Source organism: Pelobates fuscus, chromosome 13 (assembly GCF_036172605.1).
Source record: "Pelobates fuscus isolate aPelFus1 chromosome 13, aPelFus1.pri, whole genome shotgun sequence".
Lineage (NCBI taxonomy): Eukaryota > Metazoa > Chordata > Amphibia > Anura > Pelobatidae > Pelobates > Pelobates fuscus.
The window spans coordinates 36561029-36705079 of NC_086329.1; the positions used below are offsets into that span (position 1 = coordinate 36561029).

The following is a 144051-nucleotide window of genomic DNA, read 5'->3' on the forward strand; positions in this document are numbered from 1 at the left end:
GAGTAACCTATACCTCACGTACCTGTCCCTTGCTCTCTCCTAAAGTGCAGCACTCTATTTTCTCCTCCAGCTCTGCTTCACTCCACCTTGTTTGATTGCCACCTCCTGTCCTGTTGTGTTTTACTCCCCACCTCCCATAGACTGTAAGCTCGTTTGAGCACGGCCCTCTTCAACCTATCGTTCCTGTAAGTTTTTGTAATTGTCTCATTTATTGTTAAATCTCCCCCTCTGATAATATTGTAAAGCGCTACGGAATATGCTGGTGCTATGTAAATACCAGTAATAATAATAATAATTTTCCTCTCTACATTTCTCCTAGATGTTTTGTGAAATACATTTGACTGAGCAATCCTTAATCATCTGTATTACCATATAGTTAACCATGGTTTGTGGACTACATATCCCATGATACACAGCTTAAAATCAATTGGAGCATCAAAAGTAATGTTGCCCACATGCTGCATTGTGTGGTTAAAATTTCAAACATTAAAGGAAATGTGGTCATCAAGAATGATGATCGACCTAATAAATATTGTAAACGCGTCTGTTGTGATCTACCGCCAACCTTTAGCAGGAAACTAACAACTTCTAAATAAAATGGTAGGCATTAAAAGGGAGTGTAGACGCACGTACGACACCTAAATTAAAACAACCAACTGTTGCAATTTCCAGACCTACAAACACAATTCAATTTACCTTCCAGATTGTTGTTCTCTTATCTACAGGCAAAATCTATGCTGTCTGAAACATGCACAGACACTTTATTCAAACAGTTAACACAATTCAAGCAAGCCTGCCTATCCTCTCGCACACCTCGAATAATATTCTCAATGACCAACAACATACTGAACGACCTTTGGGGAGACACAGAAGACACACATGTTCAGGCATGGCAGACAGACTTAGGCCAAACATTTGACACAAACAAATAGAACTTATGCAGAAACTGCAATACCGCTGGTATATGGTGCCAGCCAGACTTGCACAAATGTATACGGGTGCCACCGACCACTGTTGGAGCTGCCTAACTGAAAGCGGGACCATGTACCACACATGGTTGACATGCGCTAAATTAGACCATATTGGGAGATGGTGGGTAGAGTGGCCTTGAGTGCACTGCATTAAAAAATCACCCTCACACTGAAACTATGCCTACTCTTCATGACGCTAAACAGGTACAACAAATCAGACTCCATAATACTCTTCGACATACTGATCACTGCCAATACACTCGTTGCAAGGGCATGGAAATCTACAGAAACACATCTACAACGCCTCTTGATACAGCAGGTATCTACAAACCTAGACTATGAGACAATGACTATGCACCAAACACAAGCGAGGCAACACTTCATAGACATTAGAACTCAATGGGACACACACATCTCTTCGCATAGCGGTGTAGAGGACCCTACATTACCAACTTGACTCCAGGAAGAGGAATGAGATAGGTGGAGGGTAAGGGGAGACAAGAAAGGGGAAAGGAAAAAGAGGGAGGGGTGGGTGAAATCAAGTACTTTTGACTCTTCTCCTGCATTCTCACTCTGATATATAAGCTACCATACCTGAAGCACCAAGCACTCGCACGCACAGGGATATCCCACAAAGTTACCCACAATGTACATAGTTTATATGATTTTTTTGTTTACTTACATTTCTTGAGCTACGCAAGTTCTGAGGAATATTGATATAACACAAGCTACGGACCATAGACTACACATGTACCATAGGCAAAGGCACCTGGAACGCAGGGTTAACAAACCTAAGTAGAACTGAGACCACAAATTAAACCACCAACCAGATCAGGGCTAACAGTGACAGCACTGACTATGGAACAAGCTAACAGTGTAGGTCAGCAGCAGTCATCAGACCACAGGTGGACACTGACTTATGGGATACCGCCATTCACGTCAGGATAGACTGCTCACACACTAGATAGGGGAGCAGCGAGGCAATCCCATCAAGGGTTATAAACTATACAATCAGACAAACCTTGGAAACCTTGTAGGTACCCAGGTAGCAGCAACCATAGCTATCATAATGGATTCTTGCCACATAAAGATTGGTACTACATCCCTTGGGATAACAACAATGTTACACTCAGAGGGGGCCACCCCATCATTACTGGTATGACATCACCACATGCACAGGGTGGACTAACTGTGAGCGAGTATTAATAGCCTATCGCAGTCGTTGATGATGCGACCAAGCCCCGAACTTCGCACTACTGGCCGTACATATAGAGCCCTAGATTAACCACGCAATGGGTCCCTGGCTGCTAGACTGTTGCTGTTACTGCAAATGTATTAACTGTGTGGTTGTTGCATGTCACTGTATTGAATGTGCCAATTGTACTACATGAACCTGTATGGCTGGTTGCGAACACAAACTGTACCATATACTACCTGTGTGAAATGTACGATATAAAGAAAATGTAAACTTGTTCTTAAAAACAATAAAAATTGTCGGTGGGAGCTCCGGACCGATAGCCCCGCTAAAAGCTGTAATCGGCCGTCAGACACACAACCGGTGCCCGGTGACAGGATTTACCTGCACCCCACACGATGGGGAAACGCTCCAAAAAACTGCGGGCAGATAGGAGCCCAGGAACCCGAGATATCGGCATATTACTGCAGCAGCCGACCAGGCCCGCACCAGCAAAGATGGTGCCGGCGGCGGCCTCCACCTCCGACTCATCTGATGCAGAGAGCTTACCGGAGGAACTATCCACCTTCCCAGAGGTACTTACCACCACCCACCAGCCCCCAAAAGAGGGAGATACTGCCCCCTTGACTAAAGCAGACATCAAGGCCCTTTTGCATGAGATAAGGGCCATCTTTCAAGCAGATGTGGCTGGGGTGAGGGAAGAGGTGGCCACCCTCACAGACAGGATTATAAGATTGGAGGATGACATGGACACGACGAAAGTGGCCCAAACAGCCACAGATGGTGCCCTAGGCTCACTGCGGAAGAGCAATGAGGACGTGCTTAACCGTCTGGCCAATATGGAGGACAGGATGAAAGCAAGAAACGTGAGAATCAGGGGAGTCCCTGAGACCATAACTACTGGTGAATTGCCACATTTCATCCGGAGACTCCTTGCTACACTGCTCCCCCCAAAGCATGCGAAACAAGTTGTTATGGATCACTGCTTCCGCCTTCCTGAGGCCCCCAGAGCCCCCCCGGAGTCATCACGAGATATCCTTGTAAAGCTGGTACGGGACTCAGAAACCTTAGAATCTTAGAAACCTAAGATACCCCCAGCACTACCTTTGAGGGGCACCAACTGTCTTTTTATAGGGACATATCCCGCCATACCATCACACGGCGAAGGTCACTACGTCAACTCACTCAGCACCTCCAGGAAAACAAAGTACCATACAAATGGGGAATACACAAGCTGACGGTAGAAAGAGGGGGCAAGACACACGCACTCACCTATCTGAATCTCACCGCTTCCTCCGAGACCTGGGACTGCCCGTGAGCACCTTTCCCTTACCGCAACAACCTTCCTGGTCAGTAGACCACATTACTCCATTTGTCCCAAGAGAAGCCGCAGGGGGAACCCGCGACCCGCCACCATGAAAAGGACTAACGCAAAAGCTCGTCCATCTCACCACACAAGCTCCTTGCGAGCTCACCTTCTCTCCAGGTGTTAGTGTGGTGGAATCTCGGTAAAAATAAATTTAGTAGGCCGAGATTACCACGTGGCATGTGTACGTGCATATGCTGACGTATCGATCAGTTGGTTGCACGAGGCAAGATACGATCAGTAGTGTACGGAGCATGTGCAAGAATACAGGATGTAGTATTCCCCCTCCTCCATTGTGCTGGACAAGCCATGCGGTCAAACAGGAAGTTAATTCTTATTTGTATTGATTGGTTAAGAGAATGTGCGGGTGGAGCTTAATATGGGAGGAGTTATGTGCCTATATAAGGAGCCTGCACTATTGTCCGGGGCTCAGAACTTGCTGTATTTTGGTGACGCTAGTCCCTCTGAGTCCCGATCGGTGATCCAATAAAGAATCTCTTCCTTCCTGAAGAAACCTGTGTCCATCTCTCTGTGCTTGGCTTCCGTCAGTTTCTCCGGTATCATTTGGTGCATTGGCCGGGAAGCTCATCGTTCAACGGTAGCTGAGAGGCAGAGGCGTGAGACGGTCTATCTTTGCCCACGTTCTCTACGGCTGCACCCCTGAACTTCTGCGTGGACCTCCCTTCGTCTCGGCGCCACTGGTCTGTTGTCCAGGAGATCATCGGCCTCTACGTGAGAAGTGCTGGGGTGTCCCCGTCGATGAGTGTGAACTCAGGTTCAGGAACGAGGAGGTAAGACAACTGCTGTTTTAGACGGCAGGACCCACTAGGGGTATACCGATTGTGCGGTAGGCCCAAAGGGGTTTGAATCTGTGTATCTGCCCCCTCTGTCGGAGGGAAGGAGCGAAGGCGCACCGCTCGATCGAACGCTCTTTAGTCAGACCGTTTGATTTTGTTAGTCAGGCGGGGCTCTGGTGTAAATAGCCCTAGCCGGACACCGGTGTCTTGTCTAGACTAGCGTTCTAGGGTGTATATTCTGTTCTCTAGGTCGGAGGGACCGGGAGACTAAGCGGCGTCTGTGTAAATTCGGTTCGCTAGCTCTCATCCTATCTGGGCTAAGTGGGAAGGCGTGTAAATTTGGAACCCACTAGACTTTTGATAGTGCGACTAAGAGGCGTCTGTGTAAATTCGGTCCTCTAGCTCGCTATATATGGTGATTGGGCAGTGTGGCTAACCAAAACGTATGTAGATTGTTTTTAGGTAGTCCATTCAAGGTACTGGCCAATAGTTTAGTTGGGAATTGTAAATGTGATAAAGATTGTTTAGTAAAGTGTATATCTTGTTAGATAGCGCGAGCTCAGCCGTCTAGCGAGAGTGTTAATAGTGTGTTGCTGTATCATAGTGCACGGTACCATAACCCTTATTATTTACTGACACTGTATATAAGTACTAATCATTGTCGTCCATTGCATGTTTAACACCATAACCACTAATAATTGTATTGTGACCTTAACTTGTGCTTTGACATATGCTAACCGTACTGTAACCGCTATTTGTAAAAGACGATGTTACTGGGGTGTGTTATAGACGGGTAATTCGTATATAGAGAATTATAGCGTGGGTGACTGTATAGTTCCGCCAAAGGGCATAATATTGATTATCTAGTGACTGGTGTAACAGCTGTGTGTGTACGGGAATTCCCTGAGTGTTTATTGTGTTATTGTGTACGTTTCACTTGGTAACCGTACCACGTGGTGCTGTTGCCAGAGGAAACGGGTGTGACTGTTGAATAGTACGCGTGTATAGTATTCGTTGTCGACGACGTTCCATTGTTAAGTATGGGTGCGTCGCAGTCAACGATTCCGGATCCTTTAGGTTGTATGGTGAAGAATTTTAAAAAGGGATTCAAGACATGTGATTTTGGGGTTAAAATGTCTCCTGTACGTTTGGTCACTTTGTGTACTAGGGAGTGGCCTACTTTGGTTGCGGCATGGCTGCCACGTGGCAGTTTGGATCCAACTCTGGTACAGCGCTTACACGTGGCTGTATCAGGTAGGCCTGAACTTTACGGCCAGTTTCCTTATATTGATTGTTGGAGACAGGCCGTAAATGACTCGCCAAAATGGCTCCAGACATGCCACGAGGAGCAGTGTCGCCTCATGGTAGCTAGGACTTGTTCGTCCACTAGGACTGGTGTTAGGCCCATTTTGGACACGCCCCCTGAGTCCGAGATCCCTTTGCCGCCCCCTTACTTTCCGTTAAGAGGAAGTGACGCAAATGCAGGAAGTCCTGCAACCCTCCCCTCATTACCCCCATCCACTTCCGCTTCCTCCTCCAGTACAGGATCCACCCCCCCCTCGTACTAAATCTCCCCTTCCGGAATCAGAACCAACCCCCATTAAAAACGAATATCCTGATTTGGCGCCACTTCAGACTTCCGGTCAAGCTTCATCTAGCTCGGCTCGAAGTGTTTTATTTACAACCTTTTCCCAAAACCAAGCTCCCACATCCCCATACCCTATTTCTCCCTGACTGGAACCTATGACTGACGCCCCTCCACGTAGCCCCATACAGACCCGACAGTTGACCGGTGCCCAACAATTAAAACACTATCAGATGCCTCTTCGTCTGAATCCTGGGTCAGCCTATATCGATGCCGCAGGCCAAATGGCACATGCTGACCCAGTCTTTGTATATGTCCCATTCACGACAACCGATCTCTTAAATTGGAAGACCCACAATTCCTCGTATACTGAGAAACCACAAGCTATGACTGATCTGTTCACCTCAATAGTACAGACACATAACCCGACATGGGCTGATTGCCAGCAGTTATTAATGACTTTATTCAACAATGAGGAAAGGACAAGAATTAATCAAGCGGCCATTAAAGCACTAGAGGATAAAGCCCGTACTTTAAACCAAGCCAATCCATCAGCATGGGCCGCAACACATTATCCCAACACCGATCCCGATTGGAATGTAAATGGTGCTGATATGGTTCAACTCAGAGCCTATAGAGACGCTATAATTGCTGGCATGAAAGCCGGAGGAAAAAAAGCCATTAACATGTCAAAGACAGTTGAGGTGATTCAGAAAAGCGATGAAGCGCCCAGTGTCTTTTATGACCGATTATTGGAGGCATACCGCTTGTATACCCCCTTTAATCCGGAAGACGCAGATAATTCCCGAATGGTGAACTCCGCCTTTGTCAGCCAAGCTTACGGAGATATTAAGCGCAAGCTACAAAAGTTAGAAGGGTTTGCAGGTATGTCAATCACCCAACTAATGGAGGTAGCGAATAAGGTTTATATGAATAGGGAAACAGAAAGTAAGAAAGAGGAAGAGCGCAAGATGCGTAGAAAGGCAGACATGCTAGCGGTAGCGATCGCAGGCGTAGATAGACGGGGCCCAGATAGAGGCGATAGTAGATGGAATGAGGAACCTCTAAGTAGAAATCAGTGCGCATACTGTAGGGAAGAAGGGCATTGGAGAAATGAGTGTCCTCGAAGAGAACAGTGTGAGAGAGACAGACCTAGGACAGGTTACGGAAACTTTAGAGGCAGAGCGAGAGGTAGAGGAGGCCCCGGAGGGAGTAATGGTAATAGAGGGAGTAATGGGAACAGAGGAAGTGTTAGGGAAGACAGGTATATTCCAGCAGCGCAAAGGTCCCGCGATAGAGAAGGTAGGGGCTTTGTAGGATTGGCTGACACGGTCATGGAGGACTATTGATACCGACCGGGCTCCATCCCCCTTGGTCGAGCGGAGCCTATGGTCGATGTATCAATAGGGGGAAAAAGGAGTGCGTTCATGATCGACACTGGTGCTGAACATTCAGTGGTGACTAATCTAGTTGCTCCTCCATCTGGAAGGACTATTACTGTGATAGGAGCAACTGGAAGAAGTGCTGAAAAACCGGTTCTTAAAAGTCGACTCTGTACATTGGGAGGCCACGTAGTAAGACATCAATTCCTTTATATGCCTGAATGTCCAGTCCAATTGCTGGGACGTGATATGCTATCAAAATTACAAGCGCAGATTACGTTCCTACCAAATGGAACAACATCCTTAAAGTTTAATGGACCTTCAGGTATCATGACATTATCCGTACCAAAGGAAGAAGAGTGGCGACTTTATACAGCGTTGACTAGCCAAAACCCTAGGAGTGATGAGACATTATTTAACATACCAGGAGTTTGGGCAGAGAACAACCCACCAGGACTGGCCCGCAATATTCCACCTATAAAAATTGAACTAAAACTTGGGGTTTATCCAGTGAGCCTAAGACAATACCACATCCCGCAGAAGGCTAAGAAGAACATCCAATCCTATCTGGATAAGTTCATACGGTATGGTATCCTAAAATTCTGTACTTCCCCCTGGAACACCCCATTGCTGCCTGTTCAAAAGCCCGGTACAGATGAGTATCGACCTGTGCAGGACTTGAGAGCAGTCAATGATGCGGTTGTTAGTATACATCCAGTTGTACCCAATCCATATAACCTGCTTGCTTTAATTCCGGGCGGGGCTACCTACTTTACAGTCTTAGACCTCAAAGATGCCTTCTTTTGCCTCCGAATTGCCGCAGAAAGTCAATGTATTTTCGCTTTCCAATGGGAGAACGCTGTAACGGGCTCAAAACGCCAAATGACTTGGACAAGACTGCCCCAAGGGTTTAAAAATTCACCTACCCTATTTGGTTCAGCCCTAAGTCAAGATCTACTGGATTTCGAGTCCATCCCAGGAGAGTGTGTATTGTTACAATATGTAGATGACTTGTTGATAGCAGCAGTTTCAAAAGAAATCTGTCAGCAAGCAACGCACGATCTACTACACATTCTATGGAAGGCAGGATACAAGGTGTCTAGAAAGAAGGCTCAGTTGTGTTTGCCAACTGTCAAATATCTGGGATTCCATATCTCTGAAGGTCAAAGAATTATGGGGCCAGAGAGAAAAGAAGCTGTCTGCCAAATACCAATACCCAAGAATAGAAGACAAGTGCGAGAATTCTTGGGGGCAGCAGGCTTCTGTAGGATATGGATTCCCAGCTACGCGATACTGGCAAAACCTCTGTACGCAGCTATCAAAGGTACAGAGCACGACTCCTTCTTATGGACCCAAGAACAGCAAACGGCATTTGAAGATGTGAAGAAGGCTTTGATGAGTGCCCCAGCATTAGGTCTACCTGATCACACACGACCATTCTACCTGTATGTACACGAGCAAAGAAGAATGGCTGTGGGAGTATTGACACAGTACTTGGGATCATGGCAAAGACCTGTTGCCTACATGTCTAAGCAATTGGATGCAGTGGCCAGCGGACTTCCACCTTGTCTAAGAGCCGTAGCTGCAGCCGCCCTGCTAGTAGCTGAAGCCGATAAACTCACTCTGGGTCAAGAACTTTATGTACGAGTCCCACATGCAGTACAGACGTTGTTGGATTACAAAGGAAATCATTGGTTTAGTAACAGCCGTATGACCAAGTATCAAGCGATGTTGTGTGAAAACCCAAGAGTGCATTTAGAGACTGTAAACACCTTAAATCCAGCTACCCTTTTGCCACAACCTACTGAAAGTCAACATGATTGTTTGGAAGTAATGGATGAAGTATTCTCAAGTAGACCAGATCTTCGTGATTTTCCCATCCAGAACCCCGATGTTCAATATTATACTGACGGCAGTAGTTATGTGAAAGAAGGGATCCGCTATGCAGGATATGCAGTCACAACAATAGACAAGGTGATAGAAGCTCGGCCACTGGCGAAAAGAACATCAGCACAAAAGGCAGAATTGATAGCACTGACACGAGCGTTACAATTGGCTGAAGGTTTAAGAGTAAACATCTACACGGACTCCAAACAGAGGCGGCTCTCTAATTAGGCGGTTTAGGCGGCCGCCTAAGGCCTCGCGCTGGCGGGGGCCTCGCGGCCGCCTAAACCGCCTGTTGGCAGAGTGTGTCAGGTCCTCGGTCAGTGACCGAGGACCTGACACCAGGAGGGGGCCCGGCGGCTTGCCCGGTATGCCGCCGGGTGCGAGGCCCCTCCTGGCTGCCCGGCCACCATCGCAGACACTGGTCTGCAGCTCCGCAGTGTGCAGAGCTGCAGACCATGTGACTCGCGAGAATTGGCCAATCAGAGCGTTGCCGCGGGTTACCACGGCAACGCTCTGAAATCTCGCGAGACTACTCGGTCTGCAGCTCTGCAGAGCTGCAGACCGAGAGCAGTGGCCACCGGACCACCAGGGAGCCCACTGGACCACCAGGGAAATCAAGGTAGGCTCTCCCTCCCCATCACCCCCCAACACACTCAGCCTCACCCCCCCCAGTCACCATCACCATACTCAGCCTTACCCCCAGCCTCATTATCCCCCCACCACCACCCTCAGCCTCACCACCATCACCCCCACCACCCTCAGCCTCACCACCCCTAGCCCCCACCACCCTCACCATCACCCACCACCCTCAGCATCACCCCCCTCAGCCTCACCCCCCACCACCCTCAGCCTCACCACCCCTAGCCCCCACCACCCTCACCATCACCCCCACCACCCCTAGCCCCCACCACCCTCACCACTACCCCCACCACCCTCAGCCTCACCCCCACCAGCCTCACCCCCCACCACCCTCAGCCTCACCACCCCCCACCACCCTCACCACCCCCCACCACCCTCAGCCTCACCACCCCCCACCACCCTCACCACCCCCCACCATCACCCCCCACCACCCTCACCATCACCCCCCACCACCCTCACCATCACCCCCCCACCACCCTCAGCATCACCCCCCCACCACCCTCAGCATCACCCCCCACCACCCTCAGCATCACCCCCACCACCCTCAGCATCACCCCCACCACCCTCACCATCACCCCCACCACCCTCACCATCACCCCCCACCACCCTCACCATCACCCCCCACCACCCTCACCATCACCCCCACCACCCTCACCATCACCCCCACCACCCTCAGCATCACCCCCCCCCACCCTCAGCATCACCCCCCACCACCCTCAGCATCACCCCCCCCCCACCCTCAGCATCACCCCCCCCCCACCCTCAGCATCACACCCCTCACCACCCTCAGCATCACACCCCTCACCACCCTCAGCCTCACCACCCACCACCCTCAGCCTCACCACCCTCAACATCACCCCCACCACCCTCAGCACCACACCCCTCACCTCCCTCAGCATCACACCCCTCACCACCCTCAGCCTCACCACCCCCACCACCCTCAGCCTCACCACCCCTAGCCCCCACCACCCTCACCCCCAGCCCCCCTCAGTCTCACCCTCAGCCCCCCTCAGCCTCGCCCCCCACCCACCCTCAGCATCATCCCCCTCAGCCTCACCCCCCTCACCCCTCACCATCACCCCACCACCCTCAGCATCACCCCTCACCACCCACCACCCTCAGCATCACCCCCCACCACCCTCAGCATCACCTCCCCCCACCAGCCTCACCCCCCACCACCCTCAGCCTCACCACCCCCCACCACCCTCACCACCCCCACCACCCTCAGCCTCACCACCCCCCACCACCCTCACCACCCCCCACCACCCTCACCACCCCCCACCACCCTCACCATCACCCCCCACCACCCTCACCATCACCCCCCACCACCCTCACCATCACCCCCCACCACCCTCACCATCACCCCCCACCACCCTCACCATCACCCCCCACCACCCTCAGCATCACCCCCCTCCACCCTCAGCATCACCCCCCACCACCCTCAGCATCACCCCCCACCACCCTCAGCATCACCCCCCACCACCCTCAGCATCACCCCCCACCACCCTCAGCATCCCCCCCACCACCCTCACCATCACCCCCACCACCCTCACCATCACCCCCACCACCCTCACCATCACCCCCACCATCACCCCCACCACCCTCACCATCACCCCCACCACCCTCAGCATCACCCCCCCACCCTCAGCATCACCCCCCCCCACCCTCAGCATCACCCCCCCCCACCCTCAGCATCACCCCCCCCCACCCTCAGCATCACACCCCTCACCACCCTCAGCCTCACCACCCTCAGCCTCACCACCCACCACCCTCAACATCACCCCCACCACCCTCAGCACCACACCCCTCACCACCCTCAGCATCACACCCCTCACCACCCTCAGCCTCACCACCCTCAGCCTCACCACCCCCACCACCCTCAGCCTCACCACCCCCACCACCCTCAGCATCACCACCCCACCACCCTCAGCATCACCACCCCACCACCCTCAGCATCACCACCCCACCACCCTCAGCATCACCACCCCACCACCCTCAGCATCACCCCCCACCACCACCCTCAGCATCACCCCCCACCACCACCCTCAGCATCACCCCCCACCACCACCCTCAGCATCACCCCCCACCACCACCCTCAGCATCACCCCCCTCTCACTCTCACATTATCCCCCCTCTCACTCTCACATTATCCCCCCTCTCACTCTCACATTATCCCCCCTCTCACTCTCACATTACCCCACTCTCACATTACCATTACCCTCCCTCCATACACCCCCCGCTCCCTCTCACCATCAACCCCCCACTCCCTCTCACCATCAACCCCCTCTCCCTCTCACCATCACCCCCCCTCTCCCTCTCACCATCACCCTCCCTCTCACCATCACCCCCCCTCTCCCTCTCACCATCACCCCCCTCTCCCTCTCACCATCACCCCCCTCTCCCTCTCACCATCACCCCCCTCTCCCTCTCACCATCACCCCCCTCTCCCTCTCACCATCACCCCCCCTCTCCCTCTCACCATCACCCCCCCTCTCCCTCTCACCATCACCCCCCCTCTCCCTCTCACCATCACCCCCCCTCTCCCTCTCATCACTCCCTCTCAACATCACCCCCCCCTCCCTCTCACCATCACCCCCCCTCTCCCTCTCACCATCACCCCCCCTCTCCCTCTCACCATCACCCCCCCTCTCCCTCTCACCATCACCCCCCCTCTCCCTCTCACCATCACTCCCTCTCGCCATCACCCCCCTTTCCCTCTCGCCATCACTCCCCTCTCCCTCTCGCCATCACCCCCCTCTCCCTCTCGCCATCACCCCCCTCTCCCTCTCGCCATCACCCCCCTCTCCCTCTCGCCATCACCCCCCTCTCCCTCTCGCCATCACCCCCCTCTCCCTCTCGCCATCACCCCCCTCTCCCTCTCGCCATCATCCCTCTCGCCATCACCCCCCCTCCCTCTCGCCATCATCCCTCTCGCCATCACCCCCCCTCTCCCTCTCGCCATCACCCCCCCTCACCATCACCCCCCCTCACCATCACCGCCCCTCCCTCTCACCATCACCCCCCCCCCTCCCTCTCACCATCACCCCCCCCTCCCTCTCACCATCAACCCCCCTCTCACCATCACCCCCACACCATCACCCGCCTCTCCCCCCGCCCCCATACACACAACACACTTCAAGCAGCTGCCCCATACACATAGGGTCTCAGACAAAAACGCAAACATGTTCAGAGACATACATTCACACACACACGGATACTCTTTGTCAGACACACTCTCAGGCACATACACAGGTAGACAGTGCATCAATGTGTATATGTGACACTTTTTTTTGTTAGTGGGGCCTCATGTTTGCGTTTCGCCTAAGGCCTCATAAAGTCTAGAGCCGCCTCTGACTCCAAATATGCGTTTTTAACCACTCATGCCCACGGAGCTTTGTATAAAGAAAGAGGACTACTGAATTCAGAAGGCAAAGAAATCAAATACGTAGCTGAAATCTTACAACTATTGGAAGCAGTGTGGGAACCGAAAGAAGTCGGTATCATACATTGTCGAGCGCATCTGAGAGGAGATGGTGATGTAACCAAGGGAAATCGGATGGCAGATAGTGCAGCCAAGCGTGCTGCTGAATCAGGAAGACAGGAGTATGTGGGGCATATAGCTGCTCTTATACCAACTCCACTGTCCCAATGGACTCCAGTTTATACAGCTCAAGAAGAGGAGTGGTTAAAGACTGAACCAGGAAAGTATTTGGAGAATGAGTGGTATCAGCTAGAAGATGGAAGAATAGTCATACCAGCATCACTATCGGTAGAAATTGTCCAAAATTATCATAACGGGACACATTCTGGGAGAGACAGTACTGAAGAATCTCTCAGAAAACATTTCTACATACCAAGATTGTCCAACTTGACTCAGGCCATTGTACGAAGATGTGTAACGTGTGCTAAAAATAATGCAAGACAAGGACCAGTAAAGCCACCAGGAGTCCAGTTTATGGGGGGACTCCCCATGTCCGATCTACAAATAGACTTTACAGTGATGCCTAAATCGGGTGGACATCGTTACCTGCTGGTAATTGTGTGCACCTATTCAGGCTGGGTAGAAGCATGTCCTACTCGTACAGAGAAAGCAGGAGAAGTTGTGAGATTCCTGCTACGAGAAATAATACCCCGATATGGACTACCCTGTTCTATAGGATCGGACAATGGTCCAGCTTTTGTTCATCAGTGCCTACAACAACTGACTCATATGCTTGGTATAAAGTGGAGGCTTCATACTGCATATAGACCCCAGAGTTCTGGTAAGGTAGAGAGAATGAATAGAACTATTAAGAACCAGTTGGCTAAAATGTGTCAGGAAACCCAACTTAAGTGGAACGTTCTCTTACCCATAGCTCTATTGCGAATCCGCAGTACCCCTACCAGAAGGATGGGCCTCTCTCCTTTTGAAATTATGTATGGGCGACCACCTCCCGTACTTGGTAACTTAAGGGGGGATTTGAGTCAGTTGGGAGAAGGAATTACCCGGCAGCAGGTTGTAGAGTTGGGTAAGACTATGGAGGAGGTACAGAAATGGGTACAAGATAGATTACCTGTGAATATTTATCCCCCTGTTCATAGTTATCATCCAGGAGATCAAGTGTGGATTAAAGAGTGGAATAATGTACCGTTAGGGCCCAAGTGGAGAGGTCCTTATGTTGTTCTTTTGTCTACCCCTACAGCGATAAAAGTAGCCGAAGTGACTCCGTGGATACATCACTCCAGGGTTAAACCAGCAGCAGTCGATTCTTGGCAAGTTACAGCAGATCCAGAGAATCCCTGCAAGATCCGGTTAAAACGCACTACTCAGTCGGAGTAACGAGGAACTATTGTGGATTACAAATTTTATTATTTTTGGGATTTGGTGCGTGAGTGAGAAGGCCATAATAAAGCCTGTCCGCCCACCGACGTATAGTTTATAAGCCAGGGAAAGTCTCGAAGGGACTCCTGTGAAGACGAGCAGAACTCCATTCCCTGCAGCCCTTACATCCTGGAAGCTGAGGTGCCTTCGCACGGACGAAGACTGAGGATGACGGCGAAAGATGTGTTTTTGATAGTGTTTATTTATGTGTGTTTTTATATTCAGGAAGGTAGAGGTACCGACACTCCTAGCTGTGAGGTATGCATTAAGACTACGAGAACAGGTAACCATATTTCCCAAACCCTAATTTGGCATTCACAATACGAGTGTAAAGGAGATGTATCGAGATGTAGATACCTAAATATAGACTATAGTGTGTGCCATTTAGGAGTAGGAGAACCTAAGTGCTTCAGTCCGGAGTATCAACCTCGTACAATTTGGTTGACTCTCAGGAATGGAGATCCTCAGGGGACCCTAATTAATAAGACGGTGTTAGAATCCGTACATTCTTCGGGTGTTCTGCTATTTGATGCGTGTAAAGCGATATCGAGTGGTAGAAAGCCGTGGAATGTATGTGGGGATCTTAGATGGGAGAGGACGTATGGGTCTAATGATAAATATATTTGTCCCAGTAGTAAAAATAAATATGTGAGTCCTAGATGCCCAAATAAAGACTATAACTTTTGCCCATATTGGTCTTGTGTGGGGTGGGCGACTTGGGGACAGACAGTAGACAAAGACATGATAGTGACTAAGTTGCCGACTAGCCCATATTGTAAGTCTATGGAATGTAATCCCATCCATATACTTATAAATAACCCCGATAAGTTCTTAGACAAATATGGCAATTTATTTGGGTTTCAAATATACGGGACGGGTTTAGATCCTGGGACAGTATTGTTTATAGGGATAGAGACTGATACGGTATCCTCCCAAACTCATCAAGTATACCATTCCTTTTATGAAGAGATGAGTATAGATAATAAGATCCCCCATAATGCTAAAAACCTGTTCATTGACTTAGCTGAAAGTATTGCCGGTAGTCTTAATGTTACCAACTGCTATGTGTGTGGAGGTACTAACATGGGAGACCAATGGCCTTGGGAAGCAAAGGAGGTAATGTCCGGTTCTGAGGCAGTTGACCAACTAATATCTACACAAGCCGATTATCATATGAGTGTTAGAGGTAAATCTGAGTGGAGATTAAAGACCTCCATCATAGGTTATGTTTGCATAGCAAGGAAAGGAATAATGTATAACACTTCTGTAGGAGAATTAACTTGTCTAGGGCAAAAAGCTTATGATGATGATACAAAGAATACAACTTGGTGGTCGGCTTCAAATGTCTCAGAACCATCTAACCCGTTTGCTAGATACGCCAATTTAAAGGATGTGTGGTTTGATTTATCCATCACATCTACCTGGAGAGCCCCAGCAAATTTGTACTGGATCTGTGGTAAGAAAGCCTATTCGGAGTTGCCACAGGACTGGGAAGGGGCATGTGTGTTGGGTATGCTCAAACCATCCTTCTTCTTGTTACCGATTGAAACAGGTGAGACTTTAGGTGTTAAAGTGTATGATGTGAATCATAGGAAGAAAAGGGGACCCATAGAGATAGGCACCTGGGAAGATAATGAATGGCCTCCCCAGCGTATCATAGATTATTATGGGCCAGCCACGTGGGCTGAGGATGGTACCTTTGGTTACAGAACCCCTATTTATATGCTCAACCGAATTATAAGATTACAGGCGGTGGTTGAGATTATTACTAACGAGACATCACAAGCGCTCAATCTTCTAGCGAAGCATAACACCAGGATGAGGACAGCAGTCTACCAAAATAGATTAGCCTTGGATTACCTTTTGGCAGTAGAGGGAGGTGTATGTGGGAAGTTTAACCTGAGCAATTGCTGTCTTCAAATAGATGACGAAGGGCAAGCAATAGCTGAGCTTACTAGCCATATGGTTAAACTAGCGCATGTGCCTACTCAGGTATGGAAAGGGTATAATCCAAGTAGTTGGTTTGGTAGCTGGTATGAGTGGTTTGGAGGGCTTAAGGCAGTGGTAGGTGGAGTCCTACTGATTTTAATGTTGTGTCTACTCCTGCCGTGTCTTATACCCTTAGTAGTTAGGTCTGTGCAAAGCCTGATAGAAAATATAGCAGAGAGGAAGGCTGCTGCACAGATAATGGCGATTTATAAGTATAAGGCTCTAGATCAGGGAGAACCAATGCAGGAAGATGAGTGTTAAAAGGTTCACATCATAAGATAAGTCTGGTCTGGTTCAAGGTAACTTGCGGTGTATGCAAACCAAGGTTAAGTGATGCCTCAAGTAATTGTGAAATATCAAGAGGCATCAAAGGGGGGAATGTGGTGGAATCTCGGTAAAAATAAATTTAGTAGGCCGAGATTACCACGTGGCATGTGTACGTGCATATGCTGACGTATCGATCAGTTGGTTGCACGAGGCAAGATACGATCAGTAGTGTACGGAGCATGTGCAAGAATACAGGATGTAGTATTCCCCCTCCTCCATTGTGCTGGACAAGCCATGCGGTCAAACAGGAAGTTAATTCTTATTTGTATTGATTGGTTAAGAGAATGTGCGGGTGGAGCTTAATATGGGAGGAGTTATGTGCCTATATAAGGAGCCTGCACTATTGTCCGGGGCTCAGAACTTGCTGTATTTTGGTGACGCTAGTCCCTCTGAGTCCCGATCGGTGATCCAATAAAGAATCTCTTCCTTCCTGAAGAAACCTGTGTCCATCTCTCTGTGCTTGGCTTCCGTCAGTTTCTCCGGTATCATTAGCATGGACACTGAATATTGTTTTTTGGTTTTATGGTTTTATAGTTGTTACATTTTTTATTGTTTATCTATGCTTTTAAGATCTTAATCTAAATTGGCTCCATCAGTAGTAGCTACACGAATACTGCAGAGTTGTATACCCCCCCACTAGCCTATCCACCATGCCTAATACGACCAGCAGCTCCCACCAACAGGCCGACGCTGCGTGACACAGGCCGACAGCAACCACTTTTTACATTAGATCTGATCGTGATTTTAAAATTAGTACAATTCATTACCAAGGCCGGCAGACTGAGGACGAGAATACAGTTGTGACCACGGCAGTATGCCATAGGCACCCCAAGCAATCCCCCTCCCCTATTAACCCAGAAGTCTGTAGGTTCTAACACCCTTTGAAGAAGGCCGACTACCCTTTCTGTACTGTACAAGTGAGATTATCATAACACATTATAAAACGTGCTGTATAACTGATATGTTCTGTTACAATGCAAAGACCAAGGTTACACTGTTGATGACATGTCTTATGGCAAGTTGTGCACCTTACAAAGCACAACAAAAATAAAGAATTAAAAAAAAAATTGTCAAATTTAAAAATAATAATAATAAAAATGGAGTGTAGAAACCAGTGGGGAGGGGGATAGTTTTGCTGTGGCTTTTCACTGAACCTTTGGCTCAATGAAAACTAGTTTGTCAAACCCCATTGCGAACTCTCAGGATGTAGCATATAAACCTCAAAAAAAGCAACAGTTTTATTTTTAAACTTATGAAAATCCAGTGATATATATTAGTGAGATCACACTATTACTGGTATGGAATCAGCAAGATCTTAAATTGGTTCTGGGACCATTAATTGCAGTCACGTGTGTTGCATGTTAATATCTGGCCGCAGGAAAACTACTGTTGCTGCCTGTGTTTTATCAGGAAATATTGCATGGTCACTGAACGAGAGAGCATGAAAGAGTTAATCCAATTATAACGTGCACAATATTATATTTGGACAAAGCAATTATTTATTGGTTATAATGACATAGTTCCTTTTGTGATGTTTAATCTTAAAATATTCTTGTATTTCTGAATGTCTGTCACCAGGACTGGTGTTATCTGGGCTGCAGCTAGAGGGCGCTAATACTACACCCAAGTTAGACATATGTCCTATCGAGAAAAGTAAATTTTCAGATAATGTATGTGAAAGCAATACGATAGTTGGGAAAGCATATTGAAGGTCTAGAAATGACTGATTTCATGTTCAATTAGAATGTTGTGAATATTCTGTTCCTTAAAGGGAAACGGTCACTTGTCGAGAATTTTTAATATTCTGTTTTCTTTATTCCTTGTATTTAACAAATATGTATTTTGTGAGATCTAAAAAATAAAATTAAGGGTAGGAATTTGACATTGCTGTATTTCCTATGACCTTGAACTGGGCTCCTCCATCTTGGCTCCCTGCCGTTCATTCTGATAAATGTTGCTCTTTTTTGACATTGAACACTGTGAAAGATGAGAAACCAAAACAACATTTCTGTTCTCCTCTCATTTGCCATATGTGCCCTGCTTATGCCTGGCCTGATCTGGATTGTGATGTCATCTGCAAAATATTTAAAGGGACTCTCCACTGCCAGGAAAACAATCTGTTTTCCTGACACTGCAGGTCCCCTCTCCCTCCCACCTCCCAATCCTCGGTTGCTGAAGGGGTGAAAACCACTTCAGTCACTTACCTGAGACCCCCGCAGATATCCCTCGGTGGTGGTTTTGGGTCGCTGCCGCTCCTCCTCTTCGTTACGTCGGCCGGTGGGCGAGACTGATCCCGCCCGCCGCCCGCGGAGACCTAATGTGTGCATGCGCATTAGAGCTCTCCATAGAAAAGCATTGAAAATGCTTTTCCATGCTTTCCTATGGGGAATTGAATGACGCTGGAGGTCCTCACACAGTGTGAGGACGTCCAGCGACGCTCTAGCACAGGTTTTCTGAGCTGTGGACCATGAAGTTCCCTCTATTGGCTGTCTTGTAGACAGCCACTAAAGGTGGAGTTAACCCTGCAAGGAAATTATTGCAGTTTATACAAAAACTGCAATAATTACACTTGCCCTGTTAAGGGTAGTGGGTGTTGGCACCCAGACCACTCCAATGGGCAGAAGTGGTCTGGGTGCCTGGAGTGTCCCTTTGATTTATTTTTAAGAACACGGGGCATCAATTGAAAAAAGGTTTAGCTATGTTATAGGTTGACTCGTTCAGTTTTTTGTTTGTTTTTCTCCATTGGTGTAATTTACTAAGAAGTGACAGTTCTGCTCTGTTCGGACAGAAAGACGGTTGAGAGAGTAGAAAGTAGGTATAGAGACAATAAGATTGCTTGGAGCGACTGGACTATGTGATGGCCTAAGGTTAAGAAAAGGTGACTATTTCAAGGTCAGGGTAGGATAGAGGCTAAAAAGTCTGGGAAGGGAAAAAACTTGGTTGAGAAACAGCAGTATTAAAGCTGGCTAAGGAAGTAATGAAACTGCAAATAGGGAATAGTAAGAATTGGAGATCAGTTCTGGCTGAAGAGATAAGAAGGTTTGGACCTAGAAAAAGAGAAGGATTAAGATCTCAAAAACACTAGGCATGTTAACAGTTTGGGACCTACTCTTCATACTTCACATGGGGTTAGTTAATGGGGCCAAACAAATTCATGGATCCAGGAATCCCTGACTAATGTTATGGCTAATCTTTATCTACCTAGAATGTGGGACCCATGTGTCTCAATGCTGGGATGATACGTTTTGATGGAAGTGGCACAGAATAAAAGGCGCAAGAATGTATTTTGCCATACACGGTGACTGGAGCATCACTCAGTTGGGCTACAGCGACACGACATACCACATTTTACTGGGGAGACATGCAGATATTTTTATTCCTTTCTTATTAAAAGCACTGGTCGAAGGGAGGACTAGGATAGTGTAACACCCACACTGGCGAATTAAAAAGGAAGAACTCTATGAGAGGAAGCGTTTTTCTTTCCAATTAAATAGAAGAGGAACTTAAAGGATATGTTCTCATTCTTTCAATTACCAATATTTATTTTTTTACCTTTCCCCTCATTGGGGAGGAAATAGTTTTTATTTTGTTTGTTTGTTTGAACCCCTTGTTTTGAAAGCAGCAGCACCCATTAGGTTTTCTGAACAGTGCTAAACGAATTCCTCCCTTGGGACCTAGTTACAAGTTTCTCCGTAAAGAGGTAGAACTACTCAAATCATTCGCTTTTCATTAGAGTTTAGTCTGTTTGTTCCTATGTTTCTTTGCTCATCTAGAGAGAGAAACTCTTGCAACCGTTCTGGGAGAAAAACTAATAGGATACTCTACGTACCATGACCATTATGACACTCTCTATAGTGCCAGGAGTACGCAGTCAACCCCCTATTGTAAGTAGTCTGCCAGACATGCGCTCCCCGTCTCCTCTCTGCTGCAAGGAGAGCCACAAGGTTCTGCTTAGGAGCTTATGTTGGCTCTCCTGAGCTGAGCTAGCTCATTGGCTGAGAGTGTCAGCTGAGCTCTCTGAAGGCTGCAGTGGCAGGCCCCAGGTAAGAATTCAGACTGTTAGCACATGTATCATTACTTACACTGGAGGAGCACCAGGGAACTCCTGGCACCATAACCACTGCAATGCACTGTAATCAGTGGCGTACATACCACGGTCGCAGGGGTCGCAGCTGCGACTGAGCCCAGCCGCCCTGCAGACCCCAGCGACCGGGTGCCCGCTGCCATGTGTTGCGGCCCTGGCCCGGCTGCACATTCAAGGGCCCCACCAGGTGGCCCAATGCTGTGGGAACTCTGACTCCCACCAGCCTGAGCCACCACTGGACCTCAGGGAAAGTCATCCTCCTGCACCTAAAAGGTAGGAAACAGGAGGGTGACTTAAACATTTTGTATATGTGTGTTTATGTTTGTATGTATGTGTCTGTGTATGTGTGTCTCTGTATGTATGTGAAACATAGAAACATAGAAACATAGAATGTGACGGCAGATAAGAACCAATCGGCCCATCTAGTCTGCCCAGTTTTCTAAATACTTTCATTAGTCCCTGGCCTTATCTTATAGTTAGGATAGCCTTATGCCTATCCCACGCATGCTTAAACTCCTTTACTGTGTTAACATCTACCACTTCAGCTGGAAGGCTATTCCATGCATCCACTACCCTCTCAGTAAAGTAATACTTCCTGATATTATTTTTAAACCTTTGTCCCTCTAATTTAAGACTATGCCCTCTTGTTGTGGTAGTTTTTCTTCTTTTAAATATAGTCTCCTCCTTTACTGTGTTGATTCCCTTTATGTATTTGAATGTTTCTATCATATCCCCCCTGTCTCGTCTTTCCTCCATGCTATACATGTTAAGATCCTTTAACCTTTCCTGGTAAGTTTTATCCTGCAATCCATGAACCAGTTTAGTAGCCCTTCTTTGAACTCTCTCTAAGGTATCAATATCCTTCTGAAGATAGGGTCTCCAGTACTGTGTACAGTACTCCAAGTGAGGTCTCACCAGTGTTCTGTACAATGGCATGAGCACTTCCCTCTTTCTACTGCTAATACCTCTCCCTATACAACCAAGCATTCTGCTAGCATTTCCTGCTGCTCTATTACATTGTCTGCCTACCTTTAAGTCATCAGAAATAATCACCCCTAAATCCCTTTCCTCAGATGTTGAGGTTAGGACTCTATCAAATATTCTGTACTCTGCCCTTGGGTTTTTACGTCCAAGATGCATTATCTTGCACTTATCCACATTAAATGTCAGTTGCCACAACTCTGACCATTTTTCTAGTCTACCTAAATCATTTTCCATTTGGCTTATCCCTCCTGGAACATCAACCCTGTTACATATCTTAGTATCATCCGCAAAAAGACACACCTTACCATCAAGACCTTCTGCAATATCACTAATAAAAATATTAAAGAGAATGGGTCCAAGTACAGATCCCTGAGGTACCCCACTGGTGACAAGCCCAAGCTTCGAATATACTCCATTGACTACAACCCTCTGTTGCCTGTCACTCAGCCACTGCCTTACCCATTCAACAATATTGGAATCCAAACTCAAAGATTGTAGTTTGTTGATAAGCCTTCTATGTGCAACAGTGTCAAAAGCCTTACTGAAATCGAGGTAAGCAATGTCTACTGCACCACCCTGATCTATAATTTTAGTTACCCAATCAAAAAAATCAATAAGATTAGTTTGGCATGATCTCCCTGAAGTAAACCCATGTTGTCTCTGATCTTGAAATCCATGTGTTTTTAGATGTTCAACAATCCTATCCTTTAACATGGTTTCCATCACTTTCCCCACTACTGAAGTTAGGCTTACTGGCCTATAGTTGCCCGACTCCTCCCTATTACCTTTCTTGTGAATGGGCACAACATTCGCTAACTTCCAATCTTCTGGGACTACTCCTGTTATCAATGATTGGTTAAATAAATCTGTTAATGGTTTTGCTAGTACACCACTAAGCTCTTTTAATAGCTTTGGGTGTATTCCATCAGGTCCCATTGACTTATTTGTCTTTACTTTTGACAGTTGAAATAGAACCTCTTCCTCTGTAAACTCACGTGTAATAAATGACTCATTTATCCTTTTTCTTAACTGAGGTCCCTTTCCTTCATTTTCATCTGTAAATACCGAACAAAAATATTCATTGAGGCAGTCAGCTAGACCTTTATCCTCATCTACATACCTTCCTTCTTTTGTTTTTAATCTAACTAATCCTTGTTTTACTTTTCTTTTCTCATTTATGTATCTAAAAAAGGTTTTGTCCCCCTTTTTTACTGACTGTGCTATTTTCTCTTCTGTGTGTGATTTGGAAGCTCTTATAACTTGCTTAGCCTCTTTCTGCCTAATCTTATAGGTCATTCTGTCTTCCTCACTCTGGGTTTTTTTATAATTACTAAATGCTAACTTTTTGTTTTTTACTATTTTGGCTACATCTGTGGAGTACCACAGTGGTTTCTTGAATTTTTTGCTTTTACTGACAAGCCTAATGCAATTTTCTGTTGCCTTCAGTAGTGCAACTTTTAAATAATCCCATTTCTTTTGGACTCCATTTAAATTGCTCCAGTCTGATAATGACTCCTTTACACATATTCTAATTTTGGAAAAGTCTGTTTTTCTAAAGTCTAAAACTTTTGTTTTTGTGTGGTGTGACTCAGTCACTGTTCTTATATTAAACCACACTGACTGATGATCACTGGATCCTAAACTTTCACCTACAGTAATATCTGATACCAAATCTCCATTTGTTAACACTAAATCTAGTATGGCCTCTTTACGAGTTGGCTCCTCAACGACTTGTTTTAGAGACAATCCCAGTAGGGAGTTTAGAATATGTGTGCTCCTGGCACATGTAGCTATTTTTGTTTTCCAATTTATATCAGGAAGATTAAAGTCACCCATGATGATAACTTCCCCCTTCATTGTCATTTTAGCTATTTCTTCAACTAGTAGATTATCTAACTCTTCAATTTGTCCTGGGGGCCTATAAATCACACCTACACGAGTTACTGTGTGATTACCAAATTCTAACGTAACCCAAACTGACTCTATGTTCGCCTCACTAACCTTTATTAGGCTAGATTTTATGCTATTCTTTACATACAGGGCCACCCCTCCCCCTTTCTTGCCTTCCCTGTCTTTTCTATATAAAGAGTACCCTGGTATTGCTATGTCCCAGTCATTTTTCTCATTATACCATGTCTCAGTAACAGCGACTAAATCTACACTATCAGTTGCCATTATTGCCACAAGTTCATGGATCTTATTCCCTAAACTGCGAGCATTTGTAGACATGACTCTAAGCTTATCATTTTTTAACACACTTGCTACAGGCACCTTCTGTCCTTGTTTTGGGGGACAATTGGATTGATGTTTTATCACCCTTTTGCCCCCCCCTCCTAGTTTAAATACATCCTAGCAAAACCTCTGAACTGCTCACTGAGAACATTTGTTCCCTTTTGAGAAAGATGCAAACCATCTTTTTTGTACAGTTTATTTCCATTCCAAACAGAGCTACCATGAGCAATAAAGCCAAATCCTTGCTCCCGACACCATTCACCAAGCCACAAGTTAAAGTCCCTAATACGCATCCGCCTGTCATTCTGAGTGTTATGCACAGGCAGAACTTCAGAGAATGACAATGTGGAAGCAACCTGCCGTATATCATTGGCAAAAACACTAAAAACTTCCTTAACCTCTGAAACCTCATTGCAAGCCAAGTCATTTGTCCCTAAATGGACAAGTACATCCAATTCCCCTTCCTGCTTTGCTTGCTTAACAATATTACCGATACGTCTCCTGTCTCTGTGAGCAGTAGCTCCGGGAAGACACCTCACAAGACCACCATTGTCCATCTCCACACCTCTTGTGATGGAATCCCCCACCAACAACTGCTTTCTATTAGGCCTCACCAAGCCTCTCTGCACAACACCACTAGCCTCAGTGCCTCTCTGCACAACACCACTAGCCTCAGTGCCTCTCTTCACAACACCACTAGCCTCAGTGCCTCTCTGCACAACACCACTAGCCTCAGTGCCTCTCTGCACAACACCACTAGCCTCAGTGCCTCTCTGCACAACACCACTAGCCTCAGTGCCTCTCTGCACAACACCACTAGCCTCAGTGCCTCTCTGCACAACACCACTAGCCTCAGTGCCTCTCTGCACAACACCACTAGCCTCAGTGCCTCTCTGCACAACACCACTAGCCTCAGTGCCTCTCTGCACAACACCACTAGCCTCAGTGCCTCTCTGCACAACACCACTAGCCTCAGTGCCTCTCTGCACAACACCACTAGCCTCAGTGCCTCTCTGCACAACACCACTAGCCTCAGTGCCTCTCTGCACAACACCACTAGCCTCAGTGCCTCTCTGCACAACACCACTAGCCTCAGTGCCTCTCTGCACAACACCACTAGCCTCAGTGCCTCTCTGCACAACACCACTAGCCTCAGTGCCTCTCTCCACGACACCAATACACTCTGAAAGTGCAGAAAATGAATTATGTAGAGCAACAGACTGTGCAATATGCCTTTTATCCACAACTCCAAGTCTACCAGATCCTACAGTAATCCATCTGCCATTCCTAGTATGTCTCTGCGGCAGTGGCTTTGCAGCAGTTCCAGCCTGAGTTTGTTTACCAGATAATTTACAAATCTCAGACTTCAAAAATACAATCTCCTGCCGCAAAATAGAGAACTGTCTACAGATTAGACAACAACCAAACCTCCAAAAAGTGGAACGTGAAACAAATGCAAAGCAACTATTACACTGAACTAAGTCTGCCATTCCAATGAGGTGAATAATTTAAATCAAACAAACCTTAACTTTTTATTTATCCTCCTGGATACCTCAGATTACCTCCAGCTTATCTCCAGAATATCTCCAACCACACACACACTTAGAAGCAACACTTAGATGAAGCAACCAAGCTCTATTAGTGTCTGTGTGTCTGTGTGTGTGTCTGTCGGGGGGAGGGCCCATGGATCATTTTAGCACCGGAGCCCCATGGATTGTGTGTACGCCACTGACTGTAATGGTTGTGATGCTTGGAGTTTATTCCTGATTGAGCAGCTATAAGTCGCAATGACAAAGTTAGCAAACACGTTTAACTTCTTCATCTTGTCTGTAAATAACTGAAGTAAGCCATCGCTATTAACTGCAACACTTAGTAATGGCTACTAGTTACCAAATGGCTTCCAACCTTGACACGATTATCGGCTGGCCTTTCTCTCCCCATGCAACCATTAACCCAGTGTCTTTCCTTATTTCCTCCAATGTGCCGAGATTTAACGTGAAATTGTGGTTTTACTTCTGCAGATTCTGTGTCTGAGGCTATTCCGGTGATATTCTGGTCGGGTATTCTTTGTGATTGAGCAGCCTCACTGACACTTAAAGCAAAGCACTGGGGTAGCACAGCAAAAAAGCCTGGCTAGTAACTCCGACACCTGGATTTAGTATTTATGCAAAAACACAAAGGTCACTTCTCTATTAAAGTTTGGATTTATTAGCAGTGATAACCATATATCAAATTAATTATGATTTTCTTATCACCATCTGTGAGATCATTGCTCTTCAATTATGACAGATAATCTTATCTTTCAGTGGCCAAACTCCTCATTTCTGCAAACCCTTACCAAACATTAGTAAAATAAGAGGGTTATGTCATTGATTTGATTTGGGTGTCTATTTCACTTTAGCAATTGGTATTATTTACTCAGTCTTGTAATTTGAGTAACAAACTGTTTAAACCGCCACCGGTTTTTAAAGCAGACCTGTCACTTTAAAATATTTAAACTATACATTCTCTATTAGACAATACTTGTTATTTCTGATGGGTGTAGTATTCTTTACCAGTCTCAGTGTTTGGGTGCAGTATGTGTTACCTGTCTCAGTGTTGGGGTGCAGTATGTGTTCCTGTCTCAGTGCTGGGGTGCAGTATGTGTTACCTGTCTCAGTGTTGGGGTGCAGTATGTGTTACCTGTCTCAGTGTTGGGGTGCTGTATGTGTTACCTGTCTCAGTGTTGGGGTGCAGTATGTGTTACCTGTCTCATAGCTGGGTGCAGTATGTGTTACCTGTCTCAGTGTTGGGGGTGCAGTATGTGTTGCCTGTCTCAGTGCTGGGGTGCAGTATGTGTTACCTGTCTCAGTGTTGGGGTGCAGTATGTGTTACCTGTCTCAGTGTTTGGGTGCAGTATGTGTTACCTGTCTCAGTGTTTGGGTGCAGTATGTGTTACCTGTCTCATAGCTGGGTGCAGTATGTGTTACCTGTCTCAGTGTTGGGGGTGCAGTATGTGTTGCCTGTCTCAGTGCTGGGGTGCAGTATGTGTTACCTGTCTCAGTGTTGGGGTGCAGTATGTGTTACCTGTCTCAGTGTTTGGGTGCAGTATGTGTTACCTGTCTCAGTGTTTGGGTGCAGTATGTGTTACCTGTCTCAGTGTTGGGGTGCAGTATGTGTTACCTGTCTCAGTGTTGGGGTGCAGTATGTGTTACCTGTCTCAGTGCTGGGGTGCAGTATGTGTTACCTGTCTCAGTGTTGGGGTGCAATATGTGTTACCTGTCTCAGTGCTGGGGTGCAGTATGTGTTACCTGTCTCAGTGCTGGGGTGCAGTATGTGTTACCTGTCTCAGTGCTGGGGTGCAGTATGTGTTACCTGTCTCAGTGTTGGGGTGCAGTATGTGTTACCTGTCTCAGTGCTGGGGTGCAGTATGTTTTACCTGTCTCTGTGTTGGGGTGCAGTATGTGTTACCTGTCTCAGTGCTGGGGTGCAGTATGGTTACCTGTCTCATAGCTGGGGTGCAGTATGTGTTACCTGTCTCAGTGCTGGGGTGCAGTATGTGTTACCTGTCTCAGTGCTGGGGTGCAGTATATGTTGCCTGTCTCAGTGCTGGGGTGCAGTATGTGTTACCTGTCTCAGTGCTGGGGTGCAGTATGTGTTACCTGTCTCAGTGTTGGGGTGCAGTATGTGTTGCCTGTCTCAGTGCTGGGGTGCAGTATGTGTTGCCTGTCTCAGTGTTGGGGTGCAGTATGTGTTACCTGTCTCAGTGCTGGGGTGCAGTATGTGTTACCTGTCTCAGTGCTGGGGTGCAGTATGTGTTACCTGTCTCAGTGCTGGGGTGCAGTATGTGTTACATGTCTCAGTGTTGGGGTGCAGTATGTGTTACCTGTCTCAGTGCTGGGGTGCAGTATGTGTTACCTGTCTCATAGCTGGGGTGCAGTATGTGTTACCTGTCTCAGTGTTGGGGTGCAGTATGTGTTACCTGTCTCAGTGTTGGGGTGCAGTATGTGTTACCTGTCTCAGTGCTGGGGTGCAGTATGTGTTACCTGTCTCAGTGCTGGGGTGCAGTATGTGTTACCTGTCTCAGTGCAGTATGTGTTACATGTCTCAGTGTTGGGGTGCAGTATGTGTTACCTGTCTCAGTGCTGGGGTGCAGTATGTGTTACCTGTCTCAGTGCTGGGGTGCAGTATGTGTTACCTGTCTCATAGCTGGGGTGCAGTATGTGTTACCTGTCTCAGTGTTGGGGTGCAGTATGTGTTACCTGTCTCATAGCTGGGTGCAGTATGTGTTACCTGTCTCAGTGTTTGGGTGCAGTATGCGTTGCCTGTCTCAGTGCTGGGGTGCAGTATGTGTTACCTGTCTTAGTGTTGGGGTGCAGTATGTGTTACCTGTCTCAGTGTTGGGGTGCAGTATGTGTTACCTGTCTCAGTGTTTGGGTGCAGTATGTGTTACCTGTCTCAGTGTTGGGGTGCAGTATGTGTTACCTGTCTCAGTGTTGGGGTGCAGTATGTGTTACCTGTCTCAGTGCTGGGGTGCAGTATGTGTTACCTGTCTCAGTGCTGGGGTGCAGTATGTGTTACCTGTCTCAGTGCTGGGGTGCAGTATATGTTGCCTGTCTCAGTGCTGGGGTGCAGTATGTGTTACCTGTCTCAGTGCTGGGGTGCAGTATGTGTTACCTGTCTCAGTGCTGGGGTGCAGTATATGTTGCCTGTCTCAGTGCTGGGGTGCAGTATGTGTTACCTGTCTCAGTGCTGGGGTGCAGTATGTGTTACCTGTCTCAGTGTTGGGGTGCAGTATGTGTTGCCTGTCTCAGTGCTGGGGTGCAGTATGTGTTACCTGTCTCAGTGCTGGGGTGCAGTATGTGTTACCTGTCTCATAGCTGGGGTGCAGTATGTGTTACCTGTCTCAGTGTTGGGGTGCAGTATGTGTTACCTGTCTCAGTGTTGGGGTGCAGTATGTGTTACCTGTCTCAGTGTTGGGGTGCAGTATGTGTTACCTGTCTCAGTGTTGGGGTGCAGTATGTGTTGCCTGTCTCAGTGCTGGGGTGCAGTATGTGTTACCTGTCTCATAGCTGGGGTGCAGTATGTGTTACCTGTCTCAGTGCTGGGGTGCAGTATGTGTTACCTGTCTCAGTGCTGGGGTGCAGTATGTGTTACCTGTCTCATAGCTGGGGCGCAGTATGTGTTACCTGTCTCAGTGCTGGGGTGTAGTATGTGTTACCTGTCTCAGTGCTGGGGTGTAGTATCTGTTACCTGTCTCAGTGTTGGGGTGCAGTATGTGTTACCTGTCTCTGTGCTGGGGTGCAGTATGTGTTACCTGTCTCAGTGTTTGGGTGCAGTATGTGTTACCTGTCTCAGTGTTGGGGTGCAGTATGTGTTACCTGTCTCAGTGCTGGGGTGCAGTATGTGTTACCTGTCTCATAGCTGGGGTGCAGTATGTGTTACCTGTCTCAGTGTTGGGGTGCAGTATGTGTTACCTGTCTCAGTGTTGGGGTGCAGTATGTGTTACCTGTCTCAGTGTTGGGGTGCAGTATGTGTTGCCTGTCTCAGTGCTGGGGTGCAGTATGTGTTGCCTGTCTCAGTGATGGGGTGCAGTATGTGTTACCTGTCTCAGTGATCGGGTGCAGTATGTGTTACCTGTCTCAGTGCTGGGGTGCAGTATGTGTTACCTGTCTCAGTGCTGGGGTGCAGTATGTGTTACCTGTCTCAGTGATGGGGTGCAGTATGTGTTACCTGTCTCAGTGCTGGGGTGCAGTACGTGTTACCTGTCTCAGTGTTGGGGTGCAGTATGTGTTACCTGTCTCAGTGATGGGGTGCAGTATGTGTTACCTGTCTCAGTGCTGGGGTGCAGTACGTGTTACCTGTCTCAGTGTTGGGGTGCAGTATGTGTTACCTGTCTCAGTGCTGGGGTGCAGTATGTGTTACCTGTCTCAGTGCTGGGGTGCAGTATGTGTTACCTGTCTCAGTGCTGGGGTGCAGTATGTGTTGCCTGTCTCAGTGCTGGGGTGCAGTATGTGTTGCCTGTCTCAGTGATGGGGTGCAGTATGTGTTACCTGTCTCAGTGATCGGGTGCAGTATGTGTTACCTGTCTCAGTGCTGGGGTGCAGTATGTGTTACCTGTCTCAGTGCTGGGGTGCAGTATGTGTTACCTGTCTCAGTGCTGGGGTGCAGTATGTGTTACCTGTCTCAGTGATGGGGTGCAGTATGTGTTACCTGTCTCAGTGCTGGGGTGCAGTACGTGTTACCTGTCTCAGTGTTGGGGTGCAGTATGTGTTACCTGTCTCAGTGCTGGTGTGCAGTATGTGTTACCTGTCTCAGTGCTGGGGTGCAGTATGTGTTACCTGTCTCAGTGCTGGGGTGCAGTATGTGTTACCTGTCTCATAGCTGGGGTGCAGTATGTGTTACCTGTCTCATAGCTGGGGTGCAGTATGTGTTACCTGTCTCAGTGCTGGGGTGCAGTATGTGTTACCTCCCCTGTAAAATGTATATATTATTTCTAAAGAAAGACATCTCTGAAACCGGTAACCTAGGCAGGCACATTACATAAAGTAGTAGTCCTGTATCTTTTCTTCCATCCAGGCCACATGGTATCTGCTATGTTTGCTGTCCACATTTCCACATCAATTGTTTGCAATTTCTCAATAGGTATCAGCAATGTGGTGAAACCTTGATAAGATTAAGTAGATGGACTTCTCCGGAAGCATTAACGTTGAGAAAAAGGAAGTTCCCAGCTAGAGTTTGCTGTAAAGTTTTGTGACAATACACAACCTGCATAACACATAAACTGCGTGTCCCGATAGACGTCTCTCTTTCCCTCTCGCTGCTGACAGCTTATTTGCAATGCAGATTGGGTCCTAGGTTATTTGTTTGAAGCGTCGCTTGGTTATAAAATAGGATCACTTGGAGGTATGTCTGGAAATCAACGTATTGTTGGGCAAATGATGTGACAAGGCACAGACTACAAAGAGGGTAAGCGGATCCATGAGAAGAGACAATGTCCATGCTAACTCCTATTCTCAGTCCAGTGGTGGTGAAGGCATACCTATCCAAAGGAGAACGCTTTATCAAATGGGACGATGTGAGTATACTGATTTCTGTTTTTGCTTTGCAACTTACTGTATTACCAATCATTTCCAGTGTTCTTACTTGCAGCTTTCCACTTTATATTTTGCAAGTGAATAAACATTTGCCCAGGAGCAATGCTTGATGTTATAGATGCTGGACCCAAGGGATCAGAAGCACAATTATCTGCTAAATGATACTGTACACACACACCATTCACCTGCTTCTGAAATGGAAAAAAAATATACTGATTATCCTAGTGTGTTTTCGCCCATCGACATGGCGTGCACAAGCCTTTAGCAGTCAGTCTCTGGGAAAATTGGCAGATCTTCAGTGTCACACAGTGTATGCATAGGTTACGTAATCAGCCTTACAGTTTTGGATTTTATAACAGGGTGTTGTACTTGGGAGCAAAAAAAAAACAATCCGTTAATGTTCATTTATCCTTTTGAGAACGTACACTTAGTTCAAGGAAGTGTTTTAGAAGCAGTGCTTTACAATAATCTATAACAGCATAATAAAGGTCTATTAAGGGTTGAAATTGTATATATATTTTTTAAAGGTTTGCCTAACTTGGGTATTCATATATTTATTTAATATTCATAAAGTCATTCTGGTAAGACTGATTTGTACATGTTTACCAATTTCGTTACACAGCCTTCACAATACTGTGTGAGATGTTACGTTGTATAATGGCATTGATTGTAGTGTTCCCAGTTTGAGACGTCAGTGCTAGAATACTAGTAATAATATAATTAATTATGTTGTGTTTTAATCTAAGAAAGTTGTTATTTTCTATTTAAGATCTTACAAGACACACTTCCTTTTTTTTCTAAAACTGAAAATGTCTTGAAAAATACTTAAAGGTACACTGTAGTCACCAGTTTCTTACAGCTTATTGTGGTTGTTCTGGTGACTATAGTCAGTCCCTGTCGGCTTTTTAATGTAAATTCTGCCTTTTTAGGGAAAAGGCAGTGTTTACATTAAAGCCTAGAAACACCTCTAGTAGCCACTCCACAGACGGCCACTAGAGGTGCTTCCTGGGGCGCTCTGCATGTAGACGCCTTACTTCCCATAGAGATGCATTGATTCAGTGGCAGGGTGGCGTTTGGCAGTGATTGTCGTGTTTGATGTAGAACAGGTGGATTTTATTGGGGGTTTAATAGAGGAATGGTGGATTCTATATATTTTCTTTTTACTAATTAGCTTACATTATTTTGAATGTAATTCAACATTTATCATTTTCATTTAAGAAGCATTTCAGAAGTGGTCTGGAAAAGGAATGGTTATTAAAAGGAAATCTTTATTTCCCTGGAAATTACACCATCGAATAAAACATTAAATTATATTCATTTAACTTGTGGGAACCTGTTTTTATCTGCAGCTTCATTTTCTTGTAAATGTATGTTAAAGATCATACAATACATAACAATCCAGTTCAGCCCTGGCACAACCAAGGCACACATTGTATGAAAGTAGAAGTATAATATTATTAAGCATTGTCTACTTTATTTCTCTTCTCTGTATGATTTCTCTATGCTGACTGCCAGGTGCAAACTACAGAGCTAATCACAATGATTGAAAGGGAGACAAAATGGAGCTGCCAAGTCGCAGGCTCATGAGATGTGTATCTCTACATTTCATTTTGGTTTTCACATTTTAAAAACATGTTTATTAAATATAAGGGATAAGTAAACAGAATTAGGGATCGACCGATTATTGGTCTGGCCGATATTATCGGACAATATTCTGTTATCTCAGCAATATCGGTATCGGCCAATAAAGATACCGATATTGCCAATAATGCAGACCAGGGCCGCCATCAGGTTCCTGGGGGATGGGGGGGGGGGGGGGGGTGGAGGGAGCAGCAACACTCTTACTTACCTTCCCTTCAGCTCCCCTGTCTAACTCTCGCAGGCCGCGAGAATTAGACTGGGGTGCTGCTGGGAAGGTAAGTAAGAGTGTTGCTGGGCCCTCCTGGGAATACTATATCCCCCCTCCCTGGCCAGGTAAGAAGCAGGAAGGGGTGACAAACAAAATGTAAAAAAAAAAAATAATATTTAAGAAAATAAAAGTAAAAAAAAGAAAATCCCCTCTCTCCCCCCCCCCCCCCATTTTACACACATTACATACCTACACAAACACTCACTGCACAAACACACACACTCTACATCAGGGATTGGCAAATTTGTTGTATAATTTGAATATAGTAGCTAGCTAAAGTTAGGAGCCAGTAATTTTCAACGAGAAAGTGCAATTCTTAAAGGGACATTATAGTCACCAGAACCACTACAGCTTGATGTAGTTGTTCTGGTGTCTATAGCCTGTCTCTGCAGGTGTTTCAGTGTAAACACTGCCTTTTCTGCGAAAAGGCAGTTTACATTGCTGATTAGTAACACCTCTAATGACAGTCACTCAGATGGCCACTAGAGAGTCCTGGGTCACTGCTGCACCATGTGCAGCAGCCAGGTTCAGTGTCTCCAGGCTCTGCATGGAGGCACTGAATGTTCCTCATAGAGATTGATTAATGTAATGCATCTCTATGAGGAGATGCGGATTGGTACATTTGCTGCGCATGCACAAAATCCTCCCAATGTTTTCCTAAGGGAAAGCATTGCCTTAGCTGAGATCATCAAGATTGATCATTTCAGCCATGGCGAAACTGGCACGGTGTGGGAAAATAGGAAGAAAGGTGAATAAAAACACCTTCCTCGTGCGATCGGAGGGGGCAGGTACCTAAACGCGCACACACTGACAGGCTCTCACACACACACACAAACTCTTGACAGGCTCTCACACACTCTTACGCTGACAACAGGCTTGCACGCACACACTGACAGACTCGCACACACACACTACACAAACACACTGCATTCACTATACACACACTACACAAACACACACTCTGCATTCATTATATACACACTACACAAACACACACTGCATCCACTATACACACACTACACATACACACACACTCTGCATTCATTATATACACACTACACATACACACTGCATTCACTATACACACACACTACACATACTCACACTCTGCATTCATTATATACACACTACACAAACACACACTGCATTCACTATACAGACACTACACAAACACACACACCGCATCCACTACACAAACACACACACACACACTGCATTCACTAATCCAATTCTCTCACTGTATCCACTGATCAAATACTCTCACTGTATCCACTAATCAAATACTCTCACTGTATCCACTACACACACATATGTTCTTGAAAACATAAAGAATTCTGACTGGCATGTATATTTTGTGCATTTACCTTAAAAAAAAAAAAGATTTGCAAAAAAATAAATAAATTATAAACATGTTCAGTTAACAATAGATTTGTGTAAAAAAAGTGTATTTTTTTTCAAAATGGTAAATGTACAGAATATTGGTATCGGTAAGTTATCGGCTATCGGCCTGAAACTTCACAAATTATCAGTATCTGCTCTAAAAATCAATATCGGTCGATCCCTAAACGGAGTATTACAAATCATTGGAAATTACAGTTAGCCTTTAATAGGATTGACAAAACTGTAAATATACGTGATAGTAGAATGCATAATGAATGCACTGTAATACACTTTGAACACAAACATAGATCAAAGTGGAACTGTTGCCTGTGTTGTCATAGAGCAGGGGTTCCCAACCAAGTCCTCAAGTACCCCCTACCAGTCCAGGATTTAGGGATTACCCAGTTGTGTCTAAGGTGTTTTTAGAAGAAAAAAAGAACAACACTTTAATCACAACAGGGTAATCCCAAAATCCTGGACTGGTAGGGGGTACTTTAGAACTCGGTTGGGGACCTCTGTGACATAGAGGATGCCACAGTCCCTCGTGAAATCCCATGAAAACCCTAGGATCAGCTTGGCGTGAGGTCTACTTGACCTGTATCTGACTTTACAAAAACAAGTAGCTTAAGCCTTTTGGAGGTAGTTCCTCTTTGACTATTTTGGGCTAAAATTTGCAATTCCTTTCTCAATTACCCATAATTCGTGGTTTGGTGAGTAAATCAATTCAGTGAATAATATGGATACATTAATAGTTTTTTATATATACATTATTACACATTTTTATTTCAACTAGATATTCACCTTTTCTACTGCCTTAGTACAAGGATTCTTGGACTGTTTTTCCCAGGGACCCAAATTATGTCCGGGCCAATAACTTGGTGACCAGCTCATCAATTGTAAAATTAGTTAAAGGAACACTATAGTCACCTAAATTACTTTAGCTAAATAAAGCAGTTTTAGTGTATAGATCATTCCCCTGCAATTTCACTGCTCAATTCACTGTCATTTAGGAGTTAAATCACTTTGTTTCTGTTTATGCAGCCCTAGCCATACCTCCCCTGGCTATGATTGACAGAGCCTGCATGGAAAAAAAAAACTGGTTTCACTTTCAAACAGATGTAATTTACCTTAAATAATTGTATCTCAATCTCTAAATTGAACTTTATTCACATACAGGAGGCTCTTGCAGCGTCTAGCAAGCTATTAACATAGCAGGGGATAAGAAAATCTTAATTAAACAGAACTTGCAATAAAGAGAGCCTAAATAGGGCTCTCTTTACAGGAAGTGTTTATGGAAGGCTGTGCAAGTCACATGCAGGGAGGTGTGACTAGGGTTCATAAACAAAGGGATTTAACTCCTAAATGGCAGAGGATTGAGCAGTGAGGCTGCAGGGGCATGTTCTATACACCAAAACTGCTTCATTAAGCTAAAGTTGTTCAGGTGACTATAGTGTCCCTTTAAGTTATTGTGTCTTAGTTTAACATACAGTACACACCAATGTAAATTCTGGAAATCAGTCTGTGTTAGATTCTTCTCCATGTTGCTATGGAAGGCAGTGCCAAAACGACAATCAATTTGGAAATTATGTGGAACCCGTGTGTTCCAACCACTGGGAACCCATTGAAATAGCATGATGCCACACTTTTAGACATCATCCCAGAGATGTAAGGGACACTATAGTCACCAGAACAACTACAGTTTAATGTAGTTGTTCTGGTGTAGTCAGTCCCTGCAGGCTTTTAATGTAAACACTGCCTTTTCAGAAAAAAAAAAAACGTGTTTACATTACTTCATAGTAAGACCTCCAGTGGCAATCAGTTGGACAGCCACTGGAGGAGCTTCCTGGGTCACTGCTGCACCATGTGCAGCACTGACATTCAGCGTCTCCACTCTCGTGATAGTCGCTAAACGCTTCTCATAGAGTTGCATTGATTTAATGCATCTCTATGAGGAGATGTTGATGTCCTTTAAGAATTGCTATCTACCGTCCTGGAGGGCTAGGCTATTCATTGAGCACTTTTCTTCCTGGCTTCTCCACTTCCTCTCATCTAGCACTCCTTCCCTTATACTTTGGGATTTCAATATCCCAATCAACAACCCCAAATGCACTGATGCCTCTTGTCTGCTCTCTGTAACCTCCTCCTTGGCCTTACGCAATGGTCCAATTTAGTAACCAGGAAAGCGGGATACACTCTTGATCTCACCTTCACCAATCTCTGTACTGCCTCTAATCTCTCCAATATTCCTTTTCCTCTATCTGACCACCATCTGCTGACTTTTGACATCGGCACACCCAAGACCCAATTGACACCACCGTCTGAACATCAGTCTCACAGAAACCTCCAATGTCTTGACCTAGAGTATTTCTCCACTAATCTCCAAACTCTCCTTTTACCTATCTCAAACCTAACCTGTCCTAGTTCTGCAACCTCCTTCTACAATTCCACCCTCTCCTCTCAACTAGACATCATGGCACCTCCTACATTTAAACGCAGCAAGCGCCCCCAACAACAACCTTGGAACACCAAGCTGACTTGATACCTTGAAAAATGCTCCAGAACTGCTGAACGCTGTTGGATAAAGTCTCACTGTGTGTCTGACTTTCTCATCTATAAATTTATGCTGAGCTCATACAGCTTGGCTCTTTCTTCTGCAAAAGTGAATTACTTCAATACCCTCATAACCACACTCTCCCGCGAACCCAAACGACTATTTCACACATTTAACTCTCTTTTTCCCCCCAATTGTTCCTCCTCCACCTACTAACTTGACCGCCTCAGACTTTGCAACTCATTTCACTGACGAGATCTCTACAATCAGGGAAGAGAACTCTCCTCTTTCTTCTTCCTCTTACAATACTTCCCCTAACCTCACTCCCTCTGCTGTTCTATGTTCATTCGCACCCGCTACAGTCGAAGAGGTTTCTTCTCTGCTACACCTCACCAACGAGGTCCAAAGGAGGCCGAAACAATCATCAGGTTTTGCTGTATCTCTCGTGCATAGAGAACTTACCAGCATTTCGGCTCTAGATTGCCCTAACTGGTGGAATCAGTCTGATATACTTCACAGTATGTTCTCTCTGTAATGGCACTAGTGAGCAACAACTATTTTGAGACCTGAGCGGGGATTTACCAAAGGGCAAGCTACTGAGTTTCTCAAAGCTTTTGTCCGTACTCGGAGTTCTTATATTGTTTCTTTTTGTTAGGATGTACTGAATTGTATTATCAGACATATAGTGGCAAGATATGATGAAGTTAATGCAGGGCTTGACAAATTTGCTTGGAATCTAGGAGATGGCTAAAAAGGTTAGGAGCCAGGTGTTTTTAAACTAACAAAGCTTTTTTTTTTTTTTTCCAACAACAAAGATACAATTCTTAAATAGACACTATAGTCACCAGACCCACTACAGCTGTCTATAGCCTGTTCTTGCAGGCTTTTCAATGTAAATCCTGCCTTTTTAGAGAAAATACAGTGTTTACATTGCTGTCTAGTGACAGTCACTCAGACTAGAGATGCTTCCTAGTCCAGCGTCTCTACGCTCTGCATGACTATGCATGAATTTTCCCCATAGAGATGCATTAATTCGAAAGGTAAAGCATTGGATTGGCTGAGATCATCGAGGATATCGTGGTGACTTGCAAGCCATGTATTTTAATTTTGCCTAAAAAGTTGGAGTAGACCCCAACTGTGGGTGCATGACATCAGGACCTCTGCCCAAGTTGCTTTAGTGATGATGTGCAGTGATTTTATCACACCTGCACAAACTGCTAGGGCTATCTAATATCTTAATATTGCTGTTTATTAATTGTTATAAAATCACTGAGTATTACTGGTTTGGAGCATGGATGTTGGCATACTAGCAGCGTTTCTTGGAGTGCTTTGCTGACTGATCTACAATGTACTGTAGGATATATGATCAACATTCCATTGAAAATAATATTAAGATATAAAATAATATAAGATTTGCTGAAAGATGCCAAATACTCATTGGAAACGCTAGTAGCATGGAACTGCACATGTAAGCATTTACAACAAGCATTAGAACTTCAAAAGTGATTTTTATTTTATTTAAAAAAAATAAAATAAAAAATATATATATATATATATATTTTTTTTTTAGGTTTTTGTGTGTTTAATATATTACCTATATAATGCATTGCAATGCTGATCAATGACTGCCTGGAGTGTCCCTTTAAACATTTTGTATTCACAAGGGAAGATCTATAAGCATAGGATTTTGGGCAGCTAAGAGGCATGTTGTTTGCTGAAGAGGTCTGCGCATGACACAGGACACACAGGGTTACCTTTAAAGCCTTCAGTATGATTAAATAAATAGACAAAGCATCACAAATCTTTGCAGATGTAGTAGATTTCAACAAAGATCAAACTAGGGAATATTGTATTGCTTCTTGACCCACCAAATTCTAAAATGTAAGCTATAATCGAACAGAAATTTGCCTATGGATTTGCATTGATTTTCATGGCAAATTGCACTCAAATAGTGCCACAACTGCTAAACAAACTGCGGTTAGTACAGGGAGATCATAATCCCTCTATACGAAAACATATAATGCCAAAGATCAACCCATGCAAAACAAATACCGGTAGTGTGTCTGCATTTGTGACATTTATACTTTAAAATGTGTCTTACTATTATTTGACAATGATGTGCAGTGTATTGAAATTAGTGTCTAGCTCGTATATGTTTCTGATGCAAATTATGCATCAGTCATTAAACCACTTTCACACTTTTTCAAAAACTAAGCTGTAATCTGTAACCTGTATGGCATAGCTTCACACCTAACCGTTTGTTGCAGCCGGTTGCTTTATTGCATTGTTGGTGTCTGCAATTAATATTATAACAAAGTTTGCTAGGGGCAGGGTTAACAGAATTTGTTTCTGAACATAGCGCCTACTTTGAAACAGAATTCTAAGATACCATTCCTTGATATGAACTGTTCATTTAACCCTCTTTGTACTGAGGCTATTTTACATCTCTCGTCAGAGAAAGTCTTGCATTTTAATTGTGATTGTTTAATTGTTTTTGTTTTTCTGTTTCCTTTTTTTTAATTTTTTTTTAGAGTTTTATTGGTCATCCAAGACGTTGCACAATAATATGAAAACATCCATTGGGTGCATTTGTCAGATCATTTTCTTAGAGGTTGCAATAGGTGTCTACATACATTAGTATACAGATACATAATGGCTCTGCTAGTATTACAGAATAAAACAGTGAGTTACATAGCATATCTCCGCATATATGTAGGAGTGCGTCTGTAGAGATTTACTAAATCGAAGTGAGGGTTTGTCTATGTCTCTAACCCATATCCCCTAGAATTGTAGTAGCTCATCAGATAGGGAGGCTCTGTGTGATAGGTCCGGCATGGAGAAAGTAGGGATCATGGAGCACTCCCTAGGACTAGTAATAGTAGTATATGTTAAGAGTATTGTTGCTCCATCATAGTGATACATGCAATTTAAGGATCATATGACCAACCCTCATCGAAACTGTACAATTGTAATGTAGGATGGTTCCTTTGAGCCGTAATTATGTGAACTCAGTGGATGGCATAACAAAAGTTTGGGATTATAGACATTTCGAACATATTACACTCCGAAACGGGCCCAAAAAGTGCCCGGTGCTGCCTGGGGGCTGGGGGGAGTGAGGGTTCGTCAAGAATATAGCTTACAAATAAGCTTACAGATGCATTGGGATGGACATAAGAGGGATACCTCTTGGGGCCATGACTTCTCCAACCGTTAGGATTGAGAGAGTAGTTCCGTCTATAGCAGTTTGTCAGTAAGTATGTATATCTCCCGGGTTGCTTCTCCGCGGCCCATGCCACTTCCCATCAGTGAGACTGGAGGTCTGCGTGTAGTCGTGGAAAGGAAATTACGTGTGATCTAGAACTCTCATATAAGTGCCAAATTAATTTTAACCATGGTATCCATATTTTATTATATAGGTAAATGAATAGTGAAGCTCCTCCATCACCCTCACTGTCTCTGTTTTCTGAATCCATTCTCTTATCGTTGGGGCTGTGGTTTGTTTTCACTTTATTGGAATCAGTAGATTAGCTGCTGTAAGCAAGTGATTTATGAGAATGCGTTCTGTCTTGGGAAGCGGGGTTGGGTGTAAGAGGAACATCATCGTCGTAGCTGTGTTGTCTACATGTATGTCTGTAATACTGTGTATCAGGATGGATAATCGTTCAGTTTGCTTTGTTTTTGTGTCTCTGGTTTTCTAGTGTTAGGCACCTGTAGAGCTTGCTGTTTTTTTCTGTCTGTGTCGCATCCCCACTAAATCGCACACTGTGACCTGTGGACTTATTGGCTATTTTTAGTTTATTTTGGTGTCCCTGTTCATGTGGTAGTGTTTAATATAGGAGATTTGTTTTGAATAATTTTCACTATTTTATTGGCAACCAGTATGGGGTAGGTGTTATGTGGCATTCTTTTGGGGCTTGCCAGTTGGCCTGGCCGCAGCATTTAGTTCAGGATTATCATAAATTGTATTGTAGTACTATAGACAGATTGTCACCACTACATACATACAATATTAAGCCCTGCACTCAACCTGCCACTACTCCTGAGTGACAGCTATGACTATAGTACACATCAGCCCCAATATAAGTATTTTTGGGGGGGGGGAAGGGTAGGAACATGAAGGTCTTAGATTCTAAGGCAATAGAAAGGGGTTAACCCTGTATAGAGATTTTCAATATCTTAATAAGTATGCTATTCCATCAATATACCAATCAATTATTAAGTGATCTTAAGGTTGCTAGTGACATAGTTTTTCCTAGCCTCCCATACATATATTTTCTTTTTATGATATTAACACCTATCATTTCATATTTCTTTTGATAATCCGGTATAGTTTTTTCTTTATTTTATATTGATTATTCTTATTATCAGTTTTCCTTTCGGTTTACCTTTTAATGCACTAATAGCAATATTTTTAATTAATATATTAAACGTTAAGTTTTAGCCAAATTGATACTATTACGCAATTACTTCTCTGTTTATCAGCCCCAATATATACAATAAAAACCAAGGAGAAAGGCTTCTTGCTCAGTATACCAAATCCCTATGCACATTTAAATAACTGGATATTTTTAGTATCGGTCCAATGGCCATTAACCCCTTAAGGACACATGACATGTGTCACATGTCATGATTCCCTTTTATTCCAGAAGTTTGGTCCTTAAGGGGTTAAAGTGTAAGTTCACCTGCCACGTCAAGGCAAAACCTCCTAGGTGAGTCATACACTAACAGTTCAGCTTGCTGTCTTCAGCTCTAGGTAAAACGTCTCTGAGACAGAGAGGGCTATTTTTCTAAAACCCTACATACTTATTAACCCTTAATAAGGAACACATGGGGTGGGGGCGGCAGCATTGTAACATGGCTGTGTAATACAAAAGCAAATACAAACATATTTTGGGTTATAAATGGGTTAGGACCAGCCAAGCACCGTCCCTGCTCAGTATGGATCCATGGCAGAGCCCGCATCAACACTAGCTGCGTCCATAACTGCTAAAGTATTATGGTTATCTTCCGCCGTCCAACACGAGATTCGAGTGAAATGTGCACTTGTGATCACTCTGCCCCTATACTTCCGCTCAATGTCCGAGGCTGTGAAACGGAAACCTCGAGCTTTTGATAGGCTGAGAGTGGCTCCCCGTTGAGAAAAGTGAAAAAAGATACAAACTTTTTAAACTCTTTTCTCATTGAGGAATACTGAAAGGCTGAGATTTCAGATGTGATAAGAAATACCATAAGCATGATGAAGTCTTCGATAGTGACATAAGGATTGCCAGATGACGACATGTTGGAACGCAGGGTGAAAAACAATTGAGGGAAAAGGAGCATATTCTGGGCAGCAGATCAGATGATAATTGCTACCACTTTCTCATTTGGGTTCTATGCTGCAGGCTGTAAATATTGTTAGGGCTGCGTGGCACGTCACTATTCTGTGAGTATATGTTCTGCTCATGTTCGTCAAAGTTGGTTCTGGGTTTTCAGTTATGTGTCACTCCATGTGCCAGTCAAACAGATGCACACATTGATCCCACATGTTGTACTGAAATGACTATGCAACAACACAATAAAGTACTGGTAGCTCGAGCTGCTTTACCTAGGCAATGAACTACTCCTGTGCCTTGGCCCAGATCTGTAAAATAAATAAAACCAATCCCATTGCTATTGTCGTGCTAAATGTCTGTAGACCAGCATTATTGAAGTTTTCTGATTGATACTTACTGTATTCCACTATTGTCCATTCCTGAAACTGTAACTGTATACCAGCTGTTCCTGTTTAGACTATGTATCTTCATCACCTTCACTGACCTAGAGGAACGCACTGGACCTCTTACTGCACCCATCACCTCTAATAACTTCTACTTCACTGATTCCTGCTGCTCGTCTCTTTATGTTTAATTTTTACTTTCTGGTGATATGTTTGTCACCAGTTAGATTTAATCTGTCTCCTTTGAGACCACAATATATGTCCCAAACTGACGCAGAGGAGAAAAATGAATTGGTTTACTGATATGCTGGATCGCATCCCTGTCTAAAGGGGGGAAATTGCTTAATTAAACAGTTTTAATATGATGTTAAAGCCCTGAAAATAATCGGAACATTTAAAGGACCACTATAGTGCCACGAAAACATACTCGCCCCCACCCTCAGGGACCCCCTCCCGCCGGGCTCTGGGGAGAGGAAAGGGGTTAAAACTTACCTTTCTCCAGTGCTGGGCGGAGAGCTCTCCTCCTCTCCTCCCATGCGGCTGAATGCGCACGCGCGGCAAGAGCTTCGCGCGCATTCAGCTGGTCTCATAGGAAAGCATTATCAATGCTTTCCTATGGACGCTTGCGTGCTCTCACGGTGATTTTCACAGTGAGAATCACGCAAGCGCCTCTAGCGGCTGTCAGTGAGACAGACACTAGAGGATTTGAGGGCTGGATTAACCCATTTATAAACATAGCAGTTTCTCTGAAACTGCTATGTTTATAAAAAAATGGGTTAACCCTAGCTGGACCTGGCACCCAGACCACTTCATTAAGCTGAAGTGGTCTGGGTGCCTATAGTGGTCCTTTAACATTGGCCTGATATTATTGGCTTTTTTAAATGATTTAATATTATTGGATAAACCTTTTCAAATGATTTATTAGTGAAAATTCCCATAATCATTAAAAGAACACTATAGCGTTAGAAATACAAACCTGTATTCCGCTGCATTTAGATTCAGCTGCCCCCAATCGAAAAAATGTTTTGGGGAAAAGTGGGTTTTACACACCTGTTTTTACCAGCATCGAGATCCAGTACAATTTGTAAATGCTCACGTAACACCCTCAGCCAATCACTGCCCTCCTTTGGTGGCCAGGGTTCTAATTATTTGTTAAACTGTAAGAAAATACAGATTAAAGACCCAGGAAAAAAACTAACCTCTAAAGGACCAATGACATGCAAGGAAAGACATGTATAAGTAGATTTGCCTAAACCTTATGGATCCTCTGGGATAAACAAAGATAGATCCATAAGTACATCTCCAATTATGCCTTTCCAACCTTAATGATGGAGCCTTAAATGTGTACTTCCACACAAAGCTGGAGACCTACCTTTAGCTGGACCTGCCTTAGCAGGGTAACTTTTTTTTTTGTATTTAATTTTGCCATCATAAGATATTCATAGGAGAGACCTACTGGCACCTCATCTTATCCCTTCTTTCCTTGCAGATTCAGAGACACAGCGTACATTAAAAGATAGAACAAAAGTCAAAAAAGTGAAAAGGGAGAAGGAAGCAGATCTGTGGCTTCAGCAGGAAATGAAGTCCGTGTTTAGAAGAAACGAGACATGTTTTAAGCATGTGAATAGAATATGTTGTTTTATGACATGAAAAAGAGGTCTACGTTGACCCTTGCCCCAAAAAGAAACCTCCTACGTGAATGAAAGGAGTATCTGCCCACCATAAGTGTTTTACTGTAGCAACGTGCAATTCTCAATTATAATGGAAAACCATTTGAAACTGGGAAGAACCTCATTAAGGAAATCTATATCTTCTGCCCCAGAGTCCTGTCTGAAGGTTCCTGGATGCTGATTTATTCCCAGTACATCATTAGACACCTTTTACATAAAAACTTATGGAATCTGTCTGGTTGTAAAGATGGATTTTTATATATTTAACATGTTTTGTTTGTAAATGCATGTGGGGATAGTTTCATGGCTGCAAAGTCTATGTTGACTATATCATACAAGGCTCCTCCTAAAAATGGTGTACTCTTAAAACATCTGTAAGCAAAAAATTAACAAAAACAGTGGAAATGAAACCAAGCTGCAGAAGCTTTGAAATAAGGTCCTCAAACGGACTTTTATAAGTTTATGTTGCAAGTCGCTCATGATGGCTGTCTCTACACGTGTGTTGCATACCAAGTGGCCCTGTATAAGCGGTTCCGTTCCGATTCTGGACTGAAAACAGGCTGTTTTTGTTTAACATTATGGCATCCCTCTCTTCTAGGAACTCCATGTTTTTTAATGTGTTTTGAAACTATAACAGAGCTTTATAGCAATAAATCTCTTAATTAGTCTTTTAAACTCCTATACGTGTGTTTAGAAATTAGTTACAGCCTTGTTTTAAATGACACTTTCCTGAAATATCCCAGAATTGCTCTGTTCATAAAATAACTGTCCCACTTTGGCCATTTGAAATGTGGAGCAGTATTGTCCTAAAACCTAATGCATTCATGTTGACGGTGATTATATTTACATTAATTAATCTATCAACTGAATTTGTAATGTAATAAACAACTGTCTAGCTTACATGTGTATTAGACCAGTGCTCTCGCTTGTGGTCTCCTAATGAGGCACACTGTTTGGAGAAGGGTACACTACACTGAGCTCTCCCCAGCACTTATGTCGGTCTTTGTAGCCAGCTCACATGGGGGGTTATTTATAAAATGTCTTAAAACAAGTTTGAAAATGATCATTTTTAGCACTATCCAGTTGCTGAAAACCGTTTACAAAAGATATAAATTGTTTTCCTAATGTTAAGATTTCATAATTTTATGCTGAGATTTCTCAGCTGTGCACAATTTAGGCTATGTACTATAGCGGCTATCTTTATTGTAGTTCTAAAACCTATGTATTAGACTCATGTCATTGTCAACAGCAATATCTATTACAGATTTTGTTTGGTCAATCTCTCTTTTATTCAGTGGTTAATGCAAATTACAGACAAGAACCGAGTGTAAAATGATATCTGACCACGAGCTCAATAGGTAAAATAAACAACAGAACAGCAACAAAAACAACATTCCACTGTGTTCTATTTGTGTGTGTGTGTGTCTGTGTAAAATAAAGAAGTGATACTCCTTGTAATTCGTGTTGATCTGAGTTCATGTTTTGCAGTAAATAGATCTACAAAAAAGTGCTGAGTAGGATGGTAGACAGACAATTTAAACTTATATATGTTAGATTGCAAGCTTATTTTGTCAGGGTCCTCTTCACCTTCTCCTCCAGTATGTCAATCATGTTTTGATTGGTGTTTCTAAGAGTTTCTTGTTGTTCAATAAACAAAATGATGAATTTTTAACATTTTCAACTGGCATGGGTTCAACTCTTGGTTTTGTACTTAGTCTAAGTAACCACATTAGATTGATAATTCCTTGGTGAAAGTATATGAATAACATTATATTTCGGATTGAATTATTTATTTTAGTTGCCTAGATAATATTGGCTTCCGTATGTTCATATCAGAGAAGCTACCATTGTTTTTACAAGAAGTATGGATATTGGCTTAAATATGTACTAACATTTTTATTTTCTATTCAGGATACATCTCTGGCCTCTCCTGTAATCCTACGAGTGGATCCTAAAGGTTATTATATGTACTGGACATTTCAGAGCAAGGTAAATAAATTAATCAATCAGTCTCGGATTATAAGAGTCTATCACCTGCTTACTCATCGTTCACTATTAGACTTAGAAACTTTCCTCGACAAGGCCTTAGCGACGGTGGTACCATTATCTCAAGTATTTAATTGCCACAACCACATTTTTAATAGCGGTCTATTTTGTGACATTATGTACTGCTTAGAAAGACCTTTACACCGAATTTCAACTTTTTATTTTATCTATTTACAAGAAAATGGAAAACAGGTTGTGGTGTCATACGACTGGTCGTTGTGTCATATTTGATTCATAAATATTCTCTCTCTTCTAGATACCAAGAAATTGCAATTACAATATTGACTAGATGGTATAACACTCCTGTTGTGATTTTTGTTGAGTTTTCTAGCAATTGTTGGAAATGTGGAAGTGCACTCGGAACTTACACTCATGTGTGTTGGGATTGTCCTCATATTATTGGGTAGCGTAAATCTGCTCTATGTAAATGATCCTTCAGTCCAGGTCAAGGTAGACAAAATAGCTTCTTGATCCAAGGAGATATCTGACTGCCATGTTGGGGTCAAGAAGGAATTTTTTCCTAGTTTGTTGTAAATTGGAAGCGCTTCAGACTGGGGTTTTTGCCTTTTTTTGGATCAGCAGCAAAAATATATGTAAGAAAGGCTGAACTTGATGGGCACAAGTCTCTTTTCAGCTATGTAACTATGTAGCTAGTACATGGTACACCTGAGTCAGCTTTATTTATTCAAATACTTTTAGATGTTTTGATCTAGCAAAACCTAAGAAGACAACCTGAGTGGTTCATATAGTAGCTATTTCGGTATGATACCTATCAATATCTAGGGCTGGTTAGATTTTTATGAAATGTAGTGGCATCTTTTATTTACATGTAGTTTGTGATTTTACATGAAACATGTTAGACTATGTATGTTTATAGTTATGATTGCTGGGATCCCCATTTTACCCCTCTTTCTCCTGCCTCCCACTTACCCATTTTTTTTTTTTTTTAAATTACATTTTTATGTTACCCCTTCTTCTGGATACTCTAAATTAATGATATAGTAGGCCATTTCAAAGTAAACTGTATAAAACTGTTTGTCATAGACTGTACCTTTGACTTGTGCCTAATTATATTACAGTTGGCATTAAATGATATCGATATAAACTAGTACAAAACAAGTCAGATTGACAAAAAAAAACATGTCACTTGATCATGGTCAATGGAAAATTAAAGAAAGACTTGCCTACCGCCATTTTCAAGCTAACCATTTTTGCCAAATATTTTTTGCAAAAGCAAGATTCTGCAAGAAATGACCAAATTCAGTCTTTCCATCTTTCCTACACCCATCCTGAAACTTGGTTTTCTTTACCCTAACTGAAGAAATCATATTGAAGTATTTAAGCAGGAAAAGCATTCTTGAATGTCTTAGGGCCTAGTGCATCATGGGTTCTAGATGTTATTACCTGACTTAATTGCCATCATTTCATTGGCCTTGAAATAAAGGTTGGTTCAGTCTTGCTGGGACTCTGTCTTGTGATTGTGCAGTTGAGGTTCTACCCTCCGAGCTTTCTAACCCTTTTGGTTAATGTAGTTTAATAATTTCCATTTGAAGTTATACATTCTGTATTCCTAATCTCCTCTACTCTATTCCTGCAAGAAGGGAGGGGCTGGTCTTAATTTTCCATCTGGAGGTAATTCTCTCAACACCAGTAGGGCCATTCCCAGTCCAAATCAAGCTGTCACAAATACCAGAGCTTTTTTCCAAATCACTCAGTAAAATCTTAGTTAATCACATAACTTCAGCTCACTCTGTAGATTCTGGAATAAACTCTGTGTTGGTATCAAGGTTCCTTTATTTTGCATGCTGCCATTGTTCATGTTGGGTAATGTATTCCACAATCATTCAGTCAATGTTTTTGGTGTTGGATTATCATGTCTGCCACGTTTTATCCAGCTCGTATTATTTTCACTAGACCAGGGTTGGCCAAAAGGTAGATCCCCAGGTGTTTTCAAACTACAGCTTCCATTAAGCTTTGTCATTCTAAAAGCATGCAAAGCATCAAGGGAGTTGTAGTTCTACAACGTCTGGGTATCTACCGTTTGGGCAGCCTTGCAATACACAATTGGGTAAAACACAGAAAGTGCTGAGTGCATCCCCTCCCACCCTCTCATCCCCCAAATCTACTGGAATCGTAATGGCAATATTTAGGCGAAAATAGCTGATCTGTAAATATTCTCTAACTTTGCCAAAGTGATAGCCTGGCTTCTTTTGGTAACATTTTGCCAGTCAGATTTCAGTTCGCTACACTGTGCAGATTAGTAAAATGAAACCCTCCTGTGTTTATTTACACACGGTAGGACAGCAAGGTGAATGCATGGAAAATAATAATTTTCTAATAAATCACAGGTCGTCTTGCTTCTTTCAAATCATTTATTTATCAAACTAATAATGAGTCATTTAGCAACTGATCATAAGACCTCAGACAGCTCTCTCAAAACAGCAACACATTTAAAAATATATAAAAACATTATTGGTCCCTTTTCCTACCCTTCTCTCAAACATTGGGCTGTCGGCCTCACATAACCTTCACAGAAATATACTCCCTCTTAATTCTCTACTGTCCCTCTCTGCCATGCTGTTAAGGCCTTAGTTATACGGTAATTAAGTTCTTCTTAAACCAAGTGACTCCAGGCTATAGCTGAATCACAACTAATGTGACTGAATATGATTACTTCCAGTATTGCTCCATACACCAGCCTTCCATTCATAACTCAGACTACATCAAGCATGTCAAACTCAAAGTCTAGCATGGGCCACATAAACTAGGTTTAAGTTTATGTGGGCCGCAAAAAAAACCCCAAGAAACATATGTTTATTTTGAAAAGTACAGTATAAAAAAAACAGCACCCCCCTCTACTAAACACTAACTGACAGACACACACAAAGAAACAGACACACAGACAGACACACACACACACTCATTCACTGACAGACTCACACACTCACTCACTGACAGATACACACAGACCTGCACACACAGGCACACACACACACACACTGACACATTCATGCACACACATTTTCTTTATTGCTCCCTACCTTTTGGAGCTGATGTGGGGCCTCTCCCTGGGGTCCAGTGGGGATCTTCTGTCGGCTCCCTTGCACGGTTTAGTGATGCCGGGGCACGCGAGGGAGCAGGAACACTCGCAGGCCCTCCTCCCCGGCCAGGTAAGTTTTAGCAGAGTAGGCATCTGCAATGTGGGGAAAGCAGGTGCCTACTCTGCTTTAACACCAAGCATGTACTCACAGCTTGCCGGGCTGCAAAGATGTCCATTGTGGGCCGCGAGTTTGACATGCTTGGACTACATGAATGGTGTGTGCCATGTAGTAATTTTTTTCATTTTCTTATTGAAGTGTTATTTGGCCCAAAGAAAAACAAAACACCTTCACGTTCAGGCAGTGAAGCCTTCCTAAAAAGAATAGATATTTAAATTTTAAATAAAACATATTTACATGTGTAGATTTGGAAGCCACTGACTACGAAGTTTATTTCGCACAGCGGAGATCTGATACATTTAGTATATATGATAATATTCCTTCTTTATTAAAGACTTTTCCTTACACATGGTGAATAAACAATACACAAAAGGGAAGAGACTCTAAACCACAGTTTCCCTCGTCGCTTCCTGGCTATGTGACTCCGCTAGTAGATTTTATAGACCACAATTCTTCCATAGTTCTACAGAAAATTACTATTTTGGTCCAGAGATTTGAATGCCATCGTTGCATTCGTATAAATTGTTTAATGCCGGGAAATCTAGAACGCATTGAAATTCCTCCATCCATTTCAAATCTTGAGTGCTTTTATTTGAAAGCTCTTTAGCACTAGCGGGGACAAAATCTTCCATCTTAACGTGTCCCCAGATAATACTGTGTTTCTGCAACAATGTTTCTCAAACCAGTCGTTGGGCTTAATTTAATTTGTATTGAGTTAGGATACTGGTTAAAGTTGGACTACTGGTGGCCTTTCTGAATGGGCTTGAGAGCCATTGTTCTGCATTAATTCAGGAGAACATGTACTCAGAGTGTAGCTTGTATTGATATTTAATGTATATGTATAATACCATCCAGTGCTCACACTCATGTCTAGTGGAAATTGATTTTCGTCATAATTATACTTTTTTGGTTATTTCTTTAGAAATACATTTTTCTCACATCATCGTAAACGTGACTTCTAGCAGAAATAGCAAAAAAATTTAAAGAAAACAATCTACGTGAAAAAAACCATATCCATCCAGTTCCTGAAGTTCTGAAAGTGCCTTATGCTGATAATCCAACTAATATTGTATCTTATCCTCACACCCGTCCCTCAGGTACTAATCTCTGTTCAGTAGAAATCCTCCTAATTAGTTAGGATTCAAATTTTTCAGCCACACTCATACACATAGTGATATAAGAGCAAAACACAAAGTACCTTGGAGTCTACAGCTCACAACCAACCTAACCTAAGTTCATACCCTCCCCAAAGGCTGTATAAATATGGATCGATAATACAGAAGTGAATGACACACAAAAAAATAATGTAAACATTTCAGTTATATTTATTGACTTTTAATGTTCCTTGAGCGTCTTTTAATTCAGAGGCAAGAAGGAATTTAAACCCACCCACGCTACACCGGTACCAGGAAGTGTCTCCTCCTATCAGGAGCCACGACTTCTGTTCTATGGGGACTGATTTTTATCTCATAAACCTGTCTACAGCAGCAATTGCATTCAATGGAACTGCTAAATAAACTGACACCGTAACTTCAGCAAGTTTTAGGGAATGGGGCTGCATGCAGTGTTAATTGCAGACTGAAAATTCGTCCTATGATGTCACGGCCTATATATACCTTCCAAAAGGAAGATATGAACCCAGGGCATGGTGGGATTTACATTAAAAGAAAGGGGGTAAGCCTGGTATGCATGCATGCTATGTTGACAGATTGCTGTTCTGGCCAGCCTCAATCGACTAAATGGCACGAGAGAACCCTACACAGGACTTGCTCAATTAGAAATGTTTGGAGATATGACCAGGCTACTCCTGACAACATAACCACTACAACACGCTACATTTATTTATTTTTTCATTGTCTTCAAATGTTCTTCTCTGTCAACCACTTGATCTGGGAACAATGACAACTATTTCAGGCCAGAATTGGGCAATGATCTGGACAAAAAAAGCAGCAGTGAAAGGGTTGGGCAATGCTGCGGATCCTCGACATGTGTAAAGGGCATGCTACTAATCCGTGTCTGCTTTGTTAACTGTATATGCTGATTATACAGTCTAAGCAGAACAATATACCCACATGGAGCTCTGACAGGATTGATCTTTTGTGCCTGCTATTTAGCCATTTTAAATAAAAACTTTGGATACAAAGAAGCATAGTTCTAATATTAGACCTATAATTTTCCAGAGGAGATGGATATCATGTGCATTACAGGAAAAACATTTTTTTAAAAAGGGGGTAATTTTTTTTTTTTATTAAATAGAAGTTTTTTTTTTAATTTTGACTTTTATTTTTACCTCTACAGGAAATTGAGTTTGTGGAGTTAACGAGTATTCGAGATACACGATATGGAAAATATGCTAAAATACCAAAGGTAAGGTAAACGATTTTAAGGGCAACCCCGTAAAGGTAAACACAATGACACTACAAATGAATAGTAGATATTTTGTATTTTTTTATTTTGCTTATTATTAATTGAAATATGCTGGAAAAAAGTGCATTTAATAACAATAATGGCATGCATCTCATTTATAGAAAATCTGAATATTAGGCATATATTTCTAACCAATTAATTAATTCCAGATATCTGTGCGAGGATTCTAAATAAGTTTTTTTTGTTGTGTGGTAAATAATTATCTGTTTTCCTGGCACTGCAGGACCCTGCAGTGCCCCTCTCCCTCCCACCCCCCATCCCATGTTGCTGAAGAGGTTAAAACCCCTTCAGTAACTTGCCTGAATCCAGCTCCGCCCACGCTTCAGGCCGCGTGCGCATTATACCTCCCCATAGGAAAGCATTATTCTGTAGTTTTTTTTTTAATCTTTTTTATTCTTTATTTTTGCTGTGCAAAGAATAACAAATTAGCGTACAATGCCACAACAACATCGAAAAACTCAGCAATAACAAACGGTGTAACAATTCAATGTGGCATGCAGATTGACAGCACAATTTTATGAATAAAAGATATGTAGCAAAGTTGAAGCTAAGTAACTACGTCTGTCTCATTAAATTACTTTGTCGATTAATAACAGTGGCTTAAGGTTAATATTTACGTAGAGTGTCATCGCTTAATTATCTAGACATTGACCTGGTTAGGCTTGACTATGCATAAGTGAGAGGCATACATTTTATACATTAACTGCTAGTCTAAGTGGTCAAGACATGCAGTAGATAAGACAGTAGGTGCCACCAGGCAGAGCATCTTACATTCCGTTATTTCCTCAATACATATAAAGCTTAACCAAAAATGAACTACCGTATATACTCGAGTATAAGCCGACCCGCATATAAGCCGAGGCCCCTAATTTTACCCCAAAAAACTGAGAAAACTTATTGACTCGAGTATAAGACTAGGGTGGGAAATGTAGCAGCTGCTGGTAAATTTCTAAATAAAATTAGATCCTAAAAAAATTATATTAATTGAATATTTATTTACAGTGTGTGTATATAATGAATGCAGTGAGTATGAGAATGCAGTGTGTATGAGAATGCAGTGTGTATGAGAATACAGTGTGTGTATGAGTGCAGTGTGTGTGTATGAATGCTGTGTGTATGAGTGCAGTGTGTGTGTGTATGAATGCAGTGTGTGTGTATGAATGCAGTGTGTGTGTATGAATGCAGTGTGTGTATGTGTGTGTGTGTGTAATGCAGAGTGTGATGCAGAGCCTTGGTGGGGGGTGGGCATTTTTATTTTTTAATTATTATTTTAATATTTTTTTTGTTTCATTACATTTGTTTTATTATTATTATTTTTTATTTTATTATTATTTTTTATTTTATTATTTTTATTTTATTTTTTTTTTATTTTTATTTTTTTATTATTATTAATATATATACATTTTTTTGTCCCCCCTCCCTGCTTGCTAGCTGGCCAGGGAGGGGGGCTCTCCTTCCCTGGTGGTCCAGTGGATGGGCACTGTGTAGGAGGGGGCTGTGGGGGCTGCAGAGTGATGTTACTTACCTTTCCTGCAGCTCCTGTCAGCTCTCTCCTCCTCCGCCGGTCCGTTCAGCACCTCGGTCAGCTCCCAGTGTAAATCTCGCGAGAGCCACGGCTCTCACGAGATTTACACTGTGAGCTGACAGAAGAGCTGAACGGACCGGCGGAGGAGGAGAGAGCTGACAGGAGCTGCAGGAAAGGTAAGTAACATCACTCTGCAGCCCCCACAGCCCCCATTGTCTGTATTATGGCAATGCAAATTGCCATAATACAGACTCTGACTCGAGTATAAGCCGAGTTGGGGTTTTTCAGCACAAAAAATGTGCTGAAAAACTCGGCTTATACTCGAGTATATACGGTATATACAGAGGATGTGCAGGTTATTCAGTGACTGCAATTACAATGCCATCTGATGTGGTTAGTCGTGTCATACTATACTTCATGCTTCTTATTATGAATGGCTGGGGTCACCGCCAGCTCCATCTCGGCGCAAAGCATGAGATAGTTGGGTCATGGTCCGTGCCTAAGTGTGGGGAGAGTCCCTGGAGGCTACTGCACGAGATCTGCTGGGTCCCAGAGTACCACCATAGCTTCCCGGTTGCCGGGTAAGTTTGAGTGCTGTAGTACCATGCGGTCAGTGGATGTTGTGGGTTTTCCCGTTTGCCCTCCCAGCATTTCTCGTTGATGAAGCTTGCTCGGCCAGAGTGCGCCTCAGGGGTTGCCGCTTTGCTGTGTGTATATGAGGGAAGTGCTGTCTTTGATGGTTCTCGCCTGTCAGTATGCGTGTTCCAGGGTCATTGCATGGGGACTCAAGAGCCCTCTGGGACCTCATCAGCGTGTCTTAGTGGGAACGCCGTCTCCGTCAGTGCTGTTGCTGTGCAGCCGTCGGCAATTTTGATGAGACCGCGTGGGGGCCTCACTCCTCCGGCTTCGGGCCGCCCAGGTAAATTGCTTAAATGGGCCCACAGGGGGGGAAACGGAACTCGGAAGGCGCCAGGTAGGTGGTAGTTCATTGTAGGCAGGGCGGAGAGTGAGGGAGCGGCCGTCCGCCCCACTCCCCTCCCGGGTAGGCCTCAATATCCAAGCCCCGGAGTCTCTAACCAGGACCTAGAGCCACCCTGCAGTGGATGCCCCAGCTACACCGGGACACTCCAGTGTCTCGTGCCATGGACCCCCGGGTCAGTGTAAGCCAAGTAAGATGGGTATACAGCCTATTTTCTGTCAATTACTCGGGAGCCCTTGTGATATGCAGCCTGCTGGCATGGCCGCCCGGCCGAGCCCCCCAGGAAAGCATTATTCAATGCTTTCCAATGGGGATTCCGGCGACGCTGGAGGTCCTCATGCATAGCCTGAGGACGTCCAGCGTCGTTTAAAACACTTTTCGTGTTCTAAGAACACGGAAGTCCCACTAGTGACTGTCTGATAGACTGCCACTAGAGGAGGACTTAACCCTGCAAGGTAATTATTGCAGTTTATAAAACCTGCAATAATTACACTTGCAGGGCTAAGGGTGGTGGGAGTTGGCACCCAGACCACTCAAATGGGGAGAAGAGGTCGCAGTGCCTGGATTGTCCCTTTAATGCTCAGCCGCTTTACAGAGAGGATAAAAAAGGTACTTATGTGAAACTTTTAGCCACCAGTTTTGTGTTCCAGGAACATGCTCAAAAACATGACTAGTACTGATGTAAGAAGGAAGACGATTAAGATCTTAGGTCAAAGGGTCGAGGTAAACAGTGGTTCATCAACCGATGATCTGCGACAGGATATTACATTACTTATGGATATGCAAATATGATTTAAAATGTATTTTTTCTAAAGCATCCAGAGCTTTTAAATGAAAGCGCAGAATTCTAAATCTCTTTTTAAAGGAGATAAATTAGTGTCTGAATTCAAATATAGAATTCACAAAAAAGATTAAGGCAAATACAGTTGAGTATTGTATCAATAGCAACCACAGCATTTTCTAAGGTGACAGTGGTGTGTTTATCCTTTGATATCTCACAAAATCCTTGTCATAGTCCGCTTGCACCCTCTTGCCCTGTGAATTTGTGTGAAGTATTTGCCCGTATTTGCATAGTAGGATGTGATTACATCACTGATTTGCACAAGGAAAGCTACTAGGGAAATTCAGAACACAGCTGCATTTCACTTGGCCATGTGATCTAAGAATAGGTTTGTGGTCGTTTTGCACATAGAGCATAGGCTTGTGAAAGTATTGGAATTAGTGTAACCATTTACAGGACAGAGATTTTCACAATATGATCTACATTGTGCTTACTGATTTGTCGGATTTAAAAAAAACTTCTCTTGACTTCTTGGGTTACTCCAAAAAAACATTAAATGCAAAGCTATTCATTTACACACTAATCTAAATAGCAGCTGGAATCATTAGCCAGCCTGGAACTAGAGTTCTGAGTGGCTATTGTTAATTCTGTGCAAAATTGGAGTCTGACGCTAACATGCACAGCATGCTGGCACCAGGCAACCAGTGGTGGCAAGGCCACCCTCCCTTTGTCACATCCCTGTCTTCCACTCAGCCCGTCCAACCTCCCGCCCCGGCACAGGGGAGTCATGTCAGCGGGGAGAGGTAGTGCTATGGGAGTAAGCTGTTTGTTTTTACATTTAATGTGTGAGGAGACCAGTAGCGAACTACAGCATTTTATTTAAAAAATAAAAAAATGTTTTGGTAATCGTAACCATACAAGTGTACGCAGGCATCCAAAACTTATTGCTTTCTTATTGCATTTTCTCACTTTGTCTGCCAGCACTGTATTTGCAACTTGATATTTTGCTGCAATACATTTCTTACATTTGCTGCATTCTGAACGGAATTCCATCTGTCCCTGGTTTAGAACACTTAATTTTGTAGTATTTTCCCTTACATAGTGTGTTACTGTTTCTCCAGTCCCCTAATTAGTATTTCTTGGTTCTTCTGTTGACTTCAGTCTGAGGGTCGACCTTGCCTTACACAGTTAATGTAAATCCATTGGCATGTTTCTGTTTACATTTAAAGTTTTTTTATCAAGGTCTTTGTCCTTTTTCATGTAAAATGTTGATACTTTTCTTTAAAGGAACACCACAGGATCAGTAATACAAACATGTAATCTTACTTTTATTTTAGTCTGCTGCTGCTGGCTCTGCTCCTGATCTGCCTGCTTGGCTGACATCATCAGAAGTTATGTTCTGAGACAATCACAATGCTTTCCCATAGGAAAGCATTGGATTGGCTGAGACTGTCAAGGAGGCAGATCAAGGGCACAGCCAGCACAAGCCAAACACAGCCCTGGCCAGTCAGCATCTCCTCATAGAGATGCATTTAATCAATGCATCTCTATGATGAAAGTTCAGTGTCTCCATGCAGAGGGTGGAGACACTGAATGTCAGTGCCGTACCTCTAGCAGCCATCTGAGGAGTGGCCAGTGGAAGTATCCCTAGGCTGTAATGTAAACACTTCATTTTCTGTGAAAAGACAGTGTTAACAGCAAAAAGCCTGAAGGTAATGATTCTACTCACCAGAACAAATTCAATAAGCCGTAGTTGTTCTGGTGACTGTAGTGTCCATTTAATCTTCTACCAACAGAGAGACAAGTCTCTTTTCACACCTAGATTTCTCTAAATAAGCATTCATTCTTGTATTCGAGCTTTTCTGTGCATAGTTACTGTATCGTCATATTATTGTCTCGTGTGTTTTCTTAATTCTATCTTCTTCCTTCCCATTTTTTATCTTGTGCCTATTATTTATACACACCCCTTCTTACTCCATCCACCTCCTCCTCTCTCTCTATTTCCCTTTTCTATTGACTTTAAAACTTGTGCTTCACTTCAGCTTACACTTTGTCTTTGCTTGTACCTGTATCTTGCATTGACTGCCAATAAAACTGTTATTTAAACTATCCCAAAGCAAGTAGACTTATTCTTGTTTTGTGTATCCGTCTCATAGAGGTGGTAGGTCATAAGGAATTAAAGAAAGAGTTTAGAAACTGTGATAGAACAGCTCAAGAGAAGGAGCCAACCCTCCTCTTCAGCCAAAGGCTCTACACGAGTGCTAAACCTGGCAGTGCCGAGGCACGCTCATTGGCTGAGTGAACACTCTGGTGACGCTCTCAGCCAATGGGACAGACTTGCACGGCAGTGTTTAACTCTCTAAATAGAGTATGTGACAGGTGCCAGGTAGACTCCATGTAAGTTGGCAAATGGTCCTTAAATGATTTGAGAACTTACGCTATGATGATGACAGGGCACTCCTGGCACCATAACCACTACATAGGGCTTTAGTGCTTATTATGTCTGAAGTGTTGCATCAAACAATCTACCAGTGTCCTTCCCTAGATAAGGCTCTGGATCCTCCCAGTGGTTCCCAACTTCCCATGCAATATTTTCGATTTAAAACAAATCTGTTCTGGTTTTTGTCCTCGACCCTTCCTAATTGCAGAAGTTAGAGGGGAAAAAAATGACAAGCCACTTCATTGGGAATTTATGTCCCATCAAACTGTGGCTCTTATGTGGCTCAGTGAGATCCTGGCTGTGGCTAGCTTTAAATATACATCCAATGTAATTGGATAGTTGGGCAACTACGGTACTTACTGAACAGCTTATGTGGACTATAACTCCAATCAATCTCATCCAGTGCAACACTTAATTATATTCATTGCAAGTACATGGTGGACAGAGAGTACTTTTAATGAAATGGTTACAGGGAGGCGATATACTGATCCGATCAACTTTGTACAAAATTCTTCAGGAAAAGGACAAAGTATTAGGACAAAAAGTAGTAGGACAAAAGGACAAAGTTTTTTCCAAATTTGTTTTTGTTTTATTTTCTTCCACAAGTTAGTTGCGCAATGCATTTTTCTGTGTGAATCCTACTTCTCTGTATTTGACATGCAAATTATATTCCTATTACTGAAAATACCAGAATTATGGTTTTTTTTTTAGTAATTTGCAAAATATATCGTTCCCACAACAAACACAGATGTTTCTAATTCCCACTAATTTAATGCTTGTTTATTCATCTTGTTTGTTCTTTTATTAGCCATTCACAGCGCTTTAAATGCAGACTGCGTTATTGACCGTTTTTCCCCTAACAGAATCTCCCTGTTTATTTTCTAATTTACGTCACTGAACGTGCCATCTTTTCGGCTGCCATCTCTACTTAAAGGGACTATCGGCACCCAAACCACTTCATCTCAATGAAGTGGTCTTTGTACCAACTGCCCCCACCCCTCGTTTTTATTCTGCAAATGAAAACATTGCTGTTCTGCATTACGACAATGTTTTTAATTGCATGGTTTAAATGGACACTATAGGCACACAGACCAATTTATCTTATTAAAGTGATATAGGTGCAATGTCCCTCTCATTTTAGCCCTGCAGCTGCAAACATTGGACGTCCAGCGTCTTCTAAATTCTCATCGGAAAGAATTGATTCAATACTTTCATATGGGGAAGGTCCAATGCGGCGCAACCCAACCCAGCGCCAAGAGACCCCATTGCGGGAATCGGGTAAATGGAAAAAGGGTTTTAACCCTTTATTTGCCTATGAGTGGGGTGGGGGATAATTGGATTGACTGAGATGATCGATCCAATTGATCTCAGCCAACGAGGTAAGACGGCAGCAGTGAGACCAGCGCTGCAAGGGAGTGTAAGTAAACTAAATATTTTGCTCTCTACAGGTGGTGGTCGGGGACTTAAACAGCCACCAGGGCACTGTGACATTAGCAATACACATTTGTATTGCCAATAATATAGTGTTCCTTTAAAGGGACATGGCAGGCAATATAGTTTTTGACATGTCAATTTCTATTGGATGTTTTTTCACTTAAGCATGATTCATCACAGCTGTAGTGTGCACTGATTGAGTGCAATGGGAGTTGTAGTACCTTATAGGTAAATAACAGGTCACATTCTGTATATGTCAAAAGTAATAAAAGTTGCCCTGCGGTTTCGTGGCTCAAATCACTGCCATTTAGGAGTTAAGTCACTTTTGTTTTTGTTTATTCAGCCCTAGCCACACCTCCCAAGGATGTGACTGACACGGCTTGCATGAAAAAAATGATTTCACTTTCAATCAGATGTTAACATGCTTTATAGGTTTTTATCCCCTGCTCTGTAAATTTAACTTTAATCACACACAGGAAGCTCCTACAGCTCATGAGATAAGATACATTCTAACTTAAACATAATGTTCACTAAAGGAAGTTTAAACATGATATATTTCCTTTACAGGAAGTGTTTAGGAAGGCTGTACAAGTCACATGCAGGGAGGTGTTACTAAGGCTGCATAAACAAAGTGATTTTATCTTAAATAGCAGAGGATTGAGCAGTGAGGCTGCAGGGGCATTATCTATACACCAAAACTGCTTCATTAAGCTAAAGTTGTTTTGGTGACTATAGTGTTCCTTTATATATAGGTCTTATCACCTAAACAATGCTTTCGTGTAATTGTGGTATATTCTATTTTTAGATCAAAAGATTAAAATGTTTAAAAATGTGCAACATGAGCCATAGGGAACTGCCCCTTCCCAGAGGCCACACTTGATTAATGTTTTTGAATGTAATTCCTTTTGCAATTATATGTAAATAGAAGTAAGAAAGAAGTACGAAGTATGTATTTCGACACCAAAACCACTTCATTAAGCTAAAGTTGTTTTGGTGCTAATAGTGTCCCTGCTGGAAATATTGGAAACTGAGCATAGGTTAGTACAATAATTATAAGTTACAGTGAGTTAGGCCCCCGACTGGGTACAAAGGAAGAAATGGTAAACAGAGGAATCCAGAGGATTCAGAGTTAGTAGGGACATCCATAAGAATGCTGAAATCATCAAGGGGGAATTAAGGAATTGCAGAAAAAGGGAAAAAAGGAAGCCAAGCTGAAAAGTGTTCCAGGAAGAGATGAGGATTACCAAGGGGACAGTATTTAAAGGGTGTATATTATTGAATTGGTGAACACATAATATTTACTTTAAATATGTATAAAGAGAGGGAATGATTGATGGTAATAGGCTGAAAATGATATACTCTGGTAATGAAGCACTATGCAATAATTGATAATCCCATAATGCCACCTGCTGGTACAATTGGGAATTTTTATCTCAATTCCTTGTAAAACGGCTTTGCAGCACTTCCTGAGTTGTGTTTCAAAGCCGCTTTAAACAGGAAACACAAACTCTATGTAATCAATATTCAAAATGGAATAATGAGGCAAAAGTGGGATTCTTTGTGAACTCATTTGCATATGCTCACCCAGAGTCTTGTGGCTTGACTGGGGTGCAGATCTGTGTCTAACATTGTATTGACTATCCACTGACTTCAGGTGGAAGTGGTTTTCAATCACAATATTCACCACCATAACTTTATTGGTTTGTGCTTCCCAAAATTTAGAAAAATATGTATACTCCAAACACACTATGCTATGTGTTCTTTAAAGGGGGAGGGTTGACTGCATCAAAACCAAAATTGTGTGATATTGAATCACTGTATTCCAAGCACATGTATGTTTAGTGTACGTAACATAGTCTTCAGAGTGGTATATTTGGTTTTGGTCAGAATTATGTAAAAGCATAGATTGTGAGAAAGATTGGTTTTAAATGTTAAACTCATTGGCAAAGCACCAAGCTACTTTAGTGCTTATCAGCTATATGGTGCAGGAAGATTTGTGTATACCAGTGATGGCTAACCTTGACACCATCAATCGTTTCTGGACTACATTTCCCATGATGCTCAGCTAGCTTTAAGACTTAGGGTAGCCATTACTGGTGTACACTTATATCAGATGGAAAATAAATAATGATTCCTATTCTCAATAGTGGTAAAGGAGTTTCCTACCCTATCCCCAGGCAAGGTGCTGCTCAATAAATTATGATATACTAACTTTTTATATTTTAATTGAATAAAATTTAAGTTTTCTGTATGTGATAAAGAAAATAAATATGGCTTCCAATCATTTCGTCGCGTTCCCTGATATCCTGATAAGCTGTGGGATGCTGTATGTGTCACGTGGAACACCCACACCCATCCTGTAAAGTTAGGGTTGACATCTTGGAGGAGGAAATGTTTTTCAGTTATCTTTTACTCTATATGTTTCCTGGTGGATTTATAATCACAATGTCGTGATATAATGTATAAACAAACACAATCTTGTCACCTACCTCTAAGCCACATGTTTTGCTGATGGCCTCTGTCCTAGCCCTAAAAGGACACTCCAAGCACCATGACCCCTTTAATTTGAAGTGGCCGTGGTGCCTGGGGTCTGTATGCACAGTGTTTCACTTTTAAATGCTGCGTATGCAGAGATTAACCCTTTAGCTGACGGAGATGTGTCTCCACTTATAGTAGCATCAAAGTTCCAGCAGGCTAATGTCAATTCTAAACAAAACTGGCGTCTGGCACCAGCACGCATGTGGATGCCAAATAGTTAATGGCGGCAGCCCCCTCCGTGCCGCCCCTGTCCTCCCCTGGCTGTGCGGGATAGCTATGTTATCTCCTTTCTGTGCCCAGCTCTGTGTTATTCCTCTGTATTTTACGCAGTTCTACCTATAGTATGGGTATCTCTGTAGTCTACCCAGCTCTGTGTATTGTATAGGTATATTTGTATTGTTCCCAGCTCTGTATTATATATATATTTTTTCAGCTCTGCTTGTGAGTCTGGTGCCCCAGCATAAAAAAGCTTCACCAGCTGCTACTCCATGACACCTTAAACTCCTAATCCGTTCTTTAATTCTGTTGTCTTCTGCTATATATTATTTCTATTTTCATACAAACACCAGAATGTCTCCCTTCTAACTCACCCCCTCTCTCTCTCTTCACATGCATTTAGAGCCAGAAGCTTCGAGAAGTTTTTAATCTGGACTTTCCAGAAAACAACTTTTTGGCAAAGACACTGACCGTTGTGACCGGTACAGATATGGTCGACCTTACCTTTCATAACTTTGTATCCTACAGGGAAAACGTGAGCAAGGTATGTAAGTGGATATAGGTTTTGTATTAAACCTCAGATTACAAGAGCAACATGGACTCAAATTTAAAGAAACAACTCGAAGCAGCATAACCTCTACAACCTGCTGCTGTGTTGTCAAGAGTTTCCTAACATTGTCCCCCAGTTTAATATGAAATGAATTAGGGAAGGCTTGATATAAACCTGGGCTCTTCCCTGTGTTTAGACACAGACCTACTCCTTGGCCATGAGTTGCAGTAGTTATGATGCCCCGAGTGCCGCTTTAAATAATTTAAATCGGCAATGAGAACACTAAATATACTGTAATGATTATATGGATTTAATTCTTTGAAATGTGTCACCTGTCTGTTTCATTGCAGTTGTGTATGCACCATTATCTACACAATATCATTATAAGGAATCAGATCAGTTGGACCAAGAGATTAACAAATACCAACATGTATGCTAATAGAAACACAGCTACAGTAATTCGGGTGCAAAGTGCTGCATTTTAGGCAATCAGAACATACATTACACTGGTGATGCCTTCAAAACTAGTGTTTGGCTCCATAACTGTTCTACTGCTACTTTGCACAAAATTACTCGTTCAGCTCAATGAAGCCAGGTCCATCTAGGGTTAACCCTGCAGCTGTTCAGAGAAACTGCTATGTTTACATTAGGGTTAATCCAGTCTCTAGTGGCTGTCTCATTGACAGCCGCTAGAGGCGCTTCCGCGCTTCTCACTGTGAAAATCACAGTGGGAAGACGCTGCCGTTGAGCATGGACTGATTGCGCGCGCGGCTCTTGCTGCGTATGCGCATTCAGCGCTGACGTCGGAAGAGGCAGGAGATTTCCCCAGCGCCGAGGGAGCCCGGCGCTGGAGAAAGGAAAGTGATTAACCCCTTCCTCCCCCTTCAGCGTGGCAGGAGTGGGACCCTGAGGGGGGGGGGGGGGGGGGGGGGGGGACGACGACCTAAAGACCCTATAGTGCCAGGAAAACGAGTTTGTTTTCTTGCCACTATAGTGGTCCTTTAAATTGACGTGGTAGAGATACAAGTCTGATTCATTTCCAGAATGGAGGAGTTTTTTTTAACTTTTTCAGCCAACTAGTGAATTCATCCCATATTGTATGATGTAGATGTGCAACAGTTTAGTTACTGCTTGCTTTCCACGAGTATTGTAATCTATAATAATATGGATTCAAATAACAGATCGTGAAGTAAGGCATTGTGTCCTTGCGTAGTAGAATGAGCTATTGGAGCAGATGAGTCATAAAATATTGTAAGAAATGATCAGATATCTTATATATGAGATTGATAACAAGTCGATGACAGACGAGATAATAACGGAGATTGACTCGGTGTAGCTTATCTCAGACGGGTCTTCAAACAACAAGATAAACAGATAAACCCATAGAGTTACCTTAAGAGCTTTTTTCGGTTTGTTTCCACATTTTTAATGCATTTTCTTCTTACAGGATTGGGCTTCGGACATTCTGACATTGGTTACGTACCCACTACTCACCAATGCGTCCCGTTACACTTTCTTTGAGAAAATGTAAGTGTTTTGTTTCTATTGAAAAATGCAGCCTCATATTTAGCCTGCTGCTCTAAGCAGCTGCCTTTTACCTTTAGGCAAGCGATGTATCTTACCTATAGGTGAGATTATTGGTCTAGACTTGCAGGCTTCCCCAAACTCCGGCCCTCCAGATGTTGCTGAACTACAACTCCCATGATTCTCAGCCTATCTATTTCATTAATAGAATCATGGGAGTTGTAGTTAAGCAACATTTGGAGGGCCGGAGTCTGGGGAAGCCTGGTCTAGAGGAAACCTACAAAATGAGCAGCATCAGTGAAAGTGTGAGGTGGAAATGCTGTTAGTGTGTGATTTAAAAATAAAATGAAACGTATTAACTCATTCCCAACAAGCCTATGTATATATTGGGGTGATTTTTTTTTTTTTTTTTTGCAATGAATTGTAATGCAAACCTTGTATTGGTCCAATTAGCCCCTCTGTTTTTTTTAATATTTTTTAAATATATTTTTACAATATGTTGGCTTTTTGGGAAGCTACAATCCCCAAGGTATCAGACGATTGCTTAAAACAACCACTGAGAGGGGGCGGGGCCGGACCGCCGAGCTGGACGGTCACGAAACTGAACAGCTCCTGCAACATTTCACGTTATAAGCTTCTAAAACTACTAATTTCAACTTAAAAGCTGACCGACAGCAAGATCACCGGCCCAAAGGAGGCACTGGATCCAGGGAGAGGCTGGCTCCCCGAGCTACAGTCCCCTGGAGGAGGAATCTTTGAAGCCCCAGATGGAGCCTACTCCGGCGGTGAGCAGGACAGACGTCCGCTGCCCCACTATCCCGCCTAACGATGCCTAACCTGAAGGCCCAGTGCAGAGTGGAACTGGCTCTGTTCCCCCCCCCTCTGGACCGGGGGGGTGATCCCGGTCCTTGCCCTGGGACACCGACCGCTGCGGCACAAGCAAGGCGCCTCATCCAAAATGGCGGACGCCATGTGCGCTGACGGCGGAGGAAAGGAACACTCTTCCCCCACATTTAAGCCCGACAGCATAGATCTAAGTGCTGACCAGGAACCAACTACAGCTAACCATCTGCAAGCATGGCAGCACCTCAGCAGGCCAGAAGCCGGCGAAGCCAAGGGGACACAACGAGCCAGCATTCATCCCGCAGAAAAGACAAGCAACGCTCCGCGGATAAAACCCTACCTTTCCGCCAAGACGGGGTACTGGTCTCCGACATACAGAGCCGCGTATCCCTGCCGCAATGCCAGCCTATCGTCCCCAACCTGCCATAAAGGAGCCGTGAAGCTCATCTGACTGCCACATCTGACAGCCGGCATGCAGCAACAGCTTGAGAGGCACACGGGGAACACTGGTGGAGTGGAGACTCACGCGGACGTTAAGACTGGTACAGATGTACAACGTTAGACTCCCACAAAATGTCGTGCCCTCAGTTCACCACAGCGTTTTAAATTGTTATACCTTATTTTACTGTGTGAAAGTGCCCTAACCACTAGTGCGGCGGGGCCTGGTCTCCCAGCGGTAATAACAGTAGCCTGTACTTAACTAAGTTCTCTATAGCCTATTATTGTTGCCAGTAATAATGTAGGTCCTTGGCAAGCCATGTCTCAGATCTTAATACTGCGATGTAACACACTAGGCCATCTCGACTAGACATGTATGCATACGCTGACGTAGCAACTAGTTCTTGCTTTACATTCTCAATTAAAATGTGTAAAAGTTCCTCTTGACACAATATGTATACACTTAAAGCTTGTAATCATTTATAATGCAACTTAACTATGTCACTGTCGCAATAATTGTCTCCGATGTAGGGCCACTAAGCGACACCTATCAGTTTGCCATCTTTACGTGATATGTATAAAAAAAAAAGTGCATTGTCTATCTACCCCCCACTGTAACCAATGTCTTGAAACCTGCATGTGGAATGCCGTTGGGGTACCATATGTATGCCTGTAACTCATATACGCACTGCAAAAATAAAGAATTAAAAAAAAAAAAAACACTGAGCTGGGTATTTATACAGTTTTATTTATGTAACAGTGTAGCAACTACAATGTGTTACAAAATTGCTGCATACACGTCTACTTTTATTCTCTGAACCTGATTGCAAGACGATGTACTACATATAATCGCTTATACTTTAACCTCAAACTTACAAACCACTAACATTTCCTGCAATATAAAGTCATCAATATTAGGTGTATGATCTAAACACCAACCTTATTTAAAAAAAAAAAAAAAAAAAACATGCAAAGTACCTTGAACTCAGAGCACCATTACCTGTACAATGAGTTACAGTGGTTATGGTGCTTGGCACCCCTTTAAGATAATTTTTATACCTACAGAACTCATTAACATTCTCTCTTACCGGCTAAATCATATAAATATGATCTGACCTTATTATAAACTGTTTTATGACCATCCTTTAGCTTCATGCACAGTAATGTATTGGAAATTATTAGATTAAAATGTGATTTACAAAGCTGGCTTTTAGAAAGGAAGTAAAAAGAATATTTTTTAACGTGTGCATTGTCATACTACACAAAGAAGCCATCATTTCTGTCCTGTGTGCTTGTGGTTTACACTTTGTTTCTTTGATTTATTTTATGTAGACACGTAAAGCTGAAACTTCAGCTGAATGCAGAGGGAAAGATTCCTGTGCGCAAGTAAGTAACGATATCTTAAAGCCAGTGTTCTGACATGTAATTATGTGACAAACTAATGTATTAATGGGTGATCCAGTTTGCTATGTTACTAATGGTTAGAAAGAGACACAGAGTTTGAGGAATACTGACAATTATGTTCATCATCTTTATGGATCTTAAAACAAAAGACGGAAGCCAAAAATCGTTAAACAGGGTTTATAATAAAGTGAAATAAAATATTTATCTGCATTGGATTGAATACAGTCCTATTTAGTGGTTTGTTCAATCCTGGCATTTAAACTGTTATTATGTCTCAGATTCTTGTTTTTAAATGAAAACAATGAGGTAAACGGTCTACCAATTTGTAATGCTTTATATAGATATCGAATTAAAGAAACAGTCCGAGCACCATAACCACTACAGCTCTCTGTAGTGTTTATGGTGCCAGGAGTGCACTGGTGTACTGCACGGCTTGTCTGATGAGAGCTAATGGACGCTCCTTAGGAGCCTATAGCTCTCATCATTAGTGGTGGATGCAGGAAGCAGCTGAGCAGACCCCAGGTAAGTAGTCAAACAGTTCATAAATGGTTTGACTACTTACAGTGAGGGCAGTTGCCATGGCACTGATTGACAGCTCTGGGGAGCACCTCCTGCAGTAGCGTTTTTCTACAAATTATCAGAGCCGAGTTTGGGTGCAGGGTACTCTCTGCAGTATAAACTCTACAAACTTCTTATAACGCTTAGATCAGGGGTTCCCAATAGGTAGATCCCCAGATGTTGTAGAACTACAACTCCCTTGATGCTTTTCGTGTCTTTAGAATCACATAGCATCATGGACGTTTTCAAACATCTGGAGATCATCCTTTTGGGCACCCCTGGCTTAGAGTAACTCTTAGTTTGTTCAAAAACACTTCCATTATTATTTAGAATCCAATAGTTTCCTTGGATAAAGTTTTTCACTTTATTAATTCTGGATTAGTCCTCCATACCAGCTGCTTCCACGCAGCTTAACGTGATTAAATTAAAGTGATTCACATGCTCAATAAGTGTGTCTATTCTGCTCTGTATTACATTAGGAGAATAGCATCCCTTTTATTGTTGTCCCAGTAAATAGGAAGGTGAAAATTAATAGGAGGATTCAAAATCCTGACTTATACATTTTTACTTTTTATTTTTAGAATTATCATAAGGATTAGCAAAAACCTTACAGAAAATAAACTTGGGCAGATTTAAGCGTTTATTAGACCATAACATAGCCAGGCCACATAAAGAATATACTTGGGCCCAGCTGCAAATGCGGTCTAATTGACCATGTATTAGAATGTCAATAGGATACGCAAATTTCCATATAAACAGCCACAATCAAATGGGCAGCGAGTGTTTTTGATAACATTGTATGTGTATCCAGAACTTCTAAAGTGGGAGACCACATAATTAGTGTACGTCCACAAAGCTGTGATAGATTCTATGCAAATGCTGTACAACCATAACTTTTCTAGTACACAATGTTACAAAGTATCTCTTAACGCTGCTAAAAATTCAATGCTGGTGCTGATAAGAACATTATCACCGCCGCAGCTACATGGCCTATTCATTTCATTACCAGCATCTGACAATTCTTTGTACTTTTTACACCCCCTTAGAATGCAAGGAAATTCCGTTTTTTTTCTTTTTTACATATTCTAGTGGTTTTGAGGTTTAGAGAGACATTAACCCATTTGTACAAGATGTTCTCTAATCCAAAGTACAAAACAACAGAAAGCCAAATGAAAGAATATTTTTCAAAATTAGTGTTTGGAGTGGTGGGTTTTATGAGTGTCAGGCTGCACACTTCTTTTGTAACTAATGTTTATTCTTCGAAACAGTAAATTCTCATTGGTAAGAAATCACTCAGCAATTTTTTAAGGTTCTATTGCATCGCTGATTTTTTTGGGCTGTGGATCCCATGGCTTAAATGCTCTTACTGATAAACTGTTTCTGCAGCAGAGTGTGATATTTCCTTTCTATGGATGGCCTAGCTGATGTACCACTTCTCATTAATATGTTTTTTATTACGATGTAACATACCCCTCTGAATCAATTCTTTTCTGTTGAATAGTATTTTCCAGATTTTTCCCGCAGACAAAAAGAGAGTAGAGCAAGCACTGACGTCTTGTCACCTAGCAAAAGGAAAAGTAAGTCTCATTTCTTTACGATCAGTCAGTTCATGTATGATCAATATAGATATAGGAGGAATTGTGAGACTGAAGTATATATCTGAGTCATTTCAATGACTGTATTTATTGCAGATCGACTTTTGTCACAGCATCATGCCCAAGGTTATTGAATAATAAAAATGCACACTACTCAATAGCGTTAATAAAAAATAAAAATGATTTGTAGTTACACAAAGCCATATATTAATATTTATAACTTGTGTATCTGATGGGAATCTACCATATACTGAGAGTATTTGAATTGCTTAGTATTCTGTTTTCCATTTCCAAATAAAAATCTACCTTTTGTTTGCTTATATCTGCGCAATATTAATGTTGAAATCGACAAATTTAACCAAGTGTTCCGGGTTTGGAACAGTGCTTCATGCTCTCTAATTGGTTTTCAGAATGATTCAATTAACCCTGAGGATTTTCCAGAATCTGTCTTCAGAACCTTCCTCATGAACCTGTGCCCACGGCCAGAGATTGACGAAATCTTCACATCTTAGTGAGTCACTAAATCAAATGCACTCCTGAACCTAAAAAAGGGAAAGAAAAAATTTTATTTTTATAGAGTATATCATCTGGTAAATAGATCCACAATATAAACTGTTTAAAACTTGAGTCGTAGGTCAGAATCAGCCTTTCATTCTTCTTTGATCAATATAATTAGTACTCGAGTTGGGTAACGGCAACATTCAAAGCCTAGGGCAAGGATAGACAACCTTCAGACTGTCGTGGACTACATCTCCCACAAGAGTACCGAAGGTTGCCTATCTCTGGCTTAAGGTATACAAAAAAAAGTGCTTTAATGTATCATTCAAAGTTTGACACTTTTTACTGTAAAATTGGAAAAAATAGTTTGGAAATGGGTAAAACAATCAGGTAGGCATCTTTGTGACCACCTTATTAGCATGTGTGGGATAGGCATAAGGCTTTCCTAGACTTAAGATAAGGCCAGGGACTAATGAAAGTATTTAGAAGATTGGGCAGACTAGATGGGCCGAATGGTTCTTATCTGCCGTCACATTCTATGTTTCTTATGCTTTTATTTTGTAAACTATTCATCTTCTGTTGTGTTCTTAGCCACTCGAAGGCCAAGCCCTACATGACGAAGGACCATCTCACCAAGTTCATCAACCAGAAGCAGAGAGACTCCCGACTAAATGAGTTGCTTTTCCCACCTGCCAAACATGAACAGGTGAAACTTCTTATCGAAAAATATGAGCCAAGCGTGATCAATGTACAGAGAGGTGAGACCCATATTTTAAACAAAAAAACTTTATAGTGAAGGAGTGTGCTACGGTGGACTCACGATATTCTGATTTTCTTTGTGTCCATGGTGGTTATTTGACTTTGTTGTCCTTGTTCGTTGTTTTGTTTTTTTTCATAGATTTTTCTCTCTCTTCTAGGGCAGCTGTCTCCGGAAGGAATGGTCTGGTTCCTTTGTGGATCAGAGAACAGCATTGTAGCAGTAGAGAAATTACCAGTGAATCAGGACATGACCCAGCCACTGTCCCACTACTTTATCAATTCCTCTCACAATACCTACCTCACAGGTACTGCTCTCATAAAATAATACACAGGTACTGCTCTCATAGATCAATATAATACAGTAACCCGCCATTATACCAACCTCACATACTGCTCTCATAGATCAATATAATACAGTAACCCGCCATTATACCTACCTCACAGGTACTGCTCTCATAGATCAATATTATACAGTAACCCATCCATAATACCTACCTCACAGGTACTGCTCTCATAGATCAATATAATACAGTAACCCATCCATAATACCTACCTCACAGGTACTGCTCTCATAGATCAATATAATACAGTAACCCGCCATTATACCTACCTCACAGGTACTGCTCTCATAGATCAATATAATACAGTAACCCATCCACAATACCTACCTCACAGGTACTGCTCTCATAGATCAATATAATACAGTAACCCGCCATTATACCTACCTCACAGGTACTGCTCTCATAGATCAATATAATACAGTAACCCATCCATAATACCTACCTCACAGGTACTGCTCTCATAGATCAATATAATACAGTAACCCATCCACAATACCTACCTCACATACTGCTCTCATAAAACAATATAATACAGAGTCTCATTCATAATACCTACTTGAAAGATACTGCACTCATAAAACAATATATCCATAATCCCTCACAGGTATTGTTTCCAAAGCACAATATAACACAGTGACCTATTAAAAAGACTTACCTCACAGGCTCACAGGTACTGCTCTGTCATAAAATGTGTTACCCGGACTCCATCTATAATACAGACAAAGTTACTTTCCCCGTCAAGTAAAGGAGAAAATATAAATGTTCTATTGTAAAGAAACTAAAACAACCACTTTATTTTATTTATTCTCAGCTGGTCAATTTTCTGGAGTCTCCTCCCCTGAAATGTACAGACAGACCTTACTCTCGGGCTGCCGCTGCGTAGAACTGGATTGCTGGAAAGGCAAACCACCGGATGAAGAGCCGATTATCACACATGGCTTCACCATGACGACTGAGATTCTCTTTAAGGTGAGAGGTGACCTCACATTACTCTCAGACAGATACATTAAACATGTTAGGGGGCACTATTCTGATCATCTCCACAACAGATGCACATATATCAAACAGGGTTATTCACTAAAACAGTGCTGGATTAAGAGTATATTGATAGGTTACTGACAATCATGATAGGCCTAATCAGAGAGTCTTAAACACAGAAAGCACTACAAAAGCCACACCTCCCCTGTGTCTTGGTTCTGATGGAGCTAGTGCTGGAGGGACTGTTGCAAGATGCATTTTAGAGGAACACTCCGATGGGATGAATGGATTTTATTTTTTGTTACATCTTAGTAGATATACCCCACATAAAGAACATGCAAGAATTTCATTATGTGTTTCTTCATTGTGGATACATCTAAAAACAGCTTGCAAAAGTTCCAGTTCTCTTGTCTTCAAGCCCACCTTTTCTAATCCAGCCCAAACGGTCTATGACTGACCAATCACAGACTCAATGAGACTTCTTTGCAAGGCAGGTGTTCTGGACATTTTTTGCCTTTTGAGTTTGAATTATCCAAACCAGGAAGTAACAGAAGTGGTTGTATAATTGACAGCCAAATGGCGTGTAACAAGATTATTTATAAAAGTGCCAATTTCTATTGAAATCCACACTTTTTGCAAAATGGAGGGGGAAAAGAGAAGACACTCTTCATACATAAAGCACATCAGCAAGCTAAGGTGCTTTAGGTGTTTGGAGTGTTCCTTTAAGCCTATACATACGCTGTATCAAACTTTCTATTCTGTCTCTCAAACCAGTCTATCCCCACAGATCTCTACTCCAGTCTCTCACTAATCACAAACTCTAAATCCTCTCTCTTCAGGACCCAATTGTTCACCACTCTCTTTCCCTTCTAACCATTAGTAAGTTTGTTAATTATTTTATAGCCAGTCAGCCCACTACAGTTATTATTTAATTTTTTATTCTTGCATCCCTCATATGTTCCAATTCTTCCTGCACTTAATTTAAGAGCAGGTACATATGAAGAGTATAAGGCTAATTTAGGCCTATTTCAAGGACTGCAGTCCCATTGGCTCCTATATTAATCCAGTCCTGCACTAAAATGTAAATGGTCAGGGTGCTAAGTGATTGCCGAATAACTGTGAAATATTTGTGGCCACAATAGCCGGGCTGAACAGCTATATTTTCACATTGGCTTTACATTTTGAAATTCACTTTTAAATCACTTATATTCCACCACACCATGGTAAATAGCCCTGTCAATATGACGACCAGAGACGAGATCCATTCCCTCCACCCTTCCACGCTCCAACAGTTAGTAGCCAGAAGGCAATCGAAAACATGTTATAATTTTTCAAAAGAGGGGAAAAAGGGTAAAAGGCAGCCCCCAGGCAGGAATTGTGAGAACAAAAAAGGCACCTGTTGTGTTGACTATATACAATAATACCAATTATTTTCCGTATAATGAACATAAATTAAACCATGTATTTACTCAAGAGCTAGACCAACTACATAACCTTTGGGGATGACCATAACAGAATATTATATAAATACAATCCTTGGTATCATTCTTTTTTTTTTTTTTTTTAACCTTTTCAATAAATCTTGGTTGGTTTGTTATTTTGTGAATCTGCTGAAAACACTCCCAGCTTTTGAGGCAGCCAGGGTTATTAAGAAAAAACACAAATTGCTCGGAATTCACCCGAATTCACCGGGATAACTGCAAAATTAAGGCCAAATAACCAAACTGAAACATATCTGTTGGTGTAAAATTAGCAATTCCTTGTTCAATTCACAAAAAGTCTAGTTTTAATTATTATTTTGTGATCAACAAGATTACCTGCTCACTAGAGAATGTACAAGACAGATCAGGAGCAATTACTTCCTGGAATAGGAGTGTGGCACAAGGAAATAATGTCTTCTTATTGGCTTATACCACATGCACATGAGAAATGCGTCATCCAATCACATTGTTTCCTTTTTACTGTAAGAACAATCAGGATGTGGAATTCTCTGCCTGAAGAGGTGGTTTTATCAGAGTCCATACAGATGTTTAAACAGCAATTGGATAAAATACTTGCAAAAACATAAGATATAGAGATATAATTTTTAATTAGTGAGTTAATAGCTTCTTGATCCAAGGAGATATCCGACTGCTATTCTGGGATCAAGAAGGAATTTCTTCCTAGTCAGTTGCAAAATTGGAAGCACTTTTAGACTTTTTTTTTTTTTTGCCTTCTTGTAGATCAACAGCAAAAATAAATGTGAGAAAGGCTGAGCTTGATGGGTGCATGTGTCTTTTCGGCTGTGTAACTATGTAATTAATGTTGGGGTTCTTGAGCTTTGGTCAAGCTGGTTTGTCTTTACTGTAATATAACGGATATTCATGGCACTGAATGTCATGCTTTTCCCGTTAGGATGTGATTGAAGCCATCGCCGAATCTGCTTTCAAAACATCTCCTTATCCAGTGATTCTCTCCTTTGAGAACCATGTTGACTCGTGAGTACTATTTACTATTTACAGGACGTAAAGTGTATTCATGACATGGAGGCAAGTATTAATACTTCCAAATATTTTCTTTGCTGCTGAAGGAATTAAAGACAGAGTGCAGCATTAATACGAGCCTCCGTTTTCAATAACATATTTAATGACGTTAAACCTGTCATAGTTGTGACGGTAAGGTTTTTTTTTTTTGTTGTTTTTTTGTTTTCCCTTCTCTCGCCCACTAATTAATTTTTCATCTGATATTTGAAAGGGATCTTAACCAGCACTGCTCAGAGTAGTGATTGTGTGGCCAAGATTCACTGGGTGATGTTCCCCCTTTTTATATGAAACTGTTTTGGAAATGTTTGACCAAAGCAACAGGAATCTCTGTGGTATAAGGAGACTGCTCCCTCTTTAGGCACACTGATAATACAGTACTTACACATCTGCTTTCAGTGTCAGTTGTGTCAAATCTGGATGGTAGATATAGACTGGAAGCATAGGGGCAGGTTGTAGTTGTTATATTGTTTAGAGTGTCCCTTTAAATGAACACTCCAACCACTTCTCCCACTTCTCGCTTGTGGTTCGCCACGTATCGCTTCTTGCCTCCACTATAGCGCAGTGAAAGCTAGAAATGTCTCTCTCTGAGGTAAGCGTGGCTTACCTCACTGGCTGAGAGCGATCATCTGATGCGGCTAGCCAATTAACTAGCCTTGCACTGCACAGTTTAGCTCAGGAGTGCTCACAGGAGTTTCTCCATTTCAGCCTCAGGGAGGTGGGGAGGGTGCCCCATGGACCCCAGGTAAGAAGTTTAACCGCTCTGAAACAGACTACAGTGCTCCGTAGTGGTTATGGTGCCTGGAGTGTTCCTTTAATTGATGTACTACAAACAAGGTCTTGCAATGATTATGGTTTTATGGCACAGGTAACTTCAAAGGAAAAAAAACAATTGATGCAATAATTGCCAGATCAATTGTTGTTTAGCCCTTTTCTTCATTTTCACCCAAATGTATGCTTGAATACCTCCTAAATGATGATCTTGATGTATCCATCTATTGTTAGTGCTGACGATGCCCTTGTTTGGTTTAGATTATAAAAGCCCTTTAATTGTAATATGGATATTAATATTGCTTGTACAGTATAGTCTAATTGATGCAACAAACAAATCTGTGTTGTAAAGGGAATATTGTGTTGATGGATATTAGAATACATATTTATTTATCCACCCCTCTAGGGCTAAGCAGCAGGCGAAGATGGCAGATTACTGTAGATCCATTTTTGGAGATATGTTGCTGACCGACATACTGGAAAAATATCCGGTGAGTGAATCAAAAAAACGTCACAATTTATGTGCCACATTTTTTTTTTTATAGAATGCTTTTATACCCTACAAATTTGTAACTATTTATTTTATTTTAAATGTATACTCAAAATATACTATGTGTTTTGCAGCAATAAGTAACAGCTTCTAATTTCAGGCTTAATTTCTTTTAAACCGTGTCTGAGGTATCCTAAACCTTACGAGTTTTGTGTTAATAGATGAGGAGCCATTTTGTTTTAAGAAAGCCTACACTGAGGCATCCCAAAAATGACCTGACACCATATGAAGAAAAGTGCACACTTTATTATGATTCAAAACTTTTAGTAGAGTGTTAGAAATGGCAAATACATCCATTCTTCCTGATTAAAACACTTTCCAAGCTGCATGAAATCAGGACAGGTCCTGTAAAAGTTCTGCAAGGGCTTACCATACAATCAAGGTTTAAGATAAAATATTACATTTCACAGCTCTTAAGCTTTAGCTGTCCGCACCAGGGTGTGAGAAACTTTAGGGCTTCCGAAAGCACTGGGCAAATGGCTAATAAGAATTCTGCCACTATGTGCGGTAGCCGGTATTTCAGGGGTTGTCAGTGGTGACAAGTGTGGGAATTGAGTTTACAAATTATTTCCATGGTGGGTTATAGGAGTTGGGAGACTGAAGACGGCTGAATAAATGATGTGTTCAAAGTTTGAGAGTAATAAAAGAAACAACTAACTTAAAGTATGTACAGGGCTTGGCTGGTGGTGTTTCGGTACCTTTTCAGGGTTGCTGGGCTGAACGTGGTTGTAGGCACCATCAGTGTATTCCAATTTGGTGGCAGCGGCGAACGCCTGATGGATCGGGAACAGCTCGCTTAGTGGCGGCATGACTTGCAGGCCTGAATTTCGCATTCGGTGCCCGAGGATCGCTAGACATGTTTCACAGAATGCCTCCAAAATGGCATGAGCGAAAAGTGGTGCCATAAGACTTCTCACCGAGATGCTTTTGGGTGTAGTGGTTCCAGTGTGAGGACTGGATGGCTATGGAAGAGTATTTTGTCTCTTTCGAAGTTTGTCCAGTTCAGGAAGTCTTTGAACTTGCAAGTACTTTATTTATGTGGTTATCTTGATAAAAAAGACAACATAAAAGATGGATCATGTTGACATTTTTCATATAAAATATAGACTATGGGGTTTTCTTTATCAGATGGAAATGTTTGAAAGCTGTGTCTTAATCATTTTTCAGCTGAAACCTGGATCCCCATTGCCTAGCCCTCAGGAATTATTTGGAAAAATCCTAATTAAAAACAAAAAGAATCAGTCTTTCATAAGTCCTGAGAAAAAAGCTCAAACTAGCGATGCAACTTCTGCAGATCCAACGAATTTAAGTGAAAAACCAGGTACAAAAATGTAAAACAAATCATTCTTGCTAATTTATTTTCAGTGTGTATATATGTGTGAGTCTGTCTTGTTTTAAGTGCATTTGCCAAGATCTCTCTGTGAGTTTCTATATTTCTCAAAGCCCTATAATGAGACAAATTTGATGTTTGTATGTAGATGAAGGGACGGAAGAGGATGCAGTGAAGGAGACAGAAAATGAAGAGACGGCAGAAAACTTAGAAGAAGAGATGAAGCAGATGCAATCGGATGAGGTGTTTTGTCTTGTTTTGTTTTTTTCCTCAGTTTTGAAGGCTAGACCTTAAAGGGACACTATAGGCACCAAGACAACTTTAGCTTAATGGTGTATAGTTTATGCCTCTAAAGTTTCACTGCTCAATTCACTGCAATTTAGGAGTAAAATCACATTTGTATCTGTTTATGCAGCCTTAGCCACACCTTCCCTGGCTGTGACTGACTGCATAACAAAACGGTTTAATTTTCAATCAGATGTAACTATGAAAATTTTTATCTCCTGCTCTATAAATTGAACTTTAATAGCACACAGTATGCTATTGCACACAGGCAATCTATTAACAGTATTAACAGAGCAGGAGATAAGAAAATCTAAATTAAACAGAATTTGCAATAAAGGAAGTGTAAACATTAGATTAATTTTTACAGGAAGTGTTTAGAAAGGCTGTGTACGTCACATGCAGGGAGGTGGGGCTAGGGCTGCATAAAAAAAGTGATTTAACTTCTAAATGGCAGAGAATTGACCAGTGAGACAGCAGGGGCATGATCTATACATCAAAACTACATCATTAAGCTAAATATGTTTTGGTGACCATAGTGTCCCTTTATCTTGGTGTCTTATCACCAAAATAATGCTTTAGTGTAATTGTGGCATATAAATGGGCTGCACAACATGTTAGTAGATTCTATTTCTGGATCAAAAGATACAAATGTTTTAAAAATGTGCAACATGAGCCATAGGGGAACTGCTACTTCACAGAGGCAACACTTGATTAATGCTTTGGATTATTTTTAAATATAGTTCCTTTTGCAATTACAAGTAAATAGAAGTAAGACAGATGTACAGAAAGTATTAACGTGACAGTCTAGGTATGTATATTCACTCTGTTTTCTTAACGAAGATACTGACCGGCTGAGAGCATCAGCTGACGCTTTCTGCCCATCAGGGGTGTCAGGTCCAATGCTTCTTGATTCAAGCCTTGGACAGTCAGCAGAAGTACATAGGCAGAACGAATGGGTCAGTTTGATACCTGAAGGGGTTTAACCCCAAAGTTAAGTGTGGACCTCCTCCCACCATAACAACTTAATTGTGATTAAGCGGCTATGGTGCTCAGAGTGTTCCTTCAAACAAATTCAGAGGTCATAATCAATGCATAAGAAAAAAACACAGAGAAAACTGTTAAATGGATCATAAAACTACAAAATATAATCATATTATAAAATTCCGAAAATCAAAAAAGATCGTTTGGGAGGGGTGATAATGGGAAAAACCATGCTACATCTAAAGGAGAGGGTGAAATGTGACATGGCTTGTATGCAACCAAGGTGTTAAAATAGTGACTGATTGTTAAACATAGGTACAGACCTCATTTAAAAAAAATACAAACCTAAAATACAGAGAAAATTACGTTATCCTTCCTGGAATTTTGCCATCTATAAACATCTTTAAACGGACAAGAGCAATTTTAATTTTACCTAATGTAGTTTCACCACAGTAACACAATATGCACAGTATTCAACCATAACCTCCCAGCCTCGAAACGTAGTCCAAACAACAGCTAGAGAGCAGATTATTAATCCTGAACCCACCTATGATTGTGTTTTCTAAATCCATTTTGTATACAATATAAAGTTGTTTAACGAGAAAATTTCATTCAGCTTGTGCTTGTACCTCCTGGGTATTGCTGCGATTACTCTAGTGCCGGGGTAGGCAACCTTCGGCACTCCAGATGGTGTGGACTACATCTCCCAGAATGCTCTCACAGCTATAATGCTGGCAAAGCATTAGGGGAGATATAGTCCACAACATCTAAAGTGCTGAGGGTTGCCTATCCCTGCACTACTGAATGATTATCATTAAATTGACCTCGGGAGGATGAAGCGCCGTGTCTGGAATCAAACTTGAAGTTTAAACAGTTACTAATGAACAATCTTTTAAATTTACATAATGGTGTGGAAAGTTTCCCTTGCACGAAGGATGGCCGAAAAAAGATCTCCTGCTGCTAGAACTACACCTTCCATGAAGCCTTTTTCTGCCATGGGTCTACATTTTGGCCACCCTGCCTTCGAAAGTTAAACATTAATCATTTACAGACAATCAATTGTTGACTTGCAACCTTGTATTGTTACTCACCCTCTTCTTTCCTCTCTCAGGGTACAGCTGGTTTGGAAGCCACTGCCTACGAGGAGATGTCGAGTTTGGTCAACTACATTCAACCAATCAAATTCGACTCATTTGAAGTCTCAACACGTAAGAGAGTTCTGTAACATAAGTTGGTTACTCTAGCTTTAAGTTTGCTATTTTAAAGGCTTATAGACATTATGCTTGTTTTGTGGATGGAAGTCCAGGATTCTGTTGTGACATGGAGTACTGGGCATGTAGTTATTTGTAGTATATTAGGTGAAACATGTTACTACTCTCGGAGTGCTTTTGACCGTTACCTTTTCTTTATTGGTTTGTGCTGCAGACCTGTTTCTTTGGTCCTACTCTCCAACATCTCACTGGACTTCTTCTTGCAGCATTTGAAATCCTCCCATTCTTTCCCTCTAACACAGACTTTCAGACTTTTCCTATTGAGAAGCCATGTGCATGGGGTAGCAGTGGAGGATGCAGGAGCCAAGGAGGAAGAAGGCTCCAGGGACAGGAGCAATGAGTTCTGTGTACGCACGCTCTCACAGGCTCACTATGATTTGGGGGGCATTGGTAGGAGAGCTCTAGCAGAGCGTGCCTACCCCTTCCATCCATTAGGTGGTGCTCCATTCGTGGAGCTATCGGAAGGCGGAAAAGAACCTCCCTGGTTGTTTGTCAGCTAGGAAGGGGGATGAAGTGCTTTATATCTGTGGAGTGGTCCTTAAAAGTTAGGTCCTTAGAGCAGTGATCGGTCACACTATAGATTACAGCAGTGAGAACTATTTGAGGCCATTGATAAAGTATTTTTTGCTCACATGTGCTACAGATCTTAACCCTTGTTTATTATTATACCTGGAACTGTATGGATATAACAGTCAGCTATATATCAATGGGTTTAAAGTAGGTAATCTGTTTTGACTTACATATTATTTTGTTTTCAAATGCTTGAATAGATCTCTGATTATTTTTTTTCTTCTTTTCCAGAAAAGAACCAAAGTTATGTTATCTCTTCATTTGTCGAAACCAAAGCTTATGACCTACTGACAAAGTTTCCTGTGCAATTTGTAGAGTATCCTTTCTGTGGAATGGATATAGAGATGAATAGCTCTGTCAACAAGCAATCACACATACATACAATATCTACTTAGCTACAATGTTATATCTGATATAGATACATATATTTATCAAATAAACCACTACAGTGGTTAGTATCTTTATTTTTAGTTTTTTTGTAATTTTATATTATATCCCTAATCTAACAAGAGCCCCATGTTGGCGTAAGCACGATAACCATAATGTTTGGACTTCCTATTGAGTTTATATAGATATAACAAGAGACAGATGAGTCGTATCTATCCAAAAGGCACAAGGATGGACTCCTCCAACTACATGCCTCAGATGTTCTGGAACGCAGGTTGTCAGATGGTGGCATTGAACTTCCAAACTATGGGTAAGTAGACATTAACACATTAACGTGCTCTCTGCCAGAACAGTTTGCCACCATTGTCCTTTGTCTGTTACCTTACCTATTTGAGAAACAATACATTGCACATTTGTGGGTATTCCACTTCATGGACACTTTAACATTCCTGAAGGCTTTTTCACCCAAGTCTGGATGTTTTGCCTTTGTTATTTTAATTTATTTAAAACTGGTCCAATGTTGATCCTAGCATGGTTTATAATGATCTCCCTGTACGATCTTCTACCATTCATTTAATCGACACATGTAAAATACACGTGAGTTGCACCTTTTTTACATTTCCTTGTTGTCAGATGTGGCCATGCAGCACAACATGGCGATCTTCGAGTTCAACGGCAGCAGTGGGTACATTTTAAAACATGAATTCATGCGACGGGCAGACAAACAGTTTGATCCATTTACAGTTGACCGGATTGATGTGGTTGTAGCCAACACCCTTTCTATAACTGTAAGTATGAGGACAGGAGATTCTATCTATTGTTTTCTGAAACAAACCCCCGATATAGAAATAATTGTTCTGTTTTGAGTTTCAGATTCTACGACCTCTATGTGTGTTAAAACAATAGAAGCTAGAGACCGCAAAGTAATTACACTTCCACTTTAAAAAAAAATGTGGTCTGTCTCATAATCTCCAATTTTTTCTGATTGCACCAGTGAAATCAACCTGCATATAGTATTCTTTTGTACTTGTGTATACTAGAAAAATGCAGTTGTGGTATTCTCTGTTCCCTGAGGCATTGTTTGTGTTGTCATGTATAGAATATACTGTAATCTGAATGCACATTTACCTAGGTACCTGGTTCAAGAATGTACAATCACATGAATTGCAAGCCTATTATTAGATTGTCACTTGACGCGAGGTGCAACAAAACAGTCAGGGGGGACTGCGTAGGATGAAAGTGTCAGGTGCCTTAAGTTTTATCCCAGCTGCTGATATATGCAGAAAGTGTCGAAAAACACATTGACTGATTAAACCTCTTCCTGTTCATTCCCCTAAATAATCCCTAACACGTAATAGAAATCACATTCCTCTCACCCATTTGGCCTTCTTGGGGAGTTTTCCCAAAGCAGGATGCTGGATCCTTGGAGGTGTATTCGAATCAAAATGAAGAGAAAATGTGTCACTCCATTCTTGCACTCCTCTAGCAAATGCAAGACTCGCTCACTAGAGAAATATGTTAGCAGAACAGAGAGCAGGAGAACCTTCTGCAGAGATATACAGGGACATCACAAATCCTCTCAATACTCTGATATAAAGGCAGGAGAGCTAGCCTTGTTTGAATAAAGATTCTGATGCTTTATTCGCACAGTCAATGGGATACAACATTTCAGTCTAATAGACCATATGGATAAGCAAACAGAACCCACCAATACAGAATATCACGTGTGTAGGATTGGACCACAATGACACTAAAGTGATGAAGTACATTCCTTAAATATAGAGGTCACCTTTATAGATCAAATACACCATATATGCAGTGGGAGGAGGGGAAAAAAAAGGTTTAGACAAATATAATCCATGTGATCAACCGAAACAGGTAGAGGATAGAGGTCATGCAGTCATTAGGAGATCCTGTTAATGATAATATGGGGACTCTCTGCTAATATGGTCTCCTAGAGGAGAATGTTAGTTTTATTTTGTTCACATTTAATCTCAGGGAAGGACATGGTGTTGAAAGGTAAGCATTTATGGTCCAATAGCAGGTTAAAGGTTCACAACGTTCATTGGAAGGTTGTGAACATATGCACAAAAAAGAATGGTGCTTGGAAAATCTCCATGTTTATTTTCAGAATTATCCTGATGTGTTATAGTTCTAAAGCATACAACAACTCTGAAAGAAATTGATTAAAAAGCGGAAATTAGATGTTCATCACACAGAGGGAAGTTCCAGCTCTTGAAACCATTTGTGTAAATTACATTTCAGATTGCATGTTACTATATGTTTGCTAACCGATTTGCCATTTACTATCTTTATCAATAGGTATTATCAGGGCAATTCCTATCGGATAAAACTGTAAAAACATACGTAGAGGTGGAATTGTTTGGGCTACCGGGAGATCCAAAGCGTAAATACAAAACAAAACTAACGCCAACAGCAAACTCCATCAATCCAGTGTTCAAAGAAGAACCATTTGTGTTTGAAAAGGTATAGCTGTACTGCATGGTCTGCCTTGCATACTTTTGCTCATTTAAGAAAAAAATATCTTTTAAATAATGCTTTAGAATGAGGTGTCTGCCCACCCCCAACCAAAATTACATAAAGACCCCAGTAAAACCCTGAGCCAATCATTTGTGGGGTATCGTGAACTAATTTCGAATACTCAGCACTAATTATCACTATATACAACATATTCTTTCTCTTTTACATCAATATATAGGTCATTGACAGTATATACATTTGGTATTTCTTTATTATTTTCTTTGTTTTTGTATGGTTTATTATTTTTAAAATACATCAGTAAAGGTTGTTTTTGTAAATTAGCTTTTAAGGAAAAATATGTGTTTCCTTTTGTGACAAACTGTTGCGGTCACCGGCCCGCCGAGCCTCACGGCTGTGCCCGACCGGCACGACCGCGCCGACAACACGAGCTTACCTGCTCGTCGGCGAGCCGGGAACCGCTCACTCAGTTCTTCCGGGCATCACGCCCAAATCCAACATGGCGCCGACCGCGTGGTCGCGTCTATGGATAGCCCCGCCCCCGAGAGTTATACCAACGTGTGCGTGACGTCACAACGTCAACGCACACGCACGTTTTGGGGTCAGAGGTCGCCCTCTGACCAATCACAGCATAGAGAGGGGTATTTAAACCCCTAATTCACCCCAGTACTTTGCTCTGTCGTGGTTTCCGTTTCCTGGTTTCCTGAGAGTGCTATTTTCGTGTTTCTGATTTCCTGGTATCCTGATCTTGGCTTTTCCCTGGTTATTCTGATTTTCTGGTTTCCCTGACTTGGCTTGTTTAAACGGTATTGAGTATTTCCTGGCTTCCTTGACCTCGGCTTTCCCTTTGACCATTCTCTGTCTCTAGCGTATTAGTCCGGCCATTCTAAGGTCCGGTTTACGCTCTGTCCTTTCATTTTCCCTTTCCTTTTTTATGTATATGGTTACATAGTTTCTGCGTGCTGGACCACACTAGTAGTCGTGACACAAACACCCTGTGGTCTGGTCATTTGCCACAAGCTCCTGGAGGAGCCTGCTAGTCAGCCTCCTGCCTCAGGATTATGGGCCATACAAAATGCCCTGCAAACTACTCTGTTCGTGTGATTTGGGATTATGTTGTTCAGGAACCGAACAACCACACACGAACCAGAGACCACCCGGGAGCTTGTTAAGCTCAACTGATACCTTGTTACTAGTTCCACCACAGTGTTCTAATTGTTCGTCAGGGTGGCCGCATTTCGCATGAACGATGACGAGGTGGCGGGCATCTTGTTCCCGCGAACGCAGGCAGCTGTGTTTAGGCATCAATCTCCTGGAACTAAAATCCACACGGAAACTCCCAAACACTGCTGGACTAACATCATGTCCTGCGTTTGGTTCTATACAACTTAGAAGGGCTCTGTTCGGTGGAAACTTTCCCAGGAACAAGGTGAACAAGCTCCAGGGTAGAACTATGGATTCTGTTAGGTAGTTATTTTACTTTTAAACTACCGAACTTGACCGACCAGTCGGTCAACATTATGACTCCCATGGAAATCCCGAACCTGTGAACCGATCTGGGTGATTTTTGTATATATTGGTCACCTAGATCTGGGCTATCAGGGGATGTGACTGCTGTGGGGTTTTTAATGTGTTTTGGGGGTATTTCTGGGGTTTTGTTATATTGCCTGTTTCTGTGCTGAGAGATAATTCAATTATATATGTGTGTGCTCGGGTAATTATTGTTGCTTGTAACTAGTCTCCTCTCAGGTCCACAGAAAGGGATTATCCTGTTTTGTGTGGGAGTGTTATGGGTTTGTTTACTGTGTCCCTGTATGGTATAAAAGCAGGCCATTGAGCCTGGATTAAAACACATTCGTTTTCCCCTTCATCAAGTCTAGGCTAATGTTTGGGGACTTGGGAGCTATAATCACTACATCACTTACAGCGGATATACTCAGCCGGAGTATAGGGGATCCATAACACCTTTCTCTGGATCTCTTTATGATTAATTAGGCGGTTATTCTATTCTGTAATTCACCAAAGTGTGACTTGTCAGTAATTAAAGGTAAATTCAAAGTAAATTTAGAATTGTTGTTACAATAGTCAGAGTAGAAACGTAGCTAACTTGGAGAATTTATTTCCCATATTTCTACTAATCTTTAACTAAATGTTGGTTAAATAAGTAGCATTTAAGGATTACTCCAAGCATCAAACCCAGTAGAACCTGCTGTAGTAGCTGTGCTATTCCCTGCTAAGGGGGCAACTGTAATAATAACAAAGTGTTTAACCAGGAAAGGCACTTTCAGATATTCCCTGGTTTCCAAATACATCCTGGGGTAAATCATATAGCAGTGGTTTGCCACTGAGGTGGAGCTAGATGCTAATCCTGACATTCATTCATTGTCAGAGTGTCGGCTCCGGCCAACAAAGGAATGTCTGTGCACAGAATTGACATTAGCCAACTCAGAACTCTCATTCCAGGCTCCAGGTGGAGTTAAAAAATATTTCAGTATGTAGCTGTTCATATTATAACACTGCTTATACAGAGCTTGCACCATCACCACTTCCAAATACTAGTGTCCATGGTGCTTGAAGTAACCCTTTAAGTAAATGGCTATGGATTCATAGAGCAATGGCATTAAGTTAGTTTTCCTTAACCCCTTAAGGACACATGACATGTCTGACACGTCATTATTCCCTTTTATTCCAGAAGTTTGGTCCTTAAGGGGTTAAACTGTCAAGTTCTTTGTATTGTTAATGTTGGGGAATTTAATGTAAGGTTATTGATACTATTGTTTTCTTTTTTTTATAGATTCTAATGCCAGAGATTGCTTCTCTGCGAATTGTGGCATATGAAGAAGGAGGGAAGTTTATTGGCCACCGGATTATTCCTATTGATGTAATTCGATCAGGTAAAGCTGCGCCTTTTAGACTATTCTCTGGGATTTCTCTGTTCTTCTACATGATATGCGTGATCAGAAATATATCCCACAGATAACAAAAACCTCACATCTTTAGTGGCCAGTGGCTCACAGCCGCTCACTTATTGTGGAGATACCAAATACATCCCTCTAAAAAACATCTCATGGTACTGTTCATCTAGTCCTACAAATGTCATTCACATATCGTTATAATATTTAGAAAGAGTAATCACTGAGCAGACAGATAGTATATAGATCAACACTCACGTATTACACAGCAGGGTAACATTATCCTCACAATGTATTGGAGCAACACCTCAACTCTTGATTGAGAGAAATGTTGTTGGAAATGAGTTCCATTTGCATTTTACTTTAGTTTCATGCTCAGGATACGGACTCTGGTTAATAGGGTTTGTGTTAAAATTATTCCGTGCAAGGAATACATTTGAGAATGGAGAATCTCCATGTGACTTGTTAACCAGCACCAACATATCTAAGGTGGGGAAAAAAAACTCAAATTTAATGAAGTCCAATGTCAAGTTGCCATAACTCACTGCTTAATGAAAAGCCCAGTAATTGTGCCTCACACAGGGTATATTTAATTATAAGTATGCTCGTTTTCAAGTTAACCGTCTACAGTGCTATTTTGTCTTTTATATTAAAATACAGCCTTTTTTTCTCACTTATTTCTAGGTTTTCATCATATTTGCCTTCGTAGTGAGAGTAATATGGCGCTCACAATGCCCTCTCTTTTTGTGTATGTTGAGGTCAAAGACTATGTACCGGATACGTGGGCAGGTATTATCAACATTAAAATGTATATTGTATAGGGGACAACTCAATAGGAATTGGGTATACTTCCCTAAAGAGTGGAGGGAGTAAAGGAATAATAAAAACGATATAGTGCTACTGGATCAGGATTCACCAGTCCTGGGTAAAAGGGTAAATATAAAAACTACTAGAAATAGGGCTGCCCAATCGGTAGATCCCCACATGTTGCAGAACTACCATGATGCTTTGCACACCTTTAGAATGACAAAGCATTGAGGGAGTTGAAGTTCTACAACAGCTGGAGATCAATTGCAAAAAACTTCATTAAAAGTCGAAAATACAGCAAATCAAGTCTGAGTGTTGCTGTGGAACCACAGCAGCATAGCAACCAAAAGGAAAGTGGTTACTGGGACTTAACCTTAATGTTCGCGAAATCACTTTCTAAACGTGTCAAAACCCATATATCAATATCGAGGATATTTCTACACAATTTGAAATTTCTTGATGTCATTTGTTACATTTCTTGTAAATGTATAGATATAAACGTAATATTTTACTGCATGGGGTTTGACCTTTCTGGGTTACATCTAGGAATCTGGGCCTGGTTTACATTACCTGGGGTCCGGGTGGCTGCATGCTTAGCCCCTCTATCCAGTTCATGTTGCCATGATATATGCAGGAGGACGATAATAACCAGCAAATGTATAGCTTAAACGATGTACAGGATTATTCACTAAAGTGAGAATTGTTGGGAATTCAAAATTAATTTCAAATTGAAGGCTAGACTGAGAACAAAATCAGCTTTTATTTTGGCCTTAAATTTGGAATTCACTTTATTTTCCCAAAAATTCTCACCTTCATTAATAGCCCTGATAATGTATAGATTACAGATATACCTACCTAAATGTGAACCTGTCATCCACAAGATTTGAGGAAGACAGGTTCATTGTACGGCCATTCTTTTTTTCTTTACGGTAATCCTTCCTCAGATTAACCTCTTTCACACTGCGAAGCTGAATGACATCTTTTAATATGACAACTAGTTCAGAGGAATATTAAAGGATCACTATAGGCACCCAGACCACTTCAGCTCAATGAAGTGGTCTGGGTGCCAGGTACCTCTAGGGTTAACCCTGCAGCTGTAAACAAAGCAGTTTCATAGAAACTGCTATGTTTACACTGAGGGTTAATCCAGCCTCTAGTGGCTGTCTCATTGACAGCCGCTAGAGGCACTTCCCCATTCTCACAGTGAAACTCACAGTGAGAAGACGCTGACGTCCATAGGAAAGCACTGAGTAATGCTTTTATATGCGCTATTTGAATGTGCGCGCAGCTCTTGCCGCACATGCGCATTCAGCGCTGACGTCAGCAGGAGAAGGAGAGTTCCCCAGCGCTGAGGGAGCCCGGCGCTGGAGAAAAGTAAGTGGCTGAAGGGGTTTTAACCCCTTCAACCCAGCGGGTGGAGGGGGACCTAATGCTGCCAGAAAAACAAGTTTGTTTTTCTGGCACTATAGTGGTCCTTTAACTTACCATTTTTTGGTAAAAGAGATATGTAGAACTGATATTACATGGTGCAGTTACTGATTGATGGATGGTGGCTTCCTGTTTGACCTAATTATTGATGCAAGCACAAATGTATGAAAAATATGCAAAATATCCTGGCCGTTTGATATTCTAAATGCAAAATGTATGGATCTGCCGAGTTTCACGTTCCGTTTCTCCCTGGGTTTACTAGGTGAACTATTGCTTTTGGAAGGAACTAGTACTAACTAACTATACTTATATATATATTTGTTTTTTTAGAACTTACTCATGCCCTCTCAAATCCCACCAAATTCTTCAACCCCAATGAAAAGAAGTCAATAAAACTGAAAGACGGGGCATCCTTATCTGAAGAGGTTAGTAAATGGTAGAAACTAATGGTAGTACTTAAAGGGACACTATAGTCACCTGAACAACTTTAGCTTAATGAAGCAGTTTTGGTGTATAGAACATGCCCCTGCAGCCTCACTGCTCAATCCTCTGCCATTTAGGAGTTAAATCCCTTTGTTTATGAACCCTAGTCACACCTCCCTGCATGTAACTTGCACAGCCTTCCATAAACACTTCCTGTAAAGAGAGCCCTATTTAGGCTTTCTTTATTGCAAGTTCTGTTTAATTGGGATTTTCTTATCCCCTGTTATGTTAATAGCTTGCTAGACCCTGCAAGAGACTCCTATATGTGATTAAAGTTCAATTTAGAGATTTAGATACAATTATTTAAGGTAAATTACATCTGTTTGATAGTGAAACCAGTTCTTTTTTTCATGCAGGCTCTGTCAATCATAGCCAGGGGAGGTGTGTCTAGGGCTGCATAAACAGAAACAAAGTGATTTAACTCCTAAATGACCGTGAATTGAGCAGTGAAATTGCAGGGGAATGATCTATACACTAAAACTGCTTTATTTAGCTAAAGTAATTTAGGTGACTATAGTGTTCCTTTAAAGTGTTCTGGCCCAATGGTTAGGAGCAAAATCACCTAAAAGAACTAACTGTATTTCCTAATTCAATGACAATTTCTGTGAGTAGAAAATTGGCTTCATTGTAAATCCTATGTCTAAAGATACCAAACAGAAGTTCCTACTAGCTGTCCAAGGCCACCTGCCATGAAGTGAGGATTTTAACCCCTTAAGGACCAAACTTCTGGAATAAAAGGGAATCATGACATGTCACACGTCATGTGTCCTTAAGGGGTTAAAGAGGGGAAAAAAGTGAGCATTGGGGTAGAAGGAATCAAATACCAGACAGACAGCAAAAGGGCCCTTTACTCCTTCCCTCCACCTCCTGGAAGTAATAAAATGGGGCTAAAACCAGCTTTAAAAAAAATCAAAGCATTGTGGGAGTAGTTGTTCCAATGGATCTACATTTTCATACCTCTGCAACTGGTTATACTGAGCCCAATTGACAAAGTCTGGGCTGGGGAAGAATGGGATAGCTTGCAGTAGCTGTACATATAAGCCAAGATTTCATATACCCCAAATAAAAAAAGCTAAATTAATTACTTGCATATTTTTGGGGGGGTTGCATCTACTAAACAGTTTTTTTATGGATTGTTCCTTTAAACAGATGAAAATAATTTATTTTAGATACTCTGGAATGTTTAGAAATGTAGATTTAACAACGCATTTCTTTATCCCTATTAGAAGTCCATCTCAAACCAAGCAAATGGCAACACTGGCTCTAACAAAGGATCAAACAAATTGGTGCAGAATGGACCTTCAGGTAATGTACTGGTATCAAGTTATTAGCTGATTAACATTGTAATTTATATTGTATAAAGACAAGAGGCCAGTAGAGAAGTCCTACGAACACCACAACAAATTAATCTCAATGAAGTCGTGATGGTGCCTGGAGATCCCCAGGTGCAGTGGTACATTTAAATGTTGAACCTCTCCCTCTCTTCCAGACGAAAAAGGAAGCATTAGTGTGAGCATTAAGGAGGCAGCAGTGATTAACGCTATCAGCCTATCACTGGACCGCCATAGAGAGTATGAGAAAGGTTTAAACTTCTAACAGACAGGGATTCCGTGCACCATAACAACTTAATTACGGTAAAGTTATTATGGTGTCCAGCAGGCCCGGACTAGCCATCGGGCAAATGCCCGGTGAGCCAAGGGCCAAGGCCTGCAGGGGAGGTTACAGGACCTCCCTGGCTGGTCCATGCAGGGCCGGCACTATCCGGGCGCCGGCCCAACTGTATTCCATGATGGACTGGTGGGGAGATCAAAGATCTCCCTCACTGGCCCACATGCACTACATTGTGGCCGCCGGCATGGGAGGGAGACAGGAGAGGACCAGGAGGAGCTCTATCTTGCAGCTCCACCGGTTTCCTCTCACGAGATCTGGAGCATTGCCATGGCAACGCTCCAGGTCTTGCACGCGTGAACTCTAGCCACCAGCAGGGATGGCAACAGGGTCCCCCCTCCCAGGCATAAGGCAAGAAAGGAGGGGGGATATAATGCTTGTTGGCATGAACCTTCCTCCACACTGCACACCATACACACACACACAGCAGCCCACAAACACACACACAATACTTCCAAACATATATGTGTATATATATATATATATATATATATATATATTGTAGCAAAGAACAGCCGCTCACCGGTCTTGTAAAAGTCCAAAATGTATTTAAATAAAGTTAAAAGAGAGACCAACGTTTCAGTCCCAGCTCGGGACTTTCCTCAGGGTAACAAATCAATAGTAAATGCAAACGCGAAATACTGACAATATATAGGTAGAATGTAATTAGCAAAACTCACCCAGGTGCAGTAGATGTGTATCAGCCGTGTACCGGAGAGCATACCCGGAAGTACTCCGGTACACGGCTGATACACATCTTCTGCACCTGGGTGAGTTTTGCTAATTACATTCTACCTATATATTGTCAGTATTTTGCGTTTGCATTTACTATTGGTTTGTTACCCTGAGGAAAGTCCCGAGCTGGGACTGAAACGTTGGTCTCTCTTTTAACTTTATTTAAATACATTTTGGACTTTTACAAGACCGGTGAGCGGCTGTTCTTTGCTACAATATTTGATTGGAGTTCATGTCATGGCACCCGGCGAAGTGGATATCTACTAAAGCGTGAGTGCGGGGGATTTTCAAGTATATTATATATATATATATATATATATATATATACCGTATATACATTTTTTGTGCTAAAAAACCCCAACTCGGCTTATACTCGAGTCAGAGTCTGTATTATGGCAATTTGCATTGCCATAATACAGACCGGGGGAGAGGGGGCTGCAGAGAGCGTTACTTACCTGTCCTGCAGCTCCTGTCAGCTCTCTCCTCCTCCGCGCCGTCAGTTCAGCACCTCGGTCAGCTCCCAGTGTAAATCTCGCGAGAGCCGCGGCTCTCGCGAGACTTACACTGGGAGCTGACAGAGGGAGCTGCACGGACGGCGCGGAGGAGGAGAGAGCTGACAGGAGCTGCAGGACAGGTAAGTAACGCTCTCTGCAGCCCCCTCTCCCCCCCCCCCACTGAACTGCCAATGCTGGACCACCAGGGAAGGAGCCCCCCTCCCTGCCATGTATCAAGCAGGGAGGGGGACGAAAAAAAAATAATTAGGGATAATAAAAAAATTATAATAATTAAATAATAAATAATACAATAATAATAATTAAATTAAATAAATAAAAAATTGCCCACCCCCCACCAAGGCTCTGCAACACACACACACACACACACACAAACACACTGCATTCATACACACACACACACTGCACTCATACACACACACACAGCACTCATACACACACACTGCACTCATACACACGCTGCACTCATACACACACGCTGCACTCATACACACACGCTGCACTCATACACACACGCTGCACTCATACACTCACGCTGCACTCATACACTCACGCTGCACTCATACACTCACGCTGCACTCATACACTCACGCTGCACTCATACACTCACGCTGCACTCATACACTCACGCTGCACTCATACACTCACGCTGCACTCATACACACACGCTGCACCCATACACACGCTGCACCCATACACACGCTGCACCCATACACACGCTGCACCCATACACACGCTGCACTCATACACACGCTGCACTCATACACACGCTGCACTCATACACTCACGCTGCACTCATACACTCACGCTGCACTCATACACTCACGCTGCACTCATACACTCACGCTGCATTCATACACTCACGTTGCATTCATACACTCACGCTGCATTCATACACTCACGCTGCATTCATACACTCACGCTGCATTCATACACTCACACTGCATTCATACACACACACTGCATTCATTATACACACACTGTAAATAAATATTCAATTAATATATTTTTTTTAGGATCTAATTTTATTTAGAAATTTACCAGTAGCTGCTGCATTTCTCACCCTAGTCTTATACTCGAGTCAATAAGTTTTCCCAGTTTTTTGGGGTAAAATTAGGGGCCTCGGCTTATATTCGGGTCGGCTTATACTCGAGTATATACGGTATATATATATATATATATATATTACAGAACACCTAGCACTTTTTCAGTGGGCAGCTGTGATTAAAAAAATGCTTGGGGTGAATTTTTTTCCCAGTCCGGCCCTGGTGTCCAGAGTGGTTCTTTATGTGTTTTTGGTGCTATAGATAAGATTCATACAAACCCCACGAAACCTAATTTAAACTAATTTCTAAATTTGCTCCAGAAATGCTCGCTGGAATCTGGCTAGTGTTCAATATGTTTCTTTAGCAGCTGCTGAATACTCTCTAGGACTGTTCTGTGACTCTAGTTTGATGTCACTGAGTACAATGCACTATACAAGCTCTACACCTAGCTGTGGTTAGTACAATTTCTAAACTGACTAGTAAACAAAGTGCAAGGGGCAGACATCTCAACGCTCATTTTTCCAACGTATATTTTAGGCTCTGTCAGAAAAGGGACACAGGAGCCTGCACGAGAAGCTGAAGGTAACATTTTTCTATTTTTAGATATTTAAATATTTATTTATTTTTAAATTTTGTTATGGAGACTAATCGCTTTAGCTATAATTGTATATGAGGGCATGGATTATAAGCAAAGAGCCATTGTAACAGGTTTATATTATATGATGTCCCATTTTTGTTTTGTTTGCTTCCCTGGCTGTAGCAGTGTTTTATTTATTTACTGTAACCGACTATAGTGAATACCCTGTGAAACAGTATGTACAGGATTACATTATGGCTGATTTATGATTAAGCAGTATGTCCATTTTCTGGGGACATAACATGAAATGGAGGAAGAGGTCCAGTCTGAGAATGTTTACATAGATGGCCGAGAATAAGAACACACCGTGCCCATTTTTATTCATTGTGTCACTTTATAACAATGTTTACCTAACTATACAGGAATACACGTGGCTGGTTTTCTGGAAAAATAAGGGGTAAAGTTTTATATCCAGATTTCTATGACAGTAAATTGCTTTTTTTTTTAGAACCACAAACTGCAGACCAGGATGAGCTGCAAAAGCAGAAAAGCTTCTTAAAAATCCAGAAAAAGCAGGAGAAGGAACTGAAAGACCTGGAGCGGAAGGGAATGAAGAGGAGGGAGGAAATAGTGCAGAAATATGCAAGCGCCTTCAGCACAATGCACTCGCAGAACAATAAAAAGAAATGCTGCACAAGCAGAGAAAACAAAAAGAAGAGGTAAAGATTTGCCCGTCCTAATCCTCTGTTATAGTTGGAACTGACTTTGATGTGACTAATGTTAAGACATTAAAGGGACACTGTAGGCACCCAGACCAATTCAGCTCATTGAGGTGGTCTGGGTGCTGTGTCCCGTTTGCACTTAGTGCTGCAATGTAAAACATGGTAGTTCCAGAGAAACTGCAATATTTACATTACAGCTCTAAGTCTGCCCACAGTGGCTATCTACCAGACAGCCACTACAGGGCTTCCTGAATGAAAACGGATCTTTGGTCCGTTATCTGAGGCTGGACGTCCTCATGCTGTGCATGTAGGGGACTATGATATATATATATATAGATATATTATATTATATTTTGGGTACTCCATAACTAATGCGAATTTAAATATCAAATCCACTATGTCAAATATCCCACAATATAGGATCTACAGATTAGCAAAGCCTGCACTGGATTCTTTACCAATGGGAGTTATCCCTATTAGAACCAGATGTATATGTTAGGCCGTCTTCAGCAATCGCCATCCTTGCATTTGGTTATTTGCACCTAAATGAATACCACATTGGGATTTTTATTTTTTGGTTCGAGAGTAGAAATTGAAATAACTATAGCTCTAAAATCTGTGCAAACCCGATCTTGTGGGCAATTGGAACATAAATAATAAAACTTCCCATAGCACCAACTAGTTTTTTCTGTGGGTCATCTTTCTGGACTGTACTAAACAATAACAAAATAACAACTATTGGACACGGATCTGCTAGCCTATCAGTGACTATCTCACACTAATATATCCTTAGGAAATCTCAAGGTTCACCGTACAATTAATCCCTTCTTTAAATAAAGATATAACATTGCTGGTAATTATGAAATGCCTGAGTCAGTGGACACAAAAAAGGGTAGGAGCCTAAGTATCCCAATTCTTTAATGTTTGAGTAACTTGTGTCAGATTCTCGGAATCTAATAAGGATGGAAAAATTGGATCTTACAAATGAAGGTGTATTGGTCTAAGAGATGTTTCAGTTGCAGAAGTATACCAGAGGACGACTATGGCGCAGTATGGGGTGCGGGTGAGATACCTGGTAAGGGAGATCCAAAGGTTTTGGAGCTTAAGGAAAAGATGGAGCAAGAATTGACACGGGCTGGAGAGGAACATTACGAGAGCATCTGGAAAAAGAAAGAGCAACATTCAATTGAGGTATGGGCAGGAGATTATATAATCAGGCAGAACAAACACAGGGAACCATGCAACAAGTTATTATAACACAATAGTTTCTTGCTTTTCCTACTTTAGCAGTGAAATAGCCATATTTTATGGCCTGAGTGTCTGTTTGTGTATTCATCAGTTCCCTTAATGTTGGTAGGGCAGTTAGGGTGAGTATCCTATCCTAACAAAAGCAGACAAAAAAAGGGGGAGGACAGGGAAGACTTGGACGGGCACTCTGACAGTAGGGGGTAACCCTCAAAAAACTACCAAGGTAGTTATAGAAAAAACATACATAGGATGAGTGCCCTGCAATATAAAATATAACTTTTAATAGTAAATAGTAAAAAATAAGGTGAAAAACCACCAATAAGTGAAGGACAAATAAAATCTGTACAATTCCGATAGAATACAGTATCCCACACACCAGATAGGTGCTAAGTATATGGGTCTATACGGATAATATGCCAGATGTTCCAACATGTGAGGGATAGGAACCCAATATTGTAGACCCCCACCCTATTGGAAATAAAACACTGCTGCAAATAACAAAAAGGAGAAAAAGGGAGGACAAACACTAATAGCAGATATAATATTAGCAAAAATTGGCAAATAATGCCATGGGAACAAAAACCTAAATCAAAGGATCCCTAAAGCCATAAATAAGGTGACAGATTGGTAATTAGCAATCATGGGTTAATACCCTAATACATAATAGCCCTAGAGAGAGGTCCTGTTCAGAAGTTTTCAGTGTCCTCTCTTAGATACCTATGTGCAAAAGAGCAGTAATTTTGCACGTAATAAGTGAATAAGAACAGCTGAGACCTCTAGTGTATGAGGTATCAGACAGGTCACATGAACATACCGTGTTCAGGATAAGGGTTGTAAGCGGTATGCCTAGATAATAAGAGCAGCCCTAATAGCAAATCAAAAATATAATAAACACCCCTCAATTATAAGGGAACCCTAAATGCCTGACACATATATGAACAGGTAGCACACTCAATAATGTGCCCTAAGTGACACACTCCTGATAAGTTACAGAGAGACTTCAGCATATACCCGGGAGACACTGGGTGCAGCCAAATCAACACAAACGTTAGTAATAACGAGGTAAATGGGCTGCTGCAGTATCCCAGTAAACCTTAAGCAGCTCTCCGGGTTTCGCCTGATGGGAGTTGAAGTCCACTCTGGATCCATTGTATCCCTGTTGCCATGATGTGCTAAGAGAGTAGGAGATACAGCTGGATCAACGGCCCCTGACGTGCACGTTTCGCCCGCAGCTCATCAGAGGGGAGCGTTATTACTATTACAGAGGGGAGCGTTATCAGAGGGGAGCGTTATTACTAACGTTTGTGTTGATTTGGCTGCACCCAGTGTCTCCCGGGTATTTGCTGAAGTCTCTCTGTAACTTATCAGGAGTTTGTCACTTAGGGCACATTATTGAGTGTGCTACCCGTCCATATATGTGTCAGGCATTTAGGGTTCCCTTATAATTGAGGGGTGTTTATTATATTTTTTATTTTCTATTAGGGCTGCTCTTATTATCTAGGCATACCGCTTACAACCCTTATCCTGAACACGGTATGTTCATGTGACCTGTCTGATACCTCACACTCTAGAGGTCTCAGCTGTTCTTATTCACTTATTACGTGCAAAATTACTGCTCTTTTGCACATAGGTATCTAAGAGAGGACACTGAAAACTTCTGAACAGGACCTCTCTCTAGGGCTATTATGTATTAGGGTATTAACCCATGATTGCTAATTAACAATCTGTCACCTTATTTATGGCTTTAGGGATCCTTTGATTGAGGTTTTTGTTCCCATGGCACTATTTGCCAATTTTTGCTAATATTATATCTGCTATTAGTGTTTGTCCTCCCTTTTTCTCCTTTTTGTTATTTGCAGCAGTGTTTTATTTCCAATAGGGTGGGGGTCTACAATATTGGGTTCCTATCCCTCACATGTTGGAACATCCTATCCTAACAAGGTTAAATAATAAAAAGATAAATTAAAGAGACATTATTGGCACCCAGGCCACTTCAGCTCATTGAAGTGGTCTGGGTACAGTGTCGCTATTGCACTTAGTGCTGCAATGTTAAAAATTGCAGTTCCAAAGAAACGGCAATGTTTGCATTGCAGCACTAAGTCTGCCAGGGAGACAGCCACTGGAGGTGCTTCTTGGATGCAAACGGACCTTTGGTCCGGTAATGGACACTGGACGTCCTCACGCTCTGAATGAGGACATCTAGCGTCAGACTTGTCCCCATAGGAATGCATTGATTAAATGCTTTTCTATTGGGAGGTCTAATGCGCACACAGCATTTTCTGTGCATGCACATTAGCACACACTCAACACAGTACAGAGGAGGAAGCAGAGCCGAGACCCAGAGCTGAAAAAGACTGATGCTGTGGTAGGATAAGTAAATAAAGGGTTTTTAACCCTTTATTTACTGATGGGAGGGGGGCACAGATAGCTATAGTGCCAGGAATACAGCTTTGTATCCTGGCCCCTATAGTATCTCTTTAAGCATGTGGGAATAAATTGCCTTAGACCCTTCCAGAGAGAATACAAATAAAACAGATAAGTGTGATTCTAGGCGCTTATTTAGTAATTTGTCAATATCATAAGTAGCAGCTGAAAACACTTATCGGGTGCTCCAAATCACCCACCAGTTTAAAATAGTAGTAAAACTCAACACTCCGTATTTAGGTGACAATTCTCTCAAACACAAAGTGTAAAAAGTGCAGCGCTAATAATGTGTATAAATATGTAAAAGCTGGGACTTACCCCTCGAATGGGAAGGTGAAGATAAAATATTGCATGGAACAGAAAGATAAAAAGATACATATAGTGTTACATTGTAACAACCCAATAAATAAAATTCTGAAGGTGAGTGGAGATTAACCCACACGGTATAGTGCTTTTAAAATCTAGGCTCTAAACTTTGTCGCTTGTGTGTGCTTTAAGGTGGCATACACACCCCTCTTGTGTTGGATTTTCAGACACTTCCCCTCTTAGGAACCCGGTAGAGGAATCAGGATCTGCTGGGTTCCTAAGAGGCTCCTTACCAGGTGAGCGTTTCCACAATACTGCGTTTTATTTGTCACCCTATGAGAACATACTGCATTTAGGAGATATTCTCTATCTTCCTTTTGTTTTATATGTCACATGGAGAGCTGCTAATATTAAAATCCAACAAAAGAGGGGTGTGTGTTCTTAGGTTGTTACAATGTAACACTATATGTATCTTTTTATCTTTCTGTTCCATGCAATATTTTATCTTCACCTAACTATTCGAGGGGTAAGTCCCAGCTTTTACATATTTATACACATTTTTAGCGCTGCACTTTTTACACTTTGTGTTTTTGGGGATTGTCACCTAAATACAGAGTGTTGTGTTTCACTATCTACTATTCCAGAAAGAAGCTGAAATTCAATATATATTAATGTCCCATTGCTCTGAATGTGCTTTCCATAGTACAATGAGATGTATTGAGATATATATGGAAAATGTATAAGGCTTGTCTGTTGTGCGTTAACAGAAAGAAAATCAATAAGAGCTGCAGGGAGACACGGGAGGGGATAAAAGCGACCAAAGCTCTGTTCTGATTACCTATTTTGTGTTTTTAGCTACAATTCTCATTTATGAAAGTATTTTACCAGATTCAAATTTTGGTTATTTTCCAACAAATTTACTTTTTTTGTGTGAAATTTTGTGCATCCCACTGTCTAATGCAGACTATTTGCCCAGAGAAAATCTAGGGTTACATGTAGAATTGTTTAAGCAGTTAAGCCTCTGCTCCTGTGCCTCCAACTTGGCTTGTTACTGCACCTATTGTGCAGCGCTGAGGAACTTGTTGGTGCTTAATACAGATTAATAATGTTAATGTTTTATATATTTCCCAAATAGTATTTTAATATATGCCAAACGTGAGTTTTACGGTTTAAGTTAAAATACAACAATCAAGTCTTCATATAATTCAGTTAAGAAACCTCACTGATATTTAAAAAAAAATTATATTTTCACAGCAAACAGCCAAACTAATGGAGTTAGCGCAGGAGAGACAGGCAGCAGAGTTGAAAACCCTGAAAGATACAGCTTACAGGTACAGTATATCTTAAAGACAATAAGGAAATGACAGCTGACACCATGTATGGCTGTACGGCATTTCCCATGATGCTCTGACAGTCATCATTTCTTTAACGATTATATGCCACCAAAATTGTCTGGTGTTTTAGCTTATTAGATGACACAATTAATATGGGAAAATTTGTGTTTTTATTTAAGGTTTTAATTTTAGCTTTAGGCGTATGAAGTAAATGCAGCACAATGCATCAATTTGTTTTAAAACCCATGATTGTGAATTGTAGTGTGCTATAACATAATATAAGAGAAAATACATCAACATATAACCACACTTGCATATCTTCTTTAGAAATATAGATATATATATATTTTGTTCAAATGGAAACACAAGGCGGATTTTCTTTTTAATTTGGCAATAAGTCAATTAATCTAGAATATCAAGCCACACCAAAGTGACTTCATAACGGAGAGTCAGACAGATGGGTATAGAAAACAAAGCTTGGTTTACTGATTCAAAACATATTAAATCATTTTGTATTTCCACTGTAGGGAGTTGTATGGTGTTTGGCCTCATCATAATCTTTTTGGTACCTAGCTATTGGCGTTTTAGCACCGGAAAAAAGAGGGGACAGCCTGTCACAGCTGTTCACGGAGATATCATATGACTCTCTGGTAGGCCATGCACCATACAAACCTGTCCAAAGTCTATATATTTTTTTTCTATATATTTTTTTTTTTTTTTTTTTTTTTTTAGCAGTTTCTCTGCTTTCTGTATCCTTTTTGGATGTAAACCAGTGCAGACAAATAATATATAAATGGGAAAATGTAACCCAGAACTTGAAAGACCTGCCTTATTTCACGATGAAGAGCAATCTCTGTGTGCGTAATGCAGTGCGAGGTCCATGCGCGTAACTGATGTGTATTTTTTCAGTGACACTAAACAGATGAAGAAGAAGCTGGAGGTTAAGAGAATCGAAAGGCTTGAATCTGTGAGCAACAATACAATGGACAAAGCTGCTCAGGAAAGGTGCTGTTACGTGCCTATTGATCACACAGTTTTAAGCAGAAAGTTCACTTGTAACAATGAGTAATTAAATAAAACAAAAATGCTGAGAAATGAGCCTACATTGTGACTTTTTATACATATCGGAATATGACAGTCTACATTGCAGAGAGAGAGAGCGATCCAGATTGATTCTGGTCAGTTTTAATGTGCATTGTATCAGATTTTATTGTTTAGTTATATATTTGCTGAATGCTGATTTGTTTTTTGGCCTTTCCGTGTGTTGTCAGGTTAAAGAAGGAGATGAATAATTCCCACATCCAAGAGGTGGTGCAGGTCCTTCAGATGGTAAGTGCCATCATTAAAATGTCTGGTAGATAGTGGCTCTGGTGTGTTACGTGCATGTTGTGCCTCGAACCTACAGCATAGTCGGTGCAGCATGAAACTGTGTCATGGATCCGAGAAAGCCAGACAGGACCTTTAAAAAGGCAGTAATCATGGAGGGTAAATAAAACCCACCCAACTATGTTGGATTTTAAATAGTCGTTGTAATTAAGGTTGGATTTGGCAATGTATAACTAGAGTGCAGAGTTAAAGGACCACTATAGTCACTCGGACCACTATAGTCACCCAGACCACTTCAGCTCAATGAAGTGGTCTGGGTGCCAGGTCCCCCCAGGTTTTAACCCTGCAGCTGTAAACATAGCAGTTTCAGAGAAACTGCTATGTTTACATTACAGGGTTAATCCAGCCTCTAGTGGCTGTCTTACTGACAGCCGCTAGAGGCGCTTACCCGATGCTCAATGCGAAAATGCTTTCCTATGTGTGGTTTGAATGCGCGCGGCTCTGGCTGCGTATTCGGCTCTACTCGGGAGCTGACGCCGGAGGGGGAGGAGAGGTCACCAGCACAGAGGGAGCCCGGCATTGGATTAAGGTAAGTGGCTGAAGAGGGGTCCGGAGGGTGGGGGGGACCTAAGGACTATTTAGTGCCAGGAAAACAGGTTTGTTTTCCTGGCACTATAGTGCTCCTTTAATCCCGGGCAAAAAGCTGCACACTGCCATTAACCATTCTCTATTAGGAGGGGTTAATAATTATACAAACTACACATACAGAGATTAAACCATCTGCTGACAGAGGTATAAAACCCCTTCGGCAACACTATAGGGTGTCATGAGACAACCTGGAAACTAGACTTCAGGGCTGGCTAATGTTTTGTTGCATAGAATAACCATCATTGGCTAAGAGCGGTGAGCTGACGCTCACAGCCAATAAATGATGACCACTATGGCTTATGGCTTCTGCAGCAGCCAAAGGTCATTCAGAGCAAAATCCAGTTTGCCCCATTACTTGGCCAGGATACTCTTGGTATCATGTAATTTGAATTACTCATGGATCCTGGAGTCTGTATGTGTAACATTTCCCTATGAAACACTGCACATACAGATATTAACCCCTCTGCTGCCGGAGTTGTAACTCCACTGTGGTAGCAATGGTAGCATGCTTCCATGCTGCCCAAGTCCTCCGCCCCCCTCTGGTGAGCATGGATAACTTGGCTTCAGTGTTGTAGTTAGGTCATTTTTGCTGTTTTCTTAATGTTTGGAGTGGATGGGGTGGAGAAGGGTTACTTTGACCAAAAACTGTTTTTGTTTTGTTTTAAAACATTGTTTTTGGGTTGGAGTAACCCTTTAACTTTAAAATGCACAACAAAAAATAACAGCTACGCAGAAAAATAAAATCAGACTTTGGAGGTCTTGGAAAAAGAGCAGCAATATTTGAGAATTTAAAACTACTGTAGGCTTGCGGCATACAGATTTGTTTTTATTTTAAAGGGACACTATTGTCAACAGAACAACTACAGCTAAATGTAGTTATTGTTGTCCTAATGTCTATAGCCTGTCCCTGCAAGCTTTTCAATGTAAACGCTGCCTTTTCAGAGAAAATGTATTGTTTACATTGCTGCCTAGGAACACCTCTAGTGGCAGTCACTCAGACGGCCTCTAGAGGTGCTTCCTGGGTCAGTGCTGCACAGTGTAATTGTAGAGGAATAGATATAGATGAATTATGGGTCAGTGTGCAGCACTGAGGTTCATCTCCACACACTGCATGAGACATTAAATGTTCTTCATAGAGATTAACTAATTCAATGCATCTCTATGAGAACATGTTGATTGGCGTAGCGTTTTGCTGCACATGAGTTCCTATGGGTAAGCATTATATTATTTATTATTATTATTGCCATTTATATAGCGCCAACAGATTGCGTAGCGCTTTACAATATTTTGAGAGGGGGATTTTACTATAAATAGGACAATTACAAAGATCTTACGGGAACAATAGGTTGAAGAGGACCCTGCTCAATCGAGCTTACATTCTATATGAGGTGGGGTGTAAAACACATTAGGACAGGAATTTGCAGTCAAATAAGGTGGGTTGCCCTTTAGGAGAGAGAGCAAGAGACAGGTATGTGAGTTAGAGGTTACTCTGGGAGGCCATAAGCTTTCCTAAAGAGATGGGTTTTAAGGCACTTCTTAAAAGATGCAAGACTAGGGGAGAGTCTGATGGAGGTAGGCAGGCTATTCCATAGGAAGGGAGCCGCTCGTGAGAAGTCCTGCAAGCGTGAGTTGGCCGTACGGGTGCGGACAACGGACAGGAGGTGGTCATGGGCAGAGCAGAGAGACCGAGAAGGGACGTACCTATGGATCTGTGAGGAGATATAAGAGGGGCTAGAGTTGTTCAGTGCTTTATAGGTGTGAGTTAGTACCTTGAATTGACTCCTATAGCAAAATCAGTCTGGCAGCAGCGTTCATTACGGACTGTAGCGGTGCAGTGCGGCTTTTGGGAAGACCAATCAGGAGAGGATTACAATAATCCATGCGGAAATTACTAGAGCATGGACAAGCTCCTTGGTAGTATCTGGTGCAAGAAAGGGGCGGATGCGGGCTATGTTTTTAAGATGGAATCTACAGGATTTGGCAACATACTGGATGTGAGGCTCAAATGTGAGGCCAGAATCAAGTGTGATGCCAAGACAGCGCGCTTGCAAGGATGGACTGATGTGGGTAGCACAAACTTGAAGGGAGAGCGAAAGAGGAGGATCAGTATTAGTTGGAGGAAAGACAAGGAGCTCAGTTTTAGAGAGATTGAGTTTCAGAAAGCGGGACGACATCCAGTCAGAGATGGAAGAAAGGCAAGCAGTGACACGTTGCAGGATGGCAGGGGAGAGGTCCGGGGAGGAGAGATATAACTGGGTGTCATCAGCGTACAGGTGGTAGTGGAGTCCAAAAGAGTTAATAAGTTTGCCAAGAGAGGCAGTATAAAGAGAAAATAGAAGGGGACCAAGGACAGAGCCTTGGGGTACTCCAACCGAGACAGGACGAGGGGAGGAGGTATCATTAGAAAAAGATACACTGATTGAGCGTTGGGAGAGATGAGAGGACAGAGTCACAGAGACCGAGTGATTGAAGAGTTTGAAGAAGGAGAGAATGATCAACGGTGTCAAAGGCCGCTGAGAGGTCAAGAAGAATTAGTATGGAGTAGTGGCCTTTGGATTTAGCTGCGATTAGGTCGTTAGTAACTTTGATAAGCGCAGTCTCAGTAGAGTGGAGAGGGCGGAAACCAGATTGAAGATGGTCTATTGGCTGAGATAGTCATGTTTGATGATCTCAGCCAAGGAGGCAGAGTGGGTCTGGACCAGCCAAAACAAGCCCTGCATGCACTAGAAAAAAGGTGAGTTTTACATCTTTTTCAAGTAAGCACAAAAGGGCAGATGGCATGAATAGTGATTTTAAAACTATGATGTTAGGAATGCATGTTTGTATTCCTGACCATATAGAGTTCCTTTAATACCACTTTCATATTCAATTCAAATTTTGTTTTAGTTAATTCAGAATACGTTTTGTTAATTTACTGCTTAGTTTTATTGCATGGACAAATATATACCTGTATCTTTTGGTTTTAGTACTTTAGCATTTTAGAGAGATTTCTATGCAAATATGCAAGACCTGTACATTTAAAAGTATATAACTTTTACAGCCACAGCGAGCGGTCGCATGTTTCCAGAGCTCCTGGAAACTAAGGCCCAAACCAGCGTTAAACGACCTCATCCACGAGCGCATTTGGGTCGGAGAAGTCCCCCAAACTAACAGAACTACTATGGGGAGGAAAATGAAAAAAATGAAACCTGACAAACCCCGACTGGGGATGTCCATCGGCGACATGTGGCGGCAGGCAAACGGCGAGCAGGAGGCCAAGATGGCGGCCCTCATGGGAGAATGCTCAGACCTCTCCGACGATCAGTCCACGGATCTGGGCGAGGAATACCCAGTCATGCAGGCAGCCGCGTCAAAGACACCTCGGCAGCACAGCAACTCTGCCCCTGTAACAACGGCAGTGATGAAGGAGCTCTTAGCGGACCTGCAGCGGAACCTCATGGCCGACATGGCTACCATACGCAGAGATATACAGGGCCTGACAGGCCGCCTCGGGGACTTGGAAAGAACCTCCACCGAAGGTACAAAACAAATTGCATCACTTCAAACGGCAGTCCGTGACCTACAAAAGCAAAACCTTATATACGAACGCCGCTTCACGGTTCAGGAGGACACACGTAGAAAGAACAACCTTAAAATAAGAGGGGTCGCGGACACAGTCCCCGATGCAGAGCTGCCCCACATGGTCAGGCGCCTGCTGGCGGCCTTGATGACACCACGGCAGGCTAAATCCGTGGAGATAGAAGGAGTGTTCCGGGTGCCCAAACCGCCGAAAGCGCCACCTAATGCCTCGAGAGACCTGGTGGTCCAATTCCGCAATGGGAGAGACAAAATGGCGTTACTGGCGGCATCTAGGGACAAGCTGCCATACCACTTTGAAGCAATGGAGATCAATTTTTATGCCGATATATCGGGCAGCACGCTAGCTTGGCGCAGGGAATTTCGGCCACTCACATTGAAGCTACAGCAGCACAAAATTCGCTACCGCTGGCACTTCTCACGTGCCCTAACCATCTACCACGGGGAGATATCCCACACAGCCCAGGACGTCCAGGAAGCAGCGGCCATTATACAGAATATAGGCCTCACGGACACAGCCCATACCCTACCCGAGCCTCCCGCACACCGGCACCACTGGAACCCACAGTCGGCAGCAGTGTTCGAGCCAAGATCGACCACAGCAGAGCCTTATGCCCGGGCCACTACCTAAAGGCGACAGAGCCCGTTATCCACCGCCTTCATGATGGACTTGAAACTCAACTTGCACACTCACCCAGTCGGGCCATACGTTATACGTTATACCCCAATACCTTTTCGACAGTCCGGGTCAGTAACCAACTGCCCCAGATACATCCCACCCCCCACGTATGTTTGTGAGTGACTTGGGCACCAGAGGTGCTTTCCCCGAGAGAAGTTACCTTCGTAGACCGGATGAGAAGGGGGAGCCAAAACCTCTGAAAAAGACTGAGATCACTACTCAAGATCATTTCTAGCTTGTTCCTTCTTCATTGTTGAAAGTATTGTTAGACTTACTACTTTACCGCATACCTAGTCCAGGGCACCAATCCTCACTACCAGCGTAGCGACTTAACATACGATTACACCACCACTTCCACATACAATGCTGAACGCAGGCACATGCCACACCTACACAGCTCACAGGTAATATAGGTGACAGTATACTCTCATGACTCTCTGGACCTCATGCAAACCACTTGACACACCGTGGCTAACCTATCCTCCCCACTATGCCAATTTGTTATAGAAGTACAACCATGCTATGTCTTACTTACACCCTCACAGAGAACCCTCACATATCCCACACAAAGCCTGCATATTAATCTAGGCTGAGACAACGCACAGCTTTTCAAGCGTCTGAATGTCGGCGAAACTGCACAATAGTCCTAAAGCCCAGTTGCATACAGGTAATCCTCGACTGTCCACCGCTAGTGCGGCGCAACAAACACATTCGATCTGTTAAAATCTATCATGCCAAACACACACCCTAAACGAGGACCACCATGTACATTACCCTAAGCCTGTATACCACTCTAGGATACGGAAACACACAGTAGGTACGCTGACTGACTAACGAAATATCGTGCATACCACAGTAACACTCTGACTAACACGCACCCTAAGAGAAAACCTTCATCACTTAAGAATAGCATGTTACCACAAGTTTTAGACAGCATTTATTTCTCTTTCTTTCTCCGTTCAAACTTAAAATATGCTTAAATACACTGTTTATTGTCATGGCACTTCCCAAAATTGCACACGGTCCTTCCAACGATAAGTTGGGTATCGAGACCTTATAAGTACCTAACGCCATTTTTGTTACAACCTTTTATGCACTAACGAACAAAACCTTATAATCTAACTGTCTTTTGCTAATTGTACCTCTCATACACTATTTTCTGGCTATTCAGCATGATGTTATCGTAAAAGCACTTCAGTGCAGTACCTCCCAACTTTAACTGTATCTACACTATTAGCGTGCACCTAGCCGAATGTCAGTATACTACTATTTTTTTGCCAATGCCTAAACTGTATTAGACTTGTTGTTATGCATATTATCTCAAATGGTGCAGCATGTTCCCTACAAAAATCTTAAAAATTTTGTGCAGAATTTTTCATACCATGTTAAGTTTATGATGATTGTTCTGAGCTTACGACTGCTATTGTGGCTGAGTGAGCCGACTGTTTTGCCATGCACAACAAAAATAAAGAATTTAAAAAAAAAAAAAAAAAGTATATAACTTTAAAAATTAAAATGTATATTTTTAAACTAACCGGTCATGATAGATTCACTTTAATCTCCACCCGAGGCAATGAATAAAACGTGTATCATAGAGATACATTATATATTCAGTGTAAATTCTGTTGGATAAGAACATTGCTTACCTTCAGTACAACTTCGCTATGGCATTATATTACTGTAACAACAGCCTCCAGCAACACCAGTGTCCTGTCCATGCTGTGCCTTGATTTGCTCTGCTTGGTAGGCCAAACCTTCTACATGGCTCAGACACCAGCGTATAAACCGTGACGTCAGTCGCCTGTTCCTATACTCTTTAACCACCACGGGAGTAACCATAGCATTCACAGCGCACGCCTTGTGAAAGCCTTTTCTACTCTCTATCGATAAAGTTTTTTTTTTTTTCTTGAGTTATTCTATTTGTAGTTGTTGATATATACTTAAGCTCTGGTTTACAAACTGTTGTAGTAGTTATGGTGCCAGGAGTGCTCTGGTACCCCACGCCCCTCCGCAATGTAAGTGGTCAAATCATTTGTTAATGGTTTGTCAACTCAACCGGGGTTTGCTGGGTTCCAGTCACTCTCTGTAGAAGCTGAGCCCGGCTGTGCAGGGTTTAGCTCATTGGCTGAGAATGATCAGTTGATACAGAACTTGGTTCAGAAGAGCAAGCAGAATCTCTGGGCAGAAGCTTACAGCACCCAGCAGACACCAAAATTATTGTCCAGTCATTAGCAAACATTACTGGTATGGAATAGGGTGCCAGGCACTCTTTGCACCATAACCACTATACTGTGCTGTAGTAATTATGGTGCTTGGAGAGTTTATTTAGAAGAAAAGGGGCGTAGATAGCATTTACCCTTTTACAAGCATCTATAACGTGTGTTTTTGAATTTCACTTCAACCAGATATTAAAATATAAACTATATATTGTACATGAAATAAGTCACAAATGTACAGATTAAATGACATACTTACTGAATGTGTGGAATCCCAAAATACCGATTGTACTTCCATGAGCCAGGCACGATGGATTTGGGAGCGCTAACTGCAGCGAGTGTGGCTTTATACAGGGCGATGCCTATTTATGTCCCAATTTCTTTTGATGACTGATACATCATATTGATCGGCAGTGATTGCTGTATGCTTCATACTTTATACTTCTTTTTAGTTATCGGACAAATGGGACAACCAGCAGAAAAAACTAGAGGAAAAACAGGCGGAGGGTTTACAGAAGATCAGAGACAATGGAGAGCAGGTAAAATATGTCTGCTGCGTGTAAAAGGCACGGTTTGTCATTATTAATTCACACAATTCATGTAACAGATTTCCTCACGTAAGTAACATTTGTCTGGATTCGAATCCAACTTCCAAATGTCTAGTAAAGAATTCCTTTTCCCATTTATCAAATTTTGGGACTTCAGAGGCTCAAGCTAAAGATCCCTTATAAAAGCAGGATGAGGGAGATCACAATGCTCTCCATTGCAAAACCGTCCTGATTTTCCCTAGTCTGTTTTACTGTAATCGAGCCTCAAGCAGCCAAGCAGATGTAGGGGAGGTTATGATGGGCATCTGATCCCCCTATCATCCCGTAAGACATGCATCTGTCCTGGATGTTGTTTTAAACAAAAGAGAAAGTAGTCTCCCTGTGTGATCATTGCAAATAACTGACGGATATGACAGTATATTTAGCACATGGGAAAACCATACATAGAGAAAGCAGGGACAAGAAGTGTAGCAGGTAAGATGGTTTAAATACTAGATTCTTCAGCTACAGTCTTCTCATGTATTCAGACGTTGCTGACACTTTAGGGAACAATTACCAAAATTATTGTTTTAGGTACCAAAACGTTATGAAAAATAACAAATAATTCAGACCCTATAGAGCATCTAATTCATAAACCCAAAAACTAATTTTGTTTTTAAATGACAATATTTCTGTATTAAAAGCACACTATAGACACCCAGACCACTTCAGCTCATTAAAGTGGTCTGGGTGCACTGCCATAGGTCCCTTAACCCTGAAAAGGTAATTATTGTACTTTTTAATAAACTACAATAGTTACCTTTGAGGGTTGATTCCACCTCTATTGGCTGACAGCCACTAGAGGGACTTCCAGGATGTTAGGCGACTTTTGGTTGCTTAACTGAAGCTGGATGTCTTTACACTATGCATGTGGACATGCCGCGTCATGCTTTCCTATGGCGGATGTCCTAATGCCATCGTCACGCATGCACATTAGGTTTCCCCCGCTGGCTGACATCGACGGGGGAGAAGCCTGAACCAGTGCCAAGGGACATCGGCGCTGGAATCAGGTAAGTGACAAGTGGGTTTTTTTTTAACCCCTTCTGCACCACAGGGGATGGGGACACTATAGGGAGCTATAGTGCCAGGAAGAAGAAAAAAAAAATAAAGTCTCCTGGCACTATAGTTTTCCTTTGTGAACAGTCCAAAATGTACAAGGCATTTAGCAAATACATGGGCTCATTTAACAGGAGATAAAAGTTATGTCCGCAAAAGAGTCCTCATGTGGAAATTAGACTGTCAGCTCTTCAGTGATTTATAATAAGCCTTAGCAATTCTGTGTTACTGCACCAAGGACGATTTACAGATGTGTGTGACGTATCCTATTGCTCTGAAACTCCTATATTTATCGATATCTCAAAAAGCAATCGGCCAGTGATTCCGGCACATTTTACACATAGGAATGTAGCTTGGGATAGACTATTAACTAGATATACAATATGAACAATATTTTAATCAATCCTTTTAAGAAAGAGATTTGTTTCATAATCCAGCTTCTATCTAACAATCAGGGCCAATGCAATTCTAATACAGATATGCTTTGCTTCGTCAGCATTTAGTTTTATAGGAGCACATTAACATACTTCCTGGGAGTATTCTGCATTACCAGCCAGATCAAGCATTGAGGGTTATGTATAGAACAGGTCTGTTCTGAAAAGTGGAGCGAGTGTGGGTTAAGGGTGAAGTCACTAATGCACACTGGTTTCCATAGTGATTGCTCCACTTTTAGTATTTGAAAGCACTTTTTATACATAACCCCCTTGGAATGCTGGAAGTGACTCAGTCAGAGAACAACTCCGGTTTTGATTGGCTGCTGGTCAGCAGATTTCTCTTTAATCGGTTATCGCTGAAAGTTTTGAAACTGAGCTGCAATTTCTGATTGGCAAGTAGAGCCTGTCACTTCCAGCCAAAGTTGGCTAGGCTGATATGGTGTTAGTCATATGGTATGTAAGGACTGCGCAGTTTGGAACAAACGGGAAGGGGGGGGGGGGTGCACCCAGATTCTTTGCAAAGCACTTTATGGTGATTACGTTTGGCTAGTATTAGACCACCTAAAATGATTAAATTGGTGTTTAGACTCTTTGGAATGGAAACATTTTACGAAGTGTATTATGTTTAATTTGGAAATAATGATCCAGACCTCTCCCAAAGTTGGGGAGAGAAAGGATAGAAGGCACCTGGTAGTTTAAATTGCTAAAATCTGACACAAAAGTGAGAAATCAAAGGGAATTTAAGGTAAATTCCAAATTATTGGCCAAAATAGCTGGACTTAAAAGCAAATCATAGACTTAGCTGATAATATTTCCACTTTGGTTATACTGGCCTTAACTTTGAATTAACTTGCATATAAATACATAAAAGCAGTTACAGATCCAAAAAGGCAATGACTTACTTTTTTTGTTGAACAGGCTCAAACAACATTCAAAACAGAATACGAAGAAAAGCTTAAGAACTTAGGAGCTGAAGTGTCAGACTTGGTGCACAATTGTATGGTATCCTTATTTCCTGTGGAGGCTGCCATTGTTAAAAAGGACGCACAGAATTGTGCAATGAACAAGTGGGAATTTCTCTTTGCAAAAACTGACTTGGGAGAAGCATTGGCAAAGAAGCAAGCAACCAATGTGGAAGACATGACACAAAAATCTGTGGATGAGATTGCTACTGAAGATCCAGTGGTGGCCAAGACTGTTACAGATGATCTGTCTCACAATGACACAACAACAGTAGCCTTGGCTAATTCAGCTCAAGTAGAGACCAAAGATGAAACAGCAAAACCTATTTCAGAAGAGTCTTCTTCACATTAAGGTTTGATGCTGGATGCAGTCAACTGTTATTGGGTTCTGAAACACTAGACATGTTCTCTTTCAATCAAGAAAAAACAAAACTATTTATACAACAGGTATCATCAAAAGACAATGTCCTGGTCCTAAGTGCCTTCGGTTACACCCAAAGCAGCTTTATAGATGTTTAAACGACTTGTGTACAAATCCGTTTCAGCTGCGTTGAGCCAACTAAATTCCTGTTAATCTATGCCCGGTCAAATCAATCCAGCCAGGATTTACCTGTGTAATCTTAAGACAATTTGTTTCGGCATAGATCAACAGGAATTAGATTTGTTTGACACAGCTGAAAAATATTTGTGCAAGTCTAGAGTTTACAAATGCTAATTATGTTAATATTTATGTTTTTATTCTCCTCTTGTACAACTAATACCTCTTTATATATACACACACATACATGTGCATTCTTTCTCATCTGTAGAGACTCCCTTTGCTCTCTTCCTTCTTCAGTCACTTACCACACATATCTAATACCGCACAAGTACTTTATCGGTGTCTGGATGTGCAGCTAGCAGGATTTCATTTCAAACTAAACGACTCAGTGGAAACAATTGGGGATATTTTTAAAGTGAGATTGTGGATCAAAGTGCTAAAAGCGAAGCAATTGCCATGGATCCAATGGAATGATTCTGCCGATTACTCCATATACAACACGTTTCTCCACGATCGCTCTTAAAAGCAAACATCCCATAGTCCCTCCTGGATACCACATGGTCAGATTGTCAGCCTGCATAAATACATTTGCAACACACACAGGTAAATAGTGAGAATGGAGTGTTGCAGCTACCTCCTTGGTTGTACAAGATCAGAGAACTGCAACTAGTTTAACATTATTAGCGGTATTTACTAATAGGAAATGTATTCCATTACTGTTTGTGTATGTCTCTTTATATATACTGGAACTTAAAGAACTTGTTTTCATAAGTAGCACAATTAATGTCTGATCGACTATATAAATCATGCACTCAGCGGGTCCCACAGCTTACTTTTTATATTGTGGAAAACTGAGCTGGACTCACTCTGGGTTTTTCAATAAAATGTGATTTTTTTGGAATTCCAACAGATTTTCCACTGTCCAAGTATCACCTCTCCCATTGTATTTACTCGCCTTTATATTGTCCACTTCCTAAAATTCTTTTTTTGGTTTTCTGCGGTCATCCTGTTCCATGATAAAACATACGTTTGGATACCTGGATTAGTAAATAATAATAAAATATTAAATTAAATAGATTGCAATAACTAATTGGGCCGCATTACAAATTCATGTGCCACCACCATATATGGCATCAAGGTTATTCAATAAAGTTTAAATTGTCAGAAATGCATCATTTTTAACCAGAACAGCAGATTGGGAGACTTTTTCTAGTTAAGTTTTTATTATTATTTTTTAATGAATAACCCGGAGAGTTTTCAGATATAAAACAGGATGTAAGCAAGGATAAACGTAGTCTAACATATATATATATATACAGATACCTGAAGCCTCAGATTGTTCAGGTTCATTCAAATTCCAAGACATATAGAACCAATTTGCAAAGATCTTTTAAAATGTCCTTGTATAGACAACCTGCCCCTTCAGTTGTTACAGAAGCCTCTCCCCAATACATCAAGATCGTGTAACCTAAAAGAACAGAAGTGTCTGGAATTACATATGTCCGGTTGTATTTTTTTTCTTATATATATATCTTATGAACAGTTATGTATTTATATTTTAAACAAGAGAAAAGTCTCTGGTTTCAATCTAGTTCATGGTATGTGTGTTTGTGGCATTTCCTTTGTGAAAGATAAATGGGACTATATTTAAGGTAGATAGTAGGATGTTTAAAAAAAATAAAAACATTTCATGTAAAATTGAGTTCCTTTATTTAGAGACAAATATCATACACGTCAAAAATGGGGCTTTGGGGGGAAAACCCAAAAGCAATAGATGAATATATCAAACTGAAATGGTTACAAAATGTCAAAATCTATGTTGTATCTTAAAGAAGGATTTTGAGCAGACATGTATCATTGTATTTAGTCTTTGCAAGTTACAGACAGTAACTAGTTCTTTCACAGTCATTTGCGTCTTAGAGATATTGGAATGGGTAGTGTCAAACTAGGTTTTACTGGCCAACTTCGGCAAGTATAGAGCCAAGACAGAGAGGGATGCAGAACGTTTTTGTCTGACTTACGCCATGTGATTATATCCCCAAGCACCCTGAAGATGGGGAAAGAGAGAGACAGACTCCAAAGGGCGTATACAGCCCTAACCAGCTGTGGGTACCGATAGCGCTAAAGACAACATCCTCCATGGTAAACTCTATGGAGAGGAATGTTCTAAACACTCACGCTATCCACGGTGTGCTTGGAGGTGTTCTATGGCCTCCAATGAAAGGGAGACAAACAGATACTGCAATGTGATATACGGCCGCAGTTCTATTTGCAATCAGAACTATGTCATAGTACCAATCACAAGCTAAAGGCTGGCAGGTTTTAGAATGCAAGACACAAGCCACCTATGCCACAGTGCTTTATCCCATGCGGCTAAACCGTAATTGGACAATATTATACTGGGGGGAATCAGGCTTTCTTTAAGCTCTATTCTTTTTATTAAGGTTTACAATAAAACAATAAAGTGCAATAAAAAACAAACAAAACTGTGCTAATGTTTTGCCACGCTAGAGAAGAGAAGCAGAGATATTTCATTCTTTACTCACCTGCTAATAAATCACGTGACCAGTCTCTGTGTCATCTCTCCTACCAGCTACTGCTCGATCTACTGTAGTTCTACCCAGATTAGGAAGTAACTAACATGTGAGCCAATCACAGTCCAATGGCAGTACTGTTTCCGAATATATAAACTCCCACATGTTTACAGGATATTTTGGTTCACCATTGTTTTGCTAACATTTGAAAATGTGAATGCAGATATACCCAGATGTGGAAAGCTGTGGATACAAAGTGCTGCCATGTAGTATGTAGCATTCATATGCTGCAGGAGGATCACAATAGTTTGCCAAGGAGAAGTTGTAGAAATCATACACTGCACGTCAGCACTTTTCTTGGACTGTCAATCGGCACATTAAAGAGAGAATTATCAAACTTTCCTCATAGAGATGAATTGATTTACTGCACCTCTATGAGGAGATGCTGATTGGCCAGGGCTGTGTTTGGCTTGTGTTGGCTCTGCCCCTGATCTCCCTGCTTGACAAGCTGAGCCCATCATATAAGAAAGCATTCTGATTGACTGTGATCATCACTTCTGATGATGTCAGCCAAGAAGGCAGATGAGGGGCATAACCAACACTATAGCGTTAGAAATACATGTTTGTGTTCTTGACTCTATAGTGTTCCTTTAAGTAGGGTAAAAACAAATCCATTTTGAGGTGAGCACAATGCAGGACCCAAGTAATTTCTCTTTTAACTGATGCAATGAGTAGGAAACTGCAGTCTGCATCTAGCTAGTCTAAACGGTTTCTCTTCATTGTACTAAGCACGGTCCCTAGCCAAAGGCTGTTACAGAGGAGAATTATTTCCCACGACACATGCTTTGTCCTTTTTTCCATTGCTTGTTCTGGCACAGAACATGCCTAAGGGATCGGTTACAGTTCTGACACCATTTCACCTGTTCCACAGCTGATGTAATTGTTAACAGGTGAGAAGATTCCCTGAAATGCAAAACACGTTCATCTATTTCTTTGTATTGATCAACAAGTGACACACCTGCTGTCAGACAAGAGGATTGTCAGGACTGCAAAATACTTCTTAGATAGCTTTTTAGTACTTGAAACAGGATTTAGTAATGAAGACAGTGGTTTAAAGGGACACTATAGGCACCCAGACCACCTCAGTTCATTGAAGTAGTCTGGGTACATAGTCTCAAAGCCATTAACTCTGCAAAGGTAATTATTGCAGTTTTTGACAAACTGCAATAATTACCTTTGGGGTTTAGTCCACCTCTAGTGGCTGTCTACCAGGCTCTTAGGCGACTTTTGGATGTCCCCACGTTATGCATGAGAACATCCAGCATCACCCAACGATTTCCTATGGGGGAAGTCCTAATGCAAGTGCGGCACTCCCCAAGCATGCGCATTATGTCCCCCACCGCCAGCTGAGGTTGGCGGGGAAGGAGCGGAGGCAGAGTCTGAACCCGCGCCAATAAACATCGATGCTGGAATCAGATAAGTGACAGAAGGGTTTTAACGTGGTTTTCGAGCATATAGTTTCCCTTTAATTCCCTTTTGGCATATGGGTAAAAGAACAAGACAGACCGCTAGAATTCAATGTGAATTTCATGTTCAAGGTAAAAATTAGCCAAACTGGAAACATTCTCTAAGTCAGCTATGCTTACGGTTCGGGTACTTTGGTCTCAACTTTGAAATTCACTTTGAATTCTCACTTTAGTGAATAACCTCGAGAGTGTTCCCTCTTAAATAAAAAGCACAGATATTACAGAAGGCAATGCTTCTCTACGAGAAGCATTCTATTGGCACAGGGCGGCCATGGCCGTGCATGCCAAGTAAGACCCCAATGCTTCTCAATGAAAAGCATTCTATTGGCACAGGGCGGCCATGCCCGTGCATGCCAAGTAAGACCCCAATGCTTCTCTATAAAAAGCATTCTATTGGCACAGGGCGGCCATGCCCGTGCATGCCAAGTAAGACCCCAATGCTTCTCTATGAAAAGCATTCTATTGGCACAGGGCAGCCATGGCCGTGCATGCCAAGTAAGACCCCAATGCTTCTCTATGAGAAGCATTTGATTGGTCCAAGAGATCTACACTAGTGAGGATCTATTTGTAATAGTGTGGTGTGGAGATTATCTCACCAATGGATTAGATGTAACCGTTTTTAGACATTTTAGTGGTGCCTGACACTTAAGATAACTGACATGCAACAAAATAAAAACATGGAAAAAAATATTGCATTTGGCAATGTTTCTACATAATTACAATGGATAACAAAAGAAAAGCTGCTTCTCTCTCTCGCCTATGTATAAGGTTTGCAAAATGTTTCAAACAGAAATAAAATTATAGGACTTACCCCCAACCATTTTCTGCATGGACATTTTGCAGGCCAACCCAATGAAACCAACAAGGTGCTGCAATTAAACATAGTATTGAAAATGGTTAAATATGAACCACTGAGTTAGTCATTATAACAGGAATTATGAAGAAATAGCAAGCATATTGCAGATTTTAACCCAAAGTAGGTTAACTGGGAAGATTCTAGTTGCCTAATATTTTCATCTCGGTGAATATCTGAATTGTGTTTTGCTTAAATTGTCTGTTATAAGAAAACATTTGTTTTAAAACATTCAAGAAAACCAAATTAAAGGCAAACCTGTCACTATGAAGCTCTTATTTGCTGGTATACTTACACATACCAGTTTGCAATTTCTAGAAAAGAGGGGCATTTATGTATAACAGAAGGAGAAAAGGGGCTAGTTAGGTATACATTAAGGCAGGGGAACTGTCACTTTAAAAGACATGTTTATCCCTTATGAACAAAAAGTCAGTAAAGATGCACAGAACGGCTGTTTTGGAATTAAAATGGTTTTAATTAGCCATCTGCACCTGGTACTAGAATCATGGGAAATATAAAAGCTGGTCCCAGGAGCTTACATCTTATGCCCAGAGTGCATCATAATAACCACAATTAACAGTTGCACAAATTCACCTTGACTGCTCTACCGCTGTCTGTATTGTGGGAACTATCTTTACAGCACGAACACCGTAACTCTCCGCAGCGTGAGTTGTGAATTCAAGCCAAATTTAAATCTTAATATCCCATTTATCAAAGTGAAAATGTATCTATGGAGAAACTTTCCAATTTGGCCATTTAAAATTCCCTCTGAATTCCTGATAAACCGCAGTTTAGATACAGTCATGAAGTGCTCTACTAAATTATTCAGAACAGACACACACAGCAAACAAAGCAAGACAAACTCACAGACACAATATTAAAAAAACAGTATAAATTTCTAATAAAGCATGTCATACAATATGAATGTTTTGTACATTCACAGATATAAATAAATATATAATGTATAGGAAAAGTGAACACTAAATACATAATGCAGTATCATGAATTATATATAAAAAGAAATACCTCAACACAACAAAGGTGGGTACACGTACAATATCATTATGAATTGTATATATATAAATATATAATGTTATGAAAAACAACATATGGTTTAAACTTTTATAATAAAAAACACTGGGAAATATTTCTCAATATTAATGTCTATAATCGGTGAATAAAGCACAGGCAGGGTGTATTAGGAATTTGCTATACAGTACTATGTGTGGATATTGCTGTAAAGGAACATACAGATACAGTCTAACAAACCAAAACTACTGGATTGTAAAAAGGCAACCTCTAACGTTATCCTAGCAATTTGAACTGTGGGCACTAGATACAAACTATAAGTGCCCTGGTACCTTCCCTTGGTAAGTAGTCAAACCATTCCATGCACCTTAAGCACGAGCTGTAGTCATTATGGTGCCAGCAGGGCCGGCGCATACTATAAGGCGACCTAGGAAGCCGCCTAGGGAGCCTCTTAGGAGGGGGTGCCCTCATCACTGGCCCTTCTAATGCTGCAGCCGCCTGAGTGCTCTATGGAGAGCATCAGGCGGCTGCAGCACTGTCTCTCCCCCCCCCCTTCCCTGTGTAGCGTGGCTGAGCTCTGGTCCGTGGTACTGGAACATCCGTTTCCTGTACCCGGCCGGACTAACAGGAAATGCTCACTGAGTGAGTACTTCCTGTCAGTCCGGCCGGGTACAGAAAACAGAAGCTCCTGTACCGCAAACTGGAGAGGAGCTTGGCTACGCTACACAGGGAAGGTGAGGTGGATGAGGAGAACGGGGGGGAGAGTCCACTAAGGGTGTGGGGGTGTAAGGAGAACGTGGGAGGGAGGGTGAGTGGTATGGGGATGGGGGGGTTTGAGGAGAACGTGGGAGGGAGCGCGAGGAGAATGGGGGGGAAGGATGAGTTCACTAAGGGAGGGGGTTTAAGGAGAATGTGGGGGGGGCGCACTAAGGGAGAGTGGGGTGAGAGGAGAGACCACTAATGGTAAGGGTGGAAAGTGGGGGGGAGAGGAAAGACCACTAATGGAAAGGGGGGGAAGGAGAGACCACTAAGGGGAAGATGAGAGACCACTAATGGAAAGAGGGGGAGAAGAGGAGAGACCACTAAGGGAGATGGGGAAGGAGAGTAGAGACCACTAAGGGGCAGGGAAGAGCTCTAAGGGACAGAAGGGAGAGCTCTAAGGGACGGGGGGCAGGAGAGAGCACTAAAGTGTGGGGGGGAGCGCCAAGGGATAGTGAGTATTAGAGAGCACTAGGAGACAGGAGGGGGGAGCACTACAGGAAATGGAGCAAGGAGATCACTAAGGGACAGGGGAGATCACTAAGGAACAGTGGGGCAGGGGAGAGAGGCTGGGGAAGGGGGGAAAGAGACGCACAAAGGGGCTGGTAGGACTCAGCCCCTATCCTACCCCAAAAACTCTCTCTTTCACACTACGCGCACACACACAATGCATCCCTATACACACAGAAACACAACATGCTTCCCTTACACACAGAGAAACACACAAAGACCATGCATCCTTTGCACACATACACAGAAACACACAATGCATCCCTTACACACACACGCAAATACACACTGCTTCTCTTACACACACACACATAAACACAATGCATCTCTTACACACACTCAATGCACCCCTTGCAGACACACACACTGCATCCCTTATATACACAGAAACACACCTTGAATCCCTTATGCATACAAACATAGATTCACACAATGCATCCCTTACACACAATACATTCCTTATACACAAACACACACTGCTTCCACTACACACACACACACACACTGCATCACATAATGGGCTGCGCCAAATCTAGGCAGTTGCTGTGCTGCTTTACACAAATCACAGGCCATAACAAATCAGCTTTTTCTTCACTTTGGTACCTGTCATAGACAAGTCTAAAATCTGCTCTGCTATACATGAGATGTACATGAATGTACTGATATTTGTTTATCACCATTTCTAGACACATGTACAGCACTCAGCAGGGAGATGCAATTCATGCTAAACACAATAGATCTATAATTGTGAGATCACACCATCTGTGCTCCACAAACACCTCAAATAACATTACACCTTGGAATAGTCATACTGCAACAAGGCATCTACAGAACTGCAAATTCTCAATGGGAGAGACATCTGAAGTGTTCTGAAAAGTGGTGCAGAGTTCATCACCATGGAAACCGGTGGAATAAACAGGCACATTCCATTGGTGATCACGACAAATTTATATTTTCGTGACACCTTCAGAAAACAGGACTTTGATAAATCTCCCTCAATGTACACGTCTAATAAATGTAACATATCCTACATATCTGCCCATACTGGAATAATATGCAGTTAGAATGTTCAGTCTGTGTGTTTACAGGAACCATAACCACTACAACACACTGCTGGAGTCTCTGATGAAGGGTGTAAACGTCACCATGGTTTTTTTCCCAGCTGCAATCTTTAAATAAAGAAATAAAATGATTTTATTTGTAAAATGTATAATGCACAGTTTGTACATTACTTTCTCCCCAATTATTTTGCGGTCTTAACTTTGATATGACGCCAAGAGTGCCTTGGTGTGCTGCGTGCACCCACCTCCCCCGAGTACATCACCATAAACCAGTGTTCTGTAGTGGTTACCCAGATACTGTTCTTATTCAATCAGCCCACCCAATTCCAATAAATCCCACCTAATTTGAAATTACCTTTCACTTCCTGAAGATTACTCTTCAATTGACTCCATTCTGTGTTGGAAACACCTTCAGTTATAAACATATTGGATCCAATCCAGGCTCTACATGTGTGTTAAAATAAATAAATACAACATATTGGGAAAGCGATTGAGAAATGGAAGGCATACATAGGAAAGCACCACACCCATCAAGACATAGAGGGCAGAGGGAGTAGCAACACGGTGGGTGGAACAGAAAGGGGGCTAGGAGCCACAAGAGATAACAAATAACGACCAGCGCAAAAGCTAACAAGGAGGGGAATCGCACCATGGGATAACCAAGCCAAATTGTAAAGGACCAGACGTGTCCTAAGTGTATACCATAAGATAAGGGGAAAAGAGATATGGAGCAAGGGAGGGTATGTCAAGGTGGTAAATTGGGTAAATAAACTGTATATAAACTATGTATATTCCCTATGTTGTAACGAAATGTGCCTGCATTACCACTCCTTTTCATTCTGTACCCTGGCGGGCAGGCGCCGAAAATTAAACAATGTGAAAAGCCAATAAAATCTACTTTACAAATTGAAAAAAATAAATAAATACATTAAATACAGCCGTGTTTTATTGATCTGTCCCCTGTCCCCTCCTCTTTTCCTTACGGACAGTGCATTGACAATGGATTAGCTAAATTAATGCCACAATGAATCAGGTGATAAAAGTCTTTAGCTTACTTTTTTTTTTACTGATCTTTCAAGCTTGGATGTTTATGACCTTAACAGTGAATTGTAGTAAATTAAAAATCTAATTGTAAAATTAGACAAGAATAGCTGAACTGTGGCTATAATGGGTAATTATTTCAAATCCTTTATCTTGACCCAAATATTAAAATCTGTTTTTCAATTCACTACGGTTAACTTACATGTTGCAGATTTTGATTCTATACAGAGAAAAATATGACGTAACATTTGTCTATCTATACGGAGTTAGCAGCTTCATTTTAGTTACTTGTTTCAGGAGCTATCCTAACACATTAGGAGCCGGACTGTATAGGGTTTAAGAACCTGTTTTTGTGTGGCAGAAATAATTAACTAGATTTCTGTACTGAAACATAAAGTAAGTGGCCTTTTAGTCCAGGGACACCATAGAACATGTCTAAATCTCATCTCCAAATATCAAAACAGGAGGAGTCATTTTTGCTCAATTTAAAAAGTTGAGAAGGAAGAAAAGGAATCCTTTTGAAATATGTACCAGCAAGTCACTTTCATGTTCTGGGAAAGGGTAAATATTGTATATTTCTGTCCCAGATACAATATTGTACTATTATTATTATTATTATTATTATTATTAATAAACAAGGTGTTAAATTATTCAAAATATGTAAAACAAGTACACGATTATTAATAAGCTTCAAAATGCAGCTAATTGAAATCTGAATGGTAAACTTGAGAATAAAAAAAAGCTGATTTTCAGAAATTGTCCAACTTGACAATAGTTAAACCTGGCTATTTTAACTTAAATGTTGCGATTCAGATGAAAATTTGCCATAAATGAACCCTGATTCATTCGATGATAAAATACACAAATACATTATTTTGCAACATTAGTGTGTTCCTTGGAAATGTTCGATTAATTACCCCAATAAAAAAAAAAAAAACAAAGCCATATAACTTATCTATATAATGCATAATCCATCGCCAACATGGTTTCTGTTCTGCAGCCTGATCGGCCTACCATGGGATCTTCAGGACTGATGATTTCTGGTCCAATCAGATGCTTCTCCTATGGACACAGTGCTAACCTGCAGTGCCTGAGTGTCTATCCCTGCACTCCACCAATTCCATGCTTCTCTATTAGAAGCATTAGCTACGGTCGGTGTCCTCAATAAACTCTAAGGTCTTAATAAAGGTCTTAATGAGGAAGAGTCTAGTGATTGTCAGTCTCAGAGGCCAACTCAGACAAATGTAGACATTGCTGTTCCTCATCGCCAGAGAACGCAGGCAGGGTCTAGGCATCAAAAACACACCATGAAGTTGTAGTGGTTTTGGTGCTTAGAGTGTCCCTTTAAGATCCTAATAAATGCATTACATGATATATACAAAAATATAAAAATAAAATAAGAACTTAAAAATAAAATTTAAATAAGTCCCACCGTGCTGCTATCCTGGCACGTAGACCGGGCACAGTCACAATTCTAAGTGAAAGGGAAAGAAAAGGCTTTTGGGTGACAATTAGTAGACACTTAATTAAACCGGTCACAAAACACATGACAAGAAGCGAAATGACTATATTTGTGGTTCAGTGTGATGAATATGTTGGTGGCATTAATAGCAGGTGCACAACTATGGGAAGATGAGCAGACATTTAACAAACTCACTCTTGACAACTTGTTGACAATGAATTCAATGGGTATGGCTTCAATTGGCAATCAATCAAGGGATTAAAGCGATAGGGGAGAGAGGAGGGGGAGCGAGTGAGCGAGAGAGCGACAGGAAGAGAAGGGGGAGAGAAGGGGAGTGAGAGAGCGTGGACAGAGCGAGCAAGATACAGAGTTAGAGCGCAGAGAGAGCGCAAGAGGGAAGAGAAAGTGGAGAAAGCAAGCAAAGACAGTGTGAGCGAGGGAGGAGAGAGGGCGAGAGCGCGCAGAGAGTGTGTGTGTGTGTGGAGAGCGAGTAGAGAGCATAGAGAGACAGAGTGAATGAGAGAGGGTGAGAGAGAGAGAGAGAGGGAAGAGAGCAGAGAGAGCAAGAGAGAAAGGGTAGAGGGAGAGCGATGGGCGAGTAAGAAAGGCAAGAGAGAGGTGTTAGAGACAGGAAGAGAAGGAGTGAGAGAGAGGGTGAGCGAGAGAGGGTGAGCTACAGAGCATGAGCGAGATACAGAGTGAGAGCGCAGAGAGAGCAAGAGGGAAGAGAAAGTGGAGAAAGCAAGTAAATAGTGGTGTGAGCGAGGGAGAGCGCGCTGAGAGAGTGTGTGTGTGGAGAGCGTAGAGAGAGGGGGAGTAAGATAGAGCAAGAGAGAGAAGAGAGCAGAGAGAGCAAGAGAGAAAGGGGAGAGTGATGGGTGAGCAAGAAAGGCCAGAGAGGGGTGAACGAGAAGGGAGAGAGCGCAAGGAGATAGAGGAGCGAATGAGTGGAGAGAGGGAGAGAGAGCACGGGGAGAGTGATGGGTGAGCAAGAAAGGTGAGAGAGGGGTGAGCGAGAAGGGAGAGAGCGCAAGGAGAGAGAGAGAGGAGCGGATGAGTGGAGAGAGGGCGAGAGAGCATGGGGAGAGAGCGAGAGAGGGAAGAGAGAAGGGGAAAATCGAGAAAAAGGGGAGAGGGGGAGAAACCGAGCGAGAGAAAGGGCGGAGAGAGACCGAGCGAGAGAAAGGGGGGGAGAGAGACCGAGCGAGAAGGGGGGGGAGACCGCGCAAGAGGAGGGGGGAGACCGCGCAAGAGGGGGGGAGAGACCACGCAAGATGGGGGGAGAGACCGCGCAAGAGATGGGGGGGAGAGACCGCGCAAGAGAGGGGGGGTGAGATTTTGCAAGAGAGGGGGGGAGAGACTGCGCAAGAGAGGGGGGCGAATGCGAGCTGGCGAGAGAGGAGAGAGAAATCATGCAAGAAAGGAGGGGAGACAGCGTACGAGAAAGGAGGGGAGACAGCGTACGAGAAAGGGGGAGAGACAGCGTACGAGAAAGGGGGAGAGAAAGCGGGCGAGATAGGGGAGAGAGAGCTGGCGAGATAGGGGAGAGAGAGCTGGCGAGATAGGGGAGAGAGAGCTGGCGAGATAGGGGAGAGAGAGCTGGCGAGATAGGGGAGAGAGAGCTGGCGAGATAGGGGAGAGAGAGCTGGCGAGATAGGGGAGAGAGAGCTGGCGAGATAGGGGAGAGAGAGCTGGCGAGATAGGGGAGAGAGAGCTGGCGAGATAGGGGAGAGAGAGCTGGCGAGATAGGGGAGAGAGAGCTGGCGAGATAGGGGAGAGAGAGCTGGCGAGATAGGGGAGAGAGAGCTGGCGAGATAGGGGAGAGAGAGCTGGCGAGATAGGGGAGAGAGAGCTGGCGAGATAGGGGAGAGAGAGCTGGCGAGATAGGGGAGAGAGAGCTGGCGAGATAGGGGAGAGAGAGCTGGCGAGATAGGGGAGAGAGAGCTGGCGAGATAGGGGAGAGAGAGCTGGCGAGATAGGGGAGAGAGAGCTGGCGAGATAGGGGAGAGAGAGAGCTGGCGAGATAGGGGAGAGAGAGCTGGCGAGATAGGGGAGAGAGAGCTGGCGAGATAGGGGAGAGAGAGCTGGCGAGATAGGGGAGAGAGAGCTGGCGAGATAGGGGAGAGAGAGCTGGCGAGATAGGGGAGAGAGAGCTGGCGAGATAGGGGAGAGAGAGCTGGCGAGATAGGGGAGAGACAGCAGGCGAGATAGGGGAGAGACAGCTGGCGAGATAGGGGAGAGACAGCAGGCGAGATAGGGGAGAGACAGCTGGCGAGATAGGGGAGAGAGAGCAGGTGAGATAGGGGAGAGACAGCAGGCGAGATAGGGGAGAGAGAGCAGGTGAGATAGGGGAGAGGGAGCAGGTGAGATAGGGGAGAGGGAGCAGGTGAGATAAGGGAGAGGGAGCAGGTGAGATAGGGGAGAGATTGCGCAAGAGAGGGGGGGAGAGAGAGCAGGCGAGATAGGGGAGAGACAGCAGGCGAGATAGGGGAGAGACAGCAGGCGAGATAGGGGAGAGACAGCAGGCGAGATAGGGGAGAGACAGCAGGCGAGATAGGGGAGAGACAGCAGTCGAGATAGGGGTGAGACAGCAGGCGAGATAGGGGAGAGACAGCAGTCGAGATAGGGGTGAGACAGCAGGCGAGATAGGGGAGAGACAGCAGGCGAGATAGGGGAGAGACAGCAGGCGAGATAGGGGAGAGACAGCAGGCGAGATAGGGGAGAGACAGCAGGCGAGATAGGGGAGAGACAGCAGTCGAGATAGGGGTGAGACAGCAGGCGAGATAGGGGAGAGACAGCAGTCGAGATAGGGGTGAGACAGCAGGTGAGATAAGGGTGAAAGAGCAAGGGGTGAGCAAGAAAGGGGAGAGAGCATAAGAGAGCGAGAGGAGAAGAGAGCAAGCAGGAGCAAATAGAGTGCACTGAGAGCGAGTGAGAGAGTGTAGAGACCGAGCAAGAGAGTGGGGAGAGAGCGAGCGGGCAAGATTTGGTGGAGAGATCTGGCAAGATGGGGGAGAGGGTGAGCAAGAAAGGGGAGAGATAGAAGAGAGCCCAAGGACAAAGAGCGAGCATGAGAGCCCGGAGAGAGCAAAAGGCGGATAGAACGAGCGAGAGAGTGAAGAGAAAAGAGAGAGGGGAGAGGTAGAGCGAGAGAGAGTGGTGAGCAAGTAAGAGGGAGGAGAGAGGGAGAGAGAGAGTGAGGAGCAAAACAATAATTATAAAACTGTGATGGCAACTAACATTCTAACATTGGTGGGCCGAGAAAACAAAACCTCAATTCACCATTTGCTGTTAATGTGAAAACAAGCACTAAAAATCAAGCATTCAATTAACGGACATATCTACAGTCAGTTATTTCCAAATCATTTATTCAACTTCACCTCCTGAAACTTGAGGAACAATTATGGAACACATGGCATTCCAGCAGGGGAAGGAGTGACGGTTTTATTCAGAAATCAAGGTCACATTTCACGGTGCTGGGAGAGTGGGAGACGTTGCAGTATATTCCTATATTCCCCTTGGAAGTTGCTTGGGAAATATTCGATTAGGATTTCCCCTGTTGGTGTTCTCTAGTGATTGTATTATACTCTGAGAGGCAGCATGGCAGAAGATACCCTAGATTCCTCTAGAGCAGGGGCATGCCACGTACTGCACTCCGGATGTTTTGGACTACACCTCCCATGATGCTTTGCCAGCATTATGGCTGTAAGACATTGTGGGAGATGAACTCCACAACATTTGCAGTACTGAAGGTTGCCTACCTAGAGGGTTCTGAAGGGGATTACTTCAACAATAACAACACCTATAAGGTTAACCACATAAAACCTCACTAAAGCATGGTTCAGGGCATGTACCTCTTGTCCAAAGAATGCCAATACCAGGTTCTGCTGCGGCTTTAAACACTGAAGATAAAAGCCAGACTTAATACGAGAGAAAAAAACACTTCAACTCTCAAGGATACTTTAAAATAAAATCACCCTTCATCTCTTTCAGTTACGGCTGGAACAAACACGGGGCTCAGGGAGCACTTAATCAATGCACTTCTACAGAACTCACTGGTCTGTGATGAAGTGTCACTAAGGCACGGAACAGGTAAGTGCATTAATCCAGTGCAGCCCTCGGTTTTTAAGTATCCTTATGGACTAAGGTGTTTTTTCTTCATGTGAAGCAGGGTTTAACCCCTTAAGGACCAAACTTCTGGAATAAAAGGGGTCCTTAAGGGGTTAAAGGGCCATTTAAAGACCCATAATCCCACATATATCTCAGTGAGTTTTATAGCACCAGTTCATAAAATAAAGCTTTACTGCTATGGAGTGGTTATGGTACTTATGGCGAACTTTAGAAACCCAGATATTTTGTAACTAAACAGATCCTGGATCTGGGTGTATGGGGACCAGGCACATACATCCTCTTCACCCTGTAAAGTCTAAACATTAGATAAATGGTTTTTGCTCCCTGATAGCAGTATTCATATGTACACGCTTACTTACCGCGGTGCTACATAACCAACTCCCATCACTCTTAGCCAAGTCTTCGGTTTCTGGAATCCGCTCAACCACAGTAGATATGCCAACTCCCATCACTCTTAGCCAAGTCTTCGGTTTCTGAATCTGCTCAACCACAGTAGATACACCAACTCCCATCGCTCTCAGCCAAATCTTCGGTTTCTGGGATCCACTCAACCACAGTAGATACACGTAGACTTACTAAACCGGATAAAAGGCAAAACAAGTATTAATTCTCTATAAAAATGTCTATTAATCTGAAAACAGTTCCTTATAGATACTGCACTACATCATTTGCAGAACAAAAAGCCATTAGCACCGGGGGAGGGGGGGTTTTCCCTCGCAGGACTTTGTATCCTCACGGCACATTCCCACAAAATGTTTGCAAGTACATTCAACCCCAATTAACTGTTGAGGATGTAAAAAGTTTCCTTTTCCCCCATTAAATGTCAAATATTACATGTGGGGTGTTATCAGGATTGCAGAGTGAAAGGGTTAGTTAAAGTTAAGATTCAAGAGAGCGAAAAAACAGAAAAGGATATTGAGAATATAGTGGGGTACAGGAAGGATAGACATAGAAACAAAGTTAAGGGAGAAGAGTGGTGGAAGGGACGTATAGTATACAGGATGGATACATGTGAAAAGCTATGAATGGAGGAGAGCATAGACAGACAGGGATTCAGCACAGAACACCCAGGAACACCATCAGTGAAATAACGTGAGAATGATAAAACCCAATTATACATTAACCCTTTACTCACATGAAAGTAGATACAGAAAGAACAACAAATACACAAACAATATCTACAATAAAAAGGTTTCAAAATAGTGTAATATCATCAAAATGCCTTGAAAATAATGTGACTTATTGCACTCACAAAATGTTAGTAGATAAGAGGCGTGTAGCTTAGTTTAGGATACGTCTTACTTCTTTCAACTCACAGAGCAATGATATAGGTGTGAGAAGCATCATAAAAACGTTGGCATTATTTCTGCCATCATACATGCCCGGACTGCACTGTCTACAAGTCCATTTGCCTGTGACAAAGAAAAATGATATAAAAAGACATTTGCACACCAAAATACCCCATTCTCCCAGGTGATATTCACTAAATTCTGAATTGTAGTCAGCTAAAATCTTATTGTGGCAAAAATATAGCTGATCTCTTCTCCAACTCTGCTATAGTCACAGCTTGCCCCATTTACCCTCAGATTTTGGAAAGTGTTTTTTCAAGGCATTACTATCCGGTGTTTAGTGAATAAAGTCTTTAGTGACAGATTTCTACTCCCCACCCATTGGTCAAAGCGGCAACCTCCATCTTGCATCCCTGGTACCTGTCGCCATGGTGATAGCCAGGGATGGAATATAAAGATGGCTACCGATAGGTGCCCTGGGATTCACCCAGCATAGACAGACAGGATTCAGTATAGCGTAAAACAAAAAAAGGAGTACAAAGTGGTTTTATTCCTAAAACATTTGACATCAATAAATGTGTCTACATTTCCGCCACCTTATATGCCCAGACTGCAACTTCTCAAAAAGTCCACTCACCTGTGAGAAAGAAATATCAAATTAAAAAAATTAAAGACATTTAGACAACCAAGTGCCCGGTTCTCCTGGGTGATATTCACTATATTCTAAATTGTACCGAGCTAAAATCTGAATATAGTGGATCTGCAGTAAAAATTCTCCAACTCTGCTATAGTCACAGATTGCCTGTTTCCCCCTCAGATTTCGGAAAGTGATTTTTTTAGGGCGTTACTATTCAGTGTTTAGTGAATAAAATCCTCAGTGACAGCTTTCCAGCCAAGCCCCACCCCCTCCTCTCCTCCCCTGTCCCCACCCCTCAGTCAGTCAGGGAGGGAGGGAGGGATGGAGCCGCCATCTTGGCAGCATCCCTGGTACCCGTTGCCATGGTGACGGGGATGGAGTATAAAGCCGGCTGCCGGCGGGGGCCCCGGGATTCTCCCGCCATGCTCAGACCGCGGGATCTCCGCCGCAGCTCGGGCACCCGGACCTTCCTGGAGGCCATGCACGGGGGGAAGGTGCACCTGGCCCGGTTCGTGCTGGACGCGCTGGACCGGCGGATAGTGAACTGTCCGGCCGGGGAGCAGGGCCGCACTCCGCTCATGTTCGCCGTGTGCCTGCGGGAGGCCGAGCCCCGGGCCAGCTTCGTCCGCCTGCTGCTGGATAAAGGGGCGGCGGTGAACGGGCAGGACGGGGCGGGCCGCACGGCGCTCAGCCTGGCCTGCGAGCTCGGACACCTGGACGCCGTGAAGCTGCTGGTCCAGCGGAGCGCGGACCCGGAGATCGCGGACCGGGCCGGTAACACGGCCCTCATGTACGCCGCCTCGTGCGGCCGCAGCGCCGAGCTCGCCTTCCTGCTCCGCTCCTACAAACGGTTCGGCCTCCGCCTGGACACCACCAACCGGGCCGGGCTGTCCGCCCTGGGGGCCGCACGGGGGGCCGGGCACCGGGAGTGCGAGCGGGTCCTGAGCGGCGGACGGTCCCCACAGAGAGAGGGGCCCCCGGGGGCCACCGTGCGCAGCCCAAAGCCGCTCTCCCGGCAGGTGCTGGAGCGGTTCTCCCGGCCGTTCTCCCAGCGCAGGACCGAGGAGGGGGAGGTGGGCCCCCCGGTATCAACCGGCCAGGACCCCCCGGGCTCCAACATGCACCGGGCTCACAGCTGGGAAGGGCCCGGGGGGAGCTCCGCTCACTGCAGCCGCCTCCTCCGCCGGGTCACCTCGCCCGACTTCTGCCAGGGACTGCCCGGGGGTATCCTGCCCAACTACCCCGGGGACCGGCTCCGGAGGGAGAGGAGGGACAGCAACTGCAGCCGGAGCCAACTCATCCTGCCCGGCAGCAGCCAGCCACTAGCCCTGTGACTGGAGGGAGCCACCGGCCAGCAGCTGGACACAGGGGGCATCACCTGAGACACAGGGCAGGAGCCACTCCCAGGCAATCCTTAATCTGATGGACTAAACCTTCTACCCATGGGGTATGGCACTGCCAGGCAATCCTTAATCTGATGGACTAAACCTTCTACCCATGGGGTATGGCACTGCCAGGCAATCCTGAATCTGATGGACTAAACCTTCTACCCATGGGGTATGGCACTGCCTGGCAATCCTTAATCTGATGGACTAAACCTTCTACCCATGGGGTATGGCACTGCCAGGCAATCCTGAATCTGATGGACTATACCTTCTACCCATGGGATATGGCACTGACAGGCAATCCTTAATCTGATGGACTATACCTTCTACCCATGGGATATGGCACTGCCAGGCAATCCTTAATCTGATGGACTAAACCTTCTACCCATGGGGTATGGCACTGCCAGGCAATCCTGAATCTAATGGACTAAATCTTCAACCCATGGGGTACGGCACTGCCAGGCAATCCTGAATCTGATGGACTATACCTTCTACCCATGGGGTATGGCACTGCCAGGCAATCCTTAATCTGATGGACTAACCTTCAACCCATAGGGTATGGCACTGCCAGGCAATCCTTAATCTGATGGACTAACCTTCAACCCATAGGGTATGGCACTGCCAGGACACCTGCAGGGCACCTGCTTAGGACTAGAAGGAGCCACTGACTGGCTGTGCATTTGTGGCATCACCCGAAGGCAGGAGCCACAGCCAGGCAATATTTTTTATCTGAGACTAACCTTATACCCATGGGTTAAACTACTGCCAGGGACACTAACTTAGGACTGAAGACAACACTTGGCTGACAGACTGACCATGTACCCATGGGGTATGACCTAGGAGTGGAGGCAACAGTTTTATCTGATGGACTAACCTCATACACATGGGGTTACTGATGGACACTTTTATACAAGATGCAGTCATATTTTACCTGATGGACAGGTAGCCACAGGGAATAAGGTACCGGACAAGCATTCTGCCCAAGAAAAGAGGAGCTGCCATGCTAGGTGTCAACATACCTTCTACCCACACACTGCCTTGCTAGATCTGGACATATACCTTCTACCCACACACTGCCTTGCTAGATCTGGACATATACACCTTCTACCCACACACTGCCATGCTAGATCTGGACATATACACCTTCTACCCACACACTGCCATGCTAGATCTGGACATATACACCTTCTACCCACACACTGCCATGCTAGATCTGGACATATACACCTTCTACCCACACACTGCCATGCTAGATCTGGACATATACACCTTCTACCCACACACTGCCATGCTAGATCTGGACATTTACACCTTCTACCCACACACTGCCATGCTAGATCTGGACATTTACACCTTCTACCCACACACTGCCATGCTAGATCTGGACATTTACACCTTCTACCCACACACTGCCATGCTAGATCTGGACATATACACCTTCTACCCACACACTGCCATGCTAGATCTGGACATATACACCTTCTACCCACACACTGCCATGCTAGATCTGGACATATACACCTTCTACCCACACACCGCCATGCTAGATCTGGACATATACACCTTCTACCCACACACCGCCATGCTAGATCTGGACATATACACCTTCTACCCACACACCGCCATGCTAGATCTGGACATATACACCTTCTACCCACACACCGCCATGCTAGATCTGGACATACCTTCTACCCATACACCGCCATGCTAGATCTGGACATACCTTCTACCCATACACCGCCATGCTAGATCTGGACATACATTCTACCCATACACCGCCATGCTAGATCTGGACATACCTTCTACCCATACATCACCATGCTAGATCTGGACATACCTTCTACCCATACACCGCCATGCTAGATCTGGACATACCTTCTACCCATACATCACCATGCTAGATCTGGACATACCTTCTACCCATACACCATGCTAGATCTGGACATACCTTCTACCCATACATCACCATGCTAGATCTGGACATACCTTCTACCCATACACCATGCTAGATCTGGACATACATTCTACAAAGAAATCCTACTACTCACAGACAGACAGACTTTCTACCCAATGGAAGAGATACTGTTTTATACACCACTGTACATTACTGCAAGGAGAGATGCTATGTGGCTAACTGGCAGCTATATGTGACCAACATGATTTGTCAAACAAAGATTGACCTGCATCTATTTAATGGAGTGGAAGAGGGAGAGCGTGCTGCAGATCTGGAGTTTATGAAAAGTGCAATTTAAATGGCACCATCAAGCACTAGGAGCAGCATTGTGTGGTAAAGGGCTACAGGATAGGTGAGGTGTCATGAACATTAAGTTTATTCTATACTGGACTGGCAAAAAAACAAAACCCACAAACACTGGTATAGTCCCAGTGGTTTCTAAAAGAATGACATTTTCTACGGAAAGGTGCTATGGCCTGGAAATACAATTCATTTAATGTAAAGTTACTTAAGTGCCTTGTAGTGGATGTAAAAGGTACCTGATCCGTCTGAAAATAACCAAAGAAAGGACAAAACCATACAGGTCTTCTTGTATCCTGGCCAAATGGTATGACCTTAAAAAGACAAATTGTTTTGAAATTCATATGATGAATAACAGATGGAGAGTTCACGGCTATGTATGTATATAGACACATTTATTGCAGGGTAAAACACACAGCTAGGTTTTGTTTATAAAAGTGTAGAGAGCATTGCTAGAACCTCTCAAAAAGACTAGTTGTCCTCTCCACAAAACACTGGGAAGTGTTCAGTAAACATTAAACCAAAAACATTTTTTGCCATTTTTTTATAAGCCAAAATACCTTAAATGAGAGCATGCCAGATTTCAGTTCATTGCAGCATTAGGTTTAGTTAATAAACTCTTTTTAAATTGGGAATGTTCGAGAACGGACAAGTCCAACGTTTTGGCCAAATTGCAAAACCATCATGATACACCTCATTAAAAAAATAAATACAGAATGGTAAACTTAAATATACCCACAGAAATGACTAATACTATACTTATTTTTTTGTAATACTTTATAAAATATTGGCAAATAGTGGTTAGCCAACAAATGTTATGGTTAGCCTGCACAATGGAAAGGGACACTGTATGATGGTCTTATACAACCAATAGGACAGACAGGTAATCCCTTTACCTCTGGGGTACCCAAAAGGTAGATCTCCATATATTTTAAAACTACAACTTCCATGATGCCTTGTCATTCTAAAAGGCAAGCAGAGACACAAAGCATCATGGGAGTTGTAGTTCTACAACATGTGGGGATCTAATTTTTGGGCACCCCTGCTTTACACATACTAAAAGGGCAAACTCCTAAGTACATTTTTACTTTAGTCCTTGCCATGTTCATCGCCGTGTCTGATTAACGTATGTGCACTGTTAACAAGTAACTGTATCGCAGCTTGTGTTAGATTGTCTCCTGAAACACAAATTTGGGTTATTCAGAAATGTGTGAATTGTCGATAATTCAAAATAAATTCAAAGTGAAATTTAATTTTGAGGGTAAGATAACCAAAGTGAAAACATAATTGTACATACTCTGGTTATTTTTAACTTACAATTTACTTTGGGTTCTCAAGAATTCATTGATTAGTGAATAGCCTTGAAATATACGATCATATTCAAAGTGAATTTTCCATTGGAGCCTACCAGCATCCCAGATGTTTATTATTTCCATGGCAACAGAAGTCCTTAAACCTTGCATTCAAGAGTGGTAATGTTCTTGGGTTGGTTTAGTAACGGATAATATTATTATTATTATTATTATTATTATTTTGAGGATCTCCCTTTATACAGGGTTATTCAATAAAAGTTAAAACTGTCTAAAATTCAAAGTCAACTTTGAAATTTAAGGCTAAACTGTAAAAATTCACCAAGCCCGTTATGCTTCCAGATCAGCTAATTTGAATTTTAAGTTGGAAAATTTACTTTGACAATTTTCACTTAAGTGAATAAGCCCAGTAGTGTATTTTTTTTTTTACACTTTTCTATTAATATCTATATTCAAATCTTTAAATATTTTGTATAAATGTATGACATACTACCTATTTATAAACCATTAAACAGATATTAATACATTATCCACATGATGTAACTGAAGAATAAGAATTGTGAATTCAATCGTTTTATAAAACAAGCATACACTTTCTAAAAACGTTTGTGAGGGTAATTTTACAAAATCAAATCTGCCTTGTAGAATTGTAGGAACTGTTCACAAAGTGAAAAATATATAAAATAATTAATTTCTTGTTCTGTATAAGAGTATCCCAAATTGTTTTGTAGACCTATATTTGGCGCAGTGTACGAACCACTATGAGACGCGCATTACTTACGGAGTGTTTCAAATAATTATTCAAAGTGATCAACCTTTAATGATACTTTTTAATTCTAAGACTTGCCTGTGACTGTAATTAATGTGCTAAAACGTTTATAAAAAAAAATAATGCCTTCATATTTAAGCAGCCTTTAAAGATACTATATAAAAATTGAAGTACTGCACACCTCTCAGTGGCTGGACTGTATAGATCTGCAAATACGAAGTAAGCCGGACATTATGTACTAGTATAGGGACCAGGGTGTGATGACGGCATGAAGAGTTATCTGGTCCTTAGGGGGTTAAATGGACTTGATATCTGGGTAACCTATCTGGACACTAGCAGCATCAGGTAGTTATACTGCGGTGTAACGTAGCAATGTGGTATATTCGTATATATTTCTAGACTACACAATACACTTACCTGAAGCATGCATTTGTCTCACCCAAGATCAGTTGGATGCAAGCAGGTTTGTATATCTGTCAGCCCCACAATGTACATTATCAATCATCACAAAATGCTGTACCATAGGGTACAGATCCCTTAGTTTTTAGAACAGAGTTCCAGGTATTAGACATAATGAAAACTGAATGAACAGCATTGTCTTGGGGTTATTCACCAAACTGGGATTTGTAGAAAACAGACAAGGGAACAATTTCCTAGCAGCATGTATTGAATAGAATAATTCATATGGGGTCTTTGTAAAGGTTACAAATGAACCTCAGCACTGTGCATTTAGGGATTTACTCTCTGAATTCTCAGTTTAGCAAATATAAATCGGAATAACTAAATCTATGCAAGAAATATCCAAGCTGCAACTATAGGATAATAGAAAAAATATTTTCCGCTCTGCTATTTTTGCATTTCTAATTTCTACAATTTAAAGTTCAGTCAGTGTATCCAAAAGTGCTGGATCTATTGACATACAGTTAGCTAACTTGCATAAAGGGATACTGTAATGCTAGGAATAAAAGATTGGGTGGGGGGGCTGCTAATGCGCATGCACAATGAGCACATTACACCCTCCCTATAGGAAAGCACTGCTGCAATGCTTTCCAATGGGGATTTTGATGATGCTGGATGTCCTCATACAGAGCGTGAAAATGTTCAGCATCAGTTCGGCGAGCAGGAAGTGCCTTTAGTGGCAGCCACTAAAGGCAGTCTTACCCTGCAATACAATTATTGCAGTTTCTCAGAAACTGTAATAATTAACATTGCAGGGTTAGGCGGACAGGGACATTGCACCTAGACCACTTCAAATAGATGAAGTGTTTCTGGGAGCCTATAACTATAAACTTAATTTAAGAAAAGACTTGGGTAAAAAGAATTGTGATTTAGTTACAATGCATAATCATATGTTGCATAAGTCTGTCACAGCGCCAATGCTGCGCTTGGATAAACAGACGATGTTCTGTATGTATGTATATATGTATATTTAGACTTAGATTAGGGGCCGCAAACTGTACAGAAGTCATCCGTGCAATATCACCTGTTCATTATGTTTTAGAATGGCACGAACAATGCCGTCCAATGAAGTACGGAATTCTAAAACATGATCAGTCCTATGTATTAATGTAAAACCTAACCAAAAGAGTTTTGGAACAAAAAAAAAAAAGTCTAAAAAGTTGTGTTTTCCCCCAGGTTACAAAACAATTAAACTCCTAGTTTGATCACTTGTCCGTATGAACAAATGCTTGTCCAAACCAATAGATGACATTTCTAATGTCAGCTCTTGCTGAACTTGTTATAGTCAGGACAGTAAGTTTCCTAGAATGTTCTAGTGAACATTCGTTGTGACATTAAGGTTATAAAATTGTATAAAATAAAATAAACCGATTGCATGTAAGACTTCCTTTACTCATCAGTTTTAGTGACAGCCCCAGATGCAAATTTTCAAACAGCAGTGGAATGCAGATGAATATTCTAATCGCTCCCTGGCTTCCTGTCTGTGTGAATTTTAGAGACGGTTTATACAAGGATAAAGTCATTTCTGGAGAATGTCTCCTTCTAGCAGATCTCAGGAAGGAGAGGAACTGGAGATTGAGTGATTCTAAACAAACTAAAACAATCATCTTCTGGGAAAAAAAAAGGGACAGACAGTGTCAAGACCACAAAAGCATTTATTAAAACATTTCTGTTCAAAGTGCGTGGGTACAATATGTGACAGCCGTTGGAGATCAGGGTAAGGAACTGGTCATCGGTTTTATACCAGAGGTGCCTAGCCAGCAAGTGTGCTCACTAAATTAGGTTTTATTAGGAATTGGGAGGAATTGCAGATCGCCAGACTGTAAACATTTTTTTTTCAGTCCTGCTATTTTTCCAGTTTGTTTTTGTCTAAAATCGGCAATTCTTCAGTCAATTCCTGATCATTTTCAGTTTAGCGACCAGATGACAAAGATTTATACATAGTTTCTAATAGTTTTTCGGTTGTCAACTCATATGACAAGTAAAAGTCAAAATTCAGCTAATCCAGTTGCAGTGGTTAGAGGTTTAAAAATACAGGGAGAAATGTCATTATTGTACACGTACACACACACAATATATGTTAAAAGGCAAAGAGTGCAAACCGCAACAAACTCGATGGGGCTCTCTACAAAATACCTGAATTCTGTCATGGCCCCTCTCCCCCAAAAAATTAACCATATATCACAAAATCCTTATATATCCAATAAAAAAAAGAAATATTCTTGCTTTGTGTTTAGATTCATTTAGTTGGGTTATTCAGTAAAGTCTACAATGTTGGGAATTCAAAGTAGATTTCAATTTTTAGGTCACACTAGTCAAATTACAGGCAATATAAATTTTAGTGAATAACTGACTCTATAATCCTTTGTACCCTTTTGCTGGCGCTATATAAATAAAAAAATAACAATTATGTACTAAACAGTGTATTTTACGTGACAAACCTAACCAACTTTTTAAAACTCAAGACAAAACTCATTATTTGGAAAAATATTTTCTAAGTCTGCTATTTGTACCATATATTTTGCAAGCTGATTTTCAAGTCACTTTACCTGTAACTATATATATTATCTCTTAGAAACCCAGTAGCACCTAGCAGCAAAGTTCTTGAACCTCAGGGTATTAAATTTGCACCATGTTTCTATTTTAACACTTTTGTAAATCTCACTTTCTTAGAGGAACAATCACCATGGAAACGAATAAAGTCACCATGAACATGCCATTGGTTTCCTTGGCAACTGGTCTCTCGGAATTTTGACACTATCAAAGCTTTGCCTCACTTTTCTATTAATTCTTCTGACCTTCCTTTCTATACTCTGAGCCGTACAGACTATATTCACCAAGAAATGAAAGCCTTGAAGACTGTAGCAATAATACTGTTTTAAGGCATGGACTGTACACAAGCCTGATCTTTCACTTCTTGGTGAATAATTCAATTTAGCATCTTGGTTCACAGCACAGCACTTTTTTTTTTTTTTTAGGAAATAGGACTACATGGCACATGGGCTGTGTCCAGTCCGGTGTTTATTTTGAGTCAGGATATAGTCTCGACTCCACAAAAGGGCAGAACACGCTATGGTCAAAAGCAAACATGGAAGTCTACAATGAATAGGTTTTCATGTCACCACAACTGTGTTTTACCATCAATAAACACTGATTACCAAGTGTGACAATTACATGTATGGTATGTGATAATTTTTGTTTGTTTGTTTGATTGATTAAAGCTTAGTTCATCCAATAGTGTATTGCTCTGCCACTTCGTCAAATGACAAAGACTAATAACGCAGATCCAAAAAAAAAAAAAAAAACAGTCAAAATAGTCATTGCGTTCTCCGTAGTGATGATGACTCCTGCCCCCTCTGCTGGTCATATGAAGAAGTTGTCTTCAGTAGAATATTTAAGTTAAGTACCTGCTTCCAGTTAAAGTTTTAAAAAATAAAATAATAATAATAAGGTGCATCTGCTGTGGTCTTTTGAACATTCTGTATTCCAGTGTAAAAATAAAATATACGCCATTTTACTGCTAAAAAAGACAAGCAGTGCAATACATTGTCTTCTAGCAGCAAAGAGCTTAACGACTGTAAACAATCACATTTAACCCTGTTAAAAGGTGGGAAAGAATGTAAAGGAGTGTAAGCTCTTGGAATTCCAAGTAGCTCATTTCTTTTACCACCACTAATTATTCCCAGTGAGTAGTGTACTCTCTCTGTACCATTAGAATGTTCCCAAAATCGGAGTGTCACATCACAGATATCAGGGTGAGGAATTCACCAAACAGGGGACACTAGATTCCTCACCCTACATTCAGTAGATGAGATGGTCTGGCATGAGATTCAATTCTTTCTGTCGAAGTTAAAGGCTGCAGTCCTTGCTCCACTACTAACAGTTGGAGTTTCTCTTGTGATACTGTTGGATCAGAGGAACCAGACATTCTGGGAGTCCAGACTGTAACAGGAAAAAGTGGTCCAGGAGTTGCTGTGCTGTAGCCCTTTCTGATGCTTCTCGAATCAACATCCTCTCCAGGAAATCTCTTAGAATGGGTGAAGCCTAGGGACGGAGCACAGGAGATCAGTACAAACAATTCACACAAATTTGAACAATAAGCTTCTTATCTGAAAGGAGAATTGTAGCAGTCTATTCAAGACAACTCTCTTCTCAGGCAATGTGACAGTGACATATGAGAGGAGTCAATACCTCTTAGAGCCAAAGTACAATACTTACAGTGACATATTCAAGCAGTCCCATCTAGGACTAAAGTGCACTAATAGGTTGAGATCTTTGAATCATTAAGAATTTTTTGTTTACCCAAATGTGAATCAGGGGAGAAATGCAGTGATTGTACTGAACACTTTGTTGGTTCTGATTGTCATTAATACTTATGTGTTTAAGACACATTCATGCTAGATTTGCGTTTGCAACACAAATTTTCACTGGTAAGACAAGATAAGAAAAAAAAAAAGAAGAATTGTTCAAATATATGTTTAACCCCTTAAGGACACATGACGTGTGAGACACGTCATGATTCCATTTTATTCCAGAAGTTTGGTCCTTAAGGGGTTAATAGTTTGAAAAACATAAAAAAATGCAAAAAGATTTATTTTATTTTATGCAACAGGGGCATGTTACATAAATGTGTCCATGGGGGCGTGGCCTGGACGCAGAGCTGAGCGGACGCAGGACAAAGCTGCTTCCGTCCCAAACGACGAATTTGGCGACTAAAATGCCACAAAACTGCACTAAAACCCGACATATGGGCCACCAACGGAGAGCTGCTGACGAGGGCTACACGACGGTGCCACATACCAGGCACCGACCGCAGAACACCCGGCGAAGCAGCCCGAGGCCTACAAGCATGGCCGGCGCGGAGGAGGCGGCCGCTCCTCCGCCGCCAGCGACAGCAACCAGACAGAGACCAGGCCCGCGTTCCCCCCCCTATGGACCGGTGGGGGTTATCCCGGTCCCAGCTAACCAATACCTGCAACCAAGCAAGGACGGGGTAACCCAAAAGCGACGAACGCTATGCACAGTAACAGGCAAGATGGCGGACTCCACACAGATCCTCGCCACATGGGACCTAACGGAGCCGCTGGAGGTCCGCCTTGATCGGCTATTCACAGCCTTCTGGAAGAGGCTTGAGAGCAAACCGAGGACCGAGAAACTGCCGCCTGACACAAGGTACCCTCCCCGCTACGCGCCAAGCTTGCCCTGCCAGACGGCTCTTGACAAACGCTATGATAAGCGGTGGAGAGGACAGATGAAGCACAAAAGTTACGCAAAATCACCTCAACTGGGGGACGGAATTGCCACCAGGCCCAAAGGGGTATCCCAACGCCCAAAGCGCAACCTACGACAGGGACGCGGTACTGAAGGCCGCCCACAAGGCCTTCCCAGGCTGAAGACCACGAGGAGTCAGACTCCAAGACACCAACCACACCGTCGGAGGCTCACACGCCGCAGGCGGCGGCAGAACATTCGAGCCCCACATGACGCCCGCAGAAGGGACGACCCGGCCTCATTGAGCAACCGTGTCAGTGGAACACAGATGAGGGCCTTCACAGAGGCCTGGGGCTGGCAGTCGGCTGCCGCAAGTCCGCACCAAGTCATACCCCTAGGGATCCTACAAGCTGCCGTAGCCATTTCTCCCAATCTCCAGACGTGCGTGGCTGCACCACCAAGCAGCGGTATAGGCTGAAAAACCTACAAACCCCCCCTGCAGACAGTCTCACTACCACCACACTTGGCTAAGGACTGTTGGGACATTACCTACCCGGCTACACGACCTCTCTTTGCTGGACTTATGTTTATAATCTCACCCCCAAGTTACCTGTTAGTTTTATAGCTATTAACTAGCTGTGCTTTGCCGGTTCACCCTAGACCGTATAACGATTTACCTTGGCCTACCACACTGCTTACTTGAATACTGTTCTGCTATTCTCATTTGTTTTTCCTACTGCTGAATACACAAATAGTTATCTAGCTTGTTAGAATCCAGAACCCCACGATTGGCACACCATATGCCCTGTCTACTGTGGTACCAACTACCTAAATGCATAGCAATTTTAGGCCTATGTTTATAAGGCTATTGTTTGTTTCATTTCATGCAAGGGAAACTACGTCTAGATAGGATGTGTCTTCATATGCACATGTATGTTTAGAATCAACCTGCTCGCAGCTCACTGTTTGTTGCTTAACCTACCCGACCAGTACCTTTAACACTGAACTGGCCAGACCTGCTTGCATATTGAAGTTAGCATGTACCTAGTATAAGTAACTAATGTTTTTCTCACCCACGTGTAACCTGATACATGACTAGCATGACCTAGCGAGATATCAACCCGGATCCTGCGATCCTTAGCTTGTATTCTTTAAAATGGAGTTTAACTACACTATAAAAAGAAAAAATGAGGCATTGAAAATCTGGAAATGTACTCTAACTTTGCGTATTGTTGTACCAACCCTATAATGTAACTCGCTTAAACGTTTCCTCCGTCTTCTCTTTTGTACCCCATATTATATGCCTTAATAAAAATCAGATTGACAAAAAAAAAAAAAAATGTGTCCATTAGACATGGTAGCAGCTGGAAATAGTCAAAGTGACACAAATATGAATTCCCCAATTTCCTGTTTACTTCATTAATTCCAAACTACCCACTACTGTACTCCGGAAGCCCCTCCCCCCCTCCAGTGGTAGCTTGCCAATGCCAACTTTAATTTCGTTTTTTTTCTTTCATGTGTTAGTGTGTGATATAAATTCCACCATTAGATTGTAATCCTTCCTGTTCTATATATGCATGTCTGAGCACCATTAGAGTGCTCAAGGGCAAATATTTGGTTAGGCAAGCTTTCAATAATTCTTACATACTAGCTCAATATTACAAGATATTGGATACTTTTAAACTAAAATGACATATGTAAACCTATACGTTTGGGAACAAAACCAAAGCAATTTTAACCCAATATGGAATAACTGACTGATCAGTGAGAATCTAAAATGGATAAAATTAGAGAGATCAGTGGCATCCTTTAGAGAACATACCCTTACCAGCCACAACATTAAAAACACCTGCCTTATATGTGGGTCACCCTCCTGCTGCTAAAAAAGCTCTGATGCGTCGAGTTGTGGACTCCACAAGATCCCCTATTGTGTCCTGTGGTATCTGGCACCAAGACATTAGCAGCAGATCCTTTGAAGTTCTGCATGTGGCGAGGTGGGACCTCCATGGATCAAAATAGTTGTTCCAGCACTTCCCACAGATTCTCAATTTGAGGTATGGGGAATTTAGAGGCCGAGGCAGCACCTTGAACTCTTTGTCATGTTCCTTTAACCATTCCTGAACATTTTTTGCAGTGTGGCAGGGTGAATTATACTGCTGAAAGAATCCACTGCCACCAGGTAACACCATTGCCATAAAGGGGTGTAAATGTTCTGTAACAATCTCTAGGTAGGCCGTTTAGGAGGCTCTGTCATCATTCATATATTTTTTCACTGTACCCCCTTCTTTGACTCTCTAGCTTTTTAAAGGTCTGCTCCCATGTAACCTATCCTAATCCAAGCGGGCACAATGTTCATTATCCTGGCAGTGACTAGTAGTCTGTTTTTGTTTGCCCTTACTCCAGTGCTATGGGAGATATGCTCACCGAGCATGCCCAGAAACCCAGAGGCAACTGTACTGGGCATGCGTGACCCTCAGGGAATGACCGAGGCTGGACATTTTAGGCGAGGGATGCGACGGGGAGGAGAGTACTCCAGGAAAATGGAACTTGATGAATCTTGACAAAAATTGGAGATCGCCTTAAACTTATACAGATTAGGATAGAGTAAGAGAAGAGGAATCAATTGGAGAAAGGTAGACTTAGGGCGACAGATCTGCTTTAATTGTAGTTTAAAATCTCCTTATTTAAAATGTTATTACAGTGCTAGCTGATGCGGAATGTCCGAGAAATTTGGCACAGTGTGGCTGTGAATCTATCCCGAAAAATAGAGGATCCTGGAACATACAGGTGTCTTATCATACCATGCAAATCAAAACAACACGGTGGAAACATACAATATGTTTAAAGGGAACTGGCAGTACCAAACGTTATCATAGTTTTAGGACTATAGGTTCACTTCCCTTTGCTACTGAAAAAATGAAAAATAAAGAATTACTCACCTCACTTCCAGGAATGGGCTGCTGAGTAAATTTTTCATATTAAATAATGGGTCATCAAGCTAAAGCCACATACTATATTAGTCAGAAAAGGCTAAACACTGGTGTGACCAATGATTGCGTACTTTAACCCCTTAAGGACACATGACATGTGTGACATGTCATGATTCCCTTTTATTCCAGAAGTTTGGTCCTTAAGGGGTTAATCTGGTATTCAATAGCTCTAGCAAATATTTTGTAATTTCCTGTTATTGAAAAAACACCCCCCCCCTTTTTCTTTCCCCTTAGACGAAGTGACTGACTTACCTTATGGGCGTTCCTAAATTTGGGGGGAGGATTATCACGCAACCGTTTCATAGCCTGAACAGGAGAGTCGCTGAAATACGGCGGTTCGCCATCCACCATCTCAATGACCATAATACCTAGAGACCAGATATCCACCTGCCGAAATATCACAGCAATATGAAATCGATGGATTAGTAATGTGTGTTGTATGAGGTCCACACAAAGCGCTTTATAATACAGACAGAACAATCCACACATCCGTCCATTTCAAATCTCCATCCCTAGGAGAACTGACCATCTCGCGTTCCGTACAGATGTATTATTTATACACGGATCAGTCATTTGGTGAAATCCACCCAGTCCAGTAAATTAGAAATGGATAAGCACAGTTGACAATTTGTGCTTTTGCCAGTCATTTTTAAGTAGGGCATTCCTGATTTTCTGTTAAAAATTCTCAATCCCAATTACGAAATGAATTCATGGTGCCAAAAGTACCATTTTATGTAGGTAAATTCAGAGTTTCTAGCCTGAGTGTTGGAGGAAAATAATGTCTACACATAGACATACCATTAATGCACAGTCTAATCAATGTGTATGTCTTATTGGTTAGTCAGTGATGTTTAGCGGACAGGATGGCCGATATGTCTAACTAAATCCATCCTGAATATTGCTGGGTTTCCTAATCTGAGGACAGATATAAAGCTTACAAGGTGATGCATAGTGATGTCTGAAGGATGACAATGGACAAGAGATTCTGATGAAGAATATGTTATTTTAATATTACCTCTATTCCATACGAAGACCTCATGATGACCTCGGGCGCCATCCAGTATGGGGTACCCACTAGAGATTTTCTCTTTGGAACATCTTTGCTTATTTGTGCACAAAATCCAAAGTCGGAAAGTTTAATCTACAAAACATACAAATAGTAACAAAATTCAGACATCATGTATTAGAAGTCATTTGTTTATAATTGTAACGGACCGTTTCAGCATAAAAGGGAATAAAATCCGTTTAGGCGATAATCCCCTTTCCTAGAGACAGGCACAGCTACTGCAGAACACCAAACTCCCGATCTGGATACGAAATAACACTCCGAACTGGAACAGCTGAACAAGAAAAGCATACAATCCGCTTACACTCCTAGCAGTCAGCTTACAATCCAATTCCCCCCAAGAACGAGACGACACTTCATTTTGAGGGTTAAACAGGAACTCTGGACTGGCTCATCCAGCCTGGCTTTTATTGAGGTTACATGCAAATAAGACACTCCCAGGGGGAGGTATAAAATCACCAATCACACATCTGGTGCAGCCCACACATTTCCTCCCCTCAGATAAACAGTTAAACCAATTATTACATACAATAAAAATACAGTTTTTACACACACACTGTAACTTTAAAACCATACATTCAATTTCAATATTCAGACTCAGCATACATCAAACATAAACCCTTCCAAAAATCAGCCAAATCCCCCCAGTGGATCAAAAGTTAGCTGGAAGTCCTTTATGACCGACCGCAAGCACAATTTCCTTCCCAAAA

At 42.4% G+C, this 144051-nt stretch overlaps 3 protein-coding genes across 6 annotated transcripts in view; 2 read left to right on the forward strand and 1 right to left on the reverse strand.

Moving 5' to 3' along the window:
- Positions 1-31054: 31054 nt before the first annotated feature.
- PLCB2 (phospholipase C beta 2) lies at positions 31055-111015 on the forward strand. The gene is made up of 32 exons (XM_063440205.1): positions 31055-31356; positions 46495-46572; positions 52146-52214; positions 62591-62731; positions 64185-64264; positions 66875-66928; positions 69006-69081; positions 69510-69610; positions 70189-70355; positions 70515-70661; positions 71509-71666; positions 74070-74152; positions 75372-75456; positions 76683-76836; positions 76994-77088; positions 79223-79319; positions 80184-80268; positions 80525-80649; positions 80973-81127; positions 82662-82826; positions 85633-85732; positions 86435-86539; positions 88316-88410; positions 89695-89773; positions 92967-93011; positions 93515-93725; positions 94751-94919; positions 98961-99037; positions 99950-100045; positions 100312-100369; positions 107938-108024; positions 110481-111015. The coding sequence occupies exons 1-32, from the start codon at positions 31273-31275 to the stop codon at positions 110874-110876; spliced, it is 3717 nt and encodes a 1238-aa protein (XP_063296275.1). The 5' UTR covers positions 31055-31272; the 3' UTR covers positions 110877-111015.
- A 17268-nt stretch (positions 111016-128283) lies between these two features.
- Positions 128284-129707, forward strand: ANKRD63 (ankyrin repeat domain 63). The gene has a single exon (XM_063438953.1). The coding sequence runs from the start codon at positions 128320-128322 to the stop codon at positions 129229-129231; it is 912 nt and encodes a 303-aa protein (XP_063295023.1). The 5' UTR covers positions 128284-128319; the 3' UTR covers positions 129232-129707.
- Positions 129708-135711: 6004 nt separating this feature from the next.
- Positions 135712-144051, reverse strand: part of PAK6 (p21 (RAC1) activated kinase 6) — a 71090-nt gene continuing 62750 nt past the window's right edge. For all 4 annotated transcript variants that reach the window (XM_063440215.1, XM_063440214.1, XM_063440217.1 and 1 more), the window contains 3 exons: positions 143291-143416; positions 142528-142662; positions 135712-138118 (listed from right to left, as the gene is read on the reverse strand). In XM_063440215.1, coding sequence (XP_063296285.1) covers positions 137951-138118; positions 142528-142662; positions 143291-143416 — 429 coding nt within the window. In that variant the 3' untranslated portion in view covers positions 135712-137950. The remainder of the gene's footprint in view (positions 138119-142527; positions 142663-143290; positions 143417-144051) is intronic.

What these genes read in the sequence shown, in the direction of transcription:
- PLCB2 (XM_063440205.1), top strand. Translation starts at nt 31,273, where the DNA reads ATGTCCATGCTAACTCCTATTCTCAGTCCAGTGGTGGTGAAGGCATAC. An exon ending in GCTTTATCAAATGGGACGAT is followed by an intron (nt 31,357 to 46,494) that starts GTGAGTATACTG and finishes TTTTCTATTCAG; the next exon opens with GATACATCTCTGGCCTCTCC. An exon ending in TCAGAGACAATGGAGAGCAG is followed by an intron (nt 108,025 to 110,480) that starts GTAAAATATGTC and finishes TTTGTTGAACAG; the next exon opens with GCTCAAACAACATTCAAAAC.
- ANKRD63 (XM_063438953.1), top strand. Translation starts at nt 128,320, where the DNA reads ATGCTCAGACCGCGGGATCTCCGCCGCAGCTCGGGCACCCGGACCTTC.